The following is a 104,887-nucleotide window of genomic DNA, read 5'->3' on the forward strand; positions in this document are numbered from 1 at the left end:
CAAGCACAACCTAACAAATACCAAGTGATTTGCATAAGCACAAGCAATAAACAAAAACACTCGGAATATCTCACAAAATATATTACAAAACAGTGTAGCTACAGTGCCATGAAAAGGCCATTAGCACAGCAGAGGGACCAAAGAAACAATCCTTCCCCCCGGACTGGTGTTGGGCTGCCAAGCGCTGGAAGCATCTAAATCGTTTACATTGTGCTTCAGCCTCTTGACCTTTGGAAGGTGCTAGGGCATGCCAGATTATGTAGTAAATAGACAGAATAATTGCAAACTTCTGTCATTTATTGAGGTATTTCTGTATTAAAGAGGACAATACGCTGATAAAGTAATTATCTATTTTATCAGATAGAGTGGTCAGATATCAAAGTTTAAATAAGGCTGATCCTAAGCCATTCAAAAAAAGGTCTCCAAACAATTTTGAGCATGACAAAGGTACGAGTCGTGCTATATGATCCACGTTCATTGTGGCCTCGCATTTGGCCAATTTAACTGCTGGGTAGGCATTTTGAACTGCCTCAATGTATGGATCAGTGGATCAATAAGAAAAGTAACACAGCAGCCAAAATGCCCCCCCCCCCCCCCCCCCAATATAAATGAATTCAAAATAAATTATGAAATTGAAAATATATATTTATAGACCCCCCCCCCCCCCCCCCCCCAGGTGAACCGTTAATGGCTATTTTTTTTATATAGTCTTACGTTGGTGATGTCCCCTCTAAATTCCAGGTTTGTGGTAGGTCTACCCTTGCTTTCCCTGAGAGCTCAAATGTCCACTCGATGGGGCTTTTTAGCTGTAAACACGTGATAAATAAATTAGGTGCGATTATAATGTCACTTTTGTCCCACCGATGTTTTACTCCGGTTTGGAAGTTGAAACAGCATAATCACGGCGTCAGGAAGGTAGGCTATTTGGCATGCAGGCTTATTGAATACATCTATAAATAACATTTTGAACGAGTAAGAACATTCTTTCTTTCAATTATGTTTTTCGTTTTGAATCTTATCTATCGTATTTGGAGGCATTGGAACAAGTATTCCATAATAAATATTAATTAGATTCTAGAAGAGTTCTAAACACATCTGTGGGAAATACATAGGAAGTGACGTCAGAGGATCTCCTCAGTTCCAAATAGCTGCATATCCGCCGCGAATCTTGTTTACTATTACCGCTAACAATTTAAAACAGAAAACTGCCTTTACCTGACCACATGAAAAGATGATTAAAACGGAAAAGATCTTCCATTTAAAAAGCTCCAGGGGACGGAAGGTCCGTGTGGTTCGGGAACATTATCTGAGAGAACATGTACCTTGTCACAGCTCTCTCTGTCAGGCGGGATGTGACAATGGTAAATTCCCCCCATATTTTTTTCAAACTCCAATAACTCTAGTGTTAACGTTAATCTATAATGATGAATGTAATCAGAGTTTATTGAATGGCAGTACTAATCAGGTAACGTACATTTATTTGGAAAGGTTGTTTCGCTTTCCAAGTTTCGCTTTCCAAACCAAAAAAACTGTTTACTTAATTTAAGTCTTCAGATTCAGGAGAACTTCACAGTCGTTAAACCACCGAAGCAAATGTGTATTGATGGTTGCCAACCTTCGTTACAGACGGCAAGTTGCTCTCGGAAGACGTGACCCACTATGTGTTCCCTGACGTGGGTGTCGTGGTGGACTACCAGGAGGTTCTGGAGTTTAGAGAGCTCCGGGGGGTTGTCTTCACGCAGACCGCCTGCAGCGCTGTGCAGCACAGCAAAGGACGCAGGTATAAGTTCGGCAGACCTTTAAGGAATGTAGATAGACGTGGCAGATAGACAAATGTGACCAAAGCGACCCATAATTTGGTTTATTATGTGCTTATGGTGTTATTTACTTTGAACATCCAGAAATCTGCTCCATACAGAGCCGAGCTGCCCCTGGGCCTGAAGGCAATTGTTTCGAGTGTGTGTGTGTGTGTGTGTGTGTGTGTGTGTGTGTGTGTGTGTGTGTGTGTGTGTGTGTGTGTGTGTGTGTGTGTGTGTGTGTGTGTGTGTGTGTGTGTGTGTGTGTGTGTGTGTGTGTGTGTGTGTGTGTGTGTGTGTGTGTGTCTGCAGCCATTTAAAATAATTCTTGAATTCTTTGTCTGTTTTGTGCAGGCAGTACAACCGGCTGCGCAACCTGCTGAAGGACCCGCGTCACGACTGTGTTCTGTTTGCCAATGAGTTTCAGGAGTATGCTTACTGCTCCCGGGCGAAGGGTGAAAGCCAGGACATATGGCACAGCAGGTTGGTAACTAACCCTAGTCCTCACCAGGTTCAACCTCCCTATCAGTTGAACTTAATCGGTGCTCCTGTGTCCTTCACATTACCTGATCTGCATGTTTAGACAGAGGAATCATGTAATGGTCTGGTCCCCAGAGAAGCATTACACAGGGCAAATCACATTATCTGAGTTGCTCTTGTTATTGTGTTATTATGAATATTAGCAAGGACATTATAAAATCTTTATTTTAAATTGCATGCAACACTATATTCAATGACACGTGTGTGTGTGTGTGTGTGTGTGTGTGTGTGTGTGTGTGTGTGTGTGTGTGTGTGTGTGTGTGTGTGTGTGTGTGTGTGTGTGTGTGTGTGTGTGTGTGTGTGTGTGTGTGTGAACCAGGTCTGTTTACAGTGCAGCAGTGTGGTACCATGACCACCTGGTTGGTGTCAAGCCTGTAGTAATGATCACTGAGGACGAGGCTGCAGTAGCCATGTACAGCAGTCTGCACTCTGGCATTTACATTGTCTCCATGCAGGTAATCATATTATTCATGACATTGTGGTAAGCTACAAGGAAAACTAAACTTCCCTGTTCGAGGTTTACTGTTAAGGCTTTTGCTTCTCAACTCACTACAATCTAAAATAAGGTGTTTTAGGGTTCTCTATAATGCACTGATCGGAAATAATTATGATCATTTAGGTGCAATTTATGTATTTCCTCACCATGGCTTTGTTAATATATTAGTCCTCTACCTCTATCTGATGATACAAGTGACTGCCTCCAGTGGTGCTTGATAATCAAATAAAGTATTGACCCGATTGCCTTACTTTCAGGCTCAGGGTCCAAAATTATCTTTTTTTTTTCTCTTGAATCTGCGAAATGGTCAAATGTGTCTTCCATTGGCCGGTAGAAGGATTTCTTTTGGACAATGTTCCACACAGACTAACAGAAAAATTAGCCATTTGTCTGCCAAGTTCATTGTTGAAAGGACGTACTTAATTCCTAAAAGGTTAGCTCTGAGCCAAAAGAAAGCTTTCATCATGAATGCATCAGTAAAACATTTACAGTATACATTTTAGTATAAACAGTGTTCTCTTGCGTCCTGCATTTTCCCAGGAATATTTACTGAACTTCTGGCCAGAGCTGCAGGCAGCCCAGGATCTGTACTGCTCAGTTTCCCAGGCCCTGCAAGAGAAGGAGAGCGAGGGAACAGAGAGGGAGTACCTGGAACACTTGCCCTCGGAAGTGCTGGAGGCCGGGATCAAATCCGGCCGATACATTCAGGTAGGCAAACCTACCAACAAATGTTCCTAAAGCCCAGTTTAGACTGCTTGCAAGGGTGACTTCTTGCAAAAGAATCTCAAGAACTGGACCCCTCACATCGCTGCAAAGAGCAATGAGCCCAAGCCGTCTTAAGCGATAGCATTAAGACAGCTTCTGTTATTCTAGTAGTTGAACAGCTCATTAAAAAACACATACTTCAGGGACTATATTTCGGCATGAGAGGGACAAATAAATGATAATCCTGCTCAAAACTGATAGTTCCACTTGTTTCCTTTTATATAATCCACCTTTAAAAAAAGAACAACAACATTGTTCATTTTGGTAGGTTATGGTTGATGTGGCGTCTTGTTTTTTCTAGAGTGAGGTGGATGCGTCACGATGTTCGGAAACCACACTTGATGTGATAAGGGACATGTCTTGAGACCCCATGCAATGGCTTCAAACGCCCTGCAAGTAACCACTTTAAACCGCTGCAACGTTCTAAAAACATTTAGTCTCATCACAAAACTTTAGAAGTGAGCTTAAAGGGTATAGTAGAGTACAAACACGGCTCTTTGTTTTTTGATGCATGCTTTTTCTTGACGTAGTGATTTGTGATAAGCTTGAATGTCTTTTAATATAGATGCATAACTTTGCAGGGTACTCTGAATGTCAACAAGCACCGGGCGCAGAACGAGGCTTTTGTTCGACTGGAGGGGTCTTCGAATAAAAACACAGGTGAGCAATGGCTCTGAGTCTGAACGTAGTATAAACCGGACAAACCGCCACTATCAAAAAAGGATGCACACCCTTGGAACATTATTGAGCAATCAGCATCTAACCAAGTTATATCCAAGTATTTGAAGGTCCCATGGCATGCTACATTGTGGATGCTTTTATCTAGGTGATAGTGGCCCTTAATACAGTATTTGAAGACTCATTCCCTCGCAATGACTTAAATACAGTTCTTGGACATGGACAAGAATGCTAATTGTATTGCTCTCTAATGATGTCTCTAGTCTTGAAACACTTAGTCACTGCTTTCCTTCCGATCAACTCTTTCCTCGTCTCTGCTCCTCGGATGTCCGGACCCGCTGGCAGATCTGAACAGTGATGTGTTGTTGAGTGGCGGGAAGAGCCGGAACCGGGCCGTGCAGGGCGACATGGTGGTGGTGGAGCTTTTGCAGAAGAGCGAGTGGAGGGGGCGTGCTACGGCACTGAGCGAAGGCCAGGGAGAGGACAAGCTGCCAGAGAGCACCCAGAGCCAACCCATGCCCACAGGTGAAGCCAATTCTTGGAAGGTCCACGTCGGAGACCGTGCACACACCCTTTTTGCCTGTTGATGACCCACACATAAGCAAGGACATATAGTATTCTTAGAGCTTAGCAACGTGTCGCACTTGTCTTCCCTAAAGAGGAAAGCGTCAAGTTATCACTGATTGGTCAAAGCCAGACACAGGTGTAGCACTATATTTTGTGTTTGACTGCCAGATAAGAGAATAAAATGATTGCACCCGGTAAAATCAAAAGACAATTTGAAGTTGGTTTCGACTCTTCAATATTTTTCTACATGGATATTGCACATTCCAACATTTGTTCAGTGGAGTAGACTCAGTCTTGCTTCCAGTTTCCAGATTGAATCGCCCGTCCACTCATCGGTTCATGTACATTTGAGGTTGGAAATGCTATACGGCCCCCTTGGGCACACGCTAACATGTCGTGGAGGTATATTGAAGGCTATTTGTGTCGGGAATTTTAGGCCATAGTAAATGGCCAAATCTCATTAATATTCAGTCCTTTATGCCTTTTTAATAAAAAAAAAACTTTAAATAAGACCTTGCAACATAACATTGAGATAAACTTGTTGTCACTGAGATCCTAGTTTCACAAATTAGAAGGCAGAAAAGCTTCAATATGGGTGAACAGGCGTTTCATCATTTTTTACTTTAAGTATGGGTCTTTACTACAGTGGTCCATTTCTCTAGAAGAGGACTGATTACTAAAACGATATCATCATCTTCCCATTGTCGTTATCCCTCCTTGGCCAACAGCGAACGCAAACTCGGCCAGCACTGGTTATTAAACTTTTCCAATCGCCGCTGGAGGTACGAGCTAAAACATGTCTGGAGAACCAAATCCTTACACAAAGGGTTTTACTTTTATTTCTTTGCAAACAATGAACGTCAAATTTGTAGCAGAGAAATGCTGCTAGGGTTCTTAAAGTTGTCTCAGGACCAAGTAATCCAGTCATGGAGATGTCCATTACATTTTATTGTCCAAGTTGTTTTTCTCCGTCAATGATTAGGCAGGCGGCTGCAGTTTTTTTTTTTTTTTATAATTCTCTGCTCTTCCGGAAAATAGCTGCTTTGTGACAGGACAGCTGGTCTTACAAAAGCTCTTTCTTTAAAGATGGAACATTTAGTTTTTCCATTCAAATTGCAAAATTGTCATTTCATTAAATGTCTAATTGAATTGTGTTCATTTACTTACCTGTGTGCCGTTGGTCTGATGGCAGCAGTGTTTTTCCACAAAGTTGAACCCAAACTACCCCTCTTCCCGTAAGGTCGTGTGGTGGGGATACTGCAAAGGAACTGGAGAGACTACGTGGTAACCTTCCCCCCCAAGGAGGAGACCCAGAGCAGGAGCTCCAGGCGCATCCTGGCCACGCCCTGGGACCAGCGAATCCCCAAGATCCGGATCAGCACTCAGCAGGCTGAGGCCCTCCAGGTCAGAAGACTCCCCGTCCCTCTGTCTGCTGAAGGGCTGGAGTAGGCTCACCGATTATCAGCTCCCCCGTCCCTCTGTCTGCTGAAGGGCTGGAGTAGGCTCACCGATTGTCAGATTTGAGATTAATAATCTGAAGTCAGATATCAGACTAGGTCAAATCTTTGTGAACAGGGCTTTTCACTTTCTTTTATGTCATATTTGTTTCGACCAGTCATCTTGCTAGGGGCGTGCAATTGACTAACAGCAAACTTAAACTCAGCCAGCCACACTGGTCAAATAACCTGTTCCCGGTGGGAAAACAAGCTAAAACATCCTGTCCAGACACCAATATTCTAAATACCCTCAGGCTATTCCAATCCACACTGTATAATTGCCTATGTAGAAATACACAATTATTAAAATAATTGCCTTTACCTGCAAATAACTCTTCGGTAGAATATCTCAGAATAAAACTTGAACTTCGCATTTCAGTTCTGCTAGAGCATAGTTGGTCTTCAGAGTAGCTTGCTGCACAATATTTCATAAGATTAAGTGATTTGGGACCAACGCTGGATATATTAATATTAAGGGGATTTAATATAATTTGCAATTTAACAGGTTTCATTGGACTTTATTTAAATAATTCTAGGGGACAATGCATTTGCAGTTCATCTTGTTTAAAAATGTAAATGCTTAAGTACATGTAACTCTTTGTCTGCAATATACAGTAGTGTTAACGGGGTGATATCATGCTTTTTCAACCTTTCCATTTGGGGGAAAAAAGGGATGTTATACGACGTATGTTTACATGTTTTACATCTGCTAAATTAGAATAATCAAAGTCCTAGCCAGGGGGAGTGTTTGCATGCAGTGGGCGGTGCTGATGTGCAGAAGTCGGCAACCCTCAATGTTTACAACTTCACGGTGGCGTGAATTTGCCGACACAAGCGCAAAGCGACCAATCGCAACAGAGTGGGCATGTTGACCAATCACAGCAGACTGGGCTACTCGGGAGGGGGGCCTTAAAGTGACATGATACAAAACAGTGTGAGAATAATAAGGGCTCTTTTTTAACATACAGGCATGTCACCCTATTCTAGTCGTACCACTAAATGCAATTATTAACCCTAAAAAAGCATGATATGGGATCTAAAAACTAAACGGCTAAACAGTCTTATTTTATTTTGCCACCATTTCCTTTTCATGTCACTTTATTGTCTTTGGTTCAACTTTTTGTCGCTTTGTTGTAACTGCTTAGCAGCAGCCTATGTTATTGTCCATGGGACTCCACCCTGGTCCCTTACCCGTGTGCCTGCGTCTCACAGGACCATAGGGTGGTGGTGCGCATCGACTCATGGGAAAGCACGTCTCTCTACCCCAATGGGCACAGCGTCCGCGTGCTGGGCAGAGCTGGCGAGCTGGAGACGGAGGTCCAGACAATCCTGATAGAAAACGGTGTCACCGTGCAGCCCTTCTCGGAGGCCCAGGTGGGTGTCTGTGGACGGTAAACATTCAACTCAACTGCAGGGAGTAAGCGGCTGTAGTTGAGTGTAGAGATTTGTAAAGTGGGAGCAGAACTTGGCTAAAAGTTATCCCCTCACTCTCTGCTCCCTCCCTACGCCATTGAGAAGTGCCCTTCACGCACCTCTGATTGACAGGCTAGATGGATTCCCTGACCCTATCAGGGCAGAGATGCCTCAAGTGAAATGTAAAGTGGCTCAAAAAATATCTACATCAGGGGGCAGGGGAGTCAGGGACACCCCGTCAACCCCCCCGAGACTCACCCTGTCACTGTGCAGTTGCGGGAGATGCCGGTCAACACTCCGGAGAAGCCGTGGCGGGCGGACGAGGCTGCAAGGCGGGACCTCCGGGAGAGCCACCTGGTGTTCAGCGTGGACCCACGCGGGTGCGAGGACGTGGATGACACGCTGTCGGTGCGCACCCTGCCCGGCGGGGCGCGCCTGGAGCTGGGCGTCCACATCGCAGACGTCACCCACTTTGTCCGCGAGGGATCGCTCACGGACCTGGAGGCCCGCTCCAGGTAGGCTGACCCTCGGTGTACAAGACGGCTCTCGAGCTGTAGGGGGGGCATCCTGGTTCGTTCGGTGTGTTCCAGAAATAACTTTTGAACATTAGAGCCCAAAGACGCAAAGTAACGTTTTATCCAAAATTGACTCGAGTCCTACAAGAAGCAAGCAGAAACATTAATGCTCGGTTTAAAACAAGATGATTCAAATTCTTTTTTGGGTTTAACTATAAATTGGACGCAAAGTTGGTGCTTTGAGCAGTAAATTACTATGTATTTTCAAGGGCGACTTCTCCTGTCAATATACCCAGGTTGTTTTCAAAGTGAACTGTACTGACTTGTTAACCTGCTTACTGTATGACTTGCATGTCCTCCGTGGTGTTTTGAATGCTCTTCCTTTCTCCACTGTGTTTGTGCACCAGGGCTACAACCTACTACCTGGCAGACCGTAGGTACGACATGTTGCCAGCGGTGCTCAGTGCAGACCTCTGCTCTCTGCTGGGAGGCGTGGACAGGTCAGCATGGTCTTACTTGTGTTACTGTGAGTGCGTTATTGTTAGGTGAGTGCTGCAGCAGCGCTCAACTATTGTCATTCTTAGGCTTTATTCTTTCTTTCTTTCTTATTCTCTACAAATGTCTGTACATGATTTTTTGAGTGAGATATGCATTTCTGAAAGTAAAAAAGATGAGAAGAGCCAGCCTTGCTCAGGCAGTTAGGTTTTGTCCTCCGGTGTAATTGATCATGCCCCCTAGGTACGCCATGAGCGTGCTGTGGGAGCTGGACGCGCGCACCCTGGTCGTCCACAAGGTGTGGTACGGCCGCACCCTGATCCGCTCCTCCTACCAGCTGTACTACGAGCAGGCGCAGGCCCTGCTCAACGGGGAGCCGGCCCAGGTCCCAGAGCTGCTGCAGCTGGAGCCGGAGCAGCGGGACGCCAAGCTGGCCCAGCTGACCGGGGCCCTGGAGCTGCTGACCCACGTGGCCAGGCACCTGCGGGCCCAGCGGGACCTGGGCGGGGCCCTGGAGCTGGAGGGAGTGGAGGTCAGGGTTTATCATTACTTCTTTTTTTCTGTACGTCTTCTAGAGGTGAGGCATACTGGCACATATCAAGTTACATACACAGATATATAACATAACATTATGTTTAATTAGGTGACAACGAACCATCTCGAAAACAAGATGGTTCATCTCAAGGGGTTTCCTCTGAATAAAATGTGTATATATATATATATATATATATATATATATATATATATATATATATATATATATATATATATATATATATTAAATGTTTTCAGGAAAATTCAGTACTGAGATGGGTGGAAGCACATGGCGTCCATAGATCTAATCATGATGTTCTGTTGGCGTTACGTTTGGCAGGTGCGCGCCCAACTGGACGAGGACAAGAACATCACAGCCCTGGTGCCCCGGCAGCCTCTGGAGGTCCACGAGACGGTGGCAGAGTGCATGATCCATGCCAACCACTGGGTGGCGCGCAAGATCCAGGAGAGCTTCCCCCAGCAGTCCCTGCTGCGCCACCATCCGCCCCCACGACAGGAGTATTTCTGCCAGCTGGTGGACTGCGCCAAGGCCATGGGCTTCACCATCAACACCAGGTGGGTTTTAAATCCCGTAGGCCGACGCCTACTTCATCTATCCACTCAAACACTGTTTAATGATTATTTAGGGGCATCAGTGGCTCAGGGGTAGAGCAGGTTGTTGATAGTTGGATCCCCGGTTCCTCCCAGGCTAAGTGTCCCTAAGCATGCACCTAACCCTCACGGCTCCTGAAGAGTTTGCTATTGCCTTGCTTTGTTAACAGCACTGTAGGTGTACGAATGGGTGAATGTGAGGCAATAATTGTAAAGTGCTTTGAGTGGCCACAGGCCAGAAATCCCTGCTTCATTAATTACTTTACATTGATTTGTTTGTTTCCAAAAAACTCCCTACTGTTGAGTGTTCTTGGTTGCCATGTGATTAGATTTTTCCTTGTGCCACTAGGTCGAACAAGGATTTAGCAGACTCTCTGGACCAGGCGGTGGACCCCAAGGACCCGTTGGTGAACAGAATGCTCAGAGTGATGGCCACCCAGGCCATGTCCAACGCCCTCTACGTCTCCACCGGGTCTATCCCCAAAGACCAGTGTTACCACTACGGTACGCCGCCGACGTTATTCTGTTTCAGTGGTCCAGTTCAGAACACGATTTATAAATATCTGGATGAAGCAGGAGGTCATTATTTGGTCCTCCTCTCCTAGGTCTGGCCCTGGACAGATACACACACTTCACCTCACCGATCCGTCGCTATGCCGACATAGTGGTTCATCGCCTCCTCACAGCAGCCATCAGCCTGGACCGAGGCTCGGACCCGGGTCAAACCCTGGCCAGTAACAAAGACCTGGGGGTCACTGCCGAGCACATCAACAGAAAGAACCAGGTCTGGCTCAGAGGTTGCGCTCCCTTTACCATAATTCCTCGACTCAATACTTTGGACGTGATGAAAAATCCCAAACATTAAATATTCATGGTGGATATTTGATTATTTTTAATTATAATCAAGGTGGAGAGTTGATGAATCAATACATTTTTTTTGCTCAGCAAGAGCCGAAGAAGTAAAAAAATATATATCCCAGATATATATGGCAGACTTTACTTGATTGTCAACACGGTTTTACAGTATTATCATTGACTTAAGCAACAAACATTGACGCCTCACCTCTTGACCGTGTGCTCTCAGGCAGCGCAGCGGACCCAGAAGCTGTCCACAGAGCTGTTCCAGTGTCTCTACTTCAAGGACAAAGACCCCCTGACAGACCCTTGCTGTGTGGCCGATGCCGTTGTTTACTCCATCCGCACCAACGGCTTCTTGGTCTTCATCCCACAGTGAGGAAATCCTTGCACTTAAAAGCTTTGAAGGGGAGAGCAGAAGTGAGCAAGATTGACTTGCTAAACCACCAAAAACCCAACATCTGTTTCTTCCCAAAGATTCTCTCCACCATTGAAAAGTGTTGCATTTCACGCAGCTTCGATAGCCAGGCCGCATGGATTCCCACAAACAATGGCCTCGATTGGTCAGAAATGAGCCGGGAGCGCTAAACAAATTTGGCTCAAACCTCAGTCCACTCAAATTCAATTTTCTCACAGCACATTTCACTTACGGTACTACTCGCTTACGGATAGCTGCTATTTCTAACAAATGAAACGCAAATAATAGCTCCGAAATTGTACCTACAGCACCATAATACTTTTAACATGTCAGCTAAGTGTGACCTAAGACCACACAATGACATAATGGAGCCATCACGGTGCACTACAGTCATAAATGTACTGGAGGAACTGACCCTAGGGCTTTTTCTTTGTGTCGTGTTTGGCAGGTATGGCCTGAAGGGAGCGGTGTACGTGAAGAACCGGGAGGGCCAGGTTGTGAGTGCGGGGCCGGACGGCACCTGTGAGTGGCAGAGTGGTTCAGTCCACAGATACCCCGACCGCATCAGCACAGTCTGCAGCACCGGCACCATAACCTTCAACTTGTTCCAACATATCACTGTAAGTCGGTTCACATAAACATGCAAATACATGCTGTATATAGCTGTATATATTCCATCTAGATTCCACTTGGGTTTTGGATCGTTGGTGCCGTTAAAGCAGTAAACGATTATAAATGCTACTCGACACTGACCATCCAAAACCATTTATTCTTCTGCTTTACCTGGATGCAACAAGGATGCGTTTCATTCCCTTGCCTCTTGTGTAGGTACGCATCTCCGTCCAGCCATCGCGCTGCCATTCAGACAGCCTCCTCTTGGAGGTGCTGAGCTGCCAGCCGCACCAGAGGCCGGATCCCGTGGACCTCCCGGGGCCACAGCCCCAGGGGCGGACCCATCTGGTGCAGGAGGTGGTGCGGCTGGCTGAGGAGGCCTCCAAGCAGGCCCAGGAGAAGGCAGCACAGGGCAGCAGACCCTCCGAGGAGGAGAGAACCTTCTACCAGACCAAATGGCCCAACCTCTACTCCCTCCTGGAGGAGGTGAGGGAGCTGGCTCTGATGGACCCGCAGGCCTGTGGAGGTGGGCCGAGGCTCAGTGGGGGGGCCGGATGCACTTCAACAGCATAGAAGACACTCACCCAGGTCATATTTACTTGGTTGTACAGTTGAAAAACTTTGCTTTTTATATCAGAGTATATTAATTGGTATGAAAGTGATCGCTTATCAGCACTATAAATTTCTTTGCTTTTGAACTACAGCTTTTTCTATATTTTACTATTTTTACCTATTTTCCTAAATTAAAAAAGGAGTCAGTTACCAAGTTTCTGGCTATTTCAATTGTGTTTGAGATTAGTATCGGGGAAAATTGACTGGAGGGATTGATATTGGGCCTAGTACATCGGTATTCTGTATACATTGTAAATCTATTTTTCGATTACCTTTTGTACAGATGTTTTCATTTACATTTATTGTCAGAAATCCAATTTTTAAATAACATTAAAGATTAGTTTACCTAATCAAGCAGAGTTTATTAACTACACCCATTTATAGAAATGAATAAAAAGGTTTCATCTTGGGAATGGAATAGCATAATGTTGCATGTTCTGTCACACTATACAAGGCAAAACAAACACTCCTTTTTTGGTGTGACGACCAAATACGGATTAGCCCCAATAGGCTAATGCAGTGCTGAAACAATGTCAAAAAATGCAAATGTTGAACAAACGTGAACAAGGTACGGCAGCTGTAACAAATCTTAAATCTTAAATAAGTCACACAAAGCCTACAACAGGCGTCCACTTTAGTTTTAATTAAAATGTAATATTTGGGAAAAAATATCCAATTAAAACCAACTTTGAGAATAAGTTAGTGACTCCTGCACATATTAACTAAGGACCACTTTAGGACACAATGTACAGTGTGGTTTGCATGTCCAAAACAGAAGACAAGCTTTCAAATAAACCAAGAACACAATGGAGACCTGCACTGTGCAAGCGTGCACGGGAAAAGTGAACGGCTGTCAAGTTTACTCCCGGGCTGGCTGGGCTCTACTCCCTCACGCTGGGTCGAGTTCGGCGTCTATTGGGGGTTCTGTGCTGGGGCCCACCTCCATGTCCTTCCTTTCCTCAAACCCAGGCACCAGTGGACAGGGCTCAGTCGGTGGCGAAATAGCTTGGGGTAGGTGTACAGAAGAGGCCTGTACACCGGCCTGGGAGGAGGCTGCCTGGGCAGAGGTGGCCTGGGAGGAGGCTGCCTGGGCAGAGGTGGCCTGGGAGGAGGCTGCCTGGGCAGAGGTGGCCTGGGAGGAGGCTGCCTGGGCAGAGGTGGCCTGGGAGGAGGCTGCCTGGGCGGAGACGGCCGCCTGGGAGGAGGCTGCCTGGGAGTCTGGTTGGTCTAGAATGGAGAAATATCAGCATTAAGGCTCCTACCCACTAGGCGCCCACCCCAGGATGAGGAGTCAGCTGACCTACTCAGGGGGAGGGGGGCGATCGGAAAATGAAGTCAGATCTTATTGTCGTCGTGGTGTGTGGGGGGGGGGGGGGGGCTGAAGGCGGGCTTTTGCTACCCCCAGTTGAGTCAGGAGGGCAAAGATCATTGGGCCTGAAGATGACTGATAGCAAGAAGATTTATGTCGTTTGTACTGCTGAAGACGGCCTGACTTAAAGTCTCCTTGAGCCTTTTCGTGTCCCAAAAATGACCCACTACACATCAATCCACGACACAATTCAAATTCTCATTCTCACCTGTGGGGAGCTGTCTTCTGGCCAGCCTCCTCTCCAGGGCCAGCTGTCTGTTAAGCTCGATGCGCCTCTGCTGCTCCTCTGTCAGGGTGGGGGCTGGGGTGGAGGGGGCTGGGGTGGAGGGGGCTGGGGTGGAGGGGCCTGGGGTGGAGTGGGCTGGGCCTTGGGAGCCCAGAGGGAATCTCCCAGTGCTGCCAAAGGGTTCTGGATCGTCAAAGACATGCTGCACCGGAGTCACCTCTGTCTCCCCTGAAACAAGTTCAAATGGGTCTTATTGACTAACTCTTCAAACTAAACTAAAAAAGGTAAAAAGGAAAAACGCCATCCCTACCAATGAAGTCCTCATGAACCAAAGGCATGTCCAGTCGTATTCTCTTCAGGCAGGTCTATGGTGTGGGGGGGCGGGGGGTAAATTGATTCATTCAATGATTCATAAAGAGAGTGGGTCACAAAGTAGAAAGAAATACCATGATGTGTACACCCTGTGCGCATGGATTTGTAAACGGTTCCCTCGGATTACAAATCTGTGCGCACAGATTTGGTTTGTTCTACAACGCAGGGATACCCCATCAAGCATTATGACGCTGAATGCATATCTGATTCCAACCAGCATCTAAACAGTATGAATGACTGAAAGTAGTGTTTATCTTTTAACAATTGACTGTACAGTTAAGTTGGCCTTACAAAAGAAGGCTCCAACATTAGAGCCTTTTTTGTTCTTTAATAGAGTTGCAGCAAGACATAACGACGTAGATTCATAAACACAGCTAAATGCTTTTTCTTGTTGCATTGAAGTATCAACCAATATATTTTTGAACAGTAAGCAGGACTCAACAATCCCACCTGAACATCCTTCTTGCTTCCCAGCCTCTCCACTTTGTCCATGAAATCATCAAATTGCAGTTTGGGATACAATCTGTGGGCCCAGTTCTCCATCTTCTGCATGACTACACGCAGATCTTCTGCCTAATTTGAGAGACATCAAGAAATGACACACAAGATAATTATGACAATGTCTCGCTAACTCTACTCCTGGTGTTTGACCGTGGCCTATTGGCAACGCCTACCTCATGCCCTTTGCCTTTAAATCTGACATTGCCAAAAAGGGTCCGTAGAGCTGGTAGTCCCCTCTCTGAAGTGAGCCTGGAATTGAAAGAATTAAAAAATTACAAAGAGAATATCTAATAAGATCAAATAAGCTGGTCACAAATCATCTTCAAGGACTAATTTTCAATTCATAACAATTATTATTTACATTAGTTTTGCAAACATCCGCTGCGGCTTAGTGTTTCTGGATTCATCCGTTTTGGAACCTAGTACACCTAACCGCATTCTAATCGTCACTAGCAGCATCCCAATTCTACGACAATGCCTACTGACGGCCGCTCAGCTCAACTGCTTTATAGGAGTACCTCTGGGAATCCAGTTTGGGCTGTGGCCTTTTGACCGTCCTTCGTTTAGCTGCGGGAACATCTGCTAGTTTGGAGAGGTCTCCGTCTTCCTCCCCTGAATCAACCCAAAAACGTTCAGTACTCGGGTGATCACAATTGCTTTGTAGATGTTGGACATCTTAAAATAAAGACGTGTGAGATACCAGTTACCATTATAAAATCACATAAGGTTTACTATATCATTCATTTAGCCTTTGGTTGAAAACAGTTTTAGCAGGTAGTTTCAGTGTACAGACAATAACGTTAGTGTTATGGAGAGGTTACCCTCACCATTACCAAACGGGTCGTCCCCTCCAAGGCCTGGGGAGAGGGGTGGTGGGAGAGGAGGAAAGCTCTCATCCTCGAACTGGTCATAGTCAGGGAGGTTAAAACGGCCACTTCCAATGGAATCAGACATTCCTGTAAGGTAGTTTCCTTTTTTATATATTTGTCTCATTGTGGCGTTTGTAAGGGTAAATTGCTTGGTAACAATATTTCTTTGATATAATCGTTCTTGTCATTACTTATATCTATACTAGAACAGACGATATTACTTTGTACTGCAAAGTGAAATTTAGAGTTAGACCTTGATATTCAATAGGACTAGAACATGCAACACTTTCGGCCAGTTATTGTCCTTCAACCTCGGTTTGTTGTGTACTTGAGGATATATCAGCGCTAGAACTCTACAAATTCGTTGTCAAGTTGAAAAAGCTAACCAAGTTTAGCAGTAAGGCACCCACTGACTTTACCAGGGTTGTTTCAATAGCGATAGCGTCATGTAGGAGTCATATAGATAACAAATGCTCTAGATTTTCATCGAGCAACGGAAGCATTATGTAAACGTCTGCGAGGGCAGAAAATGTTGGCATTAAAATCATTTCAGTCTATTGTCGCAACACCTTACCTTTATTAAGCGAGGAGCTCAAGCAGACGCGGCAATTTTCAGAGACTGCCGCTAAAAGAAGCCGCACTACTTCCGGTTCCACCTCTCATTTTCCAAAATAAAGGCAAACAATACAATATTTGACTATAATTAAAAAAGAGCCTAATTAATTAAACACGTTCGTATAATTTGCTGTTAGACACCTTAGGTTTCAGTAGGGTATGTATTGTTACTTAATGAAACATCGTGGTTTGTTGTTTATTCGTCATTTGTTGAATTCATACAATCTTATTTTGTAGCTACAGCATAGTTTTTAGATGCATACGCTACACAATACATCATCACACCTGGCCTCAAACACACTCAATAACGCGTATCTGACTATATGACAATAGCCCGTATTGATGCAGTTTTGTCAGTTGTCTTTATTTATGCATTCTCTCTACGTTTTACATAATCAATATGCATTTCCCTGCTGTTATTATATAAAAGAGGGAAAAAACAAGACAATTAAAAAAAAAAAAATCGATTGGAACATGGCATGCTCATTTCACATCAGATCCCATGTTCGTAAGAATTGCACAGACCAGTATTGTCCGTGTTTATCAAGTTAAGTCTGACAATTAAAAAAAAGTAATGCCCTTAAAATAATATGAAGCTGTGATGTCTGCTGTTTGTATTTGCTCAAGACACCAAGCATAATCAAGATAATTGTGTGTGTGTGTGTGTGTGTGTGTGTGTGTGTGTGTGTGTGTGTGTGTGTGTGTGTGTGTGTGTGTGTGTGTGTGTGTGTGTGTGTGTGTGTGTGTGTGTGTGTGTGCGGGTGTGTGTGTGTTGTTTCTTCAGAGGCGTCTGCGCAGCAGGAACATGAGGAAGACAGCACTGAGGAGAATGCTGAGGGTACACATGGTCGGAACCACAATCTCTGTCACCATCCCCATGTGGCTTATCAAGGGATCTGAAAAAACACAACAGACACATCCTCAATACACACACAATCCTCCACATCCCCCAGGGCACCAGCAAACTGACTCAAACATTAACCGGTCTTTGTACCTAAACTTCATCATGAACAGGCCAAGCCTTTGGCTTTCCTGCAAGTTCCTTATTTTCCTGGGACAATCTTCTAGCTGGAGGGGCAAAACAAAGAGAATCCCTGTTAAATTTTGGATAAAGTAACAATTTGTCTTTGTTTTGGCCCCTCCTAGCTCTTCACTATAGTGAGATGTATTGGACTTACCTGCAGCAAGAAGCTGGTTACTAGAGCTGCAAGTCTCAATTGCTTTCCCCTTCCAAATCTCCAGCTGTGAAAATGAATGAATTGGAACATCAAATATTATGTTCACAATTAACTTTGTTTTAGAAAATATATGTTTAACCCTAGACTGACTGCAGCCATAAAGTGACTTTACCTCTCTCTGATTGGGGAATCCATTAGAACTGATGATGCTTTTGTAGTACTGAACCGAAGCTTTTGGATAACGGGGTTTATTTTTGTCCCTGAAGTCTACGTAGTAGAGGCCAAACCTCTCAGAGTAGCCCTCATCCCACTCAAACTTGTCAAGCAGTGACCAAGCAGTATACGCCTTGATGTTCACCCCATCCTTTATTGCTGCAGTTCAAAGAAGGAGAAAATTATCTAATGAGTTTTTATTGAACGCAAAGAAATATCCAAATGATGGTGCCAAATGAGACACTACGTCCCCCTGAAACATTAAAGTGATGAATGTATTGACCGTGGTCCGCTCATACCTTTTAACATTTCATTAATGTAGTCCTTAAAGTACTGCATTCTCCAGTCATCGCAGAGATCCGTGCACATCATCTTCTCAGATACACCATTTTCTGTCACATAGATCATGGGGTTGCCATATTGTTTCTGCAAGGAGGGGTTACACATATAATGACATACAGACGTGGCTGGAATGTGAAAATAAAAAAGTCTGCAAACAGAAAGGGAAGTGTGTACCGATGTATCAAACACAATGGAATATTTATTCGATGCATAATAGAATAGCATTTAGCCTGGCTATCAGTAGCAGAAAGTCTGTGGTGACTAGCTAGCCTGTTTCTCCGGACAGGATCTGAAACCAGGTTTCTTTCCTTCACCTAAGTTTTACATAGATAACTAGTTTACCCCTCCAGGGATAGGTACTCCAGGACAAGCAAAAAAGGGGCCACACTTTACTTTAACTAAATTCATTCCTATATTTAATTTACCTTGACAAAATTCAGAAGGCGGCGAAAACCCCACGGCACTGAATAGAGCCATTCAGAACCTGGGTCGGGCCAGCGTGGGTCCACCAGCTCGGCCAGGTCCCGATCTGTGAAGTAACTGTTACCACGACCGGAGGGGTAGTTCTTCTGTGTGATGTAGCGTGTGGTGAAATGGCCAATGCCTAAGAAGTCACAGGTGCCCCTAATGTAGCTCTTCTCCTGGGCCGTGAAGACGGGTAACCGTGATGCTCCCAAGCCCTGCTGGGCACTTTTCCTACCTAGTAGATGGAAGTGGAACATATGTTTAAATAAAATATAGGATAAAAATGGTTTTGATATATTTCTATTCGACAAGTGGTGGGGTTGAAGGTAGAATGTATTTAAACTATAAAGACAATTATGTAGATAAAACAGTCCCCATGAGTAGAACATGACATGCCTCAATCCTGTGATCTTAAGAAGATGAATAAACAACATATTATTTTACCAACAGCACAACATATCTTTCTTCTACTATCTGTTTATTGGTACAGACTCTATTCTGGGGTCCAAAAAATCCTGTCAAATTTAGTTGAACTGTTGCCCCCAAAGCTGAGCCTCTCTCTTACCAATGTAATCTTTCATAACCTGAGGATAGTCTCCATTGAAGAGGGGTGTAGCAAACCATCCCATGTAGAACTGGACATATCGTTCTGCGGCTTCAATGTCCCTCTGGTTGCTGATGTCAACGGGTTCCCCCCAGTCGCCCGACAAAGAGATCCCAACCAGACCTGCAGAGACCCACAGCACATATAGTTCACACACTGCAATGCCACTGGCATTGGGGGAAGTTATATGGCGTATTAGCTCTTCCATCACCTTTTTGCTTGTTTCGCCATTGAATGTCGTAGGTGTGCCAAACTTTTGCATGTGCCTGTTGCAGATAGAGGTAGAGATATTGTTCTTCTTGCATTGACTATATGACTATAATTTGGTTTTAAAAGAAGCAGCCCTTCCATTGCATAAAATGAGTTATACATACAGTATATATATATATATATATATATATATATATATATTTATTTATTTATAACATATATATATAATACAATAACCTTTATTATGTGATGGGCAGCCTTGTAAGCACCAACTCCCCTCAGCTTCAGTCCTGGTGCGTGTTCCCCTGTTTCATATCCTTCCACTGCAATCGACTGAAGAAACAAAATGCAGTGAGCTACAGAAAGGCTGTTTATGTCTATGTTATGCTTTATGTCCTTTTTTTATTCTGATTTTAGCTTTAAGTGACTTGTGACTTTAATTTACTGCTTCAGCTTCTCATTATAGCTAAATCAAACAGGTTGATTTAGTGTTACATAAACGTTTGTTTCTTGTTATGCTACCATAGTAAAGGTCCACTTTGACATGCATTTCACTCAAATCCATCCCGCCAAGGAGGGATCACTATTTCCTTGCCCTTTTTCGGGGGCTTAGGTGGAGAGAGGGTCATAAAAAAGTGGCCTGCGAAACCCTTTTAAACTGTAAGGGCGAAACCAATACAATTGTCTTGACTTGACTCACCCATGGATTGTTGAATGTGATCCAGTGCCTGACTCGGTTTCCAAATCTCTCAAAGCATAAATTGGCGAAGTCATTGAACAAGTTCACCATGCTGGCGTTCTGCCATCCTCTGTATTTTTCCTCCAAGATCTGTAAAATTCAAGCAGTAAGATTTCTGTTCTCAACCATCCAAATTCAGGCCATTACAGGCCAATTTCAGGCCAGCACAAAAGTAATGAAAAGCCTGCATTAATATTTCCAGGATGAATGCTTACCTGTGGCAAGTCCCAGTGATATAGTGTAACAATGGGTGTAATTTTATTCTCCAGAAGCTTATTTATCAGGTCATCGTAATACTTAATTCCTTTCTCATTGATGTTCTCATCTGAAAGATATGTGTATCCGAATCAATCAGGAGGATTCAGTATTAAGAATACACAGTCATCTGCAAAGATTTGGATGGTTTACTATGAGAAGGCTGTGTAGGAGCGGAGGTTACTTTTTATTCCAGTGGGCAGAATCCTTGGCCAGGATATGGAGAAACGATAGTGTTTAAGATTCATGTCCTTCATCAAGGAGATGTCATCCTTTAAGGTACAGCAAAGCAGTTGTTAAACAACAAGACATGTTTCATAACCAAGGCCATTTCTTTGATCCATTCCATGTTTAGCTGTTCTGCACAGATAACTCATGTTTTCCATTGTTTTCTTTGAATGCATCACCTTAACTTTGTGGTAGCCTTCACATGAGAAGTCTCCAGTGTCATTCAGGAAGATCTTGCCCTTTTTGTGGGCAAATGCATCCCAGATGCTCATGCCTTTGCCGTCAACGTTCCAAGCACCTTCTGTCTGATATGCAGAACCACCAGCTCCCCAGGAAAAGCCTGAAGGAGGGGGGGACACAAATGCAAAGAGGACAGCTATAAGCAATAAACATAGCCCTCTGCTACAGCTTCAAAGAATGTAAGAGTGATGCTATGATGGAGGCCGGAAGGTGACATGGGAGTTATTTCTTTATAATGCGCAAGCGCCACTTTAGTAAGTAATGGTGCTATCCATTCGTATGGTACGCCGGTACGTCCTAGACCTAAATTGTAAATCTCCCAGCTTTCTTGCGGTATTTCAGGGTTGAACACCCCCTTTTGGTCTGTCCCACTCGCTGTTCAGGAGGCCGACTGTACGACTCGACAACAAAAATGGCTGCGCCCGTAAAGAGATTTATTTTCTTTGTATTTGTACCACGTTGTTCATTTTAATATAGATTTTAAATGCTCTTGCACACTTGATTACATTGCTACTTCATTCCGATCAACAATTTATGCATTGTGTCTTGCTTTGTGTCCAATACAATGAAAAGTTGTGTTGTTTGTTTTCGAGCTGGGGTGCGTTTCTCAAAACATTCGGTTGATATGTTTATGGAAAAAAGAGAATTCAAACATTTTTGTTTTTTTTGCCACCGGTTCGAACCCTGCCAGATGCGCCTTGTCACCTCAGTTCTAATGATAGATTTTTGATGTTTGAAGTCTGCCAATCTCTTAGCAGTACCTAGGCTGTTTTTTTCCCTCCTTAAAATATTTTGATAGCCCATTCATTTTGACAGGGGGGCAGCATCTTGTGTTGATGAATCTTATCACATATATAAAAGTAACAGGGTTGTTAAAGAAAATATTTGTGAGCGATTAAATATCCAGTGATGTTCCACACCCATACATTTTGAGGTGCTACTGCACTAACTCGGAAGTCTAATTGTGTAAAAAAAGACAAAGAAGACTGAAATCGATCATATGACCATGAATATCCAGGAAGTATGTGGCCTAATACCCACCTACAACAGCCCTAGAGCTGCTGTAAATATCTCTAGGGCTATTTACCATGTGGGTTATAAGGATTCAGCAAGAATATGTTGTTGGGAAACAGTCAAGAAGCCTTACTTTGCTAGTACTATGGGGTTTAATAACTTACTCCATACTATGAGCTAAATATGTAGGTGAAATGGTTTTGGAGAACAATTAACTGTTGGATCCCTAAGAGGTAGGTTGCTAAGGAAGATAGAAAATATGCTTTTGGGAAACCAACCCCTGGTTTAATAAAGAGGCTAATATAGCTAACAATAACAATGACTAGCCAATGACAAACCGGAACGCTATAAGTGCTGCAGGCCAGGAAATTACGTCTAGAGCAGCCGACGTACCGGTGTGCCATACAAATGGATAGCACGATTTGTCGCGCGACAAAACTTGGGCGACAACGCAAGTGTGCCAAATAAAAACCAAAATGGCTGTGCCCGTCAAGAGATTTATGTTCTTTGCATTTGCACCACGGTCGTCATTTTAATGTCGATTTTAAATGCTCTAACACACTTGATTACATTACTACTTTATTCCGGGAACCAATTTATGCATTGCACGGTCTTGCTGTGGGTGCATACAATGTAAAGTTGTGTTGTTTGTTTTTGAGCTGGTTTGCTATAGAGGCCAATATAGCTAAGAATAACAATGACTAGCCAAGGACAAACGTGAATGCTATAAATGCTGCAACCCATGAAATTACGTCAGGTTCTCGCTAGAACAGGTCGGGCGTATCGGTGTACCATACAAATGGATCGCAGCATAATATTTAATTATCATGAGTTGGCGTGGGGCGTAACCATGGTGATCCATCTCCCACCACCACCCCTCCTTTTCGCTCATCCCTATATGCAGCTTATCTTGGGATTTTGAGCTATCTCGTTAATCAGAAAAAGCAGAATTTATTTTCAGTGAATGCATTACGCTTCCATACATGGCGCTGAGTCCCTACGCGCTGAAGTAAAGCATGCGTGAGATTTACTTAAAGCATGCGTGCCACTTACTAAAGCACGCGTGTGATTTATAAAAATGTTACTCCCACGTCACCTCCTGGGCTCCATACGTTAGCATACTTACCGGTTGGGAAGACACCATAGTAAAAAGATCCATGGTCGTTCTTTGTCCAGTCAAAGTCTTCGATGGCTGACACACACAGCATCAACACAAGCAAATGACACGTCCTCAGCATGCTCTGTGGCAGCATGGTGATGTTTGGCAGGCAGTTGGGTTACACCTAAAAATATAACCATAACTAGACTTCAATAAATCGTTTTTGCATTTTATAACCAGAACAAATGAAGATGAATGGTTGCCAAATGGCAGAAAAACTTAATACCTGGGAATTATTCACCCTAGATTTAGGTTGAGTTTGAATTAAGCACGAAAAACTTACAGTTTTTAAGTGTCCATAGGTCTTTTGAAAGTTCATCTTCATACAAATCCTATATATTGTAAAATCTTTGCTATCATCCATTTAAACTAAACTGTCCCCTTCTCACTCCTTATGCATAGCTAAATGCAGCTGCTTTCATTTCAACCAACTGTAAGACACACTGATACAAAATGCGATAAGAGACAGAAAATAAGACAGTTTGTCCAGGACTGTCAGTATGAGCGACATATCAATTGAATGTATATTTCAAGAATATACTAAGAAAATTAGGTTTTCCTTCAAACAAAGGTAAAGTTTTTTTTCCAAGTCCTCCTGCCAAATGTTGTTTCCCTCTGCAATCAAACTGTCCTCTAGTCCGGTCTCTGTCTCAGCCAGAAAGTCTCCCTCCCCAACACATGTAGATGTATACCTGCAGCCTGTCCTGCATTCGTCCCTGCTAGAAACAGCTCCCAAATGCAAGAAACATCCCAAAGCTTCTGGATCTAGTCGCTTCTCAGAAATGTCATCAGTTGGTTTACGGCCAAGTCAACAAAAGCAGTACACAATGGAGCAGGCACTAGGTTTACTGCCATTCAGTGGTCCATGTACAGCCAAAGCATGACCCCCCTCCTCTGCCCAATCGGTCCCAGCCATTGGAGGTCAGTGAAGTGTGAATGTAATTTGCTGGAGCAAACAGATCCTTTGGATTGTTGACACTGAGAGCAAAGGTAATAGTGAGCCATGTCTATATATGAACAAATTATGATAATTACATTATTATTATTAGTGTTATTATTATTAATAATAAATTACATTCTTGAAAACTCATCGACTCATGTGGGACGGGACGAAGAAGTAACCTAGGTGACACACAAATATGCATTGGACTTTCATGCAAGGAAGAAACCATCACAAAAATAAAGCATGTGCGTAAGATGGGTGGGGAGAGTATATATATATATATATGCCTAAACTATATTTATTCTCTTGATAATTATATATCTAACCCAAGTATATAACCCATGATCTCAAAAATATAATTTATAAAATACGTTTTATAAACATAATTGTATACCTTTATATACACATTGTATGTTAGGTGAAATGTTGTTTCCAGCATCTCATAGAAACAGAGGTCTACTCACTAACTTTGGTCCACCAGAGCTGGCCATGCACAAACATGAATACGTCTATTATCAGGATGGGTAATGCATTGTTCTAAAAACACAGCAACAAAATGCTGAATTGATAAAGTTTAAACTGTTGGCACTGCACTCTCTTTGCTACAATTGTGTGTGTGTGTGTGTGTGTGTGTGTGTGTGTGTGTGTGTGTGTGTGTGTGTGTGTGTGTGTGTGTGTGTGTGTGTGTGTGTGTTTGTATGCGTGTGTGTGTTCGTGTGTGTCTGTGTGCGTGCATGGGGTAGAACTATAAACCATGTACATTTCTTTCATGTTTGGTCAGCAGATATATTTTGCTTAATTTTTAAAAGCTTAATGTGTCTGTGCTTGCATTCATGTTTGAATTTGTCTATGTATGTGTGTTCGTGTGTGTAGGTGTGTGTGTGCGTGTAGGCATGTGCAAGTATACTTGTATGGATATTGAGTCAACAGACATATTTAGTCTTCCTTTGTGCCATGTGTGCCTCTGTGTTTTTCACTGCGACTTTGCATGTGCGAGAGGTTCATTTGTATGTATATGAATACAGTGGGCAGAACTGCAGAGAGAAGACAACATGAGCATTTAGCCCTGTGTGTTTAGCATATCAATGGCTCCAAGGCCCCCCGGTGAGCACCACAGAACCCCTGTGAGCTTTCTAGTCCCCTGTTGCGTGACATGAACTTGCTGTATTTAAAGGCCTTTTTTCTGGCTTCACAGAGCTGACATGAACATCTTCACTAAAGTCACAGGATTAGCCCAACAAACTAGGTAGGTTGACAGTGCCTTGGCCCAAACAGAGCCCTGTGTCCTGAGCACCGTTCCCCTTTTCAAGTGATGACGTGATTATCACACCAGAGCAGTTTTATAGCCTTAAAAAAAAACATTAGAACTCGTAGAACTAACACTTGGAGTCCATATTAGTAGACTTTTACATATTATGTTAGTGTATATATCGTAACTAAGGATATTCTCAGAGGCAATGTGTTATGGTCAACATTATGTAGCCTATATATGTATTGCTTTTTTCGGCATCCATCTTTTTATTCATCTAAACACTTATATATTAACCATCAACCATCATAATCCTACTTTTGAATTTGCTGTTATTTCTGTGATTATTCATTCAAGCTACCTCTTTCTTCGCAGCAAGCTGGGGTCTGTACTCCAACGTGCCTTCTATGGGTCCAGTGGGAGGGTAAGTAAAATTACTTGTTTAATATAAATTAGGCCGCTTTTCAAATGGCTTTACATTATGCTAAAGGTGCTGACAAATTTCAGTTAATTTTTGTCTTCTTGGTTATATTACTGTTAAAATTATATTATAGTATTGGTACCTAAAAAGTACCAGTACCTAAAAAGAAGGCATTTAAATTAAATGTCTATTTTCCTTCTATTACAGGTGACCCTTTTTGAGCAGAGGAACTTCGCCGGCAGACGGCTGGACCTGAGTTCCGACTGCCAAAAACTTAGCGATAAGAACTTCCCCGAGAGATGCAACTCGGTGCAGGTGGAGAGTGGAGCGTAAGCATGCAATATGGTCAATGCAATACAAGTATTTGAAAATTATTGATTCCTAAGAGATGTTTCTGGAGCGTATCCTTCTTTGATAAAAATCCATTGAAAAATCCATATATTAGCCTAAGTTCCATGATGGAAATAAAATGAAAAAATCATATAACATGAAAGGCATTTCAACATTGAAAACTTAAATCTACTGTATGTGTAATGTTATGTTACAATGTAACATGTTTGTTCTTAATAAACTTGCATGGTAAAATAAACGTTGATGAAGATGTTGGCCCTTTGTAGATGGATAGGCTATGAACATGATAACTTCCGTGGACGCCAGTACCTGTGGGACATGTCTGAGAGGGGCGAGTACAACTGTCATGACAAGTGGTGTGCTCAGGTGGACCACATCTCATCCGTCCGGGGGATCAAGCAGGTAAGAGACACGGAAAATAGGATTTCCAAAAACTGCCTGAAATCAAAAAGCAAAGTTATGTGCTGCAAAGAGCTAATCCACCGTTGGTTTAATTGAAAATACGCTCTGGCCACAGGACAACAACCCACCCAGGGCCCAACTGTTTGAGAAGGCTGGCTTCTCTGGTAAGAAAACAGATGTCCAGGATGACATCCCCAACCTGATGACCCGTCACAGCCTGAACAGAGCCGCCTCCATCCGGGTCCTTGGTGGAGCGTAAGTCAAGGCTTTTTCATTAGGAGGATCCGTTATTCTACCAGACCCATTGGTAGAGGGAGAGCCCTTTGCATTAGGAGGAACCGTTATTCTACCAGACCCATTGGTAGAGGGAGAGCCCTTTGCATTAGGAGGATCCATTCTACCAGACCCATTGGTAGAGGGAGAGCCCTTTGAATAATGTGACAGTTCATTCTTGTCTCATCTTTCCACAGTTGGGTAGTTTACCAGGAGCCCAATTACAGAGGTCCCCACTACATCCTCGAGAAACGTGACTTCAACAACTCCTCTGACTGGGGTAGCCAGAACAGCACCATTGGATCCATGCGTAGAGTCCGCTTCAACTAAGACCAACTGAGCAGTTCTCCCTTTTCCACACTTCTCCAGGAGAGCAAGGCTCCAATGATCACTTCAAAGAAAACCCGTCAGCATGATGCATCAGAAATAAACAGTGAACGATGAACCCCTCTGTCCCAGTTAATTCATGCTGTCTGGAACAAGGAAATATTTATTGCAATTTGTAATCAAGAACAGAGGGTTGGTGTCAACCAAGTCAATTTACCAACTCCAAGTTGATTAACCTAGCTATTAAAGTTGGCTTGTGTTTGGGGATTACCATTGTTCCTAGCAGGTGCCAACAATAGCAGACTTGAGCAGGGGCCTCATTACAGAAACTTCCCAACTCTGAAATCCTATCTTGATAGGAAGGCATTTAGGGGGTACGGTATTACAGAAGATTTCCTAACTTAAGAAATCCTATCATAACTTAGCCATCACAGAACTATCCTAAGTTAGGAATTTCTAAAGTTAGGATCCCTAAGTTAGGTGGCCATACACCGTCATAAACTCAAAATAACTGTCAAAAAAACTAGCAGCACTCCTAGGTCTGTATGAGAATGAAGAGGAACATCACAACAGAAACGTGATGGCTACCGAGACCGCATAATAACTTATTAAAATATGGTCAGGATAATTTAACAACACCTGCAGATATTTAATTTTGGAAGAAATGCTTTACTACTCGTTCTCTGTACCAATACCCACCATGATAGTACTAGCTTGCCGTTAACAAAGCCTAACCCTAACCCTTTAAGTCTGTTAACGTTAAAAGTAACTCGTTCAATCTCATGCATATCAGTGAAGAAACAGACAACCTGACGATTTCCGATCGAAAAGTCTGATTGACAGAATAGTTAGGATTACCTTACTTAAGATGGGAGATGGCCAACAGGTTAGGGACTGCCTCTGTAATGAGGCCCCAGAACATCACCCTTTATTATTTATAAAATGAGCCCACGTCAAACTTCAGCAATATGGTTTTATTTCCAAAATGAACAAGTAAAAATCAACAGCAAGTGAGAAGAACCCAATTTTACAAATAGTCATTAAAAAGCCAATTCAGTTTCTCCCAAATAATTCTAAAAATAAAGGCAAATAATATGTACATAAAAAAATAAAATAAAAATATGTCAGTGATTGTTAATCAGGGGTGCTGCCATGCTTGTAACAACATCTGACTTGAGCTGAGGAATCAGGCTGATCTTCATTAGTTTGCTGCTGGAGTACTTGTTCTTGACAGCCTGAGATGATGAGTGAAAACAATTAAGACACCATTAGTGGATAGGAGCCATTGCTAAGCACTATATCAATTAATTATTAAAAATAGGACACTTCTTGCAGTTTCACCCAACTGCCTGAATATCAACAAACCTGAAACTTGGTTTTGCCCTCATTGACGGTCACTACATTCTTGGCCATGTGCTGCATAATTGGCTTCAGGTGGCTCTCGTCGTAGGTAGCATAGTGGTGCTGTGTGGGCGACTGTAGGAGAGACGATTTAGTACTCTAGAATGAGACGACTGGAGTACTTTAAACTATAACGCAACATTGAGCTCACCCATGGAAGATCCTCCAGCAGGAGTTGCGAGAAGCACAGGGATGCAGCAGCGATCTCAGAGGGCCGGTAGTGCACCATGTCATAATCCACCAGCGTCAGCTCCATAAGGTACTTGGCAAGGGTATGCTTTTCCACATTGGACTGAAAATAGTAAAGCGTCAGCCGTATTAGGTAAATTACACACCATTTGGTCTACCAGATATGCAAACATGCCCAGCTTCAAACCCCAACTTACATTTGCAGCCTTTGAGGCTCTCCTGAGGAAGTGTAAAGGCAGAGGGCGTCCAAGGTCAAAATTGAGGCACCTGAGAATAAGCTGCTCCATTTGCAGTATCTGGGGCTTGGTGAAAGCGTTGTCAGTGATGTATGCAAAGTCTGCTACCTCTGGACAGTACATCTCCTCATACTTTGAAGCCACCAACATGGCTGTCACACCTGCAAGCTGGAGCTTCCTGCGAGACACAGGCTGAACCTGCAAGTGCAGACGAAAGTATAAGAATCAAGTTAACCAAGGACAACCAAAGCAGTGACACTTCCACTATACCCACCTGTAGAAAACGATCCAGAATGGCAACTGTGAGATACAGAGTCTCTTGCAGTAGCTGGAACCTAGAGTGAACCTGGATCAGCCAGTCGATCAGGAGGGCCCTCATTCTTTCATTGATTTCATAGCCTTGCAAGTACCTCGGTCGCACACTTTGTTTTTGCTATAGAAGAGAAACCAGTTTGAATAAATACAGAGCCAACCGATGAAAAAACATGGCAATACATCCATCTGGAAGTGTAATTTACCTCAAGAGCCATGAGATAGGAATATATGTCCTTCACATATTCAGCACACAACTGTGGCATGTCCCCATCCTGTTCATCAATATCTTCTACAGTAAGGAGAACGTCAGAAAAAGCCTGGCAGAGTTCCTGTTCTTTCATGGAGACGTCAGTTGATTCTTCACACATGGGGAAGGCTTCTTGACCTTGAACTGGAGGCAGCAACGTTACTGCAGCCAGCTTTAGTTTTGCCTTCTGGTTCAGGGTTGGTTTTGTGGTAGCCTTGCCATGTAGAGTCTTCTGATGGGACATTATTATATTTTTACTCACATTGGGCAAAGCCAGTCTAGTATAGATAGATGTATGGATGCAGATGCATGTATAGATAGATACGTTACCTTTGTGTTTAGAACTACACCGGGGGCGTTTGTAAGCTCTCCGAGAGCTGCTCTCCTTGGGCCACCAAAAGTTGATTTACCCATTTTTAATGCGTTCTCTGGGCCAGTGGTGAGCTGAAAATAAAAAGTATTTACTTAACACAATTAGAGTTCACCCCTGCATAACAAATTAGTAAAACTAGCGGAGTTAAGACAACACAGCAAGACCGGTCACATGCTAGCAGGTAGCATCTTTAGCAAGCAGTCATGAGTTAACGTTAGTATCGCTGATGTAATGTTGCATATCTAAGCAGTATATTCTTTACTTACGCCAGCTCTAACTTGGATCGACGACATGGCTGAGTGCAAGATTCGTATTAAAATACCTCGAGGAAAGGTAACGTTACTGGAATACTTCAAACAAACTGTTTTAAAAATTCACCATAAGCTGTTGGAAACGCTGATAAACACTGCTTACCCTGCAACCATTCAAATACCGCTCGTCCACTACTCATTGGTTACAGCTGAGAAAAATGCAAGCTTCTCATTGGTTACTAGATGATTACAGATTGGGTTCAAAGGTTAGTTAAATAATGCTCAAATTGAAGTAGATTTAATTATGGATGGTACCTACATACCAAAGTTGGAAAGATGAAAAGAAATTAAGAATATGTAATTTATATGATTTGGCTTTGTTAATTGCCAATTGTTTTTGATCAATCGACATACATCATTGATCGACAACCATGCAACATTATGTTTTACTGTAAAGCTAAAACACTAATCTTAACCTTTTGACACACACTATACAACATTTACAAATATTACACAAACATGATTAAGAGTCGAATTCATGTTTCTTTTTCTATGTTTTTGCTAACATTTGCTATTAAAACATAGAAATCCAAAGCGAAGAGATATATAATTAGTGGCTAAGTAGTTCTGAGATTTTACATTAGGGGGGCTTAGCCGAAAGAACGACTTGCATGTTGTTATGGTACATTATGGAAGCTACTCGGTCAGGCAAAGGGGAACATCCAGGGCGTTGTTTTGATCGGGTTACATGTTCTAAATCAATGGGTTATATGTAAAAGGACAATTTGACGAGTGGTCCTTTCTCCCCTTCGAGCAACCGTTTTCATTAAAACTATGGGCCACCTAACTTTTTGGATGAGGTCTAAATAAAAGGGCTTAACACCCTTTTAGATCCGTTTTCGATTGAGCTGGGACAGGGGGGGACCAATAACCAGTCAGGGGGGAAGGCCCATGGTAAATCAGCAAATCAAGTCGCCACTGACAGCGCTCTGAGCCAATGCCATAGGGCTTGTGTGGTTCCGGAAGTAAATATCCCATTCATTTTCTCCATTGACGTTTTGATTAAAAGCCCTAATGTCCTTACCATCCAAAGTATGCTTACCAGGCGCCGTTCTTATGTGAAACGATGATATATGCTCCCGTAGAAGACACAGCTTAAAGACGTAAACATCTAGTTTTTAGAAAAACTCTTTTTATTCCCGATGTCATTTGAAACCACTACACTACCCACAATCCTATGTAACACGATGTCTTTGATTGGTGGAGCTCGCTGTTACCGTGGAAACGTTTATTGCACCCGCGAAAGTCGTTGTAAGAGCTGTAGAGGAAATGAGCTCTACATGTTGAGAAATATGTTGATATAGAATACAAGATGAAAATAAAATATGAATACGTAACTCGAATAAGAGACTGAATTCACATGCATTAAAAACGAGTAACGTTATTACGAGGTGATTGCAGTCAGGAATTTAGGATCGTACCATGTCGATGACAACACTATATGAAACACTATACGCGCGCGCGCGCGCGCGCACACACACACACACACACACACACACACACACACACACACACACACACACACAATATATGACCCAACAGGTATTAACAATATAAACAATATAATAATGAAAAGGTTATGAAAAAGCCCAAAAATAAAAGAAACTTAACTTGTGGCTTCTACAGTAGCATATACCATATTTTCATAATATAACGGTGCCTGGTAAGTATAATTGTAAGTATACCTGGTAAGTATACTAAATATACGTAAGTTCGCCCCTTCTGGTATACCCCCATGGGACCTTTGAGATCATAAAATATGAATGGGTTTCAATGGAGAGAAAGTTATTATTTTCTGGTCCCAGTCTTTATATCCCCTGGATTACACATTTGTTGTTTGTTTGTGGACTTTCTCTCCATTGAAACCCATTCGAATTTCCCTAGCCCAGAGGTCCCTTGGGGGTCTCCCGGGAGGGGCGGACTTACGAGCTCTATAGAGCTAGAGCTCGTGAGGGGGCGGTTTGTGAAAGGCTTACATTTGCAGCCTTTGAGGCTCTCCTGAGGAAGGGTAAAGGCAGAGGACGTCCAAGGTTGAAGTTGAGGCTCCTGAGAATCAACTGCTCCATTAGCAGGGCCTTGGGGAAGGTGTGGTCAGTCTTGTATGCCAAATCTGCTACCTCTGGACAGTACATCTTCTCATACTTTGAAGCCACCAACATAGCTGTCACACGTGCAAGCTGGAGCATTCTGCGAGACACAGGCTGAACCAGCAAGTGCAGAGGAAGGGATAAGCATCTAGTTGACCAAAGGCCACCAAAGCAGTGACAATACAAAGTCCCCACTATACCAACCTGTCGAAAACGATCCAGATTTGCGACTGTGAGATACAGAATCTTTTCGAGCAGCTTGAACCTAGAATAAACCTTGATCAGCCAGTCGATCATGAGGGCCCTCTTTCTTTCATTGATTTAATAGATTAATTGGGTCGCACACTTTGTAGTGGGTGTTTTTAAGGATATCGTGCGACAATGCTTGGCAGAGCTCCTCTTCTTTCATGGAGATGTCGGCCAACTCCTCAGGAATGGCAGGGGGCTCGATAGAGCATGAAACGTAGGTACTACTACCACAAACTTGTGAATGATCTTCTGGTTCAGGGCTTGTTTGGCGGTACATCTGAATGGTAAACTCTGCATTAGCTTTTCCCCCTTTAGAAAAATGTGAAATCAATAATAGAAGCAAAACAAAGTGACATTTAGTGGCATTACCTTTCTGTTAATAGCTACACTTGGAGCGTTTGTAAGCTTTCAGAGTGCTGTTTGCCTTGTTGTGTCCGAGTAAGACACTTAACCCTAACTGCTCCTGACGAGCTGGCTGTCGCCTTGCATGGTTGACTTTGCCGTCGGTGTGTCAATGTGTGTATTAAGTCACTTTGGATAAAAGTGTCTGCTAAATGCCCTAATTGTAGTAAATACTGTTTCAACACATGAATATAATAAACTATTTGGCACTTTTATACAAAAATGCATAACGAATAGCACACAAAACAAATAGTTTGAATGCATCTATTATTGATGCAATATTAATTAATGGCAAATTGTTCCAGATCTGAAGGCTCATCAAGTTCCATCTTCTCAAATGAAGTAAAAATTACGTTAATTCAATAGGATGGCAATTTTATTAAATTTCAACAGGTCAACAGGTATGTCCTGCGTAAAAGGTACATGTTTCTATCCTAAACTTCTATATAGAACTGCAGTTCACAAGATCCTCTCAGAACGTTATTAAACACTTCAAACATCATATATATGGAGGGTATAGAATGTAAACCGCAATGACCCTTTTTCTTCATAATAATTCTGTGTGTATGACTCCCACCTTCCCAGAGGTTGCATAGACAGCCATCATAAATTCAATGGAAACTACTTCTGACTGCTACTTCCTTACAGGCCACCTATTCTTTCATATAACTGCCACATAACCACAGCAAAAACAATAAGTTACAATATGAATACATTATTATGCAACCCCATTGGACGGCTGAATAATCTAGTCAATACTAAGCATCATGTATGTTATTTGAAAAACCTTTTGTTTAGATGTTAGAAAGAGCTGGCTCTGTTTGGATCCTTGTGTTCGACTTACTCACGATTTAGCCAAAATCCATTGAAAGCAAATAGATTTCTGATGCCAATAAATACCATCAAATGGCAACTTATTGCGGCAAATATAATGGCATCAATATAGAATTAATATATTGGCTTTGCTTATTGGGAACTTGAACCAGCATATCAGTTTATCGTTCAAAAAGCTTAAGCAATGACCAGCATAAACATTTTAAAAATAATAAATATTTAGGTTGATAGTAAATAAAAAAAAGAAGCTTTTACAGCATTTGCTAAACACAAAGGCAGAATCATTTTGGTCATTGGCAGCTCCTTCTGATAGCAGCCACATTTCTTTATAGACAATGCTTTCAGGTTATTCCAATCCCTTCCCCAGTTTACTATAATTTAATAAAAAATAGGAAACATATTATGATTTGCTATTTAATGGTGGTGTATGTTGTAAACACAAAAGGTAGTGATAAATCAACTTTCCTTTAACATTATCTAGTTAGGCTTTCCTTCTGTGTGTCCGTTTCCCTTTATTGTTCTGACAAACGAGATGCAGAGGTGTCGAGCCAGCATCACTGGCCTGAATATTTATTTCCTAGGAGAGATAAGTTCTGTGTGCAACACTCAGCTGCCATTCTGGTTCATCTGGAGGTTATCACGGTGTAGTTTATCTTGCGCCTCGTAGAGCTTACGCAGTTTCTTCGCCTGTCCTTTACTGATTTCCTTTCCTTCCAGGTCATGAGTGGGAAATCCCTGGATAAAAGCAAATTGTTTAATTTCAGCCTCCAGGACAAAAAATAATTAATAAAGAGACATCGTTTTTGGTATAGGTCATAGAATTCCACAAACTCAATAGTCAATATGATTCAGTATGATTTTGTAGTGTGTCAGAGAATCAGAATTAGACCAAATCGAGGGGATGAACTGACTAGTTAATGAACAGTGCTGTGATTCATTCCAAAGCACATTAGTAGCTAATATAATTACCGTTTCATCAAACTTTGAGTATTTGTCAGCTTCTTTGAGAAACATCTCACACGCGGGAATCTTCATCTTTGCAAGTTTGGCCATCTAAAATTGACACAGTAATTAGTCAATTATTTCAGAAATTATGATAGCAGATCACCAGAAAGTATTCTCTATGTCCCTAAAATGTGTCATATCTAACAGAGGAAGATGCTATTATGCTCGATAGCCAGGATGTATAATCTTGGTATAAGCTGGATATTCATTGGGATGTTCATTGGGGTCAAGAGAAAATATGGCGGACCAAACTAAGTTTTAGCCCATTTTTAGCTCAAGTGTAGAACTAGCTTGGCTTAGTTAAGACGCTGGCCGGATGCAAGAAAAAGCAATGCTGCAACGGTTATTGATACAGAAGATTGCGTTGGTGGTCTTCCTCATCTGCTCCAATTCCTGTTTATGAGAATGTTTTGGTATTTATTAACTGACCTCCTGTTCTTGTTTCTTTCTAGTAGCCTCTTCCTTCTTCTTTCTCTTCTCCTCTTCCATCTGCGAAAAAAACCCCAAATATTAAATTATAGACCTGCGACTTAAATCATACAAGTTTGCTACATTAGGAAAACAACAAGCTGTGATTTGGTCATGAGGTATTGAGCATACTAAACGTGCACTTTTATTTTTGCATTTTCTTGTGCCAAACGTAAAGGCCTGGGTATTTTTGGCACAACAAAGCGTGCATGTTGACTTATTTGTTTCCAAATGCTCTAATGTTCAGGGCCCGGTTTCTCGATAACGTACACTCTTAGCGCACCTACGTTTAGACGTATCAACGTTGTTTACCTCTATAGGCGTGGTTCCTGAGCGGCCTCTTAGGAGTCTTCTTAGGAAACACTCACTACGTCGTGCGTAAACGCTGTCCAGAAAGAACATGCTGCATGACAGCGTTCTAAAAAAAATTGCAGTCTTTGCGAATAAAACATTGCTCGAAATTCTTCTAGTAGGCCTTAACATTTGTTTTACCATGGGCGAACATAGCATAGCCTACACTGATTTAAAAAAGTATATAGCAGCGGAGGAGATTGAGGCAATCAAATCCTTAATTACATCTGTCGATACCGTTCAAATTAGGCTATTGATTATCTGTTTACAAAAGGTGTCTGGTTTCTCTTTACAAAAGGTTTCCCATTATAATTGCCTTAATTTTAAAAGACAGTTTTGTTGTAAAATAAATACAATATATATTTTTTTATTGGAAGCGAGTCGAGCTGACATCGCCTGCTGTACCGTATATGTACTGTACTGTATATTGCTGAAACACAACACTGCCAATGTTGCAGTTCCATGCACAAAGGGGATTTCTAAAGGTTACTGTACAGTGGCAGAGACAAGCGTCATGAGCTGAACCATCACTACGGTAGAGCTAAAAAGGTTCTATGAGCGCTTCAGACCAACCTTACAAATGAACGACATACGAAAGAGATTTGTAGCAATGAACGTTTCCAGAAACATGCGAGATGTTAAGGTAGAACTTTAAGTAGCAGTTACGAATGACGTAGCGTTAAGAAGACTTTAAGAAGGTTTCGGGAAACCGGGCCCAGAAAGATGACGAAGCCAACACAACCACACTACAACTTCCAAAAAACTCTCTGCCCATACCCTTTTCTTCTCTTCTCGTTCCTTCAGCAGGGTCTCTTTGTCCACCAGCTTCACCACTGTAGGGAGACCTGTACCAAACATTAATTGTTCAGTCAAAATATATAAAGGGAAACATATGGATAACGGTCTCAAAGCAACATGCTCATGGCTCTCACTAAGTCGGGGAAAGAGGCCTTTTGGTTTTCTCCACCCTGTGTCTGCAGTAAGAGCTTCAGCTACAGGACCTAATCACTCTTAGTTCATTGAATTCCGTTTTGAAACAAAGGGAAGCACAAACTATTGGAAATTATAGATGTTTGAACTAATATCTACCATTCTATTGCCATGCTGATATGTTAAGCTTTATCTTTTTTAAAAGATCATGTTCTGCTGCCCTTGTAAGCCAGGTCTCTCTTGGAAAAGATATTTGTAATTCCAAGTGACTGGTAAAATGAAGGTTAAATAAAAAAAGACGAATAATGTACTGTAATGGACTCAATCGACAAGACACAAGTCTTGAACGATTCAAGTTCGACTGTGATTTTATGATAAATAGTATAATAATTCAGCATGGATGTCCAACATGAGTAGGGAACCTTGAGCGCGGCCTGGGTATTTTTGTCCTCATGGCTGCAGCTCAAAGTCACAGTACTGTGCATCCACCCACTCCCCCTCCACCGGTACCTTCATGATCCTCTAGTCGAACGCCCAGATCAGGCAAGGTGTCATCCCGGACCACGTCACACAGCTGTAGCAGCTCCGTCACTGGAAATCACATGAAGGACTTGATTATCCTAGAATCGTGACGAAGGGCGAAGGCATGTACCTAAACCTACCAGGCTAAGGAATTAACGCAGATTTGAATACATACCCTTCTGCTCTCTTGCAATTCTCCGTACATTTTCTCTAAAGTCTGAAAGCACTTTCAGATATGGCATCAATGTGGTTTCCAGCTGAAAAATACAAAAAAGGAAGTCAGTAAATTATGAAGTCAGTAATATATACATGTATTTAAATATTGGAAATATTATGGAAACTAGAGTTTCCATAATTCCAACCTCTAGTTGTCATTAAATCCATAGCAATAATGTGGAAACCCCAGTCGATAATGTAACCAATCTCAGAGCGCATAATATAATAACATTTTGCCTACAATGTTATAACGCATAACAATTTTTGGTTCACCTATAATGTAATGAAGCAAAGATAATAATTTCCTCCTTATGTTATAAAGCAAGCATAATAATATTCTACTTATAAGCCGTTTTCACACATTTTTGCCGCATTTGTATATCAGGAGAATCGACCCTGAGGGTGATTCACACTTGATGCTTTATATACGGACATCGATGTCGTTTAGACATCAGTAGAATCAACAGGGGGTTTAGGGGGGTGGGCTTGCAATGTGCCGGATATGACGTAGGGTCTAAGTTGGCAAGAGGCTGGATACGTGTGGCCGCTGTCACTGTCGTTTGTTTTGATTTGACCATAGACAAAATGGAGGCAGAACTCATCGCGATCATCTTAAATGTTGCTAAAATTATGCATCATATATTCTGTTGCATCCACAAAATCGGAAGCATCGATCGATGAAAGATTAGAGCACTAATAAGAGACAAATGGAAGAAACAACGAAGAAAAATATAACTAACACTTGGACAATTTTAGTTGATTTCTGTGTTTAACTGAGAAAACCGGGAGTGGAAGGATGGGACCCTATAATGTTCAGCTGACTGTTGTCAGTAATAATAATAATAAAAAAAAATCCGTACACATGCAGCTGTGAACAAATGTATTTGTTCACAGCTGTGTCTTTAAGATCACGTGACTTGTGTGTTGATATGCCGGTCGGTGCTATGTTTGAAAGGGGGACGGAAGGGGGGAGGGGGTATATCAATATCGAAAGACATTGCGGGATGCGGGATCAATCTTGTCTGTTTTCGTGAGAGTGTGTGTGTGTCTGTGCGTGCGTGCGGTGTATGTGTGTGTTCTTGCGTGCTGTGAGTGTGTGTGAGCTGCAGGCTGCTTGCCACATGCGCACTGTCCAACTTGAGTAAAATATCAGAAACAGAAAGACCAGAGATTTTGTACACAGCACTAACTGTCAAGGATTCCGTCATACTTACATCTATGTCTTGGCCTGTACCCCCGACTGGGAAACCAATCGGCTGGGCTCCTTCAATGGCACCAAACGTCTAGGGCAGAGCAGAGATCTGATGAGTGCTTCATAGTGTAGAATTATGACATTATTGCAAGACGGACTTGAGCAGCCCACCATTCAGTGGACATGAACAGCTTCCTCAACATAGGAGTTGTAACTGAGCAGTCTTCATCTGCCTTTGTTGTAACATTTAACTTTTACTTTGTATTTAATGTGCTGTAGGTCAGTTTAAAGCAGAAAAAGCAGAAGAGAGTATTATTTGGAAAATAAACAACCCCCCGTCCCCCGAAAACACCATCCCTCTTTTCTCCCTCACTCGCTGCGTTATAAAAATAAAAAACACCTTGTGAGAGAATGTGAATGATGATTAGACCAAATCAGGGAAGAAACACTCTGATTGGCCAGAAACATGCTAGAATTAGATAGAGGCAGCCTGAAATATAAATCAGCTCAGAGGCACTAAGGCATTCCACTCTATCAGATATTCTCTAATGGAATTTTTACTCAGCTGATGGATGGCTATTGTATTTCTAGCAGATTATACTCAACGTATAGCTCTTCAAAATGACCTACAGCACCTTCAAGACATCCTCACCTTCAACATGGCTGTCAGGTAGGCGGCGATGCTGTCCAACAGCATAAGGTTGGGCTGGAGCTTGGCACTCTTCCTGCTGGCGATGTAGGTGTTGCTCTGACTGACCAGGGCCCTCATCTCCTCCATTGCAGCGCGCGTGTCCACGTTATCACAGAGTGCCTCGTGAACGGCCGACTTCCTCTCATAGAAACTATAAAGCAACATACAGTATATACATTGTCATACATACATTACTGTTGGTGTATGTGTAGGTGTGTGTGCATGCGTCAATGTTTTGATTGGATTTATATATTTGTTGCCCACAGAAGAGGATTCAGAATGCGTGCACACTGATCCCAAATATTTGCTAGTTGTGCTTGGCAAAAGGATATCCGGAATACTGAGTCCCGATCGACAAATACACATTTTTAAGTTGTGTTTAGTAAAAAATATACCCAAACTTCTTTCTGAGCCAAATTCCTCATGCGAAATAGTGTTAAAGCATTTGTAGACCTTGTTGAGTTTTGTCCAATATGTACTGTAGCTGATCTGTTACATAAAAAGGTATTTAAAATATAGATGCATTCATAGCATACACCTGTAGATGGCGACATGCATATCAAAGGATTGAGTTGTAACCCACAGAAAAGTTAAATAATAAAGTCCAATAAAAGTTCCATATTCCTGGGCAATCATATTAACTTTTTTTTCTGGGTCGTCATATAATGTTTGTCCTGGGCCACTATATTAATGTTTGACCTCGGCCATCATATTTAACAATTATTAAAATATGCAAACAATTATAAAAATAAACAATTATTTAAATAAGTGAACAGCCCCCTCGACCTTCGGCCTCGGGGGCTATTCCCCACTATTCACGGAGCCTGAGTTGAATAATTGTTTTCGTATATACTACACGTGAACACAAATAAACAAGATAATAAAAACAACTAATGATATTTTTTCTTTTTTGTTAGCGGTTTATTTATTTTTATTAGTGTGACGAGACGACCGTCACGCTCGCAATACACTATCCTGAGTTTGAGATATTAATCATGGGATATGACCAATACCCCGAGATAGCGAACCAATCAAATTGCGACATCTTAGGAGGTTCACGTGTAGCATATACTAATTAGGTTTAGCCTGGGCTGTCATGTAATTGTTTGTTCTTGGCCATCATATTAATGTTTGTCATGTTCTTTTTTTGTTCGTGTTCGTGTGTTCGTGTGTGTGTGTTGCTTTTTTAGACTCCTTGATTTCCCCAAAAATTGTTTTAGGCTGAGAGAGGCTGAGGGTTTTTGGAAAGAGTGGGGCGTGTTCCCATGGTTACAACCAATGCCAACTTTTATACTTCTTTTGTACCATCATTGTGTAACTGTTATGAATGTTATAGTAAGCGATATTGCATATGAAATCCTTCACACACCGTAGCGTTATACTATCTATGTCCGGGAAGCCTTACCCTCGGACGTGGATATTAAATACATTGCTGCTCAGACGGAGCTTCACCTGCCACACCTGCCGCACTTGTTGCATTAGACAACAAGTGCCCGATAAGCCCAACTTTCTCGCAGACACAGAAGTCAACTGCCGCCCAGAGCTCCACACGTCCACACAAACCGAGGCGCCAGAGCCCCTTGGTCGTGATGTCAGACTGCCACGGAGAAGGTAGTCTGACGTCACAAAAAGAATGCCACCTGCGTTCGCAGCAAAGTGGAACGTTCATATGGGATTTTATTCATTTTTTCTGTAAATTGGCGACTTATTTAATTAACAGTGATAAATGGCAGATCACTATTTTGACGATCATGTCAGACAAATGCCCACGTTTAAAAAATAAAATAAAACTTGAGCTCAGTTGCTCTTTAAACCAGAGACAGCCCACAGACAGTGCAGCTCTACGTACCATTTGTTCAGGTCCATCTCGGCTGCTTCCCACTTCTCAAACTGACCGGTGATGTCAGTGGGACAGCGCAGAATGTCTTTCACATTGAGGAAGAACTCCTATAGGGGGTCAGGGAAGCCAATTAGTGACCAGTTCACACATTGGATTCAAAGACTGGTTCAATAAAAAGGAAAAGGGCAAAACGTCAATCAGCAGTGATTCACCGGCTGTGATCCACCTACATTCATGAACTTCTCGTACTGGACGGCAGACTCCATGGTGTTGGCCGAATAGTCCAGCGTGTCCTTCCAGGAATGCATGAGGAACGCCAGGCGGAGTTGACGAGCTGCAGGGAGAGACCAAGACAGCAATTGTAATGTCAGAAGACATCAAACTTAAAACTTGAATTAATAAAAATTTCCAAGGGTTCTCATCTCGGAATGCCTGGAACAGGGAGCACCAAACATCCGTTACTGGAAAGAAGGCGAGACTTCGGATGGAGCGATAGTACTTTCAGTTACATGGGATTAGAAGCGAGGCTTCTGATTGGGCGGTATCCATTTACATTTTAAGGATATTACTTTGACATATACGGAACAAGGATACCTCCACAATACAGGACTTTCACTCATCCGAATTAATACAGATGCATAAGAATGTTCTCAAGTTCTACTTTAGATGGAAGCTGTGTTTGTGGAATGAGGGGATTTCAATGGAGGATTACAAACTGATATTTCAATCTTAATTCGAGTCACCTGAATTATTTGCCAAGGCATCCTTTATTGTGATGAAATTCTTAAGAGACTTAGACATCTTGCAGCCTGCAATTGTCAGGTGGCCAGTATGCAGGAAGTAGCGGACCCAATTATCATTCTCAAAGAAAGCCTATGGGGGAACAATACACGCCAGTAAATATAACTTAATTTTCACTTGAACAACTGCATCCTTAGGCTAGTTTTACAGTATGCAAAAGAAAGGATTTCTCTACCTCAGACTGAGCCAGTTCATTGTCATGATGGGGAAAGCGGAGATCAAAACCCCCTCCATGGATATCCATTGATTCTCCCAAGATGGAGCCCGCCATGGCAGAACATTCAATATGCCAACCAGGCCTCCCCTGTCAAGTAGAAAACACGAAGAGTTAACATCTACAATCAACTTATTATAACAAGCAGCTTTTAAAGACTTTCCTCTAGAAAGATAATTAGCTGGTCTATTAGAATACTGTACAACCTATCTTCATATTTTGTACAATTTATTTTTAAATTCAAATAAAAAGTTCTGTAGTTCCTGTTTGAGACCCACCTTCCCCCAGGGAGAGTCCCATGAAGGCTCCCCAGGCTTTGAGGCTTTCCACAGGGCAAAGTCATTCGGGGAGTGTTTCTCACTCAGCCTTTCAGCAGAGATGCTCAGGTCTCCTAACAGTCAGACAAAGGGCAACGTTAGCAAACAACGGCAATGCATGGCAAGGTCTGTCAAAACATTCATCATCATAAACAGTCATGAGTGGTTGAGAGAGTGGTCCTCAAAGAGCTTTAGTAAATCAATTTATAAATTAAACAGGAACAGGAAAGTTGCGAGATTCCCACTTAAAAAGTCTTGCGGGTGGTGTATAATGCATCTTGAACACACCAATACATAGTGATAATAACAATGCAATTTTTACCTTCTCCTTCTTGCAATGCTTTCTGGTCACCAACTGCTTCAGGCACTAGTTTGCCATAGGAGTGTTGTTTACTAGAATCAAATTTACTAGTGTCAAAGTAAACAGAACCGTTCGACTCATACCTGAACAAGAGAACAAGAGAGAAAGGGGGGGTGGGGGTGTTATTAGAGAGATGCAAATTCATTCCAAGATCTACATAGGCATCTTGATGTATGGTTACTCTCTTACCCATAGCCATTAGAAACAATTTTCTTAACAAAGTCCACAATCTCCGGCACATATTCACTGACCCTGGTAAGCACGTCAGGAGGAAGCACCTGATTATGAAAAAACAAAACAAAATAATTTCAATCATCCAACATAGTTGGTAATGACTAGATAAAGGCTTGATGTGTTTTTACACACATAATCAATCTGTTATATAATACATCCATACATGTATGTATTTTCATTACTTTAACTTCAAATAAGGTGCCTGTATGATATAGCATTACAAAACGTGTTTGACGTCCACCTACATTCAGTGCAGCCATGTCAGCGTGGTACTCCCCCTCCCAGTACTTGGGCAGAGTTGAGAAGATGGAGTTCTCTGTGACCTGACTTCCAAACTGGTCATCCAGCCAGTCAGCCAGCAGGTCCTTAGCACTCTCCAGTAGCACCTTAGTTAAAAAAATATACAAATAAAAAAGCGACCGATTACAGTTATAATTACAAATAGAACAGCAAACACTAGAAAAAAATGACAATTTAACACACACTCCCACACCTCGGCATGAATGGGGTGTTCCTTGCTGTGCACGGCGGCCTGCAGGGGGCCCAGGACAGCGGCCACTGCAGCATCCAGCCTCTCAAGCATCTGCCTCTTGTCTGGGTCTGTCGTCTCCGCAAGCTTCTGTTGGAAAGGCTGTCTCACACACACACACACACACACACACACACACACACACACACACACACACACACACACACACACACACACACACACACACACACACACACACACACACACACACACACACACACACATTTTCATTTAGTTGTGTCCAATTAATCCAATAAAGAAGATTTGCTATTTGCTTCTCAGTCTACAATAAGTGATGTTTGACATCAATTGTATAGTAATTCAAAACAACAATTTCGGTCATGTTTACACAATATAACATATGCAGGCCATATGATGGATCTTAGCTATCTGCAGCAGAGTCAAACCAACTACGGTTATTAATGGCACGTTTCCACCGACGGTTGCGGGTCGGTTCGGTATGCAAAGGTGCGGCACTGTTCGCGTTTCCACTGCCAAAAGTGGGCGGGGTCCGGACTGAGCTGTGATGAGCCGTACTCATCTCGCAGTACTCCTCCGTTGGGGCACTGAGACGTCTGAAAGGGTGCCAACAAGTTCGAGCTACAGACGCTTTCCGTTGATTGGTCGAAAGAATTATCACTTCCGTGCGACAGGGGGATAATAAGTACCAGCGTGGTATTTCTGGACAACGGCGAAAGCTTCGTTTATCGAAGAAAATGTTGCGCAAAAGTTTGCTGTCCTACTTGGATTTCCTACATTGTTGATCTTTGTTCATTGTGTCACGTTCTTCTTTTTCATTGGATTTATTAGCAGGCTACACTGTGTCGGGCTGCTATGAGGTCACGATGCTTACGTAGCTGCCGCTGCTATCGCCATCCGGCTTAAATCCCGCTCTACCATAAGGGTACTGTCGGCGGTGGAAACGGGAGCCCTAACTGAGCTGAGCCAAACCGCACCTTCATTACTTGGCAAAGGCGTGCTGGGCCAAAGCGCACCCGCCGGTGGAAATTCGCCATAAGTAAAGGATGCATTGTTTGGTGACAGAACGATGAGTTGTGTTGGTCAGTCAAAATGGCAAGATAATATGTTTTCCCGTTGAGGAGCTTGTCGTGTGTTAGGCCTCACCCCTCTGGCACTCAGAACATCCTGTATTATTTGAGATGCTTCAGGTTTCTTCTTCTTGTACTGCTCCAGAAGGTAGTTCTGTCTTGCCCTCTTGATTATCTGGAAGACAGAAGCACAAACATCCAACCTAGAGACACAAATCAAACTGCTTATGGGAATCCTTAATTATCTAACCACCTGAGCAACCGTCTTTCAATTTTGCCATGATAAAAACAGCATTGATGTGGTGTTATATTCTCCACAGAGCTATACGAAACCTGTCAGTTAACTAGCACCATTTACGAGACAATGTGTAGGTGAATAACGACTAATACATAATTCAGGTCGAAGAGCACGTCATCTACCAAGAACATTTAGCATTTAAAAGTTGAACAAGTGATATATACCCACTTACTTTGTCATCTATGTCTGTGATATTCATGCAGTAGAGAACGTCATATTTGAAATAGTCTTTGAGTATCCTTCGCAGTATATCAAAAGATATGTACGATCTGCAGAATCAAGCACAGTAAAATTCTGCAATGTTGAAATACAGATGCATTAATTAAGGCATGACGACATTAAATATTAATTGCACAACCATCGAAGTTGTTCACATGATAACACCTGCTCCTTTTAGGTCCACAGCTGATTATTTACCTTGCATGTCCCATGTGAGATGCATCATACACGGTGGGTCCACAGCTGTACCACAGCACTCTGTTCCCATTCTGGGGAACAAACGTCTCCTACAACATGAAGCGATAACACATGGTTCGGTGGGCTGCTTTGGTTTGAATCCACAGATATGATCTTGGAATTATTCTGGGATTCTGTTTGATAAATGGTTGCCTTTTTAAAAGCTAAAAGTGAAAAAGAAAAAGTTGCTCAGCAAAGATCCAATGCATGAGAGAAAGAGCGCCTGGCTACCTTGGTTCTGGTCAGACTGTTGTAGAGCCGCAGCTGGGCCACCTCTGTTCCAGCGGGGGCCGCCCAGGGTGGCTGTGTTCGCTTCCCTTTCACTGAAGTAACGTTTGGATAAAGATGGGTTTAAAATGACTTTGAGAAACAATACAAGGAATTGAGACAGATGACTGTTACTTTTCTAAACGCAATGTCCGATGCTTCTCTGAGAGGATACAATAAACGATGGCAAAGAATCTCTGACTAACCCCCCTATACCGAACATCTTAACTAAACATCTTAACCACACCTATGAAAGTAGGGCCAGTGCCACGATCGGTTAACCATTCAAACACTTTGAATTTTAGCATACAACAAAGGACTGAATTGATGACTATATGCTCTGTAAGGTGACCTTGGGTGTTTTGAAAGGCGCCTCTAAATTAAATGTATTATTATTATTATTATTATTACTTCGAACAAACCCTATGACTAGCCTGTGGTTAGTCATAGGGTTAAAATTCACCCCACTTTTATTCATTTTCAGAGTTTATGCTTCAATTAGAAACTAATCAATTGAGCTTCTTTCACAGGCTGTTCCATATTAGGAACCTTTTCTCCATTTGTTTCATAAAAATGTAATGAAGAAGTACAACTCGACTAATAGCAATGAATCATCTTAAGCCTTAGATAACGGCGGTTCACTTTAGTATTCAGTTTCTGCAGCTATGTCTTTGCGTCAAAAGCAGTACAATTCCAGGAAGTGAGCAGTAACCACTACATAGCACCAACTTTCATTGGCCATAACAAATCTCAACCCAACCCTAAGTCTAGTGGCTTGGATGACTTCAAAAGGTAAATATAACTAAAGGAAATTAGGCGAATAATGTTTTTCTTTCTACCAAAATAATGACATACAAATGCACTTCAGGCTTAAGACATTAAGCACAACGTTGTCCATCCATTTCCATGCAACTTATGCATTTTTAGAGGGTTAGGCTTTCTCTGATCTCCCACTAACAAAATAATTCATGCCAATGATACATATCAGGGTTTCACAAGGTGTGCGCAGGCAAAAACATTGATTGTTTTAGAAATTAAAAGCACTCTGGGATGGGGACCAATGCAGGTATTGTGAAGCAGCCAAGAACTGCTCCCACCTTAAGTCTGAAAGGCTGGTTTCATGTACCCTGCCTGGGGAGTGGGGACAGCTCCAACGAGCCTTCCACTACTCTTGTTGAGGGGCTTGTGCGATCTACTCACTGCTGCTGCTCTGAGGGCTGAGATCCTGCTGCAGCGCAGCTATGTGTCTGTACCAGCGCAGAGCGTGGACATGTTGGGGTGCGGGGGCCCTGTTGAGGAGCTCAAAGGCCTCCTGGTCTGCCTGAGAGGGGCTGAACCCAGCCAGGTAGCTGCGTGAGGCCAGGTACTCATTCAAGGCACATGCCAACTCAGCCTCTTCATTTATTTGTACCAAGAAGCCATATTCAAAGGCTGCAGAAACAAGAGGGCACACGTCCGCAAGTAATTATCGAGAATACAGGCTACACTTTTCTGATCCACGTTTTACTACTGGTATGGAACACAGAATGCAGGCCTCTCGGACATGGTTTATAACTGACATTTAATTTCCACCAGTTGCTGAAGAGAATAAAACCGCTGGGGGCAGGTATTTTCAAACATCACCTGACAGCCATTTAAACAGTAACCTAGATATCACAATGTACGCCTACGTTTGGCGTAAATTGTTTACAGCGGTTCAAACTGATATGTTCTACGCTTCCCAAAATAAACAAAAGGACGTTATGAAAATATCAGCATCAAAATGTCATCAACGAGTGTAATGTTGTTGGTTCTTAGTGATAGCAAAAGCCTGTGTTTCATCGTTACAAATACAACAGTAATAGTGAAACCAATGTAACCTTTTGCCCAGAATAGTCATGCGGGCGTTATATTCTCATATGTGAAACTGAAACAACAGATTACTAGGCATCTTCCGGGAAAGTTTCATTAAAGCAAAATCAGAATACATTTCTTAAATACTCTTTTTTGTCTTCGCTAAAGTCTGAGAATGCTCCCTGAACAATGACAGCTTACGGTTATGGCTTAGGTACCAGCAGTGAGACCTCGCGGTTCATTTTTTTTCTCACTGGGATGTTGTTCTGATAAAACGGAATTTGAGTATCGGTAAAATAACACAGTGGCTTTCCCAGGTTAAGAATAATGTTATCACCATCAGCTAAGCACAGTCAAGCATTATGCATTATGTCGCTATAACCGGTTGGACGCTTGGAGGTTTCTGCAGGCGTTTTGGCTTATCTATCTGCAATAGATCATTGCAGCTAAAACATTAGATATTCTCAACAAAACCCAAAAGTATATACGCGTGTAAATGGGTCAGCAAGGGAAAAATGAAATACCTTGATCACCCGAGCTCGACATTTTCCAGTGTGGTTGGATGATGCAACAACAACGTGTCCGGAAGAGGAGCCGTATGCAACTAGGAACCTTTCGGTTTCAAAACATCCATGGGACATATTTGGCCTGCGCACCATTGACCATTGGAAATCGACTACCTGCCTACAGCTCCTTGGCATCTATGGCGTCTTGTGCCTACAACGCTGCCTAATTTGGAAAACTTTTACAAAGTCCTTAGATATTTTTTTACGGTCAACGAATATGTCTCAAGCTTACATCGACAAACTGACACGCATTTATGAACGGTATACTGAATACGTAACCAAAAACCCTGCAGCTACTGCCCAACTGGAGAGCACGGTTCGGACACTCTCTTACCTTATAGCAGGTGAGTTTAGCAGCAAGTTTACCCATAAGTTCGCCCTTTCGCAGTTCTTGTAGGAGTAGACATTATTTAATCATTTAATAAGAACCATTTCTATGCATGCTCTTAATCTATATATTTTTAATCATAAATTATTGATATATTACAGGGCGATTTGCAGATTCCCACGAACTATCTGAACTAGGTAAGTAGTACTACCTAACATTCTCACTTGAATATCGGACCATTTATCCTATATTTATTTATTTGCTGTTGTATTCTTTATTCTAGTTAGGTCTTGAAAGATTAGACATAGCCTATAAGCAGCGTCTCTCTGTTGACGAACACAACGGCAAACAACAAAAACCTGGTTTGTTTTGGTTGTTTGCACAGTTTCGCCCGTTAGTTATACAAACATAATTCCAAAAAGTTGGGACAGCGTGTCAAATGTAAATGTATGCAAAATGGCAGCCATACAATTCAGAAGTACTGTAGTCTTATTTGTACAAGGATAAACTCTTGAAATTAAGTAATTGTTATTTTATGATTTATATTACATCATCTTCAAATGTCTTCTTTCTGTTTTTATTGGCATTTTACATATGGTTACAACTTTTTTGGGAATGAGGTTTGAAAATGGTCCTATGGTTTGCAAATGTTTATTGCATGCGACAAGTTCCTGTATGCTTTATTGTATGGTAAATAAGGAGTTCTGTATGGCTTTGTCTAATATCTTGTTTCAATATCACCATTTCAGTGTATTCAGCCTCCAACCTTCTAGTCTTGTTTAATGACGGCATACTGCGCAAGGGGTTAAGATGCAATCTCCCTGTGGTAAGTGTGAATGGGATTCCGGAATTAAAAACCATATTGATATTGAAACTAAATTAATGCTAAAATTCTGTAATTATTTTTATATAGCAGTTCTGGAAACATATTGGACTAAGAGTGTGTAAACATTTGGTTACAAAATTTCATTACCCAAAGAAAAAAGTTTGAGCTTCAATTCCCATGAGGACTTCACTGATTTGACTCATTAACACTGTATTTACAGATACTTACCCTGGCAGTTGTGTTTGTGCGTCTCAGTCCCTCTCCCAACAGAGACTGCTCACGTGGCTGTCAGTCCTAGAGTATGTGGAGGTTTTCCTGGAGATGGGAGCTGCAAAGTTATGGGGAGAAGCAGGCCGCTGGTTTGTGATCGGTGTCATTCAGATTGCAAAGTACTTACTCTTCCTTTTATTTATAAACTTACTTAAAGAAATATTTCTGGAGGAGAACAGGGCTTTTGATAGGGGCACATAGTATTGTTTGCAAATGGCCAAACCCAGCATGTTAGTCCAGGAATGTCCTGAGACCAGTTGATGGCAAACCAGCCATTTATCTCTAGCCCTACACCTTCCTCCTGAACACAACTAAGAATTGAAATTGCAATGTTCTTACATTATAGTAGCTATGTGGCCATTAATAAAATGGTTAAATAAAAGCATCCTGCGATCAAGGCTTGGTATTAAATAAGAAAGGAATAGACTGCATGGCCTATATTGATTGAAGTGGGACTACAGTGATATTTGATAAGGGAGGAAAATACTCAATGGCCTATGTTGAATTGGGGCTATGCAATGATATTTAATATGCCTGTGATTTCCTTGCCAAACAGCAGGAGCAGTCAAAACCACAGTGGATTTTCATGAAAAGATGGATTTCAATTAGAAACTTTTCATTTCTAGCAGTCATATTGAATTGTTGTAGGTCAATTAATGCGTGACAGTTGGCCTGTGGCTGTTGTAAGACCACCCTACTATTTTAGTGGTAGAGCTGAGATATTGGATTCAGACCTCTCAGAATTGGTCTGTTCTTTAACACAAGTTCCAGGTTGATTGTGGGTCTTAATGAACTTAATGTTACAGTATAATTATTGTCATTATATAGAGTTAGGGTTAGGCATCATATCTATTTTTCTTTTCAGGACAATATTCCGTATCCTGCTTCTTCTATGGTACAAGTCTGGCATTCAGACTTCACCTCCCATCATCCCACTGGACAGAGATGCAGAGTTTGGCGATGCAGGTGAGAACCTCAGTCATGGTTGTTTGTTACGGCTAAAGGAATAAAAAAAAGCATAATTTAGCAATCTGTTCAGCTTCATACTCTTACAACACACATTTATTTGCTAATGATGAAGGTGCTGTGGGTAAGATTCAGGAGTTTCAAAAAGAGCGACGAAGAAAATTAACTATGAGCGGCCTTAAACCCACTAATACCTGATGTATTGGTGTATTTTCTGTGGTATTTCAAACAAATTACACTCATTTTATAGCTGTTGAATCTTACCTACAGCACCTTTTATTGAACATAACTTGTGTGTCGGTTTGATGATGGTGGATAACCGTTTCGTAGACGAGCAGCCGAAGGAGCAGCAGGACACGGGCTGCTTTGTAGGCCAGCGATCAGGAAGGGTTGTACGGCCACTAGGGGGCGGTAAGAGAACCTTCTATAACTGAACCCTGACTCCATTGGATTTGCATCAGATGACTCTCTCTCTAGGTTAAGATATGCTATTGCATGCATGACCTCTTCATGGCTGAGATGGTTACTTGCTAATTAAGCATTGATGCAACACACCGGGACTCTGTTGATTTAAATAAAGGAGCGTTTACAAATATTGGCTCAACTGGTAATGCATGACTGCCATGATGAGGGGTTCAATTGATGCTGAGAATGTACGAAATCAGGTACTCTTAGGGGACTTTCACACATATACTCACACACTCACACATATACTTTGTCAAAGTCTGGCAGGTTATTTTCTTCAATCATCGCTAAATGCCATAGGGATGATACTAATAATAGATTATTTTTTAAATATATTGTATTTATAATAGTATAATTAATATTGGTTAAAATGTAAGTATTAAAAGAAAAAAAACAAAACGCGATCCAACCGCACTCCCTTTTGTGATCGACCGGTCGATTGACGCATTGAGCACCCCTGCCCTACCATGTTGTCATGGCAATGACAATGGGGCCCCTTAAAGGGAGTTTCCAACCTGTTGTCGTTGAGATTGTCGGTAACCTTTGGTTACCAAGCAAAGGCTCACTGTCTTCCTCCTAACAGAAGAAGAGTACTGTGGTAGCTTTTGACAAAAGATTTGGGACTGATGTACAACTGCTTCATTTTATTTTTTAATATCTACAATATTATTATAATTTGATATACATTTTTTATTCACTGGGTTCAATATGCAGGGTTGCTACATCATGTGTTCCTGATCAATACGAGAAGAACTCATTTTGGTGGATATGGCTCCTTTGATATTTTTATGGGACTACTACACAACGGTATGTGATGCGTTTGTCTCTGTATTGGCCAGGCCCATCTCTACACACTAGGCTGTGGGGTGCGCCCTCTCAGGACAAGAGGAGGAATCTCAGGGAGGAGCTCAACAGCAGGCCAACCGACCTCGGCCTCCAAGAGACCATCGCTGAGTCCATGTACATCAGCCGGCCTCTCATACACTGTATCCTTCTCCGTGACTGCAAAGTATACTTGGTAGCACAATAATGTTATATCATTGTTATAAGATTATCTCCTTCCAAGGATAATCAACGATTAATTCTGGAAGCCACTGTATCTTTGTTTTTTTTGTCCAGTTATGTATCTAGTGCTCTGTGTCGTCATTGTGTGCCTACTATATTTTCTTTTGTCCTTAAAGCTTTACTGCAGTACTCTGTCTTGGACTGTGTGGTAAACGGTCCTGGAAGCCCTGGCTCATTTCTGGACTCCTAGAAGTTTCAAGGTATGAAATAAATGTTTGGACCAATGAATGCACTTTGTGTGTTGTGTAACATTAATTGTATTTTTTTTTTACGATTGATGTTTGAATAAATAATATATAATCATTTTTATTGAAATGGCCAATAAGATATCTCTTATCTGTGTTTTATTTTCTTTAGCTTTAGTTTACTCAGTGAAACCAAGTTTCAGAATCGATGGGAAAGGGCCGAGACGAGGAAGAGAACGTTCCTGTTGCTGTACTACCTTCTTCGCTCACCCTTCTATGATAGATACTCAGAGTAAGAACGTCTGCCTGCTTTTAAACATGATAATCTGAATGCATTTGAATGTGTAGGGTGGCTAGTTTTTGTGAAATATGTCGTAAATAGACCGACTTCTGGTTTAGAATGAAGAGAGAGTAGACGTGAGGAAACGTGGCTCCCAAACATTCAAACCTTTTTGCACACTTTGCTGTGCAAAAAGGGATTAAGGGATTGATACTTGAGATTAGGGATGTGTCAAACAACTTTGTTGCAGACCCCAATATCTAAACAGGGTTTTTAAGTTTACAAGTAAATGGTAAGTGGACTGCATTTATATAGCGCTTTTCTAACCAGTCAGTGCTTTACAATATTGCCTAACAATCAACCATTCATGCAAACATTCACACACCAACGGCGGTGTCAACCATGCAAGGCGACAGCCAGCTTGTCGGGAGCAATTAGAGTTAGGTATCTTGCTCAGAGACACCTTGACACTCGGAGGAGGCCGGGGATCGAACTAGCAACCTTCCGGTTACCAGCCAACCCGCTCTACCTTCTGAGCCACATGCCGCCCGATTACACATCCATATCTGAACCTCCCTCTGATAGAAGCATTATGGAAAACCTTCCTAATGGCTTAGAGTATTGACTCACGTCTGGCCAGTGAACTCGAGTGGCCTTTGCAAACAGATGAGGTCATAGAGGCTTTTTAGTCTATGCAGAGTGGCAAGGTGCCAGGTTCTGGAGGGCTATGGCAAAGAGTTTTACAAGAAGTTGTGTGGCAAACTTGATGCTACTAGATATGTTTAACAAGTCATTGGAGAATGGATCTCTGCCCCATACACTCACCCAGGCAGCCATTACACTCTTACTTAAAAAGGTCAAAAACCCCACAGTGTGGGTTGTATCGGCCCATCTCTTTCCTAATCACCGAAAGTAAGGTTATTGCTAAGGTGATGGCCAGACGCCTTGCAGGCATTCTTCCTAACATTATCTCTGAAGATCAGACTGGCTTTGTCAAATGTCTGCATTCATTTTCCAATATCCGAAGACTCTTAGATATAATTCACACTTGTGGCTCCCCTATTCCTCCCGACTCTCATCTTGTAGAGTGGGAGTACTTATTAAGTGTCACAGAACTTTGGAATTAGTGACTCATTTATCGCGTGGATGTGCCTGATATACTCTCCCCCCTGGCCTGTGTCAGCACAAACTCTGTACAGCGCCACAAGGTGGTCCTGGCTCCAATGCTCTTCGCTATAGCGCTTGAGCCACTATCCATATTAGCGCTCAAGTCCTCACCCTATTTTCATCATACCCTACGGTGTCGAGCATAGGGTCTCTCTTTATGCAGATCTCTTACTTCATATTATTAATCCAATGTATTATGTTCCCCCAATTGAATGTATCCTGAGGGACTTTGGATAATATTCAGGTTCAAAACAAAATGTTCATAAAAGTGTCTCTGGGGACCCTGCGACACTATACCTTGGCTCAAAAACAATTTTCTATACATTTCGTCTCTCTGGTTCAGGCTTTAAATATCTAGGTATCAAGATCACCCTCTCTTTAGGAAGCCGTTTTTGCTCCACTAATGACAAACATGAAATCTGACTTTCAGCGTTTGGACAAACTACCCCTTTCACTCTCAGGAAAGGTGCAATGCGTTAAGATGAACATTCTGCCGACGTTTCTGTATGTTTTTCAATGCCTCACGTTATCTCTGCCTACGTCTTATTTCTGCGCAGTGGAGCAAGCAATCTCTACATTTATTTAGGTGGGTAAGGTTCCTAGAATCAGTAAAGCTGCTCTACAAAGACGGCGAAACTTTGGAGGTTTCATACTCCCTCATAAATCCCTCAATAATTGGTGTAGCCTCGAAGCACAATCATGACACTCATCCTCCCTGCCTGCCCTGGTATATTCATCTCTCTCTCTGTCTCTGGGGCCTGTCTTGGGGCTATTACATTTATGGCATTTAGCAGACGCTTTTATCCAAAGCGACTTCTCACAAGAAAGAGAAACAATATATCACTGTTAGCAATAATCACCTATTTACTCCCTCCATTTTGGATTCAAAATTTACCCTCCGGGGCTGATTGGGTATCAACTGTTTCAGACCTATATTATGGTGATAATTTTTCTAGCTTTGATTCGTTCTTCTGAAATAAGGTTTCCCATGCTCCAATTTGTTCTGTTATTTTCAAGTTCGAAACTTTGTATGTGCAAAGTTTGATCCCTTTCCTAGGCCCTCAGGAATCTTTATGGGAGAACCTTTTTGAGATATCCCCTACCCAGAGACAGTTCATAGCCGGTATTTATCAAAACACCATGTCTTTGAACGCTGATCGTCTCCAAATCAAAGTCCAGTTGGGAGGAGGAACTGGGTGTGGAGCTGATAGGGGACAGGTGGGAAGTGGCAGTGGACAGGGTGAACTCTTCGTCATCCTGTGCTTGACCCAGTCTGATTTGGCTAAAGTTGGTGCACAGAGCACATTACAGTAAAGCTAGATTGCAACCATGACTCCCATTTGCAATCGTTGCTTCCTGCCCAAAGCTTGGGATATATTGGTCTTTGATGTATTTACAACATTGCTAGGGGTGGGCGCAGAGCCAGCGCTGGCCGTTTCGGCGCCCTAGGCGACTCGAAATCAACTTGCGCCCTGGACAGGTTTTCCGAGCGCGGGGGGGGGCCTACGGTGACGGTTTCGGGCCGCCCTGGCGATTGCTCCCGCGCCCCCTCCCTTCGCGTCGTATATTTTAATTGACTAATTAAGGGCGCCACCAGAGGGCGCCCCCAACACATTTGTCGCCCTAGGGGCGGTCACCTAGATCGCCTATGCTGAGCGCCGGCCCTGGAAACAAAATGTAGAAAAAAAAACAATGTGACCTGCTAACCTGGAATTGGCCATTGTTTGAATGTACTAAAAAACATGTCTAAAATATACATTTCATTTTATCTTCAGTTTACTATTTTACACTAAATGTAATGTTTATTTCCTAGGGCCAAGATAATTTTCCTGCTACGATTTTTGGCTGATCATGTGCCCGGCGTAGGACTTGTAGCACGTAAGTATATGCACATTTTAAAACCTTGTTAATCCCAAGTATATTAATGCTAGACCTACATTGGAACACTGTAATTGTGTTACATGGTTACAAGGGAACCCATTGATGTTTCAACTGGTGACATAATCTCATAACCTTGCTTTCTTGCTTACCGTGTGACTAGGCCCGATAATGGAGTACCTACCCACCTGGCAGAAGATCTACTTCTACAACTGGGGCTAAGTCCCATTGTTGCACTCTACCACTTGAACTCGAGAGGAGGAATACTGCAGCTTTAGACACAGTGGCCTTTTCTGAGTTTTTTTTAATCATTGAGGATGAATATGTAATTCATGGGAAATTATCACCTTTTACATTGCCCAAGGTGTATGATAGTCACTGATCGCTTGTTAATTGCTTCAATTAGCAAGGGTCCATCCCTTATTTTAAAAGGGTGGTTTAGATACAAACTGACATTATCTTTTTTGTTCCTTGAGCTTGGCTATGACCACACAGCAACTAGCCCTATAAAAAAATGACATCACGGGTTTGATGAGGCAAATGTTTAGTCCAAGTAGCAAAATATCAACAATTGCAGCACAAACAGTCAAGCAAAGTACAAAATTAGGTATAAGGATGTGTGTAATGTGCCATTATCTATCTGGGGAAATTTAACGTGCACAGGATCTGCATTTTCCTAACCCCTGCAGGTGCACAAAATCCCAACTAGTCACTTCCTTCCATATTCATCTTGATCCCGTTCTGCTCAGATAGTGTACAGCAGTGGTTATAAATGACATGAGGAATAAAGGGGTAAAGCAATGTAGCCTTCAGTATGATTGTCTTCTACTGGTGATCATGATTCAAACTTCTTTGTAGGGGCATATTAACTAAACAGACTTAATGCTGAATGTCTTCCTTCAACATTTGAATTTCCACACAGGTATGGCACTGCATGTGGGCAGTTTTAAGGAACAAATTCAATGAAAACACGATTTTTTGTAAATTATGTAATCTTTATTAAAGTAAATTTTGTTTAATATTTTCGACTAATTTTTTAAAAAATTAAGTTACGGTTGTTAAGCCTTGATCCTTTGCCAGGAAAGTTTGGGTGTTGAAGTCTACCTGGAATACAATGCCAAGAGATTGCAATGTAGGAATATCTTAAAAGGTTTATTATCTGGTAACCTATTAAAAACAAAGTTCCACATTGCATTCATGCTATACTTTAAACAATTCTGTATGCTTATTTTAGTACAGAAGTGGAAATTACCAGTAGACAAACTTTTCTTTTGAAAGACGCAACCTGCTGGCTTTGTCCCAGATGAGCAATGGTGCCGCTTTATAGGAGGACATGATTGAAAAAAAATATACATCTAGGTTAATAGTTATCTTAAAATAAAGACATCTCACTCAAAAGTCAATGCTGTTCAGACGATCATCGCAAACATCAATAAAACCCTATAAACAAATTGAGATGGTCCCTCTTGGTGATGGGATACATCTTCCACTGTTAGTGGGAGAAAACACTGAGGTAAAACACAACCTGAGGTGGTGTCTCACAACACAACAGACAATGGAGGGGACAACGTCTATTCACGCCGTTAGCTTCTTGCCTGTCTGTGCCTAGAGCAAAATAAATGTTTACTGGAGAAACGTGGCAATGGAACCTCATGTTTTTTTCTTGAGTTAGAAAAACAAAAAGGATAATTCTCAATTTCAATGACTAAATAAAAGTAATCACATGTCAATAAAATTAACACCATATTTTTGTGAATGAAATAAAGTAGTTTTCATCTCAAACTCATTTTGAAATCAAGATTCCACAAGCGAGCCTGAGAAAACACCAATACTGCCTCTCTCCGGATAATTGTCCTCAGACAGTGAAATCAACGAGGATGTCGCTTTTCCACAGCTGTCTCGTCACCTCAAACACAGACCGGTCGGCTGGATCCATCTCGTCCGTTGGGAATGCCAGGGTCACTCAGGAGACGGGTTCACGCTCTGCCCTCGCTTGTACTAGATCTTTCTCGTCAGATAGATGAGGGTCACTCCGTTCCATGCCTCAATAAGAACCATAGCGATCCTGGCCGAAGGAAAAAAAAAGACAGCCATAAGTGATTATGACTCGCTGCAACATTATACTCCATACGGCTCCAGACATTATTTCCATTACCTGGATGGTATTCATGACACCATTGGCCAGGACCGCCATCTTGCCCGCCACAGTCTTTACTCCCTGTTTGAACTGTGCGATGTCCGGGCCAGAAGGAAGAACATTGTCCAAGCTCGATGCCCCTATATGCAGGAAGGAGCGTGAATATTAACGAGGTCAAAACATTTTCACGAGGCGTCATCGTAGCACTAACACCAACTATGGGGTCTGCTCCTTTTAGCTCCCATGTTGACTACACTTGACAGATACACCACCGCCATTTAATATTGAATGATTTAAAACAACGAGTTACCTGCTGAGCGGTCCGAGTTCTCTCCAAACAGGTCAGCTGAGCTGATGGCACTGTTTCCAGACATGCTCTCCAGTCTTGTCTTGGTATCATACTGAGAAGAACAACATCAAATGAGTGGACAACAGTAGCCGGCTACGCATGGCTGGCCTTACTAGTGGGAATAATGGGATTTATCATAATGAAGCCTCCTAGACTTTAGTGGATCCATCTCATGTCTGAAACAGGCCTTCTATGGATGGCCATTATAAATAAATGAATGAGTAAATCAAACTCAATAAGGTTGTGGCCTAGGTTCCTCACGTCCGCACTGCTCTCCCGGCCGAAGAACATGTCTGAGGAGATGGCCTTGGCGTTGGCAAACTTCTGTCGAGCCTCGCTGGACTCGGCCACAGGCGCAGACACCTCCGCTTTCCTCCTGCTGGGGAGCCTGGAGGCAGGCAGAACATACACACACCCCTTCACTACTGGCACCCGTACAAATAAAGTAGGCTCTACAGTTGTTTTCCCTGGAATTTGTGAATGGGAAGGCATGCATGTTGCCCAATAATCCGATTAACTCCAAAAAGAATAGAGGGAGAAGTAAAAACAAAAAAAGGATTTAATCACAAATCCATGCCCAGGAATGCAAGAGTCCTCCAATAATCTATCATCAACAGAGAGGGTCAATAAGCAGGTACCTCTCTCCTATGGGCTGGATGCTTGAAATGGTGACCTCTTCTTTGGGCTCCTCTTTGTCTAGAGCCCAGGAGGCGCCAAAGGAGGCTGCACCTCCATCAGTGTCCCAGCGGGACCCAAAACTGTCTCCGACGGTAAACGGGTTGTCCTTGTATCTAAACACACACACACACACACACACACACACACACACACACACACACACACACACACACACACACACACACACACACACACACACACACACACACACACACACACACACACACACACACACACACACACACACCATTTTAGCCACTGTAGGTGAGATTTAAGAGCTGTTTGAGTACACGAGGGGTTAGAGACGGACGTCCAGGCAGTGTTGCCAGATTGGGCTTTCCCCCCGCCAAATTAGACATTTTTTACAACGTTCAGGCAGCGCCGACGTCAGCGTCGACATCAGCATTTTAGCGAGCACACTCTCGCAGTTCGTTAGGACGAAACGCATTCTAGGTAAACTTCATATTCAATCCATTTTCTTTCCAAACAGCCTACAGACAGTGGGTCACCACCAGCAACATCTTATCTGAAATACTATAGCACATTGTATTCAACAACAAGAACCTAATCTGGTGAAAGGAACAAAATGGGTTGAAGCATACTTAGGGGGACCAGATGTGAAGCCCGGCTCGTCAAACAGGTCCAGTTTGGAGCGTGTGGAAGACTTGATCCCCACAGGAGTTTCCTGTTCGATCACCTGCATCTCCGACATCACAGAGTGAGTCATGGCGCTGGCCCAAGAAAGATGCCACAGTAAACACACAACAAAGCACATAAATCGTAAATAACGTCTCACTGTCACAAGGTAGGCCAAATAAAGATAAACGCAAAGTGAAGTTGAAAGTATGTTTTAATAAAGCCACATAGTTTAAAACGTAAAGAAATGGCTTAAATCAAGTGAAGGGATTTGAACAGAGTCTAAATTGAGTAAACAGTGTAAACATGCATACCATTTAAAAAATCTAGTTTGATTAATTGGAGATAAAATATAGAATAGCTGAGATGCTCTGATTGCAATTTCCAGCCCAACCATAGACTAAAAACTGCCCAATCAAGCAAGAACCCGTCCTAAATTATATTGCCAGATAAATCATATACTTCTGCTATGGCAACTACATGACTATACATGTGAAGACAGAGATCACATTTAGATTTTAATATGCATCGTTCCATGGATGACGACCTCTAGTGGCCATGGAGGTGAAATGTATAAATCACACGTGATTTATGTTGTCGGTTCTTTTCGAGATTAACTTGAGTAATTTGAAGTAATAACCACCTCCACATGCAGAAGGCATTGTTTGTAAATAAAAGCTCAATTAATGGTTGTGAAGACAGAGGTCACATTTAGATTGTATTTGGTTCTTTAGAACACACATCAGCTGAGGGGTTTCGGTGAGTATGAGGCCAGTTTGATTTGTGGCACTTGAGGTGAGTGAGCACGGGTGAGGCCATAAAGGTCTGCGGTTTCCGGCCGGGCCATAAAGGGTTTGTGCGCAGGAGAACGCGAGAGCACGCAGGTAGGTTGGTTGGTAATTTATTTTTTGAACCAAGGTGTAGTTTGCATAATGCGCTAACCTAAACGCAACATCATTATTAACTATGACGTTATGTGGTACACAAGGAACCTCTCATCGATCAAGTATTTTTCAATCTTTAAAAGGTCCCATGGCATGAAAATCTCCCTTTTTGAGGTTTTCTAACATTAATGAGTTCCCCTAGCCTGCATATCGTCCCCCAGTGGCTAAAACTTGCGTTCAGTGTAAAACGAGCATTAGGTATCCTGCTCGCCTTTGAAAAAATGGATGCTCAGGCGCGCTGATTTGGAATTTGAAAGAAATAAAATAATATATATATTATTTTTATTTTTATAAATTGGTAGTCAAGGCGGGGCTCTATTGTTGCTAAGGCCCCGCCTTAACAACAATACCATACAGTGCTGGGGGAAACACTGCCTTTCCGTCCAATCGGCGCTCCAGACTAGGCGACTGGAAACATGCGGGGGTAAACACATGAAGCCACCACCGTCTGATTATCCGTGCCTCCTCTGAGCACCGCCCAAATCTCACGGGCACTCACTCACTCAAGTAGACGGGATTGAGGTCCACAAGGTACTTTTGTATAATAGCTGCTGGATGTATCGACGCCTCTCCGATGAACGGGGAGGAGTGTCACCTAATGGGTGGGTGCTTTGAGGTATCCAAGTCCATAATAGGCCGTTCAATGACGTCCCGACCTGGTCCGGCTCATCGTTCAACTCACCTGCGGTGGCCCATGCCCATGCCCAGTCTCTCGGCCTGCTCCCTCTTCTTGCCCTCCATGTTCTGGATCTTCTTGTCCTCCATCTTCCGGTCGATCTCCAGCTCCTTGTAGGCCAGACGCATGGAGGCCACGCTGAAGCCAGGGACCAGGTGGAACCATACAAACAGTGTTGGGTTAGGGTGGGATGGTGCTTTCATTATTTGTGCCCTGCTGACAGTTTGAAATCCCAAAGCTTATGAATTCCACTTTGAGGTACTTAAAGCTCCCTACATAGTGACTGAGTGAGTAAGGCCCAATCCCATTTCTACACCTTACCCCTTCCCCCTCCCCCTTGTTTTGAAGGGGAAGGGGTAAGGGGTAGAACTGGGATTGGGCCTAAATGTGTCGGGGGGGGGGGGGCGGTATCCCTCCTCATCCACTGAAGGATGCGCGGCTGCCAGTTTGTGGCAGCCGCTTACCACTTATACATAATCTTCTTAAAAAAACGAAACAAAAGTGTAGCATAGTTTTCCTCCAGTTAGACCCACTACTAGATTGTACTGTGGTATTGTTATCAGGGGTTGGTACTAGGGCTGGGCGATTAATCGAATTTCAATCTCGATTTCGATTTTAGCGTCAAACGATCACAAACTAATATAATCGGGTTTTCGATTTATTTATTGTTATTAAATGTTGTATAGAAAGAACAGCTGGATACATTTTTGTATATTTATTTGAACGTTTAATTTGACTATTTTATTTTTTAAAACGAAATTTAAGTTCTCAGTTAAAAAGTGTTTTTAGGAAAGACATGCTGAATAAATACATCATGTTTTCAAACTCAAAAACAATCGTCGGAATAATCGTGAGTTCAATCTTAACCGAAATAATCGTGATTATGATTTTTTCCATAATCAAGCAGCCCTAGTGGTTAACATCGATGCACTGCAGTATTCTTGTCAGGGTTGGGTATTTATTTTAAATAAAATAAAAATTTAACTACAAATACCACTACCTGAGTTTCGGTTCCACCGGTTTAACACATTGAGGCTCCCTTTGCTATCGTGGGAAAGAGTTTCTTAAAGAAGTTTGTGGAACTTTCCAATTTAATCTGCATTATTAGATGTTGTTAACATCTGTGCTACTAATGGCTCTACTGATTCTACGTCATTGGAGTATTTACCTTACGAGTTGTTCATGCAATTTATGAATAAAAAAATCATTTTCAAAGCCAAGGTATTGCAATGGATGTTGGGCGTTGCCTGCAAACAAAGAAACTCAAGGAAGCATAAGGGCGAGGAGTGCATTCAATAATAGAGGTGGGGAGATTTTTCATGTCAAGGTGCATCGCGACGCGGATATGTTATTGAGAAGTATGATTTTGCAGCACTTACAAATTTATGTTGAATACATTTCTTGGTTTTAAGCCCTTTGAGCGAGGGCCCGGGGCAATGCTACGCAATGCCAAATGCACGGCATCATGTCTGTTCGTGCCTTCAGCATAACCCGGCTTTGAGAGGGGTGTGAGTGGGAGGCTCTGAACGTGTTGATAGTAAAGATGTGACATGCCACTGCAGGACATCTATCGGTTATAGGATGTGATTTTATTGACATTTCATAGTCGATCAACTTTGACCCCATATATATGTCAAGGAAGTGCCAAGTACTATGTACTATTTTTAATATATCATGGCACACATGTAATGCACTGTAGAAGCAGCTATTTTTTGACACGTCTTTGCCAACAACCCAAATACTGCGTGTTACTGCCTAATGCTGGCGTGAAATTGTATAATGTTCCTTAGGGCCGCAACAACACTGCGTTGCAGGTCAACTGATGATTGAGTAAGCGTTTGTGGTTAATTGAAGTTAATGGCGATCCAAGTTTAAGTAAAACCAGACACAGGATACAAGCCACTGCTCTATTTTCCAAAAATACGGTACATTGAAAACAAAATTATTTAAATACTCTTTACCACTACCCCAACAGGATATAATGTATTGATCCAGTGGCCCTTTAACACATTGAACATAAATAAATGAAAATAAAAAGAATGAGACAACAGGCAACAGCCAACTATTTATAGAACCATACTTGATTCTTTTTTTACATTTGTTCAGTTGGTTAATCTTTCTCTTTCAAAGTAGAACAAAAGCAGCAAGGAACAAAGGGAGGTTTAAGGAATTTGAAAACAATCGTGCGGGTCGATACCCTTTGTATTCGCCTGACGTGCATGAGACCAGCTGTACCGACAAGCCCAATCAATCAATAGGTGGGTGGAGGTGTTGTGCCTGAACCAGTGCCAAGGAAGGCGTCTCGATTTCTCAATTACGGTTGCAAAAATAACTACTGTTCTTATACCATGCACTTTATCATTCGCACTGCGTGTTTGTTTTGAAATAAACACGCATTGTGTGTTTATCCTCTGGTCTTTCCCTTATTCCTTAACATGTTTTTGGAGCTGGAAAAATTCATTTGAGAGGTGCTTTTCTTTGGTAATTCCCACAGTTACACAAGGCTACCGACTAATGATGTACCGTGTCCTCAACGTTTTATAGAATGTTCGTGGTGAGCTTCGACAGATTAAAGTGCAAGGTCTGACTCTGAGGTCTAATTAGTAGTTCTTCAAAAGGCTATTAATCAACTGTACAGCAATACAGTCAATCTATATTGCAAATCCAATCTGGTCCAGTCTCTTTTTTTTTTTTTTTATAAAACTAAGAGCTATATTAGTGCCATTTTTTAGAACAGGCACAGCCATCCGAGCCGAGAATATTTGATTTGACTTCAATTCACCTGCATCTGAAGGAGCCAATTTAGATATTAGACTGATATCCATCTTATCCGGGCAACTTCTCCGTGATGGTTCATTGTTTGTTATTGCTTGTTAAATCACAACAGCTTTGAAACGGAGGGAGGAAGCATAAATGGAGGAAACTATATTTGTTTACGTTTCAAATATCTGGCAAAGCAGCGAGAAAGGAGGGACCAGTCACCGAACTCGGGAATGTGGGTTCTCGCACAATATAAAAAAAATCGATTGGCTTATATGATCAGCCAAACACAAGCCGCAACATGACAGAATCTAATTCCTTGATCCACAATGCTGAAATGCAATACCATTTCAAGAATACATATATGCAATGAAAGACTCTTGACTTACATGGAGTCCTCAGAATTCTTCTTGGCCTCGGCCAGCTGTTCCTCCCTCATCTTTTCCGCCACCTGCGCCTGCTTCTCCACCTCCGAGAAGCTCTTGCTGCTCACCTTCTGGGCACCCAGGCCTTTCTTGGCCCCCAGCTGGGGGGAGAGGCAGACAACGTTTGATGGTTTGGTAGAAGTGCTACAAATCTAGCCCCTCGAGAGCAATGCTACATTAATCTATGGATTTTATAACATGTTCCAAGGGGCCAAACACTTACCCCCTTTTTAGTTGTCATGGGCTTTTTCTTTCCAATGAGGGACGGTTTGACATCTGTAGCACAACAAACCATGACATGACATCAAGTCTTAGGCAAATTAAGGCTCTTTCAAAACCCAACAGAACATGAAAAGGAAACAAGCAATAAAATAAGGTTAAGTGCGGCTAGAATATTTCTACTCAGTAATAATTGATTAACAAAACACGACAAAACAGTGGGTTAAAGATAAGTATGCCAAAGCATCACCACACACAACTCTTTCAATCAAAATCGAATGTTTGTTTTCTAACACATTCATCTCGGGTAATGTAACTATATTGGAGTTGCATTATCTATAACTATTTTAAATACAAATAAATCTTGCATTTTCTTAGAGAAGAATCGGTAGACAAACAAAAAAGGTTTTGAAGTCGAACAAAGAAGAAGTCTTAAAAGATTAAACTTCTAATGTCTGAATCAAATGAATGCCAGTTTGTAAACAATGTGCTCAGATGACAAACTAGGGCTACCAATTACTTGGAAAGGTGAGTTTACTTCCTGATAATTAGTTCCAGGTTCCTGAGCTAAAAACAATGCACACACACACACACACACACACACACACACACACACACACACACACACACACACACACACACACACACACACACACACACACACACACACACACACACACACACACACACCAGTGGAGGCTTCTCCAGTGAGGAGAGGGAGGAAGATCCTCCTCCACATTGAGAATAAAAAATGTTGATTGCTCTGACTACTAATGAATTACAGCCCTTAAATAGGACTACTTTAATGCCTCTGTATATGTAATGTTCGTTTCCCTTGGTAAAGGGACATTAGCACCCCCCATCGCCTGTTGACAACTACTTCAGGGAGGACGTTCCTCCCTCAGCCTCCATTGACTCCCATTCATTTCCCCTAAAGTATTGGCGGACGGTGAATAATAATAGTCCCAGATTTTTTTATTTTGTTTTACAAATCAAGAGTAGGCCTGATTCGACTAATTGGCTTTGCATCCTTTCCTTCTGCCCTCGTAGACAAGACATGCTGCCCACCAGCTTTCAAAGTACAATGCTGCCACTGGTTGATTTGTATAAATTTTATTTACTGCTATTTAGTAGTTCCCCAAAACACCCTGAAACAACTTGAGTCTCACATACTTATGCCACCATACACCACTAACAATGCAAGCAGGTCAATGGCAACCAAGCGCGCAGTCCTTCCTCCCTCACTTTAAAAACCACCAGCCTCCACTGATAAATATATTCGGGCTGTCAAATAATAAAATAAAAAATTAACGCAGATTAATCGCGTTTCTTTAGTGCCCTTTGACCCGGTGCGTCATTTGCATTGAAACAGAATGGAGGCAGACAAGAAGACGCTGCTCGTCCCCGTGAACGGAAAATTCAGGTTTAAACAATTCCCAGACTGAACTGAAGATAGGAACGCCGTTATCTGGAATCTCTGTAGTATGGAATTTTCCTATCACCGGAGTTCATCAACCCTTACATATCACCTCAACGCAAAACATTTGGTAGCAAGCACTCAGGTACGAGCTGCCACAGCCCCTGAACCTGGCGCTAGCAGCCAGCCTCGACAAGCCACACTCGACCAGGCGTTCAAGCGAGTGAGATGGAAATGTTATTAATTTGATCTTAAAATGCAGCGTATGTTAATGAAAGACATGTTTTAAATAAAAAAAGACATTGAACTTTAAAGTCTATTATTCATTGAATCACTAATATGCCATAATTTACTTGAATTTAATTATTTTGAAATACTTTATCGGGAAAATGTAAGTATGCAATTAATTTAGATTAACTTTTTAATCTCTCTCTCTCTCTCTCTCTCTCTCTCTCTCTCTCTCTCTCTCTCTCTCTCTCTCTCTCTCTCTCTCTCTCTCTCTCTCTCTCTCTCTCTCTCTCTATCTCTCTCTCTCTCTCTCTCTCTCTCTCTCTCTCTCTCTCTCTCTCTCGACATTATGGGTCCCAATGGCAAAAAAAATTCAGCATGCAAATTAAGGCATGTCAACTCAGTTTTAGAATTTCTAGTCAATCGTGCCGAGACAGTGTGAACAAAATCCAAGCGGTGGCTCTCCCTCCATCATTACACCGGTAACAACACTAGGTTGAATGCTTTGGTAAACCTTTTCAGGTATGGTGCTGGATTAATCACCAAATTTATCAAAATAAATTGCCCTCCTATTTATGGCTTTCGTTCATTTCCTTTGACCATAAAAACCCCCAACAAACCACAAAAAAAAAGCTTAGGGGGCGAAGCAGAAAACAATGCTGGAGTACAGCCAGACTGTCAACAACAACAACCCGTTGTAATCACCTGCCAGGTCCCATGACTCGTCTGAGGACAAGCGCATGGATGCTTCTAGAGGCCAAACGAACATGTGTGCAAGTTATTTCTTATACGGAAGGAAAGGCCAACAAACTGTAAATGGAAAAACTTTAAATGGCAATAACATCCACAAGCTACAGTGTTACGACTAGATAAAACTCACCAATGGCAGCTTTAGGGGATGAACCCAGTCCATCAATGCTTGGGCCTTCTTCCAGTTCTAGACAGTAACAGATCAAATTCAATTATACAATAAAATGAACTATGTTATAATATGGACTTTTTTGTTAAACCTCGCCAAAAATAATGCAATATAGGCCCCTGCATTGTAGTCAAATCCCCAAATTTCATGTTCTAAATTAGTACAGTTTTCTTCAGAAATGTTATAAATTGAAATGCTAATCTTAAGGCCCAATCCCATTTCTACCCCTTACCCCTTCCCCTTCCCACTTGTCTTGAAGGGGTAAGGGGAAGGCGTAAGGGGTAGAAATTGGATTGGGCCTTAGGCCCAATCCCCTTCCCCCATCAAAACAAGGGGGAGGGGTAAGGGGTAGAAATGGGATTGGGCCCAATACTAACGTTTGATGGGCTCCTGTGTCTTGGCAATTGTATCCATGAGCTGGGGAGTGACCGTGGCTCCATTATGCTCTGAAAGCGATGGGAATGCCATGGACCAGTCGTTTGCAGCCTGAATACAAGAAACAAAGAAGAAAATTGAAAAAGATTACATGCAAGTAAAGGCTTCCGCATAGTTTAACAAGTCTTTGTATTATAAGTGTGGTTGCAAAGCGGGCCGCATTATTATCATGCGTCCTATTCGTGTGGTTTCAAAGTAAGGCACACTGTTATAATCATGCATCTTATTATTATAAGCGTGGTTGCAAAGCAAGACACAAAAGTAAAGAGGTCTCCAAAAAATGTTAGTCATAGGGAGCGCTCCAACTAGTGGCCAAACCTACATAGCCTTCATAGCTGTGAGCCGCGCCCCTTTTGATAAAAACGTATCCAGGCCATATGTAAATTATCTGGCATTGTTCAATAAATCACAAGCCTGCTTCCGAGAACCCAGAGGTCTTAAATTTGGTTTGCCCAACAAGGACTAGTCATTTGGAACGCCTTGTTTTGATAGCTGACAAAATTATGTCAAAGGGTCAATTTAAAATTAGCACTGTTGCAAGTTCCCACCAAGCAATTTTTTTATAATGGAAGTCAATGGGGAATAAACTGACTTCAACCATTCCAAAGGCGAACAACTCAGGATTGTCAAACATGGTAAATGTATAGAAACCACGTATGAGCAGGTCTCCAAAAAGTAAATCAATCAGAAGTCTGCTTCAAAGAGGCCGAGGGACTTGAAACTCATAAGCCTTGCTAGCATCAACAGGTTGGCATGCTCACAGAATATTGCGCACACAACGTGTTAGCGCAACCACACACATTTTCTTCAGAAAATGCACATGCAGCGACATGCCTAGTTTGACTTAATATCAACAGCAATGAATATTAATTGAAGTCACAATCTATGGGCTAGTCTAGTCGCAATCTCCTTTTCACATTGCAATTTTCGCAACAGTCCCAGAATTTAACAGCAAACCCACATGTGGGCAAAGATCGTTCAACCATTGGACAATATAGTCTGGGGCGGGGTAATCGTCAAATAAAAAAAAGGGGGGGTAAGCGCCAATGAAAGTAAACAATCATGGATATCCAGCGTGATATAAAGTATCTCACAAAGTGAGTACAACACTCACATTTTTGTAAATATTTTATTAAAGGGACACTGTGTAATATATTAAGTCATTTATTACCTCAAATCAACGTATTCATTCATAAATAAGTCCTCATTGGTGTAAAATTATCTCTGCCAAAAATCTCACCTATCATCCTGAGCGAAGAATAATGAATATGTAGTTACATAGGACGGGTAAGCTTCATGGAGGCTTCCATGTTCTATGAACTGCCGAGAGGGACAAAAAGCACTACGTGGTACAGGAAATGCAAATGCGTTTTCACTCTGAGCCAGCGTGAATGATGACTGAAATAATTCACTCTCTTGCTCGAGGAATAATTACTCATACATCATTAGCCTACACTAATGATTCAATGCAGTTTGAAATAACGAACCTCATCATCACTCGAATGACTCAATGAGGTAGTATTGGATGTCATGACACAGCTTCTTGGCACATACTGCCCACCGTAGTTTTTGAACAAGCGAGCACTATTAGTTTGAATGCAATATACAATTGTACCACTAGATGGGAGTCATTTTTACACAGTGTCCCTTTAAGGTTACGTTTACATGATGACGGTCTGACCAGAAGACGCAAAAGTGGCGTTGCGTCTTCACTTTTTATTCCGCGTTTAGACAAGAGTTTCCGGGAGGAAATCTGCTTGCATATGGTGACGCAAAAGTGTGTGGAATTCGATTGGGTATTGTGGCAACCCGCCCCCCTCCAGGGGCCGGGTTGTAGAGGGCGTGTACCGGCACCACCCACGTGCCCGGCACGGGGAACGTGGATGGGAAACAGCCGGCACGAGGAAAGCACAGAGGGTATAAAGCAGAGCGGAGGACTGACGGCAAGGAAGCGACCCCCCGACGAAGGAGTAGGAGACGCATAACCCCGCAACGGCTACGTGGCTCACAGAGACCCTAGCCCAGACACTCGATCGCTTGTACCAGTTTGATTGTTAAATAAACGCCGTGACCGGCTTTATACCCGCCTCAACCGTGCCTACTTCCTGTGTGAACCAGCCTCTCAGCCAGCCAGGATGCCACAGTATGCATGTCTGGTAGGTGGTGCTGTGATACACTATCACACAACACCGCCAGGTCTGAGCGCACGCTAGAATCTTCCTTCTTCTCTTATCTGCGCCGCGAAAACCAGAACATAACAGATCCTTCTCTGTTCACTAATACTATCTGTACATATCCTGTACATTTCGTGGAAAGACTCCTGTAAGTTTATTAGAGCTGCCAGAGCAGCTTGATGGTCCGACGCATGGAAATAATCTAACATGTTTGTTTATTTCCCTGTACTGGCGCATGTATGTGACCTAAACGCGTACGCGACGTGAGCAGATCTGAGCAGAGTTTTGCGTCTTGGCAGTGTAGACGGAAACGCTACGGCTGAGCGTATTCAAGTTTTCCACTCTGGAGGGTGTTTTCAGATTTTTGCGTTTTTAAGCCCCGAAAACGCTGTCACCGTCTAAACGAAAGGCACTTCCGTTTTTACCCGCATGCTTCCTCGTGTAAACGGGGCCGAAATCTATTCATGGCACAACAATGAAGAATTGACACTTTGATACAATGTAGGTGTACAGCTTGTATAACAGTGTAAATGTACTGTCCCCTAAAAATAACTCAACACACAGCCATTAATGTCTAAACCGCTGGCACCAAAAGTGAGTACATCCCTAAGTGAAAATGTCCAAATTGGCCCCAAAGTGTTCATGTAAATAATAAGTGAGTTTATTAAGATGTACTAGTTGAACAGATAAAGCAATGCATAAATGCATTGATATGCTTATGAGTTCCATGTTAGAGTATTTTTTTTACACAAGGTGCAAGTACTTGAGGTCAGTGTTTTTTTAAATGTTATGCAAAATATGTGAGTTTATCAGTGATAGTTGAAAAGATAAAGAAATGCATAGATCTGCATATTAAAAGATTCAATTTCTTTATTTTGACAAATTGTGAGTTGGCTGCATTTTGAAAATGTTCATGCAAAAGATATTTTGGGGCTACGCTGCTACAACTCAATCCTCGAGGAAACAGTTTAAAGGGAAAAAAAAAATGGCTGCTGGACGTCCAAATTAGCCCAATCAATGTGAGGTGTCTAAAGGCGGGGTTAACTTGAGTCAATCATCACCAAACTTGGTGTACTGTACATGAGGTTTTAAAACAAGTTTTAAATTTCGCATCGGAAAAAACAAGCCTTTACATTCGCCATATTAACGCTATGTACGCCACAATTACGTAACACGGTAAACCTCTGTAACCGCACCGAAGTGCCTGCACCATGACGGTTCGGTACAAATACGTGTACCGTTACACCCCTAGTGCTTACGGTGTATTTATGCATTCGCTCGTGCTGTGTGTGTGTGTGTGTGTGTGTGTGTGTGTGTGTGTGTGTGTGTGTGTGTGTGTGTGTGTGTGTGTGTGTGTGTGTGTGTGTGTGTGTGTGTGTGTGTGTGTGTGTGTGTGTAAGCTGCAGGCTGCTTGGCACATGCGCACATAAGTAACTGGTGCGACAGGCCTGCTATTATAGTAGTAAGATATAAACTGATCGGTTATGAATAACGGATCAACAAAGATGTGGTAAAAAAATACATAATGTGTATGCTTAAGCCAAAACGAAAACATATTTGAACCAACCTGCGTATGCTCTGCAAAGAAGTCAGCTGCTTTTTTCTCCGGGGCAACACTTGCAACCACTCCTCCAGAAGTATCTATCCACAACTTGAAAAAAAAGGACTGTTGATTTAGGGAGCAGAGGCAATTACTTCAACAATTTTAAACAGCCTAATTATTACTGGCGTCAAACACTCTATCCAAATTAAAGTAAGACACGTCAAAGGAAACTAGATGAGTGATCCTCAGAGAAAAAATATGTACACAGACCTCAACAATGAGTCATAAAGGCCTGTGTTAACCACAACCTTACATAAACCAAACATCTAGCTCTAAATCGTAAGAGCTAGAGGATTATTGGATTCCTATAAAAAGCAATATAAATATGCTATTATTTCTAAAGCTTTGCGCATTTGTTTAGCTCATATCTTCTACCGCACAAAACCTTAGCATGCCACAGCATCCATATATTAAACCCAAAACAACACCTTAAACCAAATCTTTGGACGTTTTGTCTTGAATATAACGTGATATAGACCTTTTTGCCCTATCTGGTGTCTGACCGGCTTAATGGAGCTATATCTAAAAAATATACTGAACCAAGTAATGAAATGAGCATGACATACATTACTACGGCCAGTATTTTCTCCTTTGAAATGTCAAATTTTAAACGCTTGATTGTTACATATGTACCTTTAATTAAAAATAAATGGCCTAAATGATCAATAAACTAATGGAAGAGTTATTGGGGATTATAGGATTTTAACAAGACTAACAAAAGACATACATCGGTTCCATATTTGGCCAATGCAGAATTGGCTTGCTGTCTAATCTTCTCCCGGTACATCTGGGCAGCCCGGCTGTTGTACTTGGCATTGGTATCATTTGTTGCACACCCATGTTGCCGAAAGAAGACAGTCTACAAAGAGTGAAGGAAAAATGTATTTAGTCAACATCAGCGATTGTATTATGTATTGCATACAAGGACGGCTCTTTTACTTTTTATATACCTGGACTTGCTCAGGGTCAGTGAAGTAAAAGTGTTTTCTTGCACCTTGTTCTAGTGATCAAGTCATATTAGATACACGTTATTTGTTTCCAAAGATGAATTTAGAGGGCTGAGTTCTCAATTTTGAAAGCGATTCTGCAGCACTGGTCTCCACCTTCTCAGATTTAAGCATCGAAAAATATGCACTGTGAATTTCCTTAAAAAAAATTAAAAGCCCCCAACAATCAGTGAATCCTTGCTGCAGACCCTGCACCAAAGGGTGACGCATTGTTAGGCCCTGTGAGGACTGTACGTCTTTGCGTACGTGCAGCTCAGCAGATTTGTATACGTGTTCAACTGAGAAGTCTGATTTGGTCTTAGCAAAGTAATTTAACATCTAGAACATCGTTTTTTGGAACTGTTTCACCACAGATGCTGATCAACACCAAGGGAGGAGAACAAATATGTCATAAAATTGTAATTATATCACACAAAATACTAATTGAGAGCCTCGCTCACATGGCTACTGGGTGTTCCTGGGCACCCAATCCAGGCATTTGGGATGGTCGCTTGAACATGACATACTTTTCTCTTTCAAAACATTAATGCTTCCCAGAGGGCTCTATGACTTACCGAATTGGCATTGCCACCAACCTGCATACATCTTAGCTGAAACCAGTTCCAGTTGGAATCCAACTCTGTAGATCTAAAAGGAACACAAGGTAAGGTAGCCTAAAATTTATATGGCAGTATTAAATCAAGGTATTTGGTTTTGGGGAGGAGAACCATGTCCTTTCCCTTCATGTAAATAAAATTACATTTTGATAACATAACAAATATTAACAAACTATTGGTCTGACAAAATTAGCCATCCAAGTTATTTGACAGAAAATCTGTGGAGTGTTTGATCCTACTAAATCATAGCAAACAATGACAACCAGTCTCATATTTCCTATGTCAATTAAATGGTTGAGGTGATTACATTCGTCATTTTGACAGCTTTATTGAAAATGCCTATAAATCACACCATTTAGAGTCTGGTATCACTAATGCCGCGTTTCCACTGCAGGGTGCGGAACGGATCGGATCGCAAAGGTGCGGTAGGGAGGGGGTGGTATAGCCCAGCTCAGTTCCGAGGTCGCGTTTCCACCGCCGACAGTACCCTTTGTGGTAGGCCGGATGTCGATCGCCGCGGCAGCTACGTAAACATCGTAAAAAACGTCTTCCTCCCCAAGAATGCAGACGAACGTCTCCACCTCCTTGTTCGCCCAAGCAAGCGTTTTACACGACAAGTTAATTGTAAAGAATAATACCTCGAGGCTACTGTTCGTTAGTCTTTATCCCCGTGTCACCCGGAAGTGACGATTCTGTCGACCAATCAACGGAGGGGGGGTGTGGAATGTGGAAACTACTTTGTCAGAGTGGATAAAGCTAGAACACAACATAAGTGGAAGATTACATTTCTAACTGAAATAAAGATCAGTTGGTCATTATCAGTTGGTATCCCTATAGTACTATGAGAAAGAAAAAGATAGATATCTTGAGAACCCATTGTAAAATGTAGACACTTGAAAGTTCAGGGCAAAAATAATTGAATGACACAAGCCAAACACTCGCAAATACACCATATGGCAACCAGACAGCGCCGAAGAACATTTGGTCTGATTGAAGGAAATTTACCTATTTCCTCAGAAACCTTCTCTAGGTCATTTGTTGTAAAGACCATGTTTATAATGGTTTTATGCGATCAAACTGAACACTACTTTTAAAATATATAGATATATATGTTTTACAATGGAAGTAAATTGTATACGTCCGCCCATTCTCTGACACTTCAACTACTTCAGACTTAGTGCGTTGGTCAATCTTTAACCGTTTTGTTTTCTTATTAAAAATTGTAACAAATCAACACACTTGTACTTTCAACTGTATCAAAACAGATTTTCAATATCATTTATACTATATCTTCAGAATCACAGTTTAGGTTTAATTTCATTCCCGCTTCCTATACAGTCAGGTCCATAAATATTGGGACATCGACACAATTCTAATCTTTTTGGCTCTATACACCACCACAATGTATTGTATAAAACGAACAAGATATGCTTTAACAGCAGACTTTCAGCTTTAATTTGAGTGTATTAAAATCCAAATCAGGTGAACGGTGTAGGAATTACAAGAGTTTGTATATGTACCTCCCACTTTTTAAGGGACCAAAAGTAACGGACAAATTAACAATCATAAATCAATCTTTCACTTTTTAATACTTGGTTGCAAATCCTTTGCAGTCAATTACAACCTGAAGTCTGGAACGCATAGACAACACCAGACGCTGGGTTTCATCCCTGGTGATGCTCTGCCAGGCCTACTACTGCAACTGTCTTCAGTTCCTGCTCGTTCTTGGGGCATTTTCTAAATACCCTCAAATTAAAGCCGAAAGTCTGCAGTTAAAGCACATCATGTTCCTTTCATTTCAAATCCATTGTGGTGGTGTATAGAGCCAAAAAGATTAGAATTGTGTCGATGACCAATATTTATGAACCTGACTGTATTTCCAATTGGTCTCATTGACTTACATTGAGGCTAGAGCTTGACGAAGTTCTAGATGACGCTATAGCCCAAGGCGGCTTTCACAAAAGCTAACCATTGCGGGCGTCGCGGAGCATTAACAAATTCAATATTTAACCTAGAAACACAATATCAAGCTTAAAAGGTTACGTTACTTCTTGTTACACTGGCGCTAAAATTATTAATCGATTTGAAATATGATTGTCATTAGGGGGGGGGGGGTGTACAGGGTTTCCTCCAGAAAATGTCTTAGTCAAGGTGGTGGAAACTTCAAGTTTCAAATTCCGCATCGCAAAACAAGCCTTTACATTCGCCCTATTAACGCTATGTACGCCACATTTACGCACGGCGGTCCACCTCTGTAACCACATCAAAGTTCCTGTACCGTGACGGTTCAGTACAAGTACGTGTATCGTTACCCCCCTAATACCAATAGACGTGAGGTTGACATTTAGATTTGATCCAATTTAAGTATTGAGTGGTCGGAGATTGGCACCTGTCCAATAGTAATAAGTGGCGAGGGAGGGCCAACAGACCCCTAACTCAAATCTCCGTGCCAGTTGTAAGGAGATTACATTCATGATGTATTTGTTGAGCTGGCGTTAACTGTACATGGTTCCCCGGTTTATGTCCTTTAAAGTTCTTGTCCAATTATTTCAAGTTGAAGATCTACATGAATGTAAAATAATTTTATGCATGACTCTTTTGAGTTGTTGTTTTTTTAGCTCATGTACAAACACGCATTTTCTGTGGCTATGTCCCTGCACCTGCGCAGCTCACACTTGTATGTATGTATAACGTGAAAGTTATTAAATCAATAAGGTCGCATCAGGTGTTTATTGTGCTCACCATCACATGTTAAATATTTGGCCTGTTAAGCCCATTCAGACTGTAATGGTGACTATGGGCTACACAAATGAAATTGAACCATTGGTCTTTTACATGCCTATTTTGTGTGTTGCGTATTAATATCATCTCATTGAAGACCCATTTCATGCTGCGGTCAGTGTGTTCCTTAGAGACCTTGTGAGGTTTTTGAGTTTGAGAAAGATGGGTTCCTCCTTGTATACCACACAACGTCATAGTTAATAATTAGGTTGCGATTAGGTGTGCATTTGTCATTGCAGAAGTATATGATGAATCGGTTTTCTGGCAATATATTTTTAAATGGTGTGCATGTTTACATTGTTCTCTGTAGCAAAAATATTTTAGAATGTTCTATCATCATTTTTCTACTGCGACCCATTGCTCAATGAAAGCAGTTCTAATGATACTCGAGCTTGTATCATTTTAGTATTAAAAAAAAAGCAGCATTAGTGCACGGAATTCCCATGTTTAAGCAAAACATTGTGCTAGTGGTTATTTTATGGATTTTAAAGGATGTTGCATGATGCATCCCGGAAAAAGAGGACACATGAGGAGATCAACGTGGATTCCTAGTCCTATCTTATCCATTTACTGGCTCAAGAAAGCCTGTAAAACTAGCTATGTGACCCATTAACGACACATTGTAAATCATGTTTGTGTGTATGGAGACAGCTTGGGTTAAATTGACTGAAAGGTACCTGATGAAACTGAGGTGCACTCCCAGGGAACGGTGGATTCCAGAGCAGTCGATGCATAAGAACACTCCATATGTAATACTGGCCCAACTTGGGTTTTTTGCTGCACAGTCAAAACATGCCTGTGAAGAGAGGACACAGGGGGCATATATTCTGGGATATATCTGGCAAATGATACAAATTATGTTAGATAGGAATTAATTCACCTTATGACTTGTTCGATAATGCCAGGTACCGTTAGCTTGCTCCCTACATAATGTCTTATACGGACAATCCAACCCCCGGATCGTTTCGCAGGAAAGTAGTTATATATTCCATTACTAACGTTACCTGAGTTCTGAATCTTGTTTTAAGGATGGCATAGGTGACCTTCATATGTGACTGATTTACACCGGTAGATTAGGCCAGCAGAGAAACGTCAGTCTGGGCCTGTGATATAGCTAACCAGTAGAATAAAGCTAGCTTCAAACGGACATTTAATGGCCAGTCAATACGATAACAACCAGAGTAAACAAACAACGGAACATTCGGATGCACGAATAACAAGTGCTATAGATTTGCTTTACCTTGTTTGTGGGAATAGATCTTAATCGTTTAAAAATGGTAAGGATTTCAGTCTTATTTGGTTCAGTAGCCATCTTGCCAAAAAGACAAGTTCTACTCTCTGACGTAACTACGGGTCGCATCAAGGCTACAAAATAACCGCAGTGCTGACTGAGAAAAATAGACATATACAAAACAATGTAGCCTACATACAATACTAATAATATATGTTACACAACAATTAAATTACTCTTTTCCTGGGAAATGCACAATAGAATGATAATGTATCGATGAAAACTTTGTACATTATCATCAATGGTGAAAAGCTAGTCCAATCTAAAGTGCCTGGGTAGTGTACAGCTCCGGAGCCGGGGCCTGTTGTGTGGCAAGGGTGGTAATTTGGTATATATATTTTTCCAGTTATAATATATATATATATATATATATATATATATATATATATATATATATATATATATTGCATACACTGAAGGGATAATTGACATCAGCACAAGACATACTATCAGAACCCCACTGAGTCTTTCTTAGAGGTCAGAACGAAATTAAATCCTAGCTAAACAAAACAGCTATTCACAGCTACATTCAGATACATTGATAAGGCAAAAAAACGAACCGAACTCCAGCACCTCTCAAAATGTAATAATCTAGTAAAGAAATTTCCATTTCTGCACGGTTTCTCTGCCTCTTGTAGCAGTATATGAAAAGCTGCTTGAAAAATAGAGTTCAGGATACTTTAAATGCTTTACTTGAGCTGGAACTGAATTATGTGTGCCATTTGAAGTACAGAGAACAGATAGAATTCACAATACATAGTGAAAAAAAAAAAGCATGCATCAGCATCATCAAATTCAATCAATTTCCATATTTTGCAGTATCATAGAATAAAAGAAAACCGTAATGTAACCTGAGAGAGTGCATTGGGAGGCCCTCAGAATGTGCAGTGTAAAACTAACTGTAAAACTTGATAAGAGTAAGCTCACTCAAAGCCTTTTAAGTATACAAACAGATCTTGAGGTCATGGACCTTGGAGGACATTTTTTGTTTGCATCCTCCCGGTCTAGAAAGATATTCTGAAAGATCTCAAATGTGTATTTCAGTTTATTAGGGTACCTTAGTTCCAAGGCATAGATAAGGCCCATCAGATAGGTGCAAGCATGTGCCACATCTGGTTAGCTACATAATACTATAAATGGTTATACATCGGTCATTACCGATGTAAAACCATTTACTGCAGGATTGTTGAGTAAGGTTCCGACCTTTCTGTAAGCTTAATTTGCAGCTCGTAAAATGAGTTCAGTGTCAAAGGAGAAGGTAGGTATCTCAAACTGAGCTGGCCAGGAGTCAGAACGAAGGGAGGAGGTGCTCCCTGAAGAAGACAGAATTATGGTGGATGCTGTGGAATAGGCATCTTCCAACGACTCTGCAAAACTGCTATCAATGCTCTCTTGGAGGTCCTTTAGCATTCAAAGAATCCTCAAACGTGAGTGTGATCACTGGTTCAATAAGAACCACCTTGTCTTTGTCCTTTATGTCCTTAGTTTCAAGGAGACTAAAAAACTGACCATAGAAATCTTGGACATGAAACTAAATATTAAAGTCTTGTTCAATTGCAAATGTCGCTTGTAAAATATTCTTCAATTCACCCAGAGCCTGAGGGATTCCTGAGGGCAAGGAAAGCTTGTGAATTTCTTCTTGGAGTATATGACTCGAAGTCTGACAGACATGTTGATTCTGTAGTAGGAAAAAAGACAAAAAGCCCAAAAAGTTAGGCATGCAAACAAAGAATTTACATCTTATTGCAAAGCGATAACTTAAAAACATTTCTTTCGAGATAGTAGTAATGGTATTGAAGACAATTTTTAAACAAGTCAATATACACTGTATCTACTACCTAATCTTGCAGGGGAATTTGACGCTTCAAGGTGACAAATTGCTTTTGTCAACAGTGTATGCTGCAAGAGGATAGGAGTCTGGTAATTCCTGTTGGTCGAGGACTATCCTAAGGTGCTCACTGTGTCCATGAATGTAGACATTTGACAGCAAATGCAGGCTGGCCTTGCACAATGAGGATTGGACTTAGTTCAACAAAATCTGGAAGCCCTCCGGTGGATCCAAAGGGCAAGATCATTCCCAATGAGGAAATGGTGCCATAGCAAGTCAATGTATTGGCCCCCTGAACACACGTCTCTCCTGGGAACTTTTTTTGCACTGCTTCCTGTAGGTTTTCCTTGAGGACATCCAGAGGCACTGTGGACAGATTTGAGACACTGAGGGCATGTTTGAGTATGTCTGTGCCATGCAGGTGGTAAGCAAGCATCGACTGATGCTTGAGAGCAAGAGACAGTAAAATGTTGCGAAAACACCTGGGGTCTCATTTATAACCGTACCGCACAAAACGGGGCTGAAATTGGCGTACTTGACTTTCCACGCCAAGGTTGTGATCTATTACAAAACAACTTGACGGGAAAATGTGCGCAGCCCTAAGCAAACTCTGACCCATGCGTACGCATGGTTTGGAGGAAAAGGAGAATTGGCGACACAGATGGTGTGGTGGTGAACTGAAGTCAGACCGAAGAATTGTAGAGTGAGAAGAACGATTATGTTTTATCATCGCCCTTCATAAATTTAATTTCAACCCGTATCATGCGTTAAATCCTGATCAGAATAATTTAAGTCAACTGCGTTATTTCTCAGTTATAACTCCAGAAACATCTCCTTAATATAAATAAAAAAAAATTCTCTATATTTAATCCCGTCACTCCATACTGTCCACTGACGGCGCGACTGCATGGAATAAAGCATCTGTCCAACATGTGTCAATAGCATAATATTTGTATGTGACAATGTAAACACATAATCAAATGTCAATTAAATCACATAATCAAATGTGTCAAGCCACACCCCTCATCACAATCGTAGTCCGTTACTCTTGATGCTTTTCATGACAAATCAGGCATTAAAAAGGGGTTATGTTCAAGAACATTTTACGTTGGTGATTACAAACTGATTATCCAAGGTGATCTCCGTCAGTCTTATTACCGTAACCCTATAAATACAGAGGTGAGCGCCGTGGTAATGCTGCACCATATGGCACTTCTTGCGGACCATGCAAATGGCAGGATTCGGAGGGAGAGGGTATTTAGGGACCATAACGATTCATTGGTAGGCTACATAAAAATATGTAACTATGTCAGACCACTTCTTTTTTAATTCTGGGACTGTGCGCTCCGTGCTACCGACAGAGTTCACTGCTGCAGCATATGTTGCCACTCACTCTGCTTTTTGTTGTTGGCGATCCCAATACCGTGACCGCCGAACAAACTACTTTTCGGGCCTCCATCTCACCCACAAGTCACTCCACTTCAACCTCCCTGAAATTTCTCTTTTTTTCTTGGTCTAGATCCTGCCGTTATTTTTGGGCAGGAAGATGTTGTAGGCTATAGGTCTTTTTACGCTGCCAAGCCGGTTCGGTCGCAGCTTGGCACGCGATTTCACCTTCTTATCAAGTTGTGTTGTTCTCTGCAATCTGATGTGTTTTAATAAAACACATCCAATGTACGGAATGTCCGCTGGTGACGCCACTGAGGCTATAGTAGGCTAACGATGCTCTTATCTTATTTTTTCCTATCCTTCAGCCAATCAGAAATGAGCCGTGTTGGTAACCAGATCATCCACCTCTGAAGGTATGCAGAATACTTTTGTAAGCTTGCTGCAGAAGTAGCCATGGCCATAATTAATTCTAAAGATTAATGATTTGTTTTGTTTGAGGCTTGTTGTGGTTGAAAGGCAGTGTGCTTGAATTGTGCTCATGCAGGAAAAGCTGTAGTGAAATGCTCAGCAACACAGATGACTGTTTCCCTTGAGAAAAATTCCATGGATGGCATCGACAAGAACTGGCTGAAGATGGATGACCCCTCCCGTTCTATGAGTTCTAATGACACACATATCATGGCCAACATGTCATGTCAACACCTGTAGGACAAAACTTGAGGAATTAAAAACAAAAATTTTCTGTGGGCCAAAACTTTCAAAAAAACAGCAAAAAAAGAGAATGTGCGTTAGTGCCATGATAGAGAGGAGGTGCGTTAGTGCCATGATAGAGAGGAGGTGCGTTAGTGCCATGATAGAGAGGAGCGTTAGTGCCATGATAGAGAGGAGGTGCGTTAGTGCCATGATAGAGAGGAGGTGCGTTAGTGCCATGATAGAGAGGAGGTGCGTTAGTGCCATGATAGAGAGGAGGTGCGTTAGTGCCATGATAGAGAGGAGGTGCGTTAGTACCATGATAGGGAGGAGGTGCGTTAGTGCCATGATAGAGAGGAGCGTTAGTGCCATGATAGAGAGGAGGTGCGTTAGTGCCATGATAGAGAGGAGCGTTAGTGCCATGATAGGGAGGAGGTGCGTTAGTGCCATGATAGAGAGGAGGTGCGTTAGTACCATGATAGGGAGGAGGTGCGTTAGTGCCATGATAGAGAGGAGGTGCGTTAGTGCCATGATAGAGAGGAGCGTTAGTGCCATGATAGAGAGGAGGTGCGTTAGTGCCATGATAGAGAGGAGGTGCGTTAGTGCCAAGATAGAGAGGAGGTGCGTTAGTGCCATGATAGAGAGGAGGTGCGTTAGTGCCATGATAGAGAGGAGGTGCGTTAGTGCCATGATAGAGAGGAGGTGCGTTAGTGCCATGATAGAGAGGAGGTGCGTTAGTGCCATGATAGGGAGGAGGTGCGTTAGTGCCATGATAGAGAGGAGCGTTAGTGCCATGATAGAGAGGAGGTGCGTTAGTGCCATGATAGAGAGGAGCGTAGTGCCATGATAGAGAGGAGGTGCGTTAGTGCCAAGATAGAGAGGAGGTGCGTTAGTGCCATGATAGAGAGGAGGTGCGTTAGTGCCATGATAGAGAGGAGCGTTAGTGCCATGATAGAGAGGAGGTGCGTTAGTGCCATGATAGGGAGGAGGTGCGTTAGTGCCATGATAGAGAGGAGGTGCGTTAGTACCATGATAGGGAGGAGGTGCGTTAGTGCCATGATAGAGAGGAGGTTGGACAGTATCCTCCTTTCTGCAACAGCAGCTCAGGGGTCTAGGATCTCCCGTCTGTTGCTCCCATTGTTGTCCAAGCATACCACAGCGTAGAAGAGAACGCTCAGACTCATGGAACAACCCGCTCTGCCCATCTCACACACACACTTGCACACACAAAAGCACTCACACATATTTATTCCATATATTTATATAATTGAATGCCTCCCCATCTTTGTGAACATTTGAAAGCCCAGCTCTTCAGGGAACATTTCACAAGCTGACGTATGCAATTTTTCGGATAAGTCAACCAACTTTATCGAGCTGTACCATTGTGAACTAACTCTAGAAAAAATAATATTGGAATAAGAAAGCATCTGATATCTGATATATATTTTGTAACTTTTTTCAAAACCACTGATACAAAAAAATAAAATAACAATCCAGCCTTTTATAGTAGTAGTAGTATTAAAGTTATCAGTGTTACTGTAAATGTGCATGGGTGTGTGTTTAAATATATATGTGAAAATAGGCAGGGTATACAGAATGAATGAAAGAGAGCACCATGTTCAGCCAATTTGCGGTGCAAGTTCTCTGCAATCTGGTTTTTCCTGTTCAGAGGTTATGAAAAGCCCGCCTCTCAGTCACATGAATTAAACAGACTTCAATGTGTAGTCGTGAGAGCACAATGGCAAAAAGGGCTATTTTAATGCTTTTGCTTACATTATTAGGTATTGCTTTAACTCAGGAGAACTTCTATGGAGAAAGTTTAAGTTTTAGGTCTTTGCAAAAGAAGAAGGATGGAACTGTTCAGGTATGATTTTGCGTATTTTTTTCTGTAACGTCAAAGCAAAACAGAAAGAAGGCTGATGACTTTATATTCTGACAAATAGACAAATGGCTAAACTACAGAATAACTATATATGTATAACAGGAAATATGTTTCACTATCAAGAATTGAAGTAAACGTATCCTATATATATCCTACTGTGCCTTTGCAGGTGAGCTTCTACTATCGAGAGAATGGCAGAGGTAGCTGCAAAGACCAACTCTCCTATCGCTGTGAGATTGGGTATTGTAATAACACAGAGGACTCCAGGCCTGTGCTGACAGACAGCAGCAGCTCTGCTCATGAACCGTGGTGCCAGGCGGAGGGACAGGCCACAGTAGCCCCCCTCAACAACCATTCCCTGGTCTTAAAGTATGTCCAAATGTCAATGTCTTCAGCGTTTCACTTTGTTTGGATTTGTTCATCTAGGAATCGAGTCAACTAATAAAGCACATTAGCAAGGTAGTAATAGTACATATATAAGTGGTTTTGCTAATCTAATTACTAATAATAACTAAATAAATAGCCAAGACATTTGATAGATTTTTGTGATTTATGAGGAACATCATGATTATGATCAAGATTATTATTATTTTACATGATCCTATCTATTTCATTTCATTTATTCAGCAAACTATATTGAATTTTTTTTTTAATTGGTCTCAAATCGTTCATTGGAATTTGAGGTTCACTAATTATCCAGCGTAGATTATAATTATATGTCTTCAATGTCCTTCATTGTTTTAGAGACACAGGTTGCTGCTGGCCCCCTAATGTTCATGGTAAAACAAAATGGATGGCTGGGGGAAAGTTGGACCTGGGATATCGATCAGACACACACACCTACAACAAAATTCCTGTCGCTGCAACAGTGGCATATTTACGGTAAAACATGTTGTTAGTTCTCATATCAATATCTTATCTATTGTAAAACAAAAACCTTGCCCCATATGTTGATTTACCACAATGAATGGCTTCTGATGTATAGCATATGATGTATAAAAGATGCAAACAATGTGAAAGTTAGTTAGATTACAGCTGCAATTCCTCCTGCAATGACAAGTCTTACAATGATTCCTAAAATAAATCTGAAAAATGATACTTTATAAAAATGTATCAATCATCAGAAACCATACTTCTGAACACCATCACCATCCCTAAAATGTATCTTGGTATTTTGTGTTTTTATGTACTGTATAGGGTTCCTCAGAACTGTTTCACAAAGCTTCGACTTCTGGCCTATGATCCTGATGGGGACCATGTGCGATGCCTTTTTGCATCAACAAGTGTTGATTCAAAGGTTACTCTGGATGAGGTAGTATAATTAAAAAACAAATTGGTACAATTATGAAACAAGATTGCTTTAGGGTTGGAATGAATGGTCTTTAATGATATTGATTGGCTTCATTTGATTCTTCATACCACTAGAATGAGTGCACAATCAAAGCTACAGGCCTACTAGATGTTGGGCTCCATGTGTTTGAGCTGGTGCTTGAGGACCACCCCAAAAGAGATGTCAATCTGACTTATGACGATGGATCCTCCTCTGAAAAAATAGCGTTCAACATTCACTCTGGTATCCACTCAACCCCTTTCAGCCAAATATATCTACAATTTACGCTACAGAGTAAGACGCTTATACTTCAAACATTACCCAAAGTTTTCAGTGATGATGTATGACATTTGTAACAAATTAACCTAAAATAATAGCTCTTAAATCGTACCTACAGTATCTTGATTACAGAGAATGTTATGACGATATTAATTAATTGTAAAATACTAATAACCCACCATCTCTGGGTTTCAGTCCTATATCCGGCACACAACTGCATAGCCGGTCACGTTGTTCCCCAGTACCTGCTGCCGACAGCATCCCACGGCGACGTTCGCCAGGCTTCTGTTGGGGAAAGATTCCAGCTTCATATCCACGCCCAGGCCAGCGAGACCAAGTACCTAGCCATTACTTTAATCAACAATAAGAATAAAGTAGAATCTTCAGTGTACCTGGTCACGATTGTGTCTTGATTGTTTACTTTGTATTCACAGAGGTAAAAAAAATGTGATGCGTAGGATTTTTACATATGTGTCAATTCATTGCTTATCTTTTCATATTTTTTGAAGGATTATGGACTTTCAGATCAGTGGCCCTCAGAACATGGCCAAGAATATGACCACTGGTACTTTAGGGAATGCGTCAGTCATTCTGAACTGGACACCAGCTCTCAATGACCTCTACCGGCTTGTACCAGTTTGCTTCACTGCTGAGACATATGAAAGGTATGAATGTGTGTCTCTATTGTACAGGAAACACAAATGAATAGTTATTTGCCTCCAATTCAATGCTTTTGTTTCCTTATATGTCCATCAATGTATCATGTTTCTTGAGCCTGTCAACGCTAACATTGAGAATGTTGTCCAGTCAGTTATGATATTTGTTTTTTCTAATCCTTTAGCCAATCAGAAATGAGGTGTGTTATTGTAATGGTTACCAGATCATCCACCTCTGAAGGTATGCAGAATACTTCTGTATGCTTGCAACACTAGTGATTCTAGCAGCTCACTATCAAGTTCCGAAATGTTCTATCCCTTTCATTAAATTGAAACAAAGATAAATCAAATAATTCAAGACTGCAGAAGTTGCCATGGCCATAATAAATGCAAAAGACTAATGATTTGTTTTGTATGAGGCTTGTTGTGGTTGAAAGGCAGTGTGCTTGAATTGTGCTCATGCAGGTAAAGCTGTAGTGAAATGCTCAGCAACACAGATGACTGTTTCCCTGGAAAAAATTTCCATGGATGGCATCGACAAGAACTGGCTGAATATGAATGACCCCTCATGTTCTATGAGTTCTAATGCCACACATATCATGGCCACCATGTCATTCAACACCTGTGGAACAAAACTTGAGGTATGTTTCAACATAAAAGGGGAACATTGTATCATCGTAGGATTTTACATTGATGTTGACACCAGATGCATATTACTAATTTTATTTATTTAAACTTTATTATTCTAGATTTCTGCTATCATATTTGCCAAATCAGATACAAAGATAGCAAAGTAGATAATCACTATTTTAAGTCATTGTTTAGGGGTAGTATACATTATACAACCCGATATCACGCGATTTTGTGTCCATGCTCAAAATTAATCAATTGAATCGTGTGACATGATTGTCTGACCTTTTTCATGCTACACAGCATGACATTTAAACCAAAAATCTCAATTCGAAACAACAAATGCAATAAACTTAAAGGGTAAATGCTGTGTATTATAGATACTCAGATTTCTGCAGCAGACTTCAGAAATGGAAACTAACCACGTCCCTTATGACGAAATATAGACTATATTCGTGCTGGACTAAACAAAATGTAAACCCATGCATTTTGAGCGGGAGAGTTTCTCCGACTTTTTTGTGCTACATGGAACAACATTTAAAACCCATGCATTTTGAATGGGAGATTTTCTTCGACTTCAGAAGGGGCGGGGGGATTCACAGAAAGTTCAGTGCGCCAACTGTTATGATATCAAAACTAAAAGTGAAAAGGTTGTGAAGGGGTTTGGACACATTTTGACCGATCCAATATATCTATGTATATCTATCGATATCCAACTTGTTTCAAGCAGAGAGGGGAATAGAAGAGTGGAGAGAGAGAGAGAGAGAGAGAGAGACAGAAGGTGTGTGCACAGATAGTGCAGTGCATCTTCTAGTTATATATACGTCAAAACAACAAATGCAACATAGGGTAAATGCTGTGTATTATACTCAGATTTTTCATTTTTTTGTAGCAGACCTCCTCAAGAACTAAAATACTCAATGCACACTCTCATACATGATAAATTAATAAATTGTTTTGAATAACCTGCCTCGTTAAATAAATTAGTTAGCCTTTTTGCTTTCACAAATAGGTTATTGGCTGTGTCACTACCAAATCTGTCCATGCGCATCCCTCGGAGTCAAGTTGATTACAAAAGTTATCACATCACAGCGTCCCGCATCTGTCACAGGAATCTAGAATCAATATGTTTAGGGCATGTTCAGAATATTGTGTTCATTTAAAATGTTCATGTATTAAATAAAGGACATACGCGGTCATGGTACAGAAAATGAAATAATGGCTATACGGCAAACAAGAGCATATGGATCTATATGATATCTGGGGGGCGGGGGAATTCCAGACAAAAATGGAGCTCATGCTCTACATGTTTGAAAGAAATGTTGTGCAATCAAATATATCATTACTGTTATTTCAGAACAGAATATACCCCGATTATAGTCCCTCAAACCCCCCAGATAAGCCTGAAAAACGCTATGAGCAGTTGGCTAACTAAACATCATATACAATCACTGAACAAAGATTATGACAATAAAAGGCCCATTAGAACTGTTATCAAAACGCATTTTGATGCAGAAACAATGTTAATATTGCATTTTCCACAGATCAAATGAATGTCATCCATGTTTGGTTTTTAGCGAGAGCAGTGTCCATAGCAACCACCATAGCAACCTTGACAGTGGCATGACATGGACGCATGCCCATTGAAAAGCATAGGCCAAAAAAAACCGTAGGTCACATGTTTAGAGCCGTTATTGTAAAACGACTATGTTTACAGTTGTTGACCAACGTAGTTATACTACATTTTTGTGCAAGACTGGGTTGAAGGGATGTGGTTAATTTCAGTTTTTGATAAGGTCTGAAAAAAAAATCTGAAAAATCGGATGGTTGTTTTGACATATCCATAACTAGAGGGTGCACTGCGCATCCCCCCCCCCCTTCTGAAGTAAAAAAACTCCTGATTGAAATGCATGGGTTTACATTTCCTTTGTGTAGCACGAAAAAGTCAGAGAACCTTCCATTCAAAATGCGTGGGTTTACATGTCGTTCTGTGTGGCACGAAGAAGGTCTGAAAAACGCTCCAATTCAAAATGCATTGGTTTACATTTCGTTCAAAAAAAGTCTGACAATCATGCTCTGGGACAAGATTCAATAGACACATTATCATAAGCATGAGCACGAAATCGCATGATACCGGGTTGCTATAGAGTTGTTACCTCTATATACTACTATCTATACTACCTAGCTTTGTCCAAGGAATACTTGTACTATAGGTATTGCTTGGAAAAACACATACACAAACCTACTTACATTTCCTTCCAAATGTGTGTTTTACTTAGGACAATGGTAACTTCCTAATTTTTAAGAATGAAATCAACTCCTTTGAGCTGCCGGACACCGTCATTACCCGCAGAAGGCAGATAAAGATTGGCTTCTCTTGCCAGTTTCCAAAGACCGCCAGCGTCTCCGGCAGTTACCAGCTCCACAATTCAGACTATATTTTTACTGAGTCCAGTTTTGGCAGCTTTGGGTACACTTTTGGGATCTTTAAAGACTCAAGCTTTGCACACAGCATAGCAACAGATGCCTACCCAATGGAGGTGAAGCTGCTAGATCCGGTTTTTATGGGAATCCGGGCTGTGTCTGATCTACCAAACATCACACTTTTTGTAGAGTCCTGCAAAGCCACTCCTGATGACAACCCTGAGAACAGCATGTTCTATAACATAATCCAAAATGGGTAAACCACCATGTTTTGGTCAAACCGATCGAATATCCTCAAGCAAAGGCCTATTGTTTATTTTAAGCCCTTGTATTTGATTTTGAATTAAGGTGTGTGATGGATGAGACATTTGAAGCCCATACCTCAGATCCAACTTCCTTTAACTTTGAGCTCCAGTCTTTTAAATTTGTTGGAGACTTTGATCAGGTAAACAAAGTCTTTTTTTTCCATCTATTAAGTATTAAGTCTCTTAAAAAATCTATAATATTCTGAGCCACATAGCGCTACCAACCATAGACTTGAAGCTGACTTCTGCCTACTTCAGGTGTATATTAGCTGCTCTGTGATCCTGTGTGAGACTGGGAATCCCACGTCAAGATGTGCCCAGGGCTGTGTTACCAATCCTCCCAAAATATTCAAGAGATCCCTTCATAAAGAGACAGCCATCCACTCCATCTCCACTGGTCCCCTGAAGCTGATCAGAGAAGGTAAGGGTTGCTACTGAATGGAGGACATCAGAACATAAAGCCTAGTACCAGACCTTATGTACTACTGTCTGTCACATACCCAAACTAACCCCCACACTACGGTCCTCCCTAATTGAAATTGATGCACCACTCACCCCTCAATCAACCCAAGAATTAGTTTTCTCCTTCTAAAAATCCATTGGTCATTATTATCAGAAGTGCATCTTTTTCTCTGTTCTTGACTTTCAGTGAATTCCCCAGACCTTCGGGCAACCGTTGGAGCTGGGAAATTGAAGGCGCTGCTCGGCTCGAATACAAGCAGTGCCGTCCTTGGCAGCTTATTCACTATAACAGTGCTGGTGTTGGCTGGTTTCATCGCCGTCTATGTAAGGAAGTCAAAAACTGTGGACAGAGCAACTCTGATCACAGAGTGTGAGGGCTGAGGATACCCAGTTACATAGAAGTCCAGAAAAACAAGACATATCTACAATTGCTGTACTATATCCACACACAGAGCATATTTCTACATTTATAATGGCAGTAATCATGCTTACTTTCTTACTTTCAACAATCATTTGTGAAATGGGAATTAGAGTGCATCTTATGTGTTATGTTCTACATCTTGAATGGCAGCCCCCCCATAAGGCCCATGTTACGATATCCTGCCATTTGGAGGGCTGGACAAATACATCGTAGAGGCAATCTCTTCCTCACAGTCACAAAAATGTATTCACAATTCCATTATGAAATCATTAAGTACAAATCTTGCTTGAATATTAAAATAACTGATGTCAAGTTTAGAAGAGTGTGTCATTCATTGTTGTTTTAAAGAGTGGAAAGAGAAAATAATATTTAGAAAACATATTTTTCATTGCAATAGAGTTGATTAGAAGAGTTTTTTCAGTAAACAGTAGAACATAAGCAAAACATGGGCAACAATAGAAGCAAATCAGTTATTCTGCATTTGCAATATAGATGGATGGTAATGCAGGGGTTCCTTGCATTGTTCAACTTGTGGAACAAGGAACAGTTCCAGGTGTTATGTTATCCTGTGTGAGACTGGGAATCCTACGACAAGTTGTGCCCAGGGCTGTGTATCCAATCTTACCAAAATATACAAGAGAGCTCTCTTTATCAAGAGACAGCCAGCCATCACCACAGGACCCCTGAAGCTGATCAGAGAAGGTGAGGGGGTTGCGTCTCTAAAAATAGTAACCATAGCAACGGGACCGCAGTCAAAGCCGTTTACAATTTATTGCAACACAAAAAGAAATAAAAAGCACAAAAAACACGATATGCCTAGATCCAGTTAGCATGAAAAATGGCATGAATTATGGTTGCAAGCCTCATGAAAGTCGTAGCTATGGTCCGTCCTAATTACTGGAGGAGTGAACAACGTTTCAACGGGCGTGTAATGGTGGTTCCGGGTATTAGTCAGACCCTCAGGCGTAACCAGGGAAACAAAGTTATGTTTTGTGGAAAACTTTATATTTGAATTGTAAAACGCATGGAAATATAAATGAATGGTCTTAATTTGGTCACCGTTGGTAAGTGACCGTGGTATAAGCAGGATAATGTCCTTCGAGGTGTCCATTATCAGGAATTAATGGACGATGTGGAGGTGTCACGTTAAAATTGTACCGGGGGCGAAAATTGTACCGGCCTACGTCATCAGTTGTTTACATCTTGACAACCTGCCTGGCAACAAACGACGCGATCGTCTGTTGCCGGGCAGGTTGCAAAAAACATTCGGCTCATGTTTCCAAAAGACGAAATAACATAATACAGATAACGGATCGCTAGATAACACTTGTTTTTAAATACAAACTACTTTATATTTGTATTGTATTTAATTGTTTAATCGAATAGCAACAGACGACGCGATCGTCTGTTGCCGGGAAACGGGGGCGATCGCGTCAAATGACGTAGAGCGCATGGTACCGTGGCTACAAGCTGCTCAGGGCCAGGTGATAATATATATTATATGATATAGATATCTATGTATAATATGGGTTTCTACGAGCCATTGCGATACATCCACCGTAAACGGAGCGCATGGTACCGTGGCTCTGCTCAGGGCCACACCCCCACCCCCCTCCTTGACCTGCCTTGACACGCCCACCGAAACAGCGCGTTTTGGGGAAGCTCAATGTGCGACTGGCTCGGAGTGGCTGTAACTCTGCACCACGGCTGAATTTCGGGGACGTCTTTGAATACTGTGTTTGTGGCCCACTAATACCAATATTAAAGCATCCATAAAATAGCATGGCATGGGATCTTTAAGTAATTTGCATGACCATATTGCTTAAAGGTGCTGTACGTAAGATTGGAGAGGTCTAGACAGCAGAAAAGAGAGAGATCAGAAGAGAGGTGTGGCATTTCACGCAGCTGTGATGGCAAGCACGATGCATTCTGGAAGAGTTTCCCAGATTGGTCAGAAATTACCCGAGAGCTATCAATAATCTATATTGGTGGTCACGTGGTTCCCCAGCACCTGCTGCCGACAGCATCCCACGGCGACGTTCGCCAGGCTTCTGTTGGGGAAAGATTCCAGCTTCATATCCACGCCCAGGCCAGCGAGACCAAGTACCTAGCCATTACTTTAATCAACAATAAGAATAAAATATAATCGGCAGTGTACCTTGTCACAATTGTGTCTTGGTTGTTTACTTTGTATACACAGAGGTAACATTTTTTAATGCATAGTATTTTTTACATATATGTAAATTCATTGTCTTTCGTATCTTTTCATATTTTCAGGAAATACAAATGAATAGTTATTTGTCTCCATTTAAATGCTTTTGTTTCCTTATATGTCCATCATTGTATCATATCATGTTTCTTGAGCCAACGCTCACATTGAGAAAGTTGTTTATCCAGTCAGTTATGTTAATACCTAAACTGTGTATTTGTTTCTCATCCTTTAGCCAGGTACCTAGCCATTACTTTAATCAACAATAAGAATAAAATATAATCGGCAGTGTACCTTGTCACAATTGTGTCTTGGTTGTTTACTTTGTATACACAGAGGTAATTTTCTTTAATGCATAGTATTTTTTACATATATGTAAATTCATTGTCTTTCGTATCTTTTCATATTTTCAGGAAATACAAATGAATAGTTATTTGTCTCCATTTAAATGCTTTTGTTTCCTTATATGTCCATCATTGTATCATATCATGTTTCTTGAGCCAACGCTCACATTGAGAAAGTTGTTTATCCAGTCAGTTATGTTAATACCTAAACTGTGTATTTGTTTCTCATCCTTTAGCCAATCAGAAATGAGGTGTGTTATTGTAATGGTTACCAGATCATCTGCCTCTGAAGGTATGCAGAAGGCCACTATGTCTTTCAACACCTGTGGCACAAAACTTGAGGTACGTTTGAAAAATAAAAGGTCTAAAGTGTATTAGGGTGCACTCACACTAGGCCATCTGGCCGTGGCCGTGGCCGTTTTAGCACCTAACCGTGCTCAAATCTGCCAGTGTGAGTGTGGCCAGTCTGGCCAGGCCGGGCCAATTTGGCCACTCGGGAGAGGTGTGCTGCTACGGCACGGGCCGCTACGGTACAGATGCTAAAGAGCCGACACGCGCACACGCACGGCTACGCAACCTGAGCTGGATGACGTATAGTCCATGCGACGACCACTGACATAATAAAGGCGACGAGCCTTCTTTCCCATTAAACGGTAAACATCGCGTCAAGCGGTTCAACTGTTGGTGTGTTCTCTGTGTTGTTATACATTGTTGTTAAAACTCTGACTGGCGGCAGACTTTATTATGGGCCATGCAGCGGACGCTTGGTGATGACGTGTTACGACATGATGACGTATGTACAAGAGCCTTCCGTGGCCAGGCCACAGCTGCGACGGCCAACGGCCACGGCCAGATGGCCTAGTGTGAGTGCAGTCCAGAGAACAATGGGGCCATTTGAGCACGGTTAGGTGTGAAAACGGCCACACGGCCACGGCCAGATGGCCTAGTGTGAGTGCACCCTTATAGTAGGATTTTATATTGATGTTGACCCCAGAGACTTATTACTAATTTGATTTATTTAAACTTTATTGTTCTCGTTTTTTGTTATTTCATATGCCAAATCAGATACACAGATAGCAAAGCAGATGATCCCTTTTCTAAGTCATAGGGGTTAGTACACTATACACAACCGGGTATCCCGCGATTTCTTGCTCATGCTCACGAAAATGAATCTATTGAATCGTGTCCCAGAGCACGATTGTCAAATCCATGCATTATTAATGGTAGTTTTCTCAGACTTTATCGTGCGACATTTCAATTTTTTTTTCAATCAAGCCTTTCTATTGGGATATTTTCTTAGACCTCAGAAGGGGTGTGCGCAGATAGTACAGTGCACACGTTAAATATCTGTCAAAACAACAAATGCAACAAAGGGTAAATACCGTGCATTATGGATACTCCAATTTTAGCAGCATACGTGAGAAGAAGCAACGATGAAATAGGAGAGAGAGAGAGAGAGAGAGAGAGAGAGAGAGAGAGAGAGAGAGAGAGAGAGAGAGAGAGAGAGAGAGAGAGAGAGAGAGAGAGAGAGAGAGAGAGAGAGAGAGAGAGAGACAGAGACAGAGACAGAGACAGAGACAGAGAGAGAGAGACAGAGACAGAGACAGAGACAAAGAGAAAATAGTAGAGTGGATGTTAATACAGTGAAAAGGTTGTGCAGGGGTTTGGACACATCTTGACCAATCAAATATATATATATATATATATATATATACTACTTTTTTCAGGTATTTGAAACAAAAGTGTTCAACATTCATACTGGTATCCACTCAACCCCACTCAACCCAGCCAAATATATCTACAATTTACACTACAGAGTAAGATGCTTATACTTCAAACATTACCCCAAGCATCCCACAGCGGCGTTCGCCAGGCTTCTGTTTGGGAAAGATTCCAGCTTCATATCCACACCCAGGCCAGCGAGACCAAGTACTTAGCCATTACTTTAATCAACAATAAGAATAAAATATAATCTGCAGTGTACCAGTGTATCAGTCAGACACCATTACAACCTTCAAGTCACAACTCAAAACTCACCTGTTCAAACTCGCACACAACGTCTAACTGATCACTGTTTTGTTTGTTTTTTTGTTTTGTTTTGTCTTGTTTTTGTTTTATTTATTTCTTATTGCTTATGTTTATTTATTTATTTATTTTTTCCACAATGTCTTGTTTTTTTAAAAAATGTATGATGACTATATGCTCTGTAAGGTGACCTTGGGTGTTTTGAAAGGCGCCTCTAAATTAAATGTATTATTATTATTATTATTACCTTGTCACAATTGTGTCTTGATTGTTTACTTTGTATACACAGAGGTATACACTGCATAGGATTTTTACATATGTGTAAATTCATTGTCTTTCATATCTTTTCATCTTTTCTGAAGGATTTTGGATGGTCAGATCAGCGGCCCTCAGAATATGGCCGAGGAGGTGGTACTTCAGGGAATGAATCAGTCATTCCGAACCGGACACCAGCTCTCAATGACCTCTACCGGCTTGTACCAGTTTGCTTCACTGCTGAGACATATGAAAGGTATGAATGTGTGTCTCTATTGTACAGGAAATACAAATTAATATTTATTTGTCTCCAATTAAATCCTTTTGCTTCCTTGTATGTCCATCCTTGAAAAATGTTTCTTGAGCCTGTCAACGCTATCATTGAGAATGTTGTTTATCCAGTCAGTTATGTTGATGGTGGAACCTAAACTATGTATTTGTTTCTTATCCCTTAGCCAATCAGAAATGAGGTGTGTTATTGCAAAGGTAACTGACCAGATCATCCACCTCTGAAGATATGCAGAATACTTCCGTAAGTTGCAACACGTGCTAGTGATGCGTGCTGCAGATAACTACGTCCTGGAATATCCTATCCCTTTCATCAAATCAAAACTAGGATAAATCAAACAATGAAGGGCTGTCAAAGTAGCTATGTAGATAATTATCAAAAAGACTATGATTTGTTTTGTTTGCGGCTTGTTGTTGTTGGATGGCATCGACAAGAACTGGCTGAAGATGGATGACTCCTCCTGTTCTATGAGTTCTAATGACACACATATCATGGCCAACATGTCTTTCAACACCTGTGGAATAAAACTTGAGGTACGGTTCAAAATAAAATGTCTAAAGTGTATTATAGTAGGATTTTACATCGATGTTGACCCCAGAGACTTATTACTATTTTGTTTTATTGAAACTTTATTGTTCTAGTTTTTTGCTATTTCATATGCCAAATCAGATACAGAGATAACAAAGGAGATGATCCCTTTAAGTCATTATATAGGGGTTAGTACACTATATACAACCGGGTATCATGCTCATGCTCACGAAAATGAATCTATTGAATCGTGTCCCAGAGCACGATTGTCAAACCCATGCATTTTTAGTGAAGGTATTTCTCAGACTTTATCGTGCGACATTTCAACCAAAATTTTCAATTAAGCCTTGCGATTGGGATATTTTCTCAGACCTCAGAAGGGGTGTGCGCAGATAGTACAGTGCAACCGTTATATATCTTTCAAAACAACAAAAGCAACAAAGGGTAAATGCCTTGTATTATGGATACTCCAATTTCAGCAGCATACGTCCTCAAAAACTGAAACTGACCACGTCCCTCACTACGAATTATAAATTATTTTCTGGCGGGACTAAACTAAATGTAAACGCATGCATTTTGAATGGGAGCGTTTCTCAGACTTTTTTGTGCTGCACAGAACAACATTAAAACCCATACATTTTGAAGGGGACATTTTCATCGACCTCAGAGGGGGGGATGGGTGGCAGAGGGTGGTTTGTATGTAGTAGGCCTACAGTGCGCCCTCTGTTATGTATACATCAAAACAACAAATACAACAAAGGGTAAATGCCGTGTATTATCGATACATTCTGAATATATTAAGGTGTTTCCCCATGCTCAGGGCTTTTCTCATTCATCTTTAAGGTGATGGATGTAGAGCCAGTGTATGCTGGAAAGACGTCGTTGAACATGGGCTCTTTTTTCTTCGTCGATGTGCGTGCATACGTGAGAGGAAGCAACGATAAAAGAGGAGAGAGAGAGCGAGAGCGAGAGCGAGAGCGAGAGCGAGCGAGAGAGCGAGCGGGGTTTAGGGTTTAGTTCTACAATTGGATACTGGTTTGAGTCACTGGGTCACATGGCATGGAAGCCATTGAAAGAAATATGATAATTCCTGCATATTAATATTCATATAAAATAAAGAAAGCATTAAAATACCATAACAAGTGGTGTGTCTTATTCTTCGGGTTTAATAATACAATTAGATACTGGTTTGGACTCGGAGTCACTGGGTCACATGAAATGGAAACTACTGAAAAAAGTATTTTGTATTGATATATTCACGTGAAGTAATTTATTGACGTTCCCTAAATCAGTTTCCAGGCTCTGCGCGGTGCGCAGAGCCTGGAAACTGAGCCTGGTGCTATTCCCCTGCTGCTATTGCCGGGCAAATCTCCGTGAATTCGCGGCTGGAACTGGACTGAATATCCGTCGAATATCCAACCTAAAACTAAATTCACAGCGGTATGTTGTGCAATCAAATATGTCATTACTGTTATTTCAGAACAGAATCTATCCCGATTATAGTCCCTCAAAAGACGCCACGTGCAGTTGACTAACTAAACATCACATACAATCACTGAATGAAGGTTATGACAATAAAAGGCCCAATAGAGCTGCTATCAAAAGGCATTTTAATACGGAAACAATGATAGTATTGCATTTTCCACGGATCAAATCAAAGTCATCAATGTTTGGTTTTAAGAAATAGCAGCGTCCATAGCAAACTTGACAGCCACGTGATTTACAGTATGCAATAATGCAATAACTGTCAGAAAAGTACTTGGGTATGTGTTTTAATTTATATTTACCGTTCAATATTGCAATCGCTGCTGTCAGCGTGGCATGTTTGGAACTATACAGGCTTACATGAACCACGTGACCACCCCGCTGGCAAGATTAGAGAGTCTCGCAACTCTTCTGTATCTATGGCTATGGAATAGGCCAAAATATGTAGACATATCAAATGCTTAGATCCATTATTGTTCAACAACTACGTTTTTTTGATGTGAACCAACTAGTAGGCTACAATTTGGTGTATGGCTGCTGGGTTGAAGGGACGTGGCTAATTTCAGTTTTTTAGCTGGTATGCTGCCGTATCCATAACTAGTGAAGTCAACAAAAATCTCCTGATTGAAATGCATGGGTTTACATATCATTCTGTGTAGCATGGAGAAGTCTGAGAAACACTCCCATTCAAAATGCATGGGTTAACGTTTCGTTCTGTGTGGCACGAAAAAAGTCGGACAATTGTTCTCTGGGACACGATTCAATAGATACATTTTCGTGAGAATGACCACGAAATTGCATGATTCTGGGTCACTATATAGTATATGCCCCTATATAATACTATATATAGGCCTACTACATAGCTTTGTCCAAAGGACACTTGTACTATTGATGAAATCTGTTGTCTGTTGTTGAGCTGCCCGACACCGTCATTACCCACAAGAAGGCAAATAAAGATGGACTTCTCTTGCCAGTTTCCAAAGACCATCAGCATCTCCGGCAGTTACCAGCACCACAATTCAGTATACTACATTTTTACTCGGTTTACAGTTTTTGCAGCTTTGGGTACACTATTGGGATCTTTAAAGGCTCCAGCTTTGCACACAGCATAGGGGCAGATGCCTATCCAATGGAGGTAAAGCTGCTGGATCCGGTTTTTATGCGAGTCCAGGCTGTGTCTTACCTACCAAACATCACACTTTTTGTAGAGTCCTGCAAAGCCACTCCTGATGACAACCCTGAGAACAGCATCTCCTATAACATAATCCAAAATGGGTAAACCACCATGTTTTGGTCAAACGGATTGAATTTCCTCAAGCAAAGGCCTATCCAATGGAGGTAAAGCTGCTGGATCCGGTTTTTACGGGAATCCAGGCTGTGTCTGAACTACCAAACATCACACTTTTGTAGAGTCCTGCAAAGCACTACTGATGACAACCCTGAGAACAGCATCTCCTATTACATTAACCAAAATGGGATAACCACCATTTGTTTTGGTCAAACCGATCAAATTTCCTCAAGCAAAGGCCTATTGTTTCTTTTAAGCCATATAAGTCCTTGTACTTCTATTGTAATTAAAAACAAATTTAAGGTAGCCTTCTTTTACTTCACTTTATTGTTTGGCGTTTTATAATTCTATTCATATTTAGATGTTGCTATTAATAGGCTTCTTCTACTTTTAAGAGATTAACAGTTTTGTTTTGTTTGAACCCTGGCTTTGTTCCTGTTTTGCATTAAGAACGCTTGGACAGTGTGTTTGTGTTATGGCATGATGTTAATGTTACAATAAATCGTTTAACGCAGTGGTTTTCAAACTGTGGGGCGCGCCCCCCCTGGGGGGCGCCAGAGTTCTTCAGGGGGGGCGCGACGTGAGAAAAAAATAAACCCGAAAAAAACCCTGAAAGACGATGATTCAAATCATCAGTCGTACTTCAACTGTAGAAGTAACACATAACTAAATTTTCAACCGTTTATCTTCGTGCAAACCATTTAACAAATCTACACACTTGTATCTTCAATAATATCGAAACAGAATTTCGATATCATTTAAAATGTCTTCAGAATCACAGTTTTAGGTTCATACTGCTTCGTTTTCAGCTGTTTTCATTGAAGACGTCAGCCCATTCTGATACACCTACTTCTAGACATCGTAACTCATTCCTTTTTCAACCGTTTACCAACGTTCAAACCATTAAATCTACACACTTGTATCTTCAATACTATCTAAACGGAATTTTGATAGCATTTATACTTTTTTCAGAATCACAGTTTTAGTTTCAAACCGGCGTCGTTTTCAGTTGCTTATAATAATTTAGGTCACCATAGCAACGCCGGTAAACAAACCCCGCCGAATAGTCGAATCTCTGGACTGAAAAGGCAGATCTGATTCGACTCAGAAAATTCAGAGTCGGGGACCCTGAATTAATCTGTAAACTAGCAGTTTACACAGATTAAGATGTTCAAATGTATTTAGCTAAAACATGCTTAGATAAAGTTGTTAAATTGTGTTGTTTAAAAACGCAAAAAGATGTTGTAATGTTTCAGAAATATGTTTAAAAAATATGTTAAAAAATTTGTTTCAAATATTTCAAAAATATGTTCCAAATGTTTTAAAATTATGATCGGAGATGTTTGAAATGTGTAAAATAATTAAAATAGCTTTCAAAACACCGGTATTTAGAAAAAAAAATTGGGGGGGGGGGCTCAGCTGAATTTTTTTCTCTGAGGGGGGGCTCACTCTCTCACACTTTGAAAACCCCTGGTTTAACGTATGTGTGTATTTTCGTTTTCTTGTTTTTTAAAAGCCATTTACGTCTTGGGATTCTTCGCACAAACTGTTGCCAAAACCTTTTGCCACCCCTTTGCCACCCCATGTAAAAACTTGGTGTACATGGTAGCTAATCACAGCGCAAATTTGAATAAACACAGTGCTAAGCACTAATTCTAAGCGCAAAAGCCAAGCAGGCTGCTTGTACTGTCTGTGCACCCCGACCTGTGTTACACTAAGCACATACTACGCACCTTGAAAAAAATAATTTGAGTAACAATTTACAGTACACTGGTTTATTTTGGTAAAACAATGTTGTTATAGTGGGAGCAACCCACATAGTCTCTCACATGTGTCAACTGGGAAAAGCCAGGCAAGGATGGCTTATCATCGGGAGCGCGCTAGACACCATCTACTTTCGTACAGCCCACACGCTTCCACCCAGGAGCCCAAATCCCTCCACTGATGCGTTGCCCTTTCATTAGAGACACATGTGGGAATGAGTAGGGTACATCAAATGGAGAAGGGTGCTCAAATGGGACAGCTCTGTCGCTGGCCATTTTTACTTAAAAAATTATTCTGGATTTCTATGCCCTCAATCAAGCAACCCCTTCCAACTACAGTTACATTACACAACGTTACATTGCCAAACGCCGCCTCTCCGGCCGAGGGGGAGGCGTTGCGTTCTCCATGAACAATCCCTGTCCATCACTGGACTGAACCTCAACCTGCCATCTATCTCATCCTTCGAACACCTTGCCTTCTCCCTCCCCAATTCTATCACTACTGTTTTAATTGACCGTCCCCCGAAGCCTCACCCATCTTTTCTCTCTGAACTGTCTGAACTCCTCACTATTGTGTCTTCTCTCTCTTCCCGCCTGCTAGTAACTGGCGACTTCAACATACACATTGACCAGCCCAACGCCCCACCGACATCTGGCTTCCTCTCCCTTCTTGACTGTTTCCACCTTACCCAACACATTGACTTCCCCACCCATACCAAAGGCCGTATCCTGGACATAGTCTGCTCCGCCTCCCTACCCGTATCCAACCCCCATCCTATCCCCTTCCCTTGCTCTGACTTTACATACGAACCCGCCTCATCGTTCACGCTGAAGCCTACAAACTTCACATCTCCTCCTACCGCCCACATCTCTACCGTCATCAACGGCACCAACCGGAACCCCCGCATCCTGTTCTCCACCGGCAACAAACTGCTCCTGCCGCCGGACATCAATCCACCCTCCTCACCTGACCTCTGTAACTCTTTCCTCCTCGCCTTTAACAACGCCTTTAACAACCATTCCTGTCCCCTTCCCCATCCCTGACAACCGGCTCTCCCCTTCTCTCACTGCCTTCTCCCCTGTTGACTCCCCCCCAACAACCTGCTGTCTGGACCCCCTCCCAATGACTCTAACTAAGGCTTGCCTCTCTGTCCTCATCCCCCACCTCACCACCCTCTTCAATCAGTCTCTATCCCTTGGTCATGTTCCCTCTGTCTACAAGCTTGCCTCCATCACCCCCATCCTCAAAAAGCCCACCCTTGATCCTGCCGACCTCTCCAACTACCGCCCCATCTCCAACCTGCCGTTCCTCTCCAAAATTCTGGAACGCATTGTCGCCGCCCAACTCCACACCCACCTCCAGTCAAACAACCTCTACGAACCCCTTCAGTCTGGCTTCCACCCACTTCACAGCACCGAAACTGCCCTGGTCAAAGTCACAAACGATCTCCTCACCTCTGCAAACTTCGGTGCACTCAACATTCTGCTATTACTTGACCTCAGCTCTGCCTTCGATACGGTCAACCATTTCATCCTCCTTAAAAGGCTGCGCCAACGGGGTGTTGAGGGCACTGCACACGACTGGCTCGGCTCCTACCTCACCGACAGGCAACAGTTCATCTCCCTCTCTGGCCACACATCCACCCTCTCTCCTGTCACGCAGGGGGGCCCTCAGGCTCAGTCCTCGGCCCCCTTCTTTTCATCTGCTACCTCTTCCCCCTTGGTCACATCATCCACAACCTCAACCTGGACTTCGACTGCTACGCTGACGACACCCAGTTGTACACCACCAAACCCACCCTGCAATCTTGGTGTTATCCTGTACCCCACCCTCTCCTTTGATCCCCGTGTCGGGTCCATTGTCAAGACCTCCTACTTCCACCTCCATCACATCGCCAAAATCAGACACTGCCTGTCCCCCCCAGCTGATGAATCAGTTAACCACGCCTTCATCTCGTACCGTCTAGACTACTGCAACTCCCTCCTCCCTGGCATCACCTCTCATTCCCTCCATAGACTCCAAATGGTCCAAAACTCTGCTGCGCACCTTCTCACTCACACCCGGTCTCATGAACACATCACTCCCGTTCCCTTCACTCTCCACTGGCTCCCCATCAAACAACGCATTAATTTCAAAATCCTCCTCCTGACTTTCAAAGCTCTCAACCACCTGGCCCCACCCTACCTGTCTGACCTCCCCACCCCCCATCGCCCCTCCTGAACCCTCTGATCCTCCTCCACTCTCACTCTGACCGTCCGACCATGCTACTTTAAAAGTAACAAATTATTAAACCTTTATTTTATTCAAAGTTTTTGTCATTTTAGTCTCTTGTGATGGTAAGATTGCACCAGACCCCTTGTGTCAGACATTTCTCCCTTATCTCTTTCAGCAGTAAAGCCATACTCCCTTCTCTGAAAGGCAGGTCCCTCCCAATGCAGCAAAGCAGACAATTCTATTATTCAAGGCTTGGTTAAGGCTGGGTCCAAGGACAAGAGAGCGCAATGAGCGTAGACAAAGAGGGGAAGGGAAAACCATATTTTCACACTGGTCAAGGGTCAAAGGCTCCAACTGATAAGGCACCGCTACTCTTCCCTCTGATACACACATGCGGAGTTCGATCAATTGTTGCCTACCATCTGATAAACCAATACTATAGTTTAATTGGGGAACAGAGCTGTTCTCAGGATCCTGAGGCCTGTCTGCCGCTGTATAAGAAGTCCTTGTTTTCTTCTCCTTGAGGAGCTCTGAGATAGACGTGGGGCGAACTCCCATCTGAGGACTCGGATTATTGTATCTTTGTGGTATGTTTGTTTTATGTTATTAAATGTTTATTAATTAAACAAAATTGGATTAATAGTTCGGATTGCTCTTTGTTCTTAAACAGTATAAACCGAAATGATTGGCGTGGTGCAATTTCCAACCGCATACTTGGTGTCAGAAGTGGGATTGCCGCTCTCCTCGAGGACCTCAGAGTGGACACGCTGACTGACCCCTGCAGGCTCCAGATACGGAGAGGCGTGTCACACCATTTGAGTGATGCTTCGGTCTGCATTTGCATGTCAGTGAGTGGCACCCTAAATGATAGTCAGCCGGTTGCCTTTTGTTTGCAGCATGGTTAAAAAATACTTAATGTTGGCACTGCTTTTCAGAGTCATCATGGTGATATGATGGTCTTATCATAACCCTAAAAGTACACATCATATAATAAATTCCAATACATGAGTTCACAGCTGCACGCGTATTATAATAATAATAATAATAATAATAATAATAATAATAATTCATTAATTTTCTATAGCGCTTTTCTTGTGACCCAAAGACGCTTACAGTGACAGAAGTATAAACACGAAGAGGGTGATGACAATCAGGGGGGGACAAGCGGAAGCAGCACAACAGAAAACAGAGGCAAGGTGGAGTGTGATAATAGATAGTGGCTCAGAAACAATCATTTGACTTTAAATTATAAAAAGACAGTGTCAATGTGCAATTAAAAGAAAAAGCCAATGAAAATTCCAGAGTAAAGATTGATGAGATAAAGATAGATCAAGTAGATGAGTTCAAATTTTTAGGCGTTATTTTAGATTCTCAGCTTAATTTTAACAGACATGTTAAGAAGCTATGCAAGACTGTCAAGACCAACTTAAATTGCTTTTGCGCTATAAGAAAATATATACCTCTTAAGGCAGCACAACAATTTATGCATATTTTCCCATTTGTCATATTGTGTAACCGTTTGGGGTCAAGCCAACCAAACAAAAATGACACCAATAAAATCATTATACAAACAGGCATTTAAAATAATGGCACACGCACACGCATTAATCATTGTCCTTGTTTTTGTCTTTATGTCTCCTGTAGATGATGTCTTCTGTATTTTTATTCATGTGAAACTTTTAGTAAAGGCCTAACCAGGGACAGGGGTTGCAAATTAGTCTTGACTAGAAACCGGTATGTATGGCCTCTATTTTATATTTTGTATGAAACAATGTACAATGTTTTTGTCCCTGCTCAATAATCTTCTTAATAAAAATAGGGATAAGGGTGGTTATGGGTAGGGGAGGTCATAGGCTTGGGAAAAGAGGTAGGTTATTAAATGGGAGCTTGCTTGTGAATAAAAAAAAACCCTGAAAATATTTGTCAATGCTGATTGATTTTGACTTCACTAAGGCTCAATTAAATCAAATCCTACAAAAAAATAAAAGTATCTGTTAAATTGTGCATGCGTCAGTTTGTTTATAGAATTTGTTTGTTTATTTATTGATGTAAATATTGGTCTAATAATTTGAATGTATTTAGTTTGTTTAGTTGATTAACCTGTCCAATAGTTAATTCCAAGTCATATCTGGTGTGGGCTTATATAAGTCTAGACGTTAACAGGCAATATGTTAATCAATCCTTATATCTTGACTTTATTGATTTATTTTATTGACATGTAGAAGAATAAGAATAAGTCTGCTTGATTCTTTCAACCTAAATTAATAAAATAAAATATAAAATTGTCCTGGTCAAAAACGGTTCCCATGGTGTAAACTAACACACAACAACCACAAAGGTTACCATGATGTGTAATCAAACCAGAGCTTAAAATACTTACATAAAGAGCCTAATAACAAAGAAACCAGAAACCAGAACCAAAAGTGTGAGAGCTGGTTCATTGGACCGGTTGCTTTAACAATGCACCACACAATTGTTTTATTGTAACTAAACTGAAAAACTTGTTCAACCATTGAGGGGGAATTGAACCAGACTTCCCAAACATAGGATTAGTATTTTAGGGTATGTGGTGGGTGGGGGCATACATCAACTGATTCTGTAAGTATAAGAGCAAATGCAAGGAGGAGAGTGGGTGAGTTTCAAGTACCATGGCTTCCTACTTCGTGTTCTCAGTCCAGCTGTTCCTGCTGATCTCAGCTTCATCCGCATCACACTATTATGGAGGCACTATGACATTTGTTCCCAAAGGAAGAACCCCGGATGGGTCACTTCAGGTAAAAAATCTCAAGCAACCTAATAATGTATTGAAAGAAATTATATTTCATATTCTTATATCATTTTTTTGCATGCACACATTAGTTGAACACTAATAGTCGACTATTTGGTCTAAATTAAAATAAATAAAATAATGGTGTTTCTAGGATTAATCCCAAGAATTCACTCACTCAGAGAGAGAGGGAGAGGACAATTGGGTTTACCAGACTCATGTACTCACTGTGCATCATTTATTAGTTGCTTTTCATAGGGCCTGTATACTATGATATGATTTCCAAATCAGTCACTAAATAGCTAAGACACTAATCACAGTCTATCACCGGATAAGACCCCATCAGTGTAGTCAATGATAGAGCAAAACATAAAGCATCTAGGTGAAGTAGGGAGGGAGATTATGCCTTCTGCCAAAAAGAACAGACTGAATAAATTGACTGAGTTTTTCACCTTCTGGCAGCCCAAATCCATCATAAAATATGATTTAAATGAATATTAATGATCAAACGTATACAGTTAAAGACGTTACATAGAGCAAACATTAGAGCAGTGGCTCTCAAACTGATGCGCTATCCCTACGCAGAGCAGTCCCCCCCCCCCAAAAAAATAAAATCATTAATCATTATCATTAAGAAGGGGTTTAAATATGATTTCCTTTCCTGTAATATTTTTGTTTCAATATTAGCCTTTTTTGTAGAAATCCATGATTACAAGCTAAACTGACGGCAAGATATAAATGATGCAATTATGAATGGTTAAAAAACACTGCGATCGTGGCTCCAAGCGGAGACCAATTGGTAGTAAAGTGCAGACAGGAGGAGTATATTTTGAACAGAACGTTAAAAAACAGGTGGTATGTGGTGGTATGTGCTGATGTTCTTAGAAATTAATCCATGAAACCATCGCATCTTGAACGACGTCTTACAGCCTTCTCATACGTCGGTCTTCTCATTTTATTATAAT

At 41.7% G+C, this 104,887-nt stretch overlaps 9 protein-coding genes across 15 annotated transcripts; 4 read left to right on the forward strand and 5 right to left on the reverse strand.

The window, feature by feature from the left end:
- Window positions 1-1,126: 1,126 nt before the first annotated feature.
- dis3l (DIS3 like exosome 3'-5' exoribonuclease) lies at window positions 1,127-12,994 on the forward strand. Its single transcript, XM_056607862.1, has 18 exons — window positions 1,127-1,361; window positions 1,627-1,780; window positions 2,151-2,279; window positions 2,656-2,791; window positions 3,373-3,540; window positions 4,179-4,257; window positions 4,621-4,800; window positions 6,083-6,246; window positions 7,551-7,712; window positions 8,025-8,266; window positions 8,674-8,766; window positions 9,005-9,293; window positions 9,636-9,871; window positions 10,257-10,411; window positions 10,513-10,691; window positions 10,992-11,137; window positions 11,629-11,800; window positions 12,009-12,994. Exons 1-18 carry the CDS (start codon window positions 1,232-1,234, stop codon window positions 12,363-12,365), a joined length of 3,171 nt encoding a protein of 1,056 aa, XP_056463837.1. The 5' UTR covers window positions 1,127-1,231; the 3' UTR covers window positions 12,366-12,994.
- On the reverse strand, window positions 12,496-16,389 carry tipin (timeless interacting protein). 2 transcript variants are annotated; one of them, XM_056607865.1, is made up of 8 exons: window positions 16,316-16,389; window positions 15,706-15,828; window positions 15,391-15,484; window positions 15,046-15,121; window positions 14,822-14,944; window positions 14,310-14,364; window positions 13,982-14,227; window positions 12,496-13,631 (listed from the first exon to the last, which is right to left on the reverse strand). In XM_056607865.1, exons 2-8 carry the CDS (start codon window positions 15,824-15,826, stop codon window positions 13,294-13,296), a joined length of 1,053 nt encoding a protein of 350 aa, XP_056463840.1. In that variant the 5' UTR covers window positions 15,827-15,828; window positions 16,316-16,389; the 3' UTR covers window positions 12,496-13,293. The 2 variants fall into 2 exon arrangements, with proteins under 2 accessions (XP_056463840.1, XP_056463838.1); XM_056607863.1 differs by having other exon boundaries at window positions 12,511-13,631; window positions 15,700-15,828.
- Window positions 16,390-17,136: 747 nt separating this feature from the next.
- lctla (lactase-like a) lies at window positions 17,137-23,082 on the reverse strand. Its single transcript, XM_056608374.1, has 13 exons — window positions 22,971-23,082; window positions 20,770-20,930; window positions 20,547-20,634; window positions 20,323-20,432; window positions 20,069-20,197; window positions 19,606-19,701; window positions 19,370-19,424; window positions 19,120-19,281; window positions 18,515-18,789; window positions 18,047-18,173; window positions 17,707-17,906; window positions 17,535-17,598; window positions 17,137-17,252 (listed from the first exon to the last, which is right to left on the reverse strand). Exons 1-13 carry the CDS (start codon window positions 23,080-23,082, stop codon window positions 17,137-17,139), a joined length of 1,695 nt encoding a protein of 564 aa, XP_056464349.1.
- A 2,066-nt stretch (window positions 23,083-25,148) lies between these two features.
- Window positions 25,149-26,972, forward strand: crybgx (crystallin beta gamma X). The gene is made up of 6 exons (XM_056608381.1): window positions 25,149-25,192; window positions 25,571-25,619; window positions 25,824-25,945; window positions 26,234-26,369; window positions 26,485-26,624; window positions 26,840-26,972. Exons 1-6 carry the CDS (start codon window positions 25,149-25,151, stop codon window positions 26,970-26,972), a joined length of 624 nt encoding a protein of 207 aa, XP_056464356.1.
- Window positions 26,973-27,928: 956 nt separating this feature from the next.
- Window positions 27,929-30,151, reverse strand: LOC130403864 (G2/mitotic-specific cyclin-B2-like). Of its 2 annotated transcripts, none has more exons than XM_056608377.1 (8): window positions 29,997-30,151; window positions 29,688-29,801; window positions 29,314-29,586; window positions 29,070-29,228; window positions 28,757-28,993; window positions 28,522-28,662; window positions 28,335-28,445; window positions 27,929-28,204 (listed from the first exon to the last, which is right to left on the reverse strand). In XM_056608377.1, the coding sequence occupies exons 1-8, from the start codon at window positions 30,021-30,023 to the stop codon at window positions 28,094-28,096; spliced, it is 1,173 nt and encodes a 390-aa protein (XP_056464352.1). In that variant the 5' UTR covers window positions 30,024-30,151; the 3' UTR covers window positions 27,929-28,093. The 2 variants fall into 2 exon arrangements, with proteins under 2 accessions (XP_056464352.1, XP_056464351.1); XM_056608376.1 differs by having other exon boundaries at window positions 29,314-29,589.
- Window positions 30,152-33,062: 2,911 nt separating this feature from the next.
- On the reverse strand, window positions 33,063-47,873 carry cars1 (cysteinyl-tRNA synthetase 1). 2 transcript variants are annotated; one of them, XM_056608370.1, is made up of 23 exons: window positions 47,712-47,800; window positions 46,555-46,785; window positions 45,319-45,410; window positions 45,049-45,137; window positions 44,804-44,900; window positions 44,410-44,508; window positions 43,249-43,386; window positions 43,001-43,141; window positions 42,711-42,799; window positions 42,483-42,604; window positions 42,122-42,234; window positions 41,805-41,933; window positions 41,572-41,701; window positions 41,059-41,162; window positions 40,838-40,935; window positions 38,950-39,139; window positions 38,320-38,388; window positions 37,065-37,146; window positions 36,878-36,958; window positions 36,215-36,282; window positions 35,048-35,107; window positions 34,583-34,666; window positions 33,063-34,348 (listed from the first exon to the last, which is right to left on the reverse strand). In XM_056608370.1, exons 1-23 carry the CDS (start codon window positions 47,731-47,733, stop codon window positions 34,220-34,222), a joined length of 2,457 nt encoding a protein of 818 aa, XP_056464345.1. In that variant the 5' UTR covers window positions 47,734-47,800; the 3' UTR covers window positions 33,063-34,219. The 2 variants fall into 2 exon arrangements, with proteins under 2 accessions (XP_056464345.1, XP_056464346.1); XM_056608371.1 differs by lacking the exon at window positions 46,555-46,785 and having other exon boundaries at window positions 33,065-34,348; window positions 47,712-47,873.
- Window positions 47,798-55,632, forward strand: pex16 (peroxisomal biogenesis factor 16). Of its 3 annotated transcripts, XM_056608378.1 has the most exons (11): window positions 47,799-48,097; window positions 48,243-48,278; window positions 48,831-48,907; window positions 49,163-49,296; window positions 50,043-50,143; window positions 50,474-50,554; window positions 51,448-51,594; window positions 51,801-51,873; window positions 52,031-52,150; window positions 55,119-55,183; window positions 55,347-55,632. In XM_056608378.1, exons 1-11 carry the CDS (start codon window positions 47,971-47,973, stop codon window positions 55,403-55,405), a joined length of 1,020 nt encoding a protein of 339 aa, XP_056464353.1. In that variant the 5' UTR covers window positions 47,799-47,970; the 3' UTR covers window positions 55,406-55,632. The 3 variants fall into 3 exon arrangements, with proteins under 3 accessions (XP_056464354.1, XP_056464353.1, XP_056464355.1); XM_056608379.1 differs by lacking the exon at window positions 50,474-50,554 and having other exon boundaries at window positions 47,798-48,097; XM_056608380.1 differs by lacking the exon at window positions 47,799-48,097 and having other exon boundaries at window positions 49,128-49,296.
- A 57-nt stretch (window positions 55,633-55,689) lies between these two features.
- Window positions 55,690-76,538, reverse strand: arfgap2 (ADP-ribosylation factor GTPase activating protein 2). Of its 2 annotated transcripts, XM_056608372.1 has the most exons (17): window positions 76,408-76,516; window positions 75,845-75,963; window positions 72,345-72,417; window positions 71,511-71,642; window positions 70,748-70,831; window positions 66,949-67,057; window positions 66,533-66,589; window positions 66,358-66,402; window positions 64,012-64,064; window positions 63,753-63,889; window positions 60,610-60,741; window positions 58,950-59,078; window positions 58,308-58,460; window positions 57,931-58,057; window positions 57,631-57,721; window positions 57,339-57,460; window positions 55,690-57,248 (listed from the first exon to the last, which is right to left on the reverse strand). In XM_056608372.1, exons 1-17 carry the CDS (start codon window positions 76,477-76,479, stop codon window positions 57,228-57,230), a joined length of 1,656 nt encoding a protein of 551 aa, XP_056464347.1. In that variant the 5' UTR covers window positions 76,480-76,516; the 3' UTR covers window positions 55,690-57,227. The 2 variants fall into 2 exon arrangements, with proteins under 2 accessions (XP_056464347.1, XP_056464348.1); XM_056608373.1 differs by lacking the exon at window positions 66,358-66,402 and having other exon boundaries at window positions 55,691-57,248; window positions 76,408-76,538.
- A 5,540-nt stretch (window positions 76,539-82,078) lies between these two features.
- On the forward strand, window positions 82,079-89,080 carry LOC130402957 (uncharacterized). Its single transcript, XM_056607040.1, has 13 exons — window positions 82,079-82,229; window positions 82,417-82,616; window positions 82,992-83,129; window positions 83,445-83,559; window positions 83,673-83,871; window positions 84,052-84,193; window positions 84,366-84,521; window positions 84,698-84,753; window positions 84,978-85,153; window positions 87,422-87,822; window positions 87,915-88,011; window positions 88,130-88,292; window positions 88,521-89,080. Exons 1-13 carry the CDS (start codon window positions 82,083-82,085, stop codon window positions 88,712-88,714), a joined length of 2,184 nt encoding a protein of 727 aa, XP_056463015.1. The 5' UTR covers window positions 82,079-82,082; the 3' UTR covers window positions 88,715-89,080.
- The last annotated feature ends 15,807 nt before the right edge of the window (window positions 89,081-104,887 follow it).

The sequence above is a fragment of the Gadus chalcogrammus genome, chromosome 14 (genome assembly GCF_026213295.1).
Source record: "Gadus chalcogrammus isolate NIFS_2021 chromosome 14, NIFS_Gcha_1.0, whole genome shotgun sequence".
NCBI lineage: Eukaryota > Metazoa > Chordata > Actinopteri > Gadiformes > Gadidae > Gadus > Gadus chalcogrammus.

What these genes read in the sequence shown, in the direction of transcription:
- cars1 (XM_056608370.1), bottom strand. Translation starts at nt 47,733, where the DNA reads ATGTCGAGCTCGGGTGATCAAG. An exon ending in ACAGTCTGACCAGAACCAAG is followed by an intron (nt 45,138 to 45,318) that starts GTAGCCAGGCGC and finishes TTCATGTTGTAG; the next exon opens with GAGACGTTTGTTCCCCAGAA. An exon ending in TCGACTAGAGGATCATGAAG is followed by an intron (nt 36,283 to 36,877) that starts GTACCGGTGGAG and finishes TGTTTGGTACAG; the next exon opens with GTCTCCCTACAGTGGTGAAG.
- lctla (XM_056608374.1), bottom strand. Translation starts at nt 23,082, where the DNA reads ATGCTGAGGACGTGTCATTTGCTTGTGTTGATGCTGTGTGTGTCAGCC. An exon ending in ATGGCGAAACAAGCAAAAAG is followed by an intron (nt 19,282 to 19,369) that starts GTGATGGAAGAG and finishes GGGTCTCTGCAG; the next exon opens with GTCTGGTTGGGATCTCTTTG. An exon ending in GCCTTCTGAATTTTGTCAAG is followed by an intron (nt 18,174 to 18,514) that starts GTAAATTAAATA and finishes CCCTCCTTGCAG; the next exon opens with AAACAATATGGCAACCCCAT.
- tipin (XM_056607863.1), bottom strand. Translation starts at nt 15,826, where the DNA reads ATGTCTGATTCCATTGGAAGTGGCCGTTTTAACCTCCCTGACTATGAC. An exon ending in GGACGACCCGTTTGGTAATG is followed by an intron (nt 15,485 to 15,699) that starts GTGAGGGTAACC and finishes GGGTTGATTCAG; the next exon opens with GGGAGGAAGACGGAGACCTC. An exon ending in TTAAAGGCAAAGGGCATGAG is followed by an intron (nt 14,945 to 15,045) that starts GTAGGCGTTGCC and finishes CTCTCAAATTAG; the next exon opens with GCAGAAGATCTGCGTGTAGT.
- LOC130403864 (XM_056608376.1), bottom strand. Translation starts at nt 30,023, where the DNA reads ATGTCGTCGATCCAAGTTAGAGCTGGC. An exon ending in GAGCCTCAAAGGCTGCAAAT is followed by an intron (nt 28,663 to 28,756) that starts GTAAGTTGGGGT and finishes TACTATTTTCAG; the next exon opens with TCCAATGTGGAAAAGCATAC. An exon ending in AGGGCAAAACCAAGTTTCAG is followed by an intron (nt 28,205 to 28,334) that starts GTTTGTTGATAT and finishes TCATCATCTCAG; the next exon opens with GCTGTCAAGAACAAGTACTC.
- arfgap2 (XM_056608373.1), bottom strand. Translation starts at nt 76,527, where the DNA reads ATGCGACCCGTAGTTACGTCAGAGAGTAGAACTTGTCTTTTTGGCAAG. An exon ending in ATCCCCTAAAGCTGCCATTG is followed by an intron (nt 64,065 to 66,532) that starts GTGAGTTTTATC and finishes GTTGTGCTACAG; the next exon opens with ATGTCAAACCGTCCCTCATT. An exon ending in TTCACATCTGGTCCCCCTAA is followed by an intron (nt 58,461 to 58,949) that starts GTATGCTTCAAC and finishes GTGTGTGTTTAG; the next exon opens with ATACAAGGACAACCCGTTTA.
- pex16 (XM_056608378.1), top strand. Translation starts at nt 47,971, where the DNA reads ATGTCTCAAGCTTACATCGACAAACTGACACGCATTTATGAACGGTAT. An exon ending in ACTCTCTTACCTTATAGCAG is followed by an intron (nt 48,098 to 48,242) that starts GTGAGTTTAGCA and finishes GATATATTACAG; the next exon opens with GGCGATTTGCAGATTCCCAC. An exon ending in GGTGTCATTCAGATTGCAAA is followed by an intron (nt 49,297 to 50,042) that starts GTACTTACTCTT and finishes TTTTCTTTTCAG; the next exon opens with GACAATATTCCGTATCCTGC.
- LOC130402957 (XM_056607040.1), top strand. Translation starts at nt 82,083, where the DNA reads ATGTGTAGTCGTGAGAGCACAATGGCAAAAAGGGCTATTTTAATGCTT. An exon ending in GCAACAGTGGCATATTTACG is followed by an intron (nt 83,130 to 83,444) that starts GTAAAACATGTT and finishes TGTACTGTATAG; the next exon opens with GGTTCCTCAGAACTGTTTCA. An exon ending in GCCCAGGCCAGCGAGACCAA is followed by an intron (nt 84,194 to 84,365) that starts GTACCTAGCCAT and finishes TATTTTTTGAAG; the next exon opens with GATTATGGACTTTCAGATCA.
- crybgx (XM_056608381.1), top strand. Translation starts at nt 25,149, where the DNA reads ATGAACATCTTCACTAAAGTCACAGGATTAGCCCAACAAACTAG. An exon ending in GGATTAGCCCAACAAACTAG is followed by an intron (nt 25,193 to 25,570) that starts GTAGGTTGACAG and finishes CTTTCTTCGCAG; the next exon opens with CAAGCTGGGGTCTGTACTCC. An exon ending in GTGCAGGTGGAGAGTGGAGC is followed by an intron (nt 25,946 to 26,233) that starts GTAAGCATGCAA and finishes GGCCCTTTGTAG; the next exon opens with ATGGATAGGCTATGAACATG.
- dis3l (XM_056607862.1), top strand. Translation starts at nt 1,232, where the DNA reads ATGATTAAAACGGAAAAGATCTTCCATTTAAAAAGCTCCAGGGGACGG. An exon ending in AGCCCTTCTCGGAGGCCCAG is followed by an intron (nt 7,713 to 8,024) that starts GTGGGTGTCTGT and finishes GTCACTGTGCAG; the next exon opens with TTGCGGGAGATGCCGGTCAA. An exon ending in GACCTGGAGGCCCGCTCCAG is followed by an intron (nt 8,267 to 8,673) that starts GTAGGCTGACCC and finishes TTTGTGCACCAG; the next exon opens with GGCTACAACCTACTACCTGG.